The 123,752-nt window shown below is 39.2% G+C and overlaps 8 protein-coding genes across 16 annotated transcripts; 3 read left to right on the forward strand and 5 right to left on the reverse strand.

Annotated features, from left to right (window-relative positions):
* Positions 1–19,726: 19,726 nt before the first annotated feature.
* LOC137610843 (peptidase M20 domain-containing protein 2-like) lies at positions 19,727–23,438 on the forward strand. The gene is made up of 7 exons (XM_068338705.1): positions 19,727–20,652; positions 21,095–21,243; positions 21,334–21,476; positions 22,022–22,176; positions 22,478–22,604; positions 22,729–22,836; positions 23,009–23,438. Exons 1-7 carry the CDS (start codon positions 20,254–20,256, stop codon positions 23,146–23,148), a joined length of 1,221 nt encoding a protein of 406 aa, XP_068194806.1. The 5' UTR covers positions 19,727–20,253; the 3' UTR covers positions 23,149–23,438.
* A 2,046-nt stretch (positions 23,439–25,484) lies between these two features.
* On the reverse strand, positions 25,485–44,228 carry LOC137610842 (gamma-aminobutyric acid receptor subunit rho-1). Of its 2 annotated transcripts, XM_068338703.1 has the most exons (11): positions 44,092–44,228; positions 40,224–40,409; positions 34,814–34,864; positions 34,617–34,723; positions 33,804–33,871; positions 33,194–33,417; positions 32,882–32,964; positions 32,105–32,245; positions 31,607–31,759; positions 28,687–28,883; positions 25,485–27,374 (listed from the first exon to the last, which is right to left on the reverse strand). In XM_068338703.1, the coding sequence occupies exons 2-11, from the start codon at positions 40,328–40,330 to the stop codon at positions 27,072–27,074; spliced, it is 1,434 nt and encodes a 477-aa protein (XP_068194804.1). In that variant the 5' UTR covers positions 40,331–40,409; positions 44,092–44,228; the 3' UTR covers positions 25,485–27,071. The 2 variants fall into 2 exon arrangements, with proteins under 2 accessions (XP_068194804.1, XP_068194805.1); XM_068338704.1 differs by lacking the exon at positions 44,092–44,228 and having other exon boundaries at positions 28,786–28,883; positions 40,224–40,614.
* Positions 44,203–54,220, forward strand: tonsl (tonsoku-like, DNA repair protein). Its single transcript, XM_068338702.1, has 28 exons — positions 44,203–44,341; positions 44,444–44,539; positions 45,048–45,190; positions 45,385–45,568; positions 45,664–45,793; positions 45,930–46,101; positions 46,208–46,322; positions 46,425–46,576; positions 46,666–46,818; positions 46,976–47,101; positions 47,209–47,407; positions 47,482–47,537; positions 47,641–47,730; positions 47,931–48,003; positions 48,098–48,261; positions 48,437–48,560; positions 48,656–48,897; positions 49,064–49,538; positions 49,636–49,835; positions 50,224–50,312; positions 51,069–51,225; positions 51,311–51,389; positions 51,508–51,815; positions 52,415–52,586; positions 52,790–52,965; positions 53,089–53,162; positions 53,299–53,432; positions 53,685–54,220. Exons 1-28 carry the CDS (start codon positions 44,317–44,319, stop codon positions 53,882–53,884), a joined length of 4,308 nt encoding a protein of 1,435 aa, XP_068194803.1. The 5' UTR covers positions 44,203–44,316; the 3' UTR covers positions 53,885–54,220.
* A 15-nt stretch (positions 54,221–54,235) lies between these two features.
* Positions 54,236–56,132, reverse strand: LOC137610844 (antimicrobial peptide NK-lysin-like). The gene is made up of 5 exons (XM_068338706.1): positions 56,067–56,132; positions 55,905–55,984; positions 55,472–55,549; positions 55,244–55,398; positions 54,236–54,889 (listed from the first exon to the last, which is right to left on the reverse strand). Exons 1-5 carry the CDS (start codon positions 56,116–56,118, stop codon positions 54,838–54,840), a joined length of 417 nt encoding a protein of 138 aa, XP_068194807.1. The 5' UTR covers positions 56,119–56,132; the 3' UTR covers positions 54,236–54,837.
* A 2,287-nt stretch (positions 56,133–58,419) lies between these two features.
* On the reverse strand, positions 58,420–85,401 carry stac (SH3 and cysteine rich domain). Of its 3 annotated transcripts, XM_068338774.1 has the most exons (12): positions 84,911–85,401; positions 83,657–83,689; positions 81,888–82,221; positions 74,342–74,475; positions 70,583–70,664; positions 70,329–70,435; positions 69,513–69,594; positions 68,886–68,953; positions 65,721–65,818; positions 62,260–62,311; positions 61,584–61,721; positions 58,420–59,776 (listed from the first exon to the last, which is right to left on the reverse strand). In XM_068338774.1, the coding sequence occupies exons 1-12, from the start codon at positions 85,022–85,024 to the stop codon at positions 59,678–59,680; spliced, it is 1,341 nt and encodes a 446-aa protein (XP_068194875.1). In that variant the 5' UTR covers positions 85,025–85,401; the 3' UTR covers positions 58,420–59,677. The 3 variants fall into 3 exon arrangements, with proteins under 3 accessions (XP_068194875.1, XP_068194876.1, XP_068194877.1); XM_068338775.1 differs by lacking the exon at positions 83,657–83,689; XM_068338776.1 differs by lacking the exon at positions 61,584–61,721.
* Positions 85,402–97,554: 12,153 nt separating this feature from the next.
* Positions 97,555–102,985, reverse strand: mtfr1l (mitochondrial fission regulator 1-like). Of its 2 annotated transcripts, none has more exons than XM_068338745.1 (8): positions 102,880–102,985; positions 102,009–102,173; positions 101,774–101,881; positions 101,521–101,630; positions 100,961–101,172; positions 99,183–99,564; positions 98,845–99,003; positions 97,555–98,702 (listed from the first exon to the last, which is right to left on the reverse strand). In XM_068338745.1, exons 2-7 carry the CDS (start codon positions 102,021–102,023, stop codon positions 98,886–98,888), a joined length of 945 nt encoding a protein of 314 aa, XP_068194846.1. In that variant the 5' UTR covers positions 102,024–102,173; positions 102,880–102,985; the 3' UTR covers positions 97,555–98,702; positions 98,845–98,885. The 2 variants fall into 2 exon arrangements, with proteins under 2 accessions (XP_068194846.1, XP_068194847.1); XM_068338746.1 differs by having other exon boundaries at positions 102,009–102,140; positions 102,880–102,970.
* Positions 102,986–105,475: 2,490 nt separating this feature from the next.
* si:ch211-15d5.11 (nuclear receptor coactivator 7) lies at positions 105,476–115,685 on the forward strand. 5 transcript variants are annotated; one of them, XM_068339168.1, is made up of 16 exons: positions 105,476–105,596; positions 106,338–106,568; positions 107,566–107,762; positions 108,017–108,096; positions 108,975–109,121; positions 109,565–109,741; positions 110,486–110,617; positions 110,702–110,886; positions 110,973–111,331; positions 111,429–111,573; positions 113,879–114,059; positions 114,205–114,321; positions 114,894–115,046; positions 115,145–115,240; positions 115,350–115,423; positions 115,543–115,685. In XM_068339168.1, exons 2-16 carry the CDS (start codon positions 106,468–106,470, stop codon positions 115,676–115,678), a joined length of 2,280 nt encoding a protein of 759 aa, XP_068195269.1. In that variant the 5' UTR covers positions 105,476–105,596; positions 106,338–106,467; the 3' UTR covers positions 115,679–115,685. The 5 variants fall into 5 exon arrangements, with proteins under 5 accessions (XP_068195269.1, XP_068195271.1, XP_068195272.1 ...); XM_068339170.1 differs by having other exon boundaries at positions 109,568–109,741; XM_068339169.1 differs by having other exon boundaries at positions 105,492–105,596; positions 106,348–106,568.
* Positions 115,686–116,666: 981 nt separating this feature from the next.
* selenon (selenoprotein N) lies at positions 116,667–122,704 on the reverse strand. Its single transcript, XM_068339173.1, has 12 exons — positions 122,290–122,704; positions 120,931–121,048; positions 120,672–120,802; positions 120,267–120,479; positions 120,048–120,172; positions 119,629–119,766; positions 119,462–119,543; positions 118,562–118,750; positions 118,377–118,482; positions 118,073–118,185; positions 117,843–117,944; positions 116,667–117,637 (listed from the first exon to the last, which is right to left on the reverse strand). Exons 1-12 carry the CDS (start codon positions 122,476–122,478, stop codon positions 117,470–117,472), a joined length of 1,674 nt encoding a protein of 557 aa, XP_068195274.1. The 5' UTR covers positions 122,479–122,704; the 3' UTR covers positions 116,667–117,469.
* Positions 122,705–123,752: the final 1,048 nt, after the last annotated feature.

Raw genomic sequence — 123,752 nt, forward strand, 5'->3', positions numbered from 1 at the left:
TCCGCATCCATCATGATAATTATCATCAATATCTCAGTGTAATTCCCTCTCAAGCATTGTCAAGAGCAACAAAGCTGCCTGCGATGACAAAAGATATGACTGAAACAGCGACATGTCAGTTTTTCCACCAGGGGGGTTGTGCAGTGATGGGAGGCATGTGTTTTGTTTCACGTCAGTGTGTCTTTGGCAGTGAAAATTGCACTGATTGATTTATAGCAGGATTCTGAATGAAAAAGCACAAAAATGCATCTCATCTAATATTGATCCTGCTCTGTTTACAGTCAGTTGCTATTTGAGTCGTAGCTTTCATTACAAAATCATCACATTCAGTCCGGACAAGCTTGAGATGTTCTCAAATACACACAATCCTTTCAATGTATTAAAATCATGTGATGCATACCACTTTTAGATTAGATAATTTTCAAGTCCTTACACAAATACAAGCTCATATCAAATGATAAGTCAATTACTATGTGAATCAGAGAGCAAGGAGCATTTTGAGGATTGAAATTAGTAATTACACACACAGCATGTAGCACAAGGAAGCCGAGTCGGATGTGTTTGTGTCAAGAGGTTGCAAAACGGCAGATATTGGGGAGGATGGGAGGGGGGCTGTGTGAGGAAGAAAAGATGCATAAATAGCAAAGGGGAGGATATGTGTGGCTGAACACTGGCAGCTCTTAAGTGTTTCCTAATTTGCCACTTTACTCTGTTATTCATCTGCTGGAGACACCTCATGTTTTAACCAATGTCGCACAGAAGAGTTCAAATCAGTTTCACTTCGAGTAAAATCCCACTAACAATATTTATCAAATTTATTTAAAAAAATTCTATATGCAGTATCTCTGTCATGTCATCCACACAAGAGTCAGCACCCCCCACTATCAGTTGCCTGCATTATTCACCTCATTAATTAGATGTATGAACCTGGCTTCATTAAGAAAATGGAAAGTGTTCTAAGGATGCATTTTCTAAGGATGCCACAAACCACCATGAGAGAACTTAATAAGAGGATGTAAATTAACAAAAATTCATCATTACAATATATAGAAAAATGTTTTATTATTTCTGCAGGTAAAATCAATGAAATGATAAATAAAATTCAACACACTTAATTTATTTCAGAGAATTAGTTCAAGCATGACCAACTAGTGCATGCAGAGATATTGGCTTCTTCATACTGGACAAAAGAATGGCGCAATGGTCAGTGGGTGGAGTTGCTTTCATGCACCATTTAGTCATTTAAAGACCTTTCTTATCTCAACAGAACACGGTGGTAATCACAAGGACTTAGTGGGTGGTTCAGTGGATGCTCACTTGTGCAGACTCCATTAAAATGTGCACTGCTGGCTCAGATGATTTGCTCCGGCATTATTGTGGAACTTCACAGCTCAAATGAACTTGTTGGAGTATCTACAGCAGCATCAGAGTACACTGCAACCCAGAATAAGTGCCGATCTGGAAATGTCGTGTTATACACTGACTCAGAGCCAGATAATAATTCATTTGCTCAACACCCAGCTGCTTGTTCCAAGAGACTGACGAGACCTCAAATGGACCCGACTGCCATGAGACCAACTGTCACCTGCAATCAAGATTATTTTCCTACCAGAAATGACAGGAGCTGTGAAATTTGATGTACCGTAGTTTTAGCTGTTCACCTATTTTCATGTGTTGAACTTTGTACGTTAGACTTGTCAGTATTTCTACGAAGATAGCATATTATTGATCTTCTATTTACTTGACACTTAAGAAACAAGCCTTGAACACAGCACTGACATACTGTATTATAACACCAGTCATGAAACGTACATGTTGAAGCTCAAGAGTGTGTGCCAGCTAGACGACGTCAACATGATGAGATGAGATCTGCTCACACAAAGTCCCTTAGAAAACAATGAGAATGTGAGTTTAGATCTGACAGAAGCACTTGTTGCTACAACTTCAAGTCCTCGCTGGTGTGTGCAATGCTATTTCTGGTTAGCAAATAAACACTTAAGTATGAAGAGATTCTGAGGATGTCTGCCGATGCATGTTCACAAATTCAATCTTGTGCACCAGCATAAGATTGGGCTTTTAGTCTAGATGATACTGTAAATATATCAGCTAATCTGCTTTCAACGGAGCTTCCTGTCATCCTTCAGATGAGCCTTGTCTGTCGTCTGTTCACAGATGGGATTTCAACATAATATAAAATTAAGCACATATACTGATCAAAAATCATATCTCTTTGTATAAAATACATGGAAAATAAGAATTATAAACTTATAGATCACTTGAAATCAGCAGGATAACTCAGATGGAAGGAATATGTCTATAAAATTCTAGTATGTAGCATCTAGTGCTTCAGTGTGGTTGCTTGTTACACCACCCATTAGCTCACCCTCTTCTGCTAAAAACACTAAAAAATGTCAAAAGTCTTCTGATTTCCTCTGTGGACTACTTGGAAAATGTTGTGGTACAACATGACAGATTTCATGGAAATGTACCCAAAGGCATCATTTGAAGGTAATGAAGGTAATAAATATGAGTTATGAGTGATTTTAGACAAGTTAAAGCACATTTAGGAATATTGTATTTTTTGCCCCTTAATGCTTCATGTTTAAACTTTACTTTTATTACTCTGTTAATAAGAATTAAAATAAATCAAAATATAGCACTTACATAAAAATAAGTTGCAGCTTTAAGATTTAGACAATTTTGTTTATTTCACAAAAGGCTATTCATTTACCGCTTATCCCATCAACAATCACACAAAATAACATCCATTATGTTGTATGTAAAGAACACAAATCAACAACCAAACAGAGGTTGCAAGATATGTCAAATCAGGTTGAATAAATAGTAATAAATAGACAAAGTTTCATATGTTATCATAACAAAATAAAAGGCAGCACAATGAAAATGTTGTTTGAATTGTTTAGTAACCTTACAGCAGATGAAATAAAGAATTTGGTTAGCTGTCCTCAGAGGTACAGGGTAACAGTGGCCTGAAAGCATCACTAACAAGACAAAACATCATGAAGATGTCTGAAGACATTTTTGCCTTCTTTTTCCCTTTCCTACAGGGAACAACATTCTTTGCTGGACACCAATCATGTTGGAGCAGGCCTTAACAATGCTACTCAGCCTGTCCTTAGTGGACAACCCCTTAAACCAACAAATACAGGGGGGAAAAAAGAGATAAGCGACTACTCTTAACACTACCTCATATTCTTGTAAAATAGCTTTTTCATACCCAACAGAGTACTCACCCATTCTCATTCTCCTCCCTGCATTATATTTATTCACCCATTTCACCACAAATGCATCCAGTAAACAATTTCAGAGTGCTCTCACAACCCCACCACAGTCTCAGCTTTTAGCTTTATCACAGGATTAAGAGGCATTAAGGAAGAAACAGCTTAAAAGTGTCTTGAGATTTGCTTTCTTGTATTTCTTGATCAATGCAGAGTGTTATAAGACCAGTATCAAGTCCCATTATTGCATTAACCAAATGTAGGCTGTTGCCTTTAGTACAGTGTCAAGAACTAAGATGTGAGGTAAAGGGTTTTTTTTTAAAAATAAAAGGGTATGAAATGTACTCAGTGGTACAAGCATATATTTCTTTTTGCATATTGCAGAAAAAACAAGCTAATTAGAGGCTTGAAGTGTCCATCAGTCAAAAGCATTTGTGGTAAGCAGTAAAGAGCATTTTGATGGAGCTGGGCCTATTCTTTATTCTTGATGGAAATTGCATGTGATGCATTAGTTATGACTGCTGTAATGTGTGTAAACCGTGAAGGGTTAAGAGAAGAAAATCTGTTTTGCATGTCAATGTTTGCCATTTTTCCTTACGTCCTCCCCACTTTCATACATAAACCCACATCTGGAGAATGACTACTTCTATTGTGAGATTTTAGGAAAATGAAATACTCCATAAATATTTAATTCAGCACTGAGTCCTCTTGGCAATACAGGCCATTACAGCAAATGAGTTAAATTCTGAGGGTCATGATTATGCATACATGCGTATACAGTATATATGTGTACAGGCCCCTGAAACAAACACACACACAAGGGGCCTGTAGGCATACAATGTATAAACAGTAGAAAGCAGAGCCCCTTGCTCAAGGGCACCTCAGCAGTGATCAGGAGGTGAACTGACACCCCCCACTGCCAGCTCACACTGTTTCTAGAATGCATTTGTATTAAACCAGCATTAGGTAAGTCTAAATAAAAAATAGTAACATTGTCTTCTCATGTCTGTTTTGCATAATATCTTTAGTCATCATCAGTCATCTTCAGATTACCACCGCTATACCCGCTGCAGCGGGTCACGGGGAGCCGGAGCCTATCTCGGCGGCATAGGGCGTGAGGCGGGGGACACTCCGGGCATGACGTCAGTGCACCGCTGAGCCACACACAAAGACATACAACCATGCACACACACACCCATTCCTACGGGCAATTTGGAACGGCCAATCAACCTGAAGTGCATGCTTTTGGGGCTGGGAGGAAGCTGGAGAACCCGGAGAGAACCCACGCAGACACAGGGAGAGCATGCAAACTCCACACAAAGCGGGACTCGAACCCGGGTCCGCCGTGTGTGAAGCGGCAGCGCTAACCACTGCGCCACCATGCCGCCCTAATGATAAGCAAATCTCCCGCCCACCCCTGTTAATAATTTATTTCTCCATTTTAACAGCTAGTGTAGGATGGTGTAGCCTTGGCAGTTACTGGGTCCATGGATGTCTAGTTCATCACTAAAAATGTCTTCAAGTCATGTTTATGCCCTGTTTAATATAAGGAGTCCTTTTTGAAGAATTGCCACACAAAATAATAATTAAAAAACCCAAAAAATAAATGAGTGTACTCCATAATAAACTACAAACACTTTTTTTTTGCACAAGAACACCTCAATTGTCGTGTATTGGTTTACTGTAGTATCAACTGACACATGTAGTTCTGCAAGCATCAGGACATTATTCATGTTCACACGGCAGAGTCAACACTTGAGATAATGATCATCAAGTGACAATATCGTGTACATCAGCAAAGTGATGAAGAGTATTAGCACACAAAGACCGATTTGATTATAACCCATGTCAGGTACAGCTCATGTTCTTCAGCAATCAGAACCATCTGGGCTAGAAAATAGATTGATAGCGATAGAGCAAAGGCTGCTCCTGCTGGCAGTCTTGACTAACAGAGACGATTCCTTCACTCTAAACCTATAAATCCTTTGCCTCTTACAATTTCACAGCTTGTGGCTTAATTTAATTTCCTTTTAATCATCTGTGGGTATGAGATGTCACAGAATTATAGAAAAATATTACAGAACTGGTGTCATTCATTGATATAAGGCAGATAAACTTATTCCATCTCCTTTTCACTATCCTTATTTAAGACAATTATCCTATCATAGTTTTTGCCTGAGTAGCTCAGAAGACCATAAAAGCTTTATAGCGTCTTTTGTAGCCTTCCAGGTATATCACCATGGAGACTCTTCTGCATTTAAACAGCACAAGGTCACCTGTGTGCTTCTGTGTATTCAGCTGCAGAGATTGTGAGATGAGTGAAAAGTACTCTACAGTTGGTTTGATGATTTAGTTTCCCTTTCTGCTTATTATTCAGGACTGCTGTCACGTCTCTGTGCCAATTTGTCTTCCCTCCCTCGCTTTCCCTCGGCATCGTGTAGAGTCAGACGCACGACACCACTGATAAAATCCCTCTACCATCAGTGTGACTGATTACTACAAGATTGTTGGGTATTTCAACTAACATTGTTCATTTTGACCAATTTGCTTGCAACACCTTTTTGTATTTCTGCCTGTGGATCCTTTGTGTCTTATTCTCCAGATTATGATTTCTCTCAAGAGGGCAATGAATTAAATCATTAGCTGCTCAAGGTCATGTCGATTCACTGCTTTAGAGACTTGCTAGCAAAGAAAAGTGTCCAAACAAGTCCTTGTTAGCATCCTTGAAAGACTGGTTGGAAATGTTGCATATGGAAAGTTTCACATTCTATGGGATTGAAAAGGTTTCATTGAATGTTTTTATACATTCTGCTAAATATCTGGGTACATTTTCACTTTGGTCCAAGGTTCGTCTTTGTCCATCTCATCCTTAAGTTTTGCTTTCCTCCTGCTGAAGATGTAAAAACATAAAAGTGAGACTCAAACATATATTTTCATTTTAAATGTCACTGGAATTTATATTCTTAGATGAACAATTAATCCAATGATGCTGCTTAGTTTGAACAAGGTTGCTCATAGTTTCGTTCATCAACATCAAATTAAATTCTAAATGGTAATAAATATTCATATATATTTTCATTTTTATCCCATCATTACAGAAGATATAAAACAAATATGTCTTACAAAGAAGAAACTTTATTTGACACTGTAATGTTCAGAGTCTTGTCTGAAAACTTCAGTTTTAGCCTGGATGGACTCCACCCTAAGCTGTCTGTCTAAAACCTGTTGGACATGAAGTTCAATCTAAAGTTGATTCATTTTTTTAAATTTACAAAATTGAACTTTTCGTTGATACCTTTTATTTACTAATTGAATCTGGCTTCAAGTTATCTGGATCTTAATTTTCACAAAAACAACAAAACAACAAAACATGCCCACATTGTGTATGTGGTGTTTGGTTTTCATCAAAAACTTAAGGATCTCAACATATAAACAACTGTTGGTGCTCTAGACTAGTTATTAAAAAATACAACCTGATGATAGATATTTCTTTCTCATCCAATTGTTTTATTTACAATCTATTTTAGCAGTTTTGATTCACTTCATTGTTGGTTTAGCTGGTCTTAACATCACCTATCCTATAACTGCATGTCGGTCACAGCACAAATCCTGTTTCTCAAATATTAATAGGGTTAAGCTTCAGTCGCTTGGTGTCAGCTGGTTCTCAAGCTTGCTTCAGTCTTTTTTCAGAATATGAGAAATTGAGAAATGCTTCGAGTAACATCAGTATCAGCTCACAAGCTTAATCCACTTTTGAGTTCACACGGGTTCAACCTCCATTAGTCTCTCAGAGACATGATTATGGATGAGGTCAAAGGCTATGACCACTAGAATCAGGAGACCATTGCTGCGTTTCAGTTGATTAATGATGTGTCACGCAATAACACCTGTTCCTATGAGGAAACTTGAATATTATCTGATTTATTCTCTAATCAGCCGTCTCAGATTTGCTGAATGTGAGGCTTCTTTGCATTTCTCAGTTGGCTTTGCCACTTGTGCTCATCTGTGTAAGTGTGTGAATGTGTGAGAGTTAGTACAAAGAGATCTGTGGCATCAGAGAAGGTGTCTGAATGATTTTTTGATGCATGAGGTCTGAGAGCTTGGGGACAACAGTCCTATTATACATGAATAGAGAAGACAGGTTTTTGGTATACAGTAACTGGGATAATAAAAAATCATGTGATGTCCTAATTGGTGCTCTAAACCTGTTAGAAATTATTTGTTCTTCACCTCATCTTTTTATTTCATGGCCATACAAACAACTAGTGGTTCTATTTTACAATCCTTATAGCTTAACAGCTTTCACAAACAAAGGATGAATCATACCTTTCAATTTCAAAACATAGGCGAATAATAAAAAAGACCTTCAAATATTTTAATCAGTTCGTCTTTTCTTGTGAGTCTTTGAGACCTTGCATGTCTCTATTGATAACATCAATAGTGACAGCATTTGTTGTAGAATTCAATTGTATTAATTTGTGTAGAGGTTTCGTACTTGCAAAATACCAATCTGCAGGTTTGCCAATAGGGTGACCTCCAAAAGGAGTCATCCTAGAAACGTCCAAATTGTGATGTCGAAAAGGCCAATATAGGAGCATTAAAACACAGTTTAGAGTTTGTCTGTGTCCCTGTTTCATAATATGTTTTACCCTCAATCTTAATGCAAAACTGACGTAAAAGAATCTCCTGAAAATGACACCAAACAAGACTGCTCATAATGCTACTCAAATGATTTTGCTAATCTACTGATTGTGTCTCAAAATGACACATTTATCCTGAGTGTGGTGCTAGACTCTGGGATCATTAAAATCAGGAAGGTTTATCTCCTCAGGAGTATGGATTTAATCTGTTACCATCAATGGAAACTAGATGTTTCTATTTTATTGCAGGATTAGAAATAATATAATCCGTTGTGACCAGAGTGAAAGTAAAGAGTTCATCATCTGGGGTCTCTGATGGTGCTTGACATGTTTATGGAATTTACTCCTCATAGGATGCTACAGTATTTCTTGCATACTAAACAAATCTAATTTTGGTGGTAAGCAGGAAGTTAAAGTTGAAAAAATAATCACAAATAATAGTTAAATTATCAGTATGTTACTGATTTCCACAGTAAAATACTGACTCACTGACCCATTTTGTGTAATCCCACCTCTTTGCTAATCTAGGTACACACCACCAAACACCTTCGATCAATTTTATTAATTGGTTGAATTTATAAGATCACTCAAGAACCATCTGGCACATGGTATTATTTATGTGTGTGTTAATAAAGCAGAGCAGACACAGTATATCATTGGTCCAATGGATAAAATTGCTACAAGACAAGAAACCTAGGATGCAAATTAAGCAAGAGAGCCTTACAGAATGCCGCTGCTGATATTACTGTACCACCAGTGGTGAGCCACAGTCCAGTAGCAAATTACTAGGCTGGTTGTGACACTTTTTGGAACATTATCAAAATGCACCAGGCTGCTGGAAGAACTAAGTTGGCTAGTTCTGCAAGACAAGCTTGTTGTGATAGATAAAGAGAATGGATGCCGGGATTGCAGAGAAATTCAATCTTTGGGTGTACAATGCAGACAAGGACTGCAAACATTGACGGAATGGGGTGATGCACTATGGCCACAAACAAATACTAAGCCTGACGAAAAAGATTGAAAAAACAAAACAAAGCAAAAAAATCTCATAAAAGGCTGCTGACAAGCTGAAATGTTGTTATGCAAGGTGTGAGTGTGAGGAAGTATGTACAGGCTGTGAAAACATTATGTTATGGGAGCAATGAGTACTTACTAATTTATTTGTGCGTACCAACTATGGTTATTGATACTGTACCATATGTAAATATAGATACTGTAAAGATACACACTTGATCATGTCAAGCTGACTAAGTGTACAAAACAACAGCAGATTTGGATTAGTTCGGTCCAACCCTGTGTATAGTTACACAAATGAATGTAAGCAGTAGTTCTTGACTTATTTTCTGTGCAACAGAGTGTTGGACAGATGGGCATATGGTCCATTAGATGCTACAATATGACATGCTAGCCTCATGAACACAGTGTAGCATAAAGATAATGGGCAATGAGTTATAACAGCAGTCCGATTATTTCCCGAGTTTGCACATTGGTATGTTTGAAAAGGGGAAATATAGTAAAGAGACACAACATTATGACCACACATATGCTGTTCAGCAAAAAATGCAGAGCTGAAGGTCTTTCCTGGACACATTCGATGTCATTTTTTAATCGAGGGTTAATTGTAGTATTTTTCTGTAATAAGCAGAAAGCCTTTTTAATAGACTCCACATGTGAAACTGCTTGTTCCATTTTAATCAGACTGGGAACGGCGTCCTCTGGTGAGTAACCCTGTCTTCACATCCTGTATGATAATACTCTAGTCCATTTCAGTTTTTGATGATGGTGCTAATCAATTCAATTCAGTTCAATTCAAGAAACCTTTATTTGTCCCTAAGTGGCAATGGAAGGCAAATTGAAAACACATCAGTAAATTGCTATTACATATACATTCATATATATTTTGTATATCTCATAACTCTCATAAATAGGTATCTGGCTGTAAATGAAGTAGCATTATTTATTTGCATTATACTTCTTGCTAAATGTTTGTGAGTCATGGTTTCAATACATTACGTTGCATATTAATTTACAAAATGAAACACCACATCAGTCACATCGGAGTGTGCTCCATCAAATACCATTCACACAAATGGAAATGTAATGGGATCTTTTCATAAGAATGATAAATGTCTAATGACATCTTTCACCAAATTTAATTAAGCAAAAGCAATTTCAGGAGTACACATTATCTCACGTAGCTGTTTCATGCATGCGAAGATTTCACCTCTCATCTTGGGAAAATGACCTGTGGCCTGTAGGCAGAATGGCAGAAGTAGATTTTATGGGTAGAGCTTGATCAAATCTTACATGATGAAATTAATTATAGTTTTCATTGATGAACATGCTCAAATAGAAATCACATCAATGAAACAAGAAGAGAAGCGTGATGGTGAATGAAGGGCAGCTGTAAAGAAAAGATGGATGCCCTAATGTTTTAATGGGTTTCTTATCAAAAAATAACCAATTGTATGTCCTAGTAAGATATTGCAATCATGATCAGGTAACACAGATTGGGCTGGTTCAGCTTTATTTTCTATCTTTGAGTTCAATGACAATTTTGATACCATTTTCCTAGAGGGACTCATCTAACAAACTTATGTCAAACTGTGGTAAAGTCTTCCTTCCACGAATTTCAATTAAAATATCCCTTTCAACTGTCTTAAAATATCTGTTTATATTGAGTATTAGACACTCCTGGAAATATAGGACCTTCTAATCAAAGCAATCGACAGATGGCTATAACGTAGTGTACCAGTGTCTCCATCAGAAAAAGTGTCCCAAACTTTAAAATGTTTGAAATCAGAGATCTAAGTCACAGGATCAGTACCACATGTTTGTCGTTTAAATTGTAAGCCATTACCGGGTGACATTTTTGCCCCATTTCCACTGCAAAGTATTGATCTGTCCCAATTGTCCTTTTTTTTTTGACAAAAAAGTACCAATGCTACTCTTTTAAAACGCGTTCTGTTGCAGTTCAAGAGACCTGAGTGCTGAACAAAGGGTCATGTGATCAGTCAATACCTGACATGCATGAAGTATCCAGCACAGTCCAAATCAAGGGCTGACATATTCAAAAACAGCAAAGTTACTTTAGTGACTTTGAGGAGTTGCAGATGTTTCTGTCTTAAGCAGCAGATGAGAGGCTCACAAGACACTTTAAAGAGATGTCCATCGCCTTGAAGAGTGATCCACTGATGTTTAGTGGCATTCCGTTTACAAGGAGTCATTATGCTCTAATGGAAAACAACCAGCAAAAAACCTATAGAGCAGACCTAGTAACACATAGTGGAAATGTGACACTGCACGTGTCAGAAAAAAAACCTGCGTCAGAATTGGTTTAATTAAATCTCCTAATTTGACTTCTGAATTTGACTTTCTGCTTTCTACTTTCTGCGCGGATGAGAGAGGATAGGAGAGGACGAGACAAGAATGCCACCTGATGATAAACAAACTGCTTGAGCAATGCATGAAGATGCACAGAATTTGCACTATCTACAAATGAGAAAGAACATCTTTATTTTAATGGAGACTTGGACAGAATTCTGGGCAATCAGTCATCAAAGTTAGGGAGCTATAGGTAGATGATGACAACAGGATGAAAAGTTCCCAACTGCGCCTGCAAAAACACAAACTATGAATATGAAACCGAACTATCCAGATCAATGGACCATTCCTCTTTATCAACAGGACATGCATCACAGGCTGTTTCCATTTAGTCCAATGACAGGGCAACACGACAGACAAACAACATACTACTGTGTCTGTCGTGTCATCTGGGTTGTATTTTTTTTGTATTGCTGAAGTATTGTTTGCACAGGTCACCAGAGTCTGAAAAGAATATTGTGTTCATTATTCAGGAGAAGCTATGAATCTGAGGGAGCCGTGGCAATCACATTAGTAGACAAACACAAAGGACATGGAGGACGCCTACAAGTTCCCATGGGAGCGCTTCCAATTAACACTCAAGATTTCTCCATGACATGATGGTTGGCTTGGAAATGTGATTAGATGGAACAAGAGAGACACAATACTCAGACACATAGAGACAATTCATCATTATATTTTAAAGTTGGATTTATGAAAACTGCGTGCATTCATGACAGAATATGTATTATGGAACACTTGAAAGCAACTAGCTTTAAGCTATATAACTCACTCGTCATGATAACTGTCTGACCATCACAAATTTAACTGTTTCCCTCTAGTTTCTGTGAGACTTGATAAAACTGACATTTATCCACAGTTGTCTCTGGAATTTTCATTAGAAGAAAGAAGCACTGATCCCTACTTGATCCCTCTGTCATCCCTGCACACATTCAGCTCCCAGTCATACACCACATTCTATGTTTTATTTAAACGTTTTCTGCTCATGGTGATTATCAGAGCTGTGAATCTTCTGAAGATTAGAAAGAGGTGTTACTTCCCTGAAGCACAGTAGAAAACTTGAATTAATCCTACCCCTCAGGAACTCATTGAGTAAATTTTGAAGAAATCATATGAAGTTTGAGATACAGTGTTGGAGCAAATGAAATGACATGTGGACTGAATCAAGACTGGTCCATTTGGGCATTTAATTTTTAATCTGGCGTCTTTGAATAGGCCACAGCCACAGCTACATTTAAGTCTCTGATGTGTAAACAAAAAGAATTAAATGCAGCTGCCCCAGCTTAATTATCATTTGTAGACAGTTGGAGCAATATATGTTAGGAATTTATCATTTCATATTTTCCACAGTTACCTTTTTTTAACAACTCAAACATAACATGAGCTCTGCTTTGCACACATCCGGCTGATTGTGACTCTGATTGTGGTTCGAGGGACTGCTTCTACTCCCACATTCTGTCCACAAAGGTTGATGTTATTGAGGTAGACAGCAGCCTTTTCATCGCTGTCAAAGAAAGGGCACTGCTACAGCAGCACTGGCTCCAAAGCAAAGAGGTTAAGCATGTGGACAGACATTAAATATGACTCCTGGAAATGTCTTCTATTCAACAAGGAATCTAGGTTTTCCATTTTTCTGTTTTCTGCCTGTGCATCCACTGCTGTTAATGTTTTTGGACAGGCTGCATAGATGGTATTATGTTGTCTCACCTCACATAACTTTCATTCTGATGCATGCTAATTATTTTTCCTTACAGCAATATTGACTTTTCCGTCCACCCATCCATTCCAAAGAAATCACTTAACTTCTGTTGCAACTCAAGATGAGAAAATGTAAGACTGTCCGCCGGAGGATATTTTCTTGCAAAGGTTTTAATTAACTAGAAGCTAATTGAGTTTGTAATAAAATGCACGGTATCAATATAAACCCAGACAAAATGTTTAGATGTTGTGGATGATGTTTCATCATTAAACAACAAACAACAAATGCAGAGTGTAATCCCACCCCAGGAAGATGCAGGAACGCTCAATAAACCAAGGTGTTAATGTATTCCAGCTTGGAGAACTCGGTGTGTGTACTGATGTGAAATTAATGACAGAAATGGGTTTGTCAAATTACACATTTACCCACACAAGGACTCTCACATTTCTGAGGCCCATGGGGTTGAGGCTTTCTCCACTACCAAACGGTTTGCCCAGTGATATTAAAATGTTGTTGCTGGATTTCCAGGGGTCTATTTTAAGGGTGAATTTTTATCAATAGTGATGCTGACAGGACACGCTCAACTGACACATTGTCAGTTTCCTTTAGTAAGCCAGAACCTCATGTTTAAAAATTAAGCTTGTCAGGGCCAAATTTGTCTTATGGAGGAAAATGAACTCTTAGAATTAATGTCAATGAGGGTAAATGTAATTAAAAAAACAAATTGAAAAAATTAAATGCAAATGAAGTATCAAGATTGACATTTGAGAAGTTGAGAGGAAACATTTTTACAGCATGATTCAGTTTCCGTTTTCTGTCTATCAAATACAGGTATAATTACAAACAACAGAAAAATGTTTCTTTAACAACACTAGAACACATTAAATTAAATGTCTTTTGTCTTCCCATATTTCATATTTTAAAATTACCTGCATTCAGAAATTTAATGCACCACTTTGCTGCTCTCCCATGTCAAATCTGGGTGTAACTGTCAAGTCAAAATTCAGGCTTCAGGTAACAATTCAATAGACTGTACAAACATCATAAAGTTTGTCATCTAATCATTATATTTACACTAGCAAAAGTTTGGACTAATTAGGCTTCAGGCACATGGATAAGGGACGATCACGCAAATATTAACACCCATTGCATGAAGGTTTCATGCGTCATGTCAAAATAACTCAGCAAATATAAGGCTCAACATTTCAGTGTACCATAGTCTCTGTAGTCATCTTATTCAATATTTGTTTGTTTGTTTGTTTGTTTGTTTGTTTGTTTGATTGACAATAAGTAAGGAAACATTAGGTTTCATATCAACTTCAGTATTACACAGGTGTCCTCCATAAAATGCAGTTGTAAACCTCATCCAAACCAGGATTAGAATAAAACATTGAAATAGACAAGAAAATAACAATTAAAGTAGCACAAATGGAAGCAATAAAATCAAAGTAAAAATTATATTCTTTCCAGCCAGGCCCAGAGGAGGACCCACATGGGGTTGAGACATTTTACTAAAAAGTCTTAATCAGTAAAGGCATTCTGACGGCACCCTTAGCTCCATGTTGCTTTGCCATGGGTAAATATGTTAGCTTCAAAGACTAACTAATTTATATATATGTTGTTTTATTTTCTGTATTTGTTTTCTCTCTCTCTCTGTCTTGCTCTTTCTCGATGATGAGCTGAATTTCACGCTCATGTTTAAAATTGATCACTATGACTACATGCCCTCACTGGTTTATGTCACTAGTGAGGGCATGAAATGTTTCAAGTGCAGTTTCCAACTCCTTTACCCGCTGGGTCGGTTAACAACCGGGGGCCCGCAATCCCTAGAGTAGAGTCTCTCCTGGAGAAGGACAAGAAGGAGGATGATATTGTGATAGACAAGGAATTATTAAAGATAGCTCTTAAAAGGAAAAACACTAACACAAGAATGAATAAAGCAAAGAAAATTGCTAAAGAAACACCTGAGACACCTCCTGATACAAGTAGCTCTGAGAACAAAAAATGACAACAGTTTGAAAGACGCTGTAACAGAAAAATATTATTCGCAAAAGATAAAAAAAATTCCTGCAAAACACAAAAGGTTCAAGGGCAAAAGTAGAAAAAATTTTTCCTGACCTCAACATGTTTCTGGATAGCTTCAGCTTTTATATGAAAAGTAAAACAAGAAGTGGCGAACCAGTTCTTAAAGACAAAGAGTTTTATGGATTGAAAAAACTAAGAAAAAAGGAAAAGACATGATTGTAGAAGACATGATTGTGGAGAATAGATAATTGTTTCTCTTCTTAATTATGTCTGTTTTTTTAGTTTGATAAATGTTAAAAGGTTAGACATGTTTCTTTGTTCAGAAAACGTACAGTACTATTGAAAATCCTCTTTATGTGAATCTCTTGGATTTTGAATCACATGAATATTTTGTAATTTGACTTTTATGAATAAACTGTTATGAATAAATGTGATGTTAAAAATCTCTTTCTCTCTATCTCTCTTTCTCTGTCTCTCATCCATCATCCATCCAACCAACCCTCTATCTGTCTGTCTGTCTGTCTGTCTGTCTGTCTGTCTGTCTGTCTGTCTGTCTGTCTGTCTGTCTGTCTGTCTGTCTGTCTGTCTGTCTGTCTGTCTGTCTGTCTGTCTGTCTGTCTGTCTCTCTCTCTCTCTATCTATCTATCTATCTATCTATCTATCTATCTATCTATCTATCTATCTAGATTATCTGTCATATTTACAAAAATTAAATTTTAAAATTTAAATAAAGATTTAATATGTCAGTCATACAGGATCTAATTAAGTTATTTATTTTGTTATTCCTGTCACCAAGAGTGAAAGATTTTTTTTAGATTAAAGTTCATCCTTTTGTTAGTAGATTGGCCAATATTTTACAAGCTTCAAAATCACTTGGATATTTAGTTGTTGTTTTTTTTTTCTTCTTTTTTTGGGGGGGTGGGTCACACAGCAAAATGGGGCAGTTAACGTATTTATTCCAGGCAGATGGAACTCCTGTCCCACAGTAACAACTGTTCTGTTTCTTCTTCCAACAAGGACAATGTCCACTTGTTGCCTCATATATCTACTAGCTGTCATTGTAACAAGGAAATCTTCTCAAATGCCAGTGGTCGTAATGTTATCAGTGTTGTCGGTGATATTACCCTTTAAATAATACTTTGGAGGTCACAGTCCCAAATACTCCTTTTACCATTAGCAGCACTTTGGTTTCCATGTTCTTATCTTCTTGTGCTCCTTTTTCTCAATGTTACAGTAAACTGGTCATGGTGTATTACCATTTTTAAGAGCTAGAATATACATAAAACAGCAAATCGAGTCAAAATGTTTAAGAAAATTCACCACAAAACAAACATTAATTATTATGAAGGACAAAAAAAACAGGTATTTGCTCAGTCTCCCGCTGGTGAGTCCTGTGAAGCGCACTGTCATGTGAGTTTTGACTATTGCAATAGCTAGAAGTATTTATTAAAGCAGGTAATTTTGCCTGTTTACATACCATTAATTCAATATGTGTGTTCTGAACTGGTGAAGTTGGTTGGTGCTGGAGAACAGATGAACATTTTAGCAAACTAAACAAGGCATCTAATTTGAAAGTGTTATCGGATAAATATTGAAGAATTAAGGCAATTGCAGTTGTATAACATTTACAAAATCACTCAGTATTTCACTTTTTCGAGGCTTGTGTAGGATCCTTGAAAACAATAGCTCTATGCCTGCAAGTACTCATTTTACTGTGCAAATACAACAAGTGTGAATTAACAAGGTCATTTTTATTTCCTTCAAGAATTTTGTTAACTGGTGAATAGGCGCTGACATAGCCCACATTAATACGTGAACACACAAGCAGTTTGTTGTTTCGTTTCTCATTTCAAAGACATGCTGTCATTGGGAGCACATCAATTCACCGCAGTCATCAAACCATCCTCCCTTTGGGGCATCCTGCTGTTGTGGTGCCTGCTTCCATACATCATAAGTCATGCATGATTTCAGCAGGGTGTGATGACTAGTGGCTCAACCTTAACTATTCATGCTGCCAAAATGTGGAGTGCTTGATAATGCATGCGTGTTCTCATGTGTCACAGCGGCAGACAGGCTTTATTTGTTAGATCACTCAGAGGATGCAATCGCTTCAGCTTTTGTTTCCTGTGCAGTATGTTGTCTCGTTCGTAGGGTTTCATCAAGAGGACCTGTATTTCATCATTAAACTTTCAGTATATAAAACTTACTAAAAAACACAATCAGACAAAAAAAAACCCAACAACCCTGAAGGTATTTGTTTGAAAACATGAACTCGTGAGAGATTAAACACATGCTCCCATGGACAATCCGTGACAAAACAATGCAGTGACACATGGCTGACGCTCTTCCATGTCATTTAATTGATACACAATAGTGAGTGTCAGCATCACTACCGGGGCGTAAAGTAAGCCGACAGACAGGCCATGTCAAGAGGCAGTCTTGTCAACTTGTTCGACACATCTCCTCCAGCGACTGACAACTGCCCCCAATTAACCTACTACTCAAAAACAGAAAGAAAACACATATGTGGACACCTGCTCACTCACACACACACACTCACACATTGGGGGTGTGGCAGCTGTGGAACATAATATTTATTCATTCAGCATTAATTGACCTTGTTTTTTCGGGGCCAGATCCCAGTTCGAGGGAGATAACTCTTTGTTTCCAGCATATGTACAGTCGTCAGAGTAGCTTCAGGTAATTAACAGAAAGTGAACAAATATATTATCTTCTGTATAATTATAAAGGTCTATTAATGCAATTTCCTCCGGGATTAATAAAGTATCTATCTATCTATCTATCTATCTATCTATCTATCTATCTATCTATCTATCTATCTATCTATCTATCTATCTATCTATCTATCTATCTATCTATCTATCTATCTATCTATCTATCTACCCAAAGTCTTTTCATTCTAGGTATACTAAATTATGATTACATTCAATGAAAGCAGTGCTTTGCGCACAAGGAGCGTTTCATCAATGTCACTCTGGGTCCCTCTAGTGTAATGACAGACAGATGAATTGGAACAGGATTTTAAAACCGGTTTCTTTGTCCTGTGATTCGGTATCAAAAGACACAGAGGATAAGGTAAAAAAAAAAAAAAATCTGTGGAGAAGCATCATTTTATCAAACATGCAGCAATGACCGTTGGTTAATCTCTGATTATTTTTTGAAGCTTTGTAACGCTATGACAAGGTGATTTCTGATCAAGGTTACAGATCAATAATTTTATGCTTAAATAGAGTTTGAGGGACACAGTTACAGGTCATTATTTTAAACATTTTCATTAATAGTGATTCATAGAGTGACTACAGCCAGCAGATGGCAATCAAGCTTCAAAGAGACTCCTTTGCAGTTTGAGCTACATAAGACCACAAAGGTTCTAGCTGGCCTTATTTCCACAAAATTCAGTAGAGACAGGGGAAATGAAGAGTTAAGATTCTCTGTAAATGTCACAAAATGTGAAGAAGGCAATTCAAGCCAGTAGGTTGCATGTATACATGCCTGTCAATCCATTCAGTTTCATGAAATCAGAACCTGAGGATGGGAAGCAATAACTGTTATCAGTCACTAAAAGGTTAGCATAGCCATTAGCGTGGTCTTTCTCTCTGGAAATAAGGTCTGATTTTGTCAAATGGTTTATAGTCTACAGAGGACAAAAAAAATAATTCTGCAATATGTATTCTATTCATTGTAAACAAGAAAAACAACCACAAAACACAACAAACAATAAAACAAGTGGACTGAGATAATAATGTTGTTTATTCTCATAAAATTTGTATAAGCAAGTAATATTTGCATAAGTGCAAGCCAAATAATCATCTTTCAAAACTGAACCATACATGGGGGTGGGTATAAAAGCTTTTTAGGCATCAGAAACCATTATCAATGCTTTACCATATCCCAACAAAATGGGAAAAAAGGAAAGAAATAATAAATGTGTGTGTTTTTGCATTTTCAAAATATTTTACATCAACTTTTGACAAGAGTGAAAGGAGTTGTTACCAAACAGAACCAGCTAACAATGAGGCAAATCAACCAACATACATCAAGCCCATCTGACAAAATATATTCGTTCATTTTAATCCACAAACAGTAGTCTATAACTTTGTGGATCAGGGGTGACTTACATGATACCGGTGGTAAGCTGTGGGTTTCTGCCGGTAAAGAGGAAGGGGATGTCCTTGAGTAGAAACACTAAACCCCAGTTTCCCCAGTGGTGCTGACTGGTTAGCAGATCACGCTGTGTTTGTACTGGAAAGCTTCCAGACGAGAGCGTGAGTGTGACCTAGGCCTCGAATGAACAAATATTTCCAATAATGTACCACAGATAGCAGGTCAATTCTTTATTAATTTTACAAAAGAGCCTGTAATGAATGGGACTGAATGAAATAACATATTTTCTAAACTAAAAAGCTCAGATTTTGTTGTACTTTATCATACAATATTTATTTATGTGACAGGAAAGAAACTAAAATGTGTGCCGAGTCATCAGTTAAGCACTTAAAATTTAATGCAAGGATTTTTTTTTTATCGAGATGACCTGGATCTGCAGAGGTTGAGATGAAACAATTGAACAAATGTTCAAAGCAAGGTCAGGAGGACTTTATTTTGGACAATCAATTGTAGATCTGTAGATCCAATTGTTAATGTTGTAAAGTATATTGTAGTGAAGTCACAGTTAAATAAAGACGTATACTGTACCTGTGATCTAGTTAAACTCGTTATGTGGGCCTTGAGAATTCCAACAATTTTTAAAGTAAAAATAAACCTTACATCCAATAATCGAATCGACTTTATTTATATAGTATCTGTAGCACAAAAAATATTAAATGGAAATGAAAACAGTCAAATTTGAAATAGTCAACCTGAATAAATAAAACAGCACAGTCATTTTTGCAATCAAAAGACCAGAGCTGATAACTATACTTGATGACTAAATTATATAACTATTTAGCTGAACTATTTATGTATCAGATAAGTGTTCTATGGAACTCCTGCCAGTCTGCCAGACCAACTGTTAATGCTCTGAAGTGGAGTGAAGTCACAAAAACTTCTAGACAGGTGTTTCTCAAGAACTCAGGCCACAAAATCAAATAGTTAATGAGTTTTTTTCGAATCACCTCTCGAGCGCCCCCACGCAATCCGGAATTCGTGGGGGCTGTTCCGCCAACTCATCCATTACATGTTTACAGCGTGTTGAACTTCACTGGAGAACCTCACTCTACGTTTCCTGTCCGTGCGCCTTCAAAGTGACATGGAGAGGTCAGAGCGCATGAGAGACGCGATCCAGTCGTGTATCGACGCGCGTAAAGATGATCTGAACGCGTTGAGTCAGGATATATGGAACCGACCCGAACTGTCCGGGGAGGAGGTGCAGGCGCACGACAGGCTGGTCCGCTTCTTCTCCCAGGAAAAGACGTGGGCGGTAGAAAGACACTACAAACTCCCGACCGCCTTCCGAGCCACCTGGGAAGCGGTGGGTGACGTGGAGGGAGAGTCGGTGCTGAACGTGGCGTTCCTGTGCGAGTACGACGCGCTTCCCGGGATCGGGCATGCGTGCGGACACAACCTGATCGCTGAGGTGGGGGCTGCGGCCGCCCTGGGGATGAAGGCTGCTCTGGAAGGCCAGACTGAACTCCCCGTGCCAGTGAAGGTATCAGCAGGTTTTATTCCTGTCAACCATTCACAGCCTCAAATCAGTCTTGTGGAATATAAAACAATCAAGGTTACTAGGTGTTGTGGTTATGACATATAGAAAACAATGTCTTTATTGTCATCACACGCAAGTTTACAACTGAATTTTAACTATAGGTCAGTTAAACTCATTTTATGAACCTGGAATTTCACCCTCTCTGTGTAGAGTTTGTATGTTCACCTTGTGTCTGTGTGGGTTCCACCCTTCAATAAACTGGCATCTCATGCAGGGTGTACCCTGTCTCTCGCCCCTAGCAGACCTGTGACCCACAATGCGGATAAGCATTGTGGGTCATTTATTGAATGAATGAATGAATGAACAGTAGAGTCGTTTCAGTGATCATAAAAATGGTGTGCATGATCTGATAACTAATAACTTAAATTATTTATACATATATCAGATTACTGTTCTGGGAACTCCTGCAGAAGAAAGTAGAGGAGGAAAAGTTGACCTGATCAACGTGGGAGCCTTTGATGATATCGACCTAGTCTTCATGGCTCACCCCACCCAGGAGGATGTTCCATTCCTGCCTTTCCTTGCAATCCAAGCGTAAGTGTCTGGCGACATGACATCTGCTGTCTTCTTCATTAATACAACTAATGCAAATAATATTTAACCCACTTTGTCTCTGTGACACAGAGTGACTGTCAAGTACCATGGGAAGGCTTGTCATGCTTCTGCATATCCTTGGAAGGGAGTGAATGCCCTGGATGCTGCGGTGCTGGCCTATAACAACCTGTCTGTACTCAGACAGCAGCTCAGTCCAGATTGGAGGCTTCACGGTGAGAAAAGACAAAAAAACCAAGATTAGCAGAGCTCTAAAATTAATTCCAAAGAAATTACCTTCAAAGTCTATTTACATTCAAGACAAATTGAAAGTAAACACATTTAAATAGGGCGGCACGGTGGCGCAGTGGTTAGCGCTGCCGCCTCACAACACAGCAGACCCACACACTAATTTAATCATGACATACAGTATTTTGATAATTTGTAAGAAAGTGCATTAATATTTCAAGCAAAATCATCAACTTTTATGATTCTGTGTCATAACAGTATATTTTTTTTGCCATGTATGACATGAAATTGAATATATTATGGTTTTACAGACAAGTAGACAAAATGAATGCATCACAATGGGCTATGAAGGATTGATAAAGTAAACACAGAATAATTAAAATAATTGATAGTTATTACCGGTCCCAGAGGTCAGCCAGACTAATGACATGTTACACAGCTGAATATGACTATTTCAGAATGTGAACCTGCTTTTATTAACAGTTCATTTATATTGTTATTTATGGATATTTCATCTTTTTTCTCGTTACAGGTATCATCAAACATGGAGGGGAGATGCCCAACATCATCCCAGCCTACACTGAGCTCGAGTTTTATTTGCGTACACCACAGGCAGAGGAACTTTGTGACCTGAAAGCAAAAGCTGAGGCTTGTTTCAGGGCTGCTGCTGTTGCCACCGGATGTGAAGTAAGCTTCCTATTTGCTCCCCCCCAAAGCTGGGCACACATTATTCCCCTGATATTAAAGTTGACTTAATGTTATACAACATTTCCCCATTGAATATATTCCCTTAATTATCCTTTGAGTGCTCTACAACTGTTGTGTAATTCCCTGTTCTTCAGGTAACCATTGTCCTATGTTTGCACTTGCTTCTGGCAGGTTTTGCTGACATTACAAACCATGCATGGATTTCTATAAATGTTAATATACGATATTAATCTGTGTATGCTGTGGTCTTAGATGATTATACGCTTGTGTTTGTCTGTAGGTGGAGATAATCTTCACAGAAAATGCCTACTATGACATTTTGCCTAATGACACACTAGCGAGCCTCTATGAAAAGAATGCAAAAGCTTTGGGAATTCAGTTTTCAGAGATGCCTGTCAAACTCTTAGGTATGTAAAAATGAAAATTTCATAGAATTAGACATTGCAGATAAACAAACTTTTTCCAATACGTTTTTTGTTGTTCAAGAGATCAATTAAAAGGGATCACAGAGAATTTATCATTACCTGGCAGGCTCCACAGACTTTGGCAACGTATCATACGTCGTCCCTGGTATCCATCCTCTCTTCTTCATCGGCACAGACGCTCTAAACCACACTGAGGAATACACCAAAGCAGCAGGTACAGCAGAACGTCTGTGCTGGCAACAGATGTGGTCTTCTTTGGAAACTGAGCTGCCTGAGACAATCAGATGATTTCAGACGCGGTATCTTTGCGGGTCACTTGGTTTGTCTGTTTCATCTTAATTTACTCAATGCTTTATTTTCCTCCCTCACTCTTTTTCATTTGCCAGGAGCTGAAAAGGCCCAGTTGTTCACCCTGAGGGTAGCCAAAGCGCTGGCGATGACAGCTGTGGATGTATTTTGCAGTCCTACTCTATTGAAACAAGTGAGAGAAGACTTCAAGCTGGCCAAACTGAAACAGAAAAAATGACCAGAAAACTGTGATAAAATTTTTTGCTGATATTTAATTAATAGTTAATAGCTAATTTTCACAGATCATTTAACATCCAGATGGTAATGGTTGGAAATGTAAGCTGTCATTTACACATTAAGTTACAGTTGATCAATTTGTATTGACCTTGAGAGCAAATAAATAAAGTCATGCAAAAAAATTACTATTATTACTGAAAAGATATTTAGGTTTATGCTGGGCTTCAGTTCAAGAGCATTTTTGCATAACATTTCACATGGTTACCTTATGAAGGCCCGACCGACCGGTTCACAATAAACCGACCAAGAAAAGGAAAAGAACTGTTGATGGGCTGATGACTTGCAACTTCACAATAAAAAGTTTAACAATATCTTAAGTTTTATATGTAAACATATGATAAACTTGACAAATCCTCAAGTATGAAAGTGTTTTTGACTCAGTGTCCATGGTTGGCATTAAGTCACCCAAGCAGCTCGAGGTTACATTCAAATGAGACAGCAATGTTTGACATGCAAAATACACAATCAAAATGCATGTGGTTAGTGAAGGAAGAGCCGGAAAACCTGGTCCGGGAGGACGGCTGACCTCGAGGCCCTTCAGCGTGTTTGTTGATCTTGAACTAGGACAATTTCTTTTCGAAGTTGAATAAACAGGACAAAACCAAGTAAAATTGCAAAAACAGAAAGTACTTTATTAGCAGGAATTCCTGGGCACAGAGACTAACAGGAAAAAGATTCCAAGCTGTGTGCAAAGAATCATAATACACATACAATATTTATATCCATTCTAGTAGGTGTCAACTAAACATGGGGTGTCCTAACTTTCATCCTATCAGAAGGTGCCAACGCAAGGTGTTTTCCATGTTCTCACTTTGTTGCGATTGTTTCATGTTCTGGGGAGGCTCACTCTACTATCTAGCAGCTGCAAGATTATCTCAAGGGCATGCTGGCTGCACCACATAATTCTTCAGTCAGAGGTCACATTTAGGGAGGTTGTAAGTTACCGTGTTATCTGCAAGGTAAAGATGGTTTAGCAGGCACACTAATTAAAAAGTGGTGATTTAAAGTGATGAGTTATCATATACAGTATATACATCATTAGCTACTCACAAGTGTATTTTATTCCCCAAAAACTTGAATTTACTCTTATATTATTACATTAAATAGAAATTCCTATTTACCGAAGCACATAGCTTAGGTCTTTGTAAAATGTACATAGCCCTAAGCTACGTGCTACTAAATTGCACTGTGTGATGACAGTACTACTTAGTAGCATGTTTAAAAAGTCCATCACTTTTCTCAAGATTGAAACGAAAAGTCGTCCTGTATGTTCAAAAGGCACACCTATGATTACAGTACTTAAGGCACACCCTGTGGTGTACCTACTGTGGGTAGAATCCCTATTCTATTTCTGAGGGTAAATGTATTTATGTATGTCATATTTGATGAAGGCTTTTTTACAACATCCATGCGTTGCTGAGTCTCATTGTGGCTACATACTTGAAAGTTTCACTTGAAACTTTTTGACTGATAATTATATTGTACCATTGGATTGTTGGCATTTTGATGTTCCATGGTTCCGTGATGTGCTGGCAATGTGTCCAGAGATTCTCCTCGCCTCATGCCCATGAGTTCGCTGGGATAGGCTCCACCAATCCCCAAGATCCCCCGAAAGCAGAGGAAGCGGAATATAGAATGAATGGATGAATTCCAGAACTTCCTTTGAAATTTACCCCTATTGATTCTAATATACAACCAATCTCTGTTTTCTGTCTATGCAATTTTGAACTTATGAATAAATTCCACTTTTGATTCTATTTCCAGCATGACCTGCATCCCTTGAGAGGGCACAGATGGAGAAGAAAGTCATGTTACGTTTTTCTGATGCTTTATCTTTTTCATGGGTTTCTGCTGCAGTGAAGCCTTTGTTCTAGTTGTTTGAAGTGTGATGATGCATAATGTAACCACAGATTCTGATTTGGATAAAAAATAAAATATAGAACCATATTATAATTCACACACGCAAACACACAGACACAAGCTCGCATATGCGCGCGTGCACACACACACACACACACACACACACACACACACACACACACACACACACACACACACAGATAATTATTATAGAATATGCATTTTATATGATTTGGATGATTTCCTATGAACGCTTATTAGCAATCACACATGTGCCAGAGAGTGAAATGAGACCCTGCGGCTGATAGTGATCCAGTATCTAAATGAAAGCTTATCCTCCCGCATGTTTACACTCTCTATGATAGTGCAGGAAAACAGGATTGAAAAAGACAGATTATAGCGGTAATACCAGAAAAATGTCAAATGACTTTAATATATAAGCAATATTCAGCCATGCTTCTCAATCCATTGCCATTTATACAAAATTAAACGCATTACATGGTGGATATTTAAAACTGTACAGTGTTGTGATTGTGTTATTTTCAGAAATTCAAATATTTATTAAACATTTCCCATACACATTTGTAGAGTTTCATTTAATCTGTATTTTTGGTCTTTCAGTTGCCATAAACCACTAATTGTGTTTTTAAATATATAATTCACTGAAAAAGACAGAAGTAGCAACGAAAAGATCTTAAAGCCTCACAACAACAAACAGACAAAATGAGCTTCAGTTGTACTGAAAAAGATTTTTTTTTAAAAAGTTTAAAAATGTAATATAATTATTTTGGGGATATATAGGAAACATGCTTTTAAATTTGAATTTAAAAGTGTGTTTTACTTTGCTTTTTTAATTATCTTTGTGAAATCACACAAACACAATGCATCAAGTAGTTTGACAGCAAAGTAATAGCCTTGATACAAAGAGCACAAATGAAGTAAGACAGTGAATTATATTTTTATGCTATAAATCAAAAGAAAACCACAATAATAATGATATTAATTGCATTCCAAAAGTTTTGAATGGAGTAGGTCCGTACTTTGGGAGATGTTGCCGTCTTGAATGAGATGCGTTAAAATCCCATTCATATTTTTATATAGGAAGTAAGTATCATCTGTCAAGAAATAGTTAGCTATGCATAGCAAAGTGACTAGAATCAAGGGGGAAAAGTTAGCCTGGTGTGACACAAAGTTAATATCTATCTACCAAAGGTTCACTAAGTAAAACAAAAAGTTGCAGATTTACCTAGATTAGAGTTCATGCTTTTGAACAGTTTCCAATCAACTAATAGAGAATCAAGCAAGATTTCCTGGGTCTTAACTGTAATCAAACAAAATTTTAATTGTATTATTACTTTTCAATGTATATTGAAGATGTGATTCAAGTGTGTAAGTTATTACGTTTCTTATAGGCTAGGCTAACTGTTCCCCCCTGTTTACAGTGATTGTGCAATGCTAAAGGAACTGACTGTATAGAGTGGATCTTCTAATCTGACTTTCTACCAGAAATCAAATAATTAAAAAAGAAAAAAATCATTAAAGTTTTTGCCACTTGTCATTGATTGTCTTGATAAAAGCTTCTTCTTTTTTTAGCAAAGGAGAATAATTCTGTCCATACAGAATCAGTTGTCGATGCATGTTTTCAGTTCACATATTTAATGTTCAAAATTTAAGAGTTAACTGCATCCAGAACTGAAATGTAACTGCAGGTCTGTGTCCGTGCATCTCTCTCAGTGCACTGAGTCCTCATTCTGAAACACAGCACTATAGTTGCAACATAAAATCACTTAAATCTCATAGAATGACTAAACCAGTGATGGCGAATGTCTTTTTTGTTGTTATTAAACTCTTCAGTTTTAAAAGTCCGTGTCAAAAAGGCAATGGTCATCACAACTTATCTGCAGTTTCTGTGTTTCAGATGCATCAAATTCCATGTCTCTTTTCTGCATTTTCACAAACAAATCATGGATGACTCTCAGTGATGATCTACTTCCATGTCCTGCGTTATGAGTAGATGGACCAGTAGATGATGTTAAAGAGGATGTACGCTCCAGGAAACACAACCCTCGAGTACTTGTCTATGGCATGGGTGTCTATCCAAATGTTCACATAACCTCTGGATGGCTTCACTTGGCTTGCAATCTGCGGGTCACTCAGTGCTACCTGGGCCAGCATTCGCTCCTGGCGGCCCCCGTTCTCTGGCATCCCATAATTCCCTGTGGTGTTCATATCCATCGACCCGTAGCCAGTAATCTGGGGGTCGATCATCATGTCATCAGGGTTACCAATGCCACATGTACATGGCAGCTGCAGAGGGAACAAAAAGTCTTTCTGAAAAATTTATGAAATCTCTTTACTCTAAACATTACTTTCTGCAAACTCATAAAACAAACACTCACTCGCACTCAAGGCATTTAAATAACTTTGCAATGAAACATTTATAGAAGGATGTTTGTGCTAGAAATGTACCTCAGGGTACGTGGGCAATTTGGCTCCATATGCTGCAGCATTTGGCAGATGAAAAATAGTAATACAGCATACACGCTGTACTCCAGAAATAATTTGCCATAGCCTCAGAGCATCAAGTGAGCCAAATTTAAAAATGTTATCTGTTTATTGGAAATGCACATAACTTATCAAATCATATTTCTTTCATTTTAGGCATAATTTAAGCTATAAAATATTTTAATGTAGAATCAGGCCAGCGTTACATGCGTCTGCCACCTTTTCTTGCTTTTAATTAGAAGCAGCTATTATGCAATGCAAGAGCTACAATTTTACTCACTATTTAGGCAGACCGTTTAACATTAATAAACCCACAGAGCTTCAGAATTTTGCAAGCTTCATAACAGCTTATTTGACTATTTTATTTTACTAATTAATATTTGAGATAACTAGTAGATGATGTCCTCTGCACCCCTTATGTGATATAAATTGCATATAACAAAAAACAAGAAGAAATCAGACTGTTTACACAAATGCATGAGAACATCAAAGCCAGGTTTTCTTCTTTTGCAAAACACAAAAGTCACACATTTGTTAAATATGCAGGTTCTCATTTATCCAGGTCATTGTTATTCTAATGACAATGGTTGTTGGAATAACGATCTGCTATTTATATAATTGCTATTCATATTCCAACAACCATGGAATATGAACTGATCACACCTCAGAGTTAAGAAGCTGAGACTAGACCAACCATCACCAGAACTGAGGAAGCCTCTTGGATGAGAGGTGAAACATCTTCAGGGAAAAGTAGATTGATTTATACAACTTTGGGTACACATTTGTTAAATTAAAACCAAGAATATTATTTGATCATTACAAATTATGGTTATTTACAGTTAAAATGTCAAGAATCAATCTAGTGTAGCTGCAGGGTAGCAGTACAACTTTATTTTGTAATGTTGTCAAAGCCCCATCTTTATTGGAAGGCTGTGGTCAAAAATGAACTAAAAACGTGATGCAACATCACAGTCACTTTTTTCATCTGGTTCTGGTTGTGGAGTTAAAGAAGACAAATGATTGCACTGGTTAGGAAATGATTAACTGTCCGTGTGAAGCATTATAATCAAGAGAAACAGAACTACAGCGAACAATCTCATGAAAGAACACTTACTCTCTCCCTCAGTTTCCTCTCTTTCCTCTCCTGTACAGTGGAGAGATAGTTGACCGCTGCGTACTCTATCACCGACAGGAAGACAAAGACAAAACTGACCCAGAGGTAAATGTCCACTGCTTTGATGTAGGAGACCCGCGGCATGGAGGCGTTGACCCCGGTGATGATAGTGGACATGGTCAACACTGTGGTGATGCCTGGAGTCAAACACACCAACAGTTTAGTCACGTCCTTTTCTGTTTGGGTTTGAATGTTAAACCCAGTCACTAAATATTAAATACAGGATGCAATATTTTTTTGGGCGGGTGTTATGCAGCAGTTCTCACTAAAAAAGGCAAAGTAAATGTAACTATGTAGCAAATCTTCTTTTTCTTTTCCTTTTGGCTTTTCCCTTCAGGGATTGCTGCAGCAGATCAGTTGTCTCCATCCATCTGTCTCCTGTCTTTTCCATCCTCTTCCCTCACACCAACTACCTTCATGTCCTCTTTCACTACATCCATAAATCTTGTCTTTGGTCTTCCTCTAGGCCTCCTGCCTGACAGTTCAAAATTCAGCATCCTTCTACCAATATATTCACTATCAGCTTTATTCCTCTGTAGTTGCCACAACTCTGCACATCTCCCTTGCTCTTAAAAATGGGCACCAGCACACTTCTCCATTCCTCAGACATCTTCTCACTATCTAAGATCCTGTTGAACAACGTAGTCAGAAACTCTACTGCCACCTCTCCAAGACACTTCCAAACCTCTACAGGTATATCATCAGGACTGAGTGTCTTTCCACTCTTCATCCTCTTCAATGCCCTCCTCACTTCATCCTGACTAATCTTTGCTACATCCTGGTCCACAACAGTCACCTCTTCTAGTCTTTGTTCTCTCTCATTTTCCTCATTCATCAACTCTTCAAAGTACTCAGTCCATCTTCCCATCACACTACTGGCACCTGTCAATAGACTTCCGTCCCTATCCTTAATCACCCTAACCTGCTGCACGTCCTTCCCATCTCTATCTCTCTGTCTTGCCAACCGGTATAGATCAGTCTCTCCCTCCTTACTGTCCAACCTAGCATACAAGTCATCATAAGCTTCTTGTTTGGCCTTTGCTACCTCTACCTTCACCTTACGCTGCATCTCCCTGTACTCCTGTCTACTCCCCTCAGTACTCTCAGTGTCCCACTTCGTCTTAGCTAACCTCTTTCTCTGTATACAGTCCTGTACCTCCTCATTCCACCACCAAGTCTCCTTATCTACCTTCCTTCCAGATGACACACCAAGTACTCTCCAACCTGTCTCCCTGATCACATTAGCTGTAGTTGTCCAGTCATCTGGAAGCACCTCCTTGCCACCCAGAGCCTGTCTTAACTCCTTCCTAAAAGTCATGCAACGCTCTTCCTTTTTTAGCTTCCACCATTTCGTCTTCTGCTCTGCCTTTGCCCTCTTCATCTTCCTCACCACCAGTCATCCTACACACCACCATCCTATGCTGTTTGGCTACACTCTCAACTACCACTACTTTGCAGTCACTGATCTCCTTCAGGTTACACCGTATACACAAAATGTAGTCTACCTGTGTGCTCCTACCACCACTCTTATAGGTCACTCTATGTTCCTGCCTCTTCTGGAAGAAAGTATTCACTATAGCCATTTCCATCCTTTTTGCAAAGTCAACCACCATCTGTCCTTCTGCATTCCTCTCCTGGATACCAAACCTGCCCATCACCTCCTCATCTCCTTTGTTTCCTGCACCAACATGTCCATTGAGTCTGCACCAAAGACAGCTCTCTCACTTCTAGGTATGCTCTGCGTCACTTCATCAAAGTCCAACCAGAATTTCTCCTTCTTCTCCAGCTCACATCCTACCTGTGGAGCATACCCACTAACAACATTGAACATCACACCTTCAATTTCTAGCTTCAATCTCAACACTCTATCTGACACTCTTTCTTTCCTAACAAACTCCTCCTTCAAGATAACTCCTACTCCATTTCTCTTCCTATATACACCACGATAGAACAACTTGAACCCTGCTCCTAAACTTCTAGCCTTGCTACCTTTCCACCTGGTCTCCTGGACACACAGTATGTCTAGCAAAGAGGCTTAAAATAAATCAACAGAATATTTCTTCTGTGGATTTATTAAACTGGGTTTCTGTAGTATTATTTCTATTCTTGTGAAATTACTGTTAATTGTTTTTTAAAATTTCTTTTTTGTCAAAAGCTGTGACAATTGATTAATATCAATACAGTAAATATGACCTGTAAATAAATAACCTATAATCTATTATCTATTAGCTTAGTTCAGGAACAACATCTGGGTATTCGTGCCACTAAGGCACAATAATTACTTTGTCATCCCTTTAATCTTTGAAAAAATCAAAAAGATAATCTTCTAACCAGGTCAGTCATCTTCAGATTACCACCGCTGTATCCGCCGTAGCGGGTCACGGGGAGCCGGAGCCTATCTCGGTGGCATAGGGCGTGAGGCGGGGGACACTCCGGGCACGATGCCAGTGCACCGCAGAGCCACACACAAAGACATACAACCATGTACACACACACTCATTCCTACCGGCAATTTGGAACGGCCAATCAACCTGCTTTTGGAGGTGGGAGGAAGCCGGAGAACCCAGAGAGAACCCACGCAGACACGTGGAGAGCATGCGAACTCCGCACAGAGCAGGACTCGAATCCGGGTCCACCATGTTGTGAGGCGGCAGCGCTATCCATTGCGCCACCGTGCTGCACTTCTAACCAAGTACTGTACATATTTATGGATTGATGAAATCCATCTCCCAAACTGACACTTACACACACAAACACTCACTGAGCTACCCTGCTTTCGCATCTCTATTTAAATGATCTTGATGGAGCAATTCTTATCTTTGATGAGATCGTGCCCTGACAAGGAGACTACCACTCTTACCCAGTGGCACCCTGGCAGGGACGGCCCTTCGATCAATCCAGAAGGACACCCAGGAGAGCATGACCATGAGAGTGGCAGGGAAGTAGGTCTGCAGCAGGAAGAAGAAAATGTGGCGCCTCAGGGTGAAGTGGATGTACAGGCGATTGTACCAGCCTGGAAGGATGAAATATCAACATAACACATGCTGTTATACATTTGCTGCTGATCTACCAAAAAGCACTTGAAGCACAGATCCAAGCTATTGCAGCCAGAAATGATAAGAAACAAAATCTCTTTTATACTGTTTGAGGAAGGCACGGTTATGGAAAGCTGCACAGATTGTAAGCCCTGCAGCAGATAAAGGATTTCAATGGTTGGAAAAGATAGTCTTGCAGTAAAGTACAGATTTAGATACACAGAAGTTGTAATTCAATTATGATCTAGTTACTTCATGCGGATCCGAATTTGCATAATCACTTCTGTTACCTGTGCATATTAAAAGTGTTTTTGCTGCAGTACCTGTGCTGCTATAAAAAGCCAGCTTAGTGGTGGTGTGAAATTTCTGAATGAGGAACTGTGACAGGGATATTCTGTCATCTGTGTTCAAGGATTCGTTGCCTTTCTTCCAGTACAACATCAGGTCATCATCTGTGTATGCATCTGTTAGGAACAGAAATAGAAATTCATGCATATGTATCCAGTTCAGAAGAACAAACTGAAAAAGAAGTGTTCATTTTATAAAAGTTTTACACTAAACTTCAATTTTGTGAATTTAATTAATAAAGATGCTGAGAAGCTGATACTGAAGGAAATTTATTAATATATATTTATTTAATATTAGGGCAATATATTTTATTTGAAGCTTCAAAAGGGCTAATTTTGTGAGCAAGAGAAAAGGTGCTTTAGAAAATTCTGATCTGATGGTGGTGTCAAACAGGTGTGTGTGTGTGTGTGTGTGTGTGTGTGTGTGTGTGTGTGTGTGTGTGTGTGTGTGTGTGTGTGTGTGTGTGTGTGTATGTGTGTGTGTGTGTATGTGTGTGTGTGTGTGTGTGTGTGTGTGTGTGTGTGTGTGTGTGTGTGTTTGTGAAAATAGGCTGTGGAAAAATGATTTCCCCAAAGGGATGAATAAAGTATGTTTCTTCTTCTTCTTCTTCTTCTCTTCTCTTCTGAAACTGGCTGAATGACATTGAAATTTGACATCAAAGTATTTATGGATAGAATAATAAACTAATCAACATTCCAGCAGTGCATTGTCTCAATCAGGTATTTGTCCTTGTCCTTAACGTCTCCACTCACAGCTCTCGATCTCCAGAGAGCAGGTTTGGGTGTCTAGAGGAAAGCGGCTGAGATCCATGTTGCACATGGCGGTGACAGTGACTCTGCAGAGGGAAACAATGACATAAAGAGGAATTTATACACTTCATGTGCTCTAATCAACTGACCCTTGTCTTACCCTCCCCTGCTAATACCCTATTTATTTCTACATCAAAATCAAATGAAATCGTACACACTGGACTTTCTTCATAAGCAATTTCCTAACATTTTAGACTTGGTCTTCAGCAGTATTTTGAATTGGTTCTTGATTAACTTTTTGAAACGGAGACAGACCTGAGACTGTAGAGGACGTTGCCATCAGGGTAAACTCGCAGCATGACGTTATCAGTCGTGGTGTCATGAATAAAAGACCGCTTGGAGTGGACGAAGAACATATCAGGAACCCAGATCTTCTTCACCAGACGGCTGTCAAAGGTCATGCTCTGGTTGTTGGTGCTTGGGAATGAAAGTCTCTCGTCCTTCCAGTAGTGGCGCAGGTACAGGGTCATGGTGAAGTCCTACAGGTGGAAAAGTGAAAGATGTAAAGGGGTGAAGGAAATAGTACGGTGGTTTAATTTTATGATATTTTAGATGTTTTAAAGTTACTTAAAACTGTTGGTTTGCAGTAAAACTAGTAAGGCTATTTTCATTTTCATTCATTTCATCATTCTAACAATTATTGTGTAAAGGTTTAAAATGTTTTTTTTATATCTTGCCTTATTAATTTTAGTTCCTTTATATTTGGTGAAAGAAGCCAAGTAAAAAGCACAATATCTCTTCTGACAGACAGATAACAAAAGGTACGTATGGAAGGCACAAATAACTATAATACTTGCTTTTCGCATCTGGTTTTATATTGTGTATCAAGTGATACATATTTTGAAAAAAGCTATTCCAGACTTACCATATCTACTTCAGAGATTGTGTCCAGGCTTTCAACCTGAACATCCACTCCAACAGGAATTGGCGGGCCTGAAGATAGATAGTATAGCTAATGGATAAGTGTCATTTTCAGGGACCGGATGATTTTTTTTCCCTTTTGGAAATCAGATATACAATGAATCACACAATATAGAGCAACTGCTTGCGTCACGGCTTTGCTGATCTGCCTGGGATTCTGCTTATGACCCTTTTTGGCCTTTTTCTCTGCATCATCATCCTCCAATAGTACACAAGTAGGTCACAGTAAGGTGATGCAGCCATGGAGGCAATCCTGCGCAGCTTTCCACTTCACATAAAGCACACGCCCGTGGAAATCAGACACAGGAAGAATGTTGTGATTAAAAAAAAATCTGCACTTTTGTGTGGTTGAAGTAAAAGATACATTTTTATAAGACATTTGTGTGTGAATATTTCTTTTGAAAGACAAATAGAACGCCTACTTTTCTTCATCTCAGAATAACAACCAACAGTCCAAAAAGCTTTACTGAAATCTCTCTAGAGAGTGAAGGGAAAGACATTATGAAGTGAATAACTCAGCTTTAATGAGTAACAGCAGAACAGCTTTCATGGATGGTGTCATTAAGATCTGCAAGAGCTTAATACCAGCAGTTTGTCTCAAACCAATGACAACTGCACACGGATCTTATCTAGCTGAGTTTGCGTCCCCCCCAGTGTCCTGACTAGGATAAAAGCAGACACCCAGCATCTAGGAGCTGCACATTAAAACACCTTCATTTTAAACTCTTAAAATATGAAGTAACATGAATTATCAGACCTCCGAATGCTGGCCTCATGGTGAAGTCATGGTCATCTATTCTCAGGAGTTGTTCAGATTTTGTCATTGGAGCTTTTGTCATATCAGGACTGCGTTTGTAAATTGGGCTGAGATACAAAAAAGAAAGAGATGTGAGTCATAGTGGATATGCTGTTTCTAATTCTCTGACAAAGTTTCAGCGACTTTGTGAGACTCACCCTCCGGTTTTGTGGCCTCCGCCCCCATCCATTCTGGTCTCTCTTCGCAACCTGGTGGTCAACAATTGATTAAAATAAACATTTAGAATTAACAGATGGATATGTTGCCTCTTGAATTTAGTATTTTAACTGAGAAAATAGTTGTTGCTATAGTATTATTAGCTGCATTGTCTTTTTCCAAAATCTAAATCCAGATGGATTGAGGGTATGAAGAATAATTTAGCAGTTTTGTTTGTTTTGATGCCTCTCACTTTTTGTTAAGATATAGTACATCCTGTTACATCACACACTTTATCCACAAATCGCGCTAAGGGCAAAAGAGCACTTCCTCATCACATCCACACTCTCCCCTGCTGCATTCCTCTAAATACTTGTTTTTAAGCAGCCTTTTTTGTACCATGAGGCAGAGGGAGTGAAAAAAAGAGTTCCAAAAACCCCAAAAGGGATTATTAGAGTAGAGCATGCTGTGACAGACAGCACCAAATCCCCGTGACAACCAAAGACATAGAGACACCCCAGAGGAAGAGAGATATGGCAGAGAGATGAAACCACTGCAATAAATAAATAAATAAATAAACAACATAGCAAAACATAACAAGACCAATATGAAAGAGTAAAAGGGTTTCTGTGGATGCAGCTGCAGTGCTCTGGTGAGCTGTGGATGCTGCATGTCTGCATTCATCCAGCAGCTGGTTCTTAATCCTCTTGGCAGAAACGCTTCTCCAATCCCTCTCTCTGCCTGCCTATACCACGCAGCACACTGCTGCCTGTCTGCACTGCTGTGGTCCGGCATTGTTCTACAGACCTACATGCATGAATCGAAGTAGACACAAAAATAACTGCAGAACTCCTTCTGGACATATTAATCATTATGAAGGAAGTGATAAGTCAAATTTTACTGACGGACTCTGTACTGTAATAAATGGACAGGGCGATGTACCCTCATTTTATGTGTTTTTAGACTTATTACCAGGGTATAGCACGTTTCATTTTACTGGGGCACGAGCCCAATTATTGAGCTACTATGCTGTGAAAAACTCTTGACATTTCATTTTTAACAAGCTCCTATATTTGGCAGCAGATTAATTAAAATGCTTAAGAACTGGAAATTAATTTTATTAACCATAATGCCAGAGCAACTCATTATTAATCAAAAATTAAAGCCTTGAGGTTCAGGTCCAAAAGCAACCTATATGTACTGCAATGTGTCAGAGGTGGTGCTCTACTGCGCCATCCATACATCATGGGGAGTCAGGAACATTTTGAAAGTATCCCAGTTATGTATTATAACTTATAAAACTTATAACTTATTTAACACTGCATCATAGATATTAATATTATATGTTGTAGAGCCCTACCACAGCAGAAGTATTGCAAAAGTCAGCGTTAAAAGACAAGAGAGAGGCTCACCGGAGCTGGATCAGACCATTGCCTTTAAAGCAAAGTGTTTTTGGACAGTAATATCTACATATTTATTTATAGATTTGTCTACAGCTTTAAAGCTCTATGCACACATTGTGGTGGCTGGGGTGTGGTTCATTGTTTGCTGTATTAGTTGGTTTTCCGATTTGTACTGTATTTAATTCATTCTTTGTTTTATGTTTTCCCCTGTTTGTCACTGTCTCATCTTCACTTTTCATCCTGTGATTTACTTTCACCTGTGTCTCACTACCTTTTTATATATTTTTTCTGTGTTTTTTTGCTTTTCTATGTGTAAGGGCATTCAGCAAGAAAGGACTGTGGTATTTTGGTATGGATGCGCATAACTAGAGGGGTCAGGAATTTTCTCCCTATTTAACACTGAAAAACTGGGTTTGGATAGGTTTTTTTTGTCAATTACACCAAATCTTCTCGGTTGATTACATTAAACAAGTGCGTATGACTTCACAGTCAGTGAATCATAAATGAGCTTTAGGCTGTCGTGGGGGTATGAGATCCAGTGAGTTGCTCTGGTTTGCCCTCTCTGATTGTTGCCTAGAGAATTTTTTTATGTGAATAAATCAAATTAATTTGAAATTCACAGTTAAATTAAATTACTTAAGGTGTGTTTGGTTGATCTTTTGATTTGATTTTTAGCAATATTTACTGACCCTCGTGCAGTGAAGCAGTACAACCCACCACTCCAATGCATTGTCCAATGTGTAACATGATTTTACAAATTACATATATCTATTGTATTACAAAATACAGTCAGCATTAACATAGCTGTATTTATCTAAATATCTAGCCAGCTAGTTTCTGTATTTTGACTTTGTAACACGTTGTTGCAAGCTGCTGTGGTTGAATTTAAATGATAAATACAGTTTGTGTGCCTTAGATGTTGATGTAGAAGCATTTCAAAACAAAAGAGCTGCAATAGAAAAAAAAGATGGATAATAAATGATACACATGAAAAATGAATAATTCAGTGACCAAATGAAGTTGTATGCTTCATCACTCATAAAGTTTTTTTCCTCAGATGCTTTACATTAGAGGAACTCTGCTGTCCTACACAAATCCCCCTACTATTCCTCCTCCTCCTCAAGGCAGTAACCAAAAATAAAAAATAAAAAAATTCAACATCTAAGTGATATAATGAGAACTCCCACACCCCTCTCCAGCAGCATCCAGATGCTTTAATGATTTTACACTCAGGAGAGGAGGAATGGAGTGATAGAAAACAAGCAGGAGAAGATCTTGACTTGAAAGATTTTTTCTTTTACCGAAAGAGGAAGGAGAGATTTACATTTGATTTATATTCTCAGACTGTATGTCAGCAGAGAGGAGACAGATGTGAGAGGACTTCTAACTAGCTAAAAAAATTGGGTGAAGCCCAGATTTGATAGCAAGCCGACATTGGTGTTAGGAGATTGCAGTACAGCTTCGAGCTACTTGTGCTTTCTGTCTTCTGAAGATTTTCCACAGATGATTAAAACTGCGCTCCTCTTACTTACACACGTAATGATCATAATAATCCCTTTAGGACTGAGATGATCACTGAATGTAATTTCATAGAGGATTGTTTGGATTTAAAGAGCAGCTCCAACCTTACATTGTTTAACGTAACTCCCCGTCAGTAGGCTCATTCTTGGCTTGTCATGCACTTACTGAAGGCAGTAAAGTTGAAAGAGAAAGAGACTTAATGAGAGTAGATTGCTGTTTGACATCCTCTCTGACCTATAAATATTACTTATAGCGTGAACAGTGATACTGTATCTAAAAGCAGAGGGATTATAATTTTTGAATATATTATGTGAATTCAAATCATTCAATGCCGATAGCATTAGTCAGTGTACAGCACTATACTTCAGCTACCCGGCAAAACCTTATCATCTTTTTTCAGAGATTAATGCAGGGACAGTTTGTGACCGAGGGCTTTGAGCTAATACTTCAAGTCTGTGCTGAGATTTCTGCAAAAAAATATTTTGTGTTTGTAAATGTAAATGACAATAATTTTGATATACAGTATATGTCAAAATCAAACCTGTTATCTCTAAATCTATCTATCTATCTATCTATCTATCTATCTATCTATCTATCTATCTATCTATCTATCTATCTATCTATCTATCTATCTATCTATCTATCTATCTATCTATCTATCTATCTATCTATCTATCTATCTATCTATCTATCTATCTGCTGTTTTTTTAATATATAAAACAACAATATATATAATATATATTTATATAATATATTTATTTTATTTATATATAAATTTCTTCAAGCAATATAAGTGTTTGTGTGTGTGTGTGTGTGTGTGTGTGTGTGTGTGTGTGTGTGTGTGTGTGTGTGTCTGTGTGTGTGTGTGTGTGTGTGTGTCTGTGTGTGTGTGTGTGTGTGTCTGTGTGCGTGTGTGTGTGTATAGCTCAACATTAGCTTTGAGGAATATGTGACAAAGAAGTGAACGAATGTAGATAAATATTCATTGCAGCGATGGTTTCTTATTCTTTGATCACTGAGCTAAAATGGCTCGACAGCTGTCCAAAGCCATCTTAAGTGAATTTTATACAATTTAAAAGGAACAGTAAACAATGACATTCAGCAACACAACCATGTATTTTTTCTGAAAGGTCAGAAATTCAGGACTTGTTTTGCAGTACTTTTGCAGTATTTTCTTTCGTAAAGAAGCCTGTTGGAGCTGCAACTTATCACGGATACTTGCAATTAACAGCAGTGACACGGCATTGTCTATTCTTATTAAAAGTATAATGCAAATACATTTCCGTTTTTTAAAGCATTGTTAAATAAATCTGTCTGTCTGTCTGTCTGTCTGTCTATCCCCATCCATCCATCCATCCATCCATCCATCCATCCATCCATCTATCTATCTATCTATCTATCTATCTATCTATCTATCTATCTATCTATCTATCTATCTATCTATCTATCTATCTATCTATACTGTATATATATACATACATACATACATACACACATACACACATATATATACATACATACTGTATATATTGTATATATATGTATATAGTTTTTGTCTTATATGATGTTGCAGTGATGATCTTTGAACTTTTATTCAGACCACACACAAAGCAACCATCACCACACTTGCAATTTTAGATATGCTGCAGTTGTCACACATTTTATAAATGAATGGATAAGTTATGAGACAATAATCAACAGATTAATTTATTTTCACTTCAGGTATCTTACTCTCAAAATTGCATTTCCACTCAAATAACTGCATGAAAAAACAAACAAATGTTATTATACTGCTTTGTGTTTATGCCTCATGTGTGCCACTTAAACTGTGTTATCAGCAGTAGTCAAGACACAAATATGTTCTCCGTTATTCAAACTGAGCTGAAAGGCTTTGCTGCATGAACGCCATGTATTTTTCACAATTAAACAACTATATTAAATCTTCTGTCAGTCTTTTTCTATGTAAATTAATTTTGATTTCACAGTTAAGTCAATCAATAACATGCAGGATAGAGGAAGCTTTAACGATTCTGTGATCTAGTTCAGTCCTGACTAAAACATTTAATCCGATGGATGCATTAACAAGGCAGCAATTAGCCTAAATAATCACCTGAAATGACACTGACTTCTCCTGCTGTGAGGGAAACAGTTGTTAACTAGCCTGCTGCAGTTGAGGGGCAAGAGAACACAAAATTTACCAGTAGTACAAAAATAGATGTAGGGATTTAGGTCTCCCTCTCTAGCCACTCACCAACCTGCTGTCTCAATGAGTCTTTTTTCAGAGGGATGGGGGTGTTGGGGGCATCACAGGTGACATAGAAACAACATTGTCCTCAAAAAAATAAAATAAAATAAATTTGATAAAATATTGGGACTTGCAGATTTTGCATTAAAATCTATTACAATCCTCTTATATATCCTGTTGAGACAATGAACACATGCATTGCAGTACTTTACTCTGATGAATTTAGGATTCTTTTGACATTACCTGCTCTGCTTATAAGTCTCCAGCTTGTGACCCCTCAACTGGGGCATCCTCCCAGATGCACTTGCGAGCCAAACACAAACGAGCACAAGAACAGCATCCACCTGCATGGTTCACATTCCCCAGAGGACGGACCTCTCCTTTCAGTCAGAATATATTCCTCTCCAGGATTTGGAGCTCTCTGCCTTCCTGAGACATTTTATTGTCCATTGCCAGAACGAAAAGGAGAGAAAAAAAATCAGCAACAGTTGCAGCAGCAGCTACACATGAGCTATTCTACAGCCTGAGACGACATCCTACGGTGCTTAATCTCCACAGTGGGAAAAGCAATTTTGACTAAACCCATAAATCCTTGAGCGTCAGATGGTACAGATTTGATCCCTCCAGTGGCGGATGTGCCTGCCTCTCTGTGGTCTGCTGTGCTCAGATACCCTGCACTCTGATGTGCTCTACTCTACTTTGCACCGCCCAGAAACACCAATTCTCACAATGATGCATTTGTAAGGTCAACGGTTTACAGACGGACTCACTGAGTCTGAGTGGAGGCTGTGTGTGTCTGATGTGAAAGGCTTCCCAGCTTCCTCTGATGCTGCAGTCTCCTGTCTGGCATATTTGTGCAGCAATCTACATTTCTGTTTGCTGATCATTGAAGAATTTCAATCCCTTTAAATGCAGGTTTCATAATTCATAATTGAGATATTTTCTGAAAGCCAGCAATGCAAATTTTCTTCATTTTAATCTTAGGGACTCAGATGGGGGAATATTTTCAGAGAAATAAAAAAACTACAAAGGTTGGTGTGACTGCAGATCCCTCAAAAATGAGAAAAGCAGAGGTTTTAACAACCTATCCACCTACAGTATTTGGAAGATATACAATATGCAACATAAAGCAAACACAATATCGTATGTGAATGTCTTATGATCATATATGTAGAAATTTGCATAACAATAATGATAGACTGAATAATTTGTGCATTATTTAGCAAGACTGGAGGGGCTGCACCACCATTTGTCTGTTAAGATGTGTCATCCATGTGAATAAGCCAATGAGAGAGAGCCACAGCAGTGATGTCACCCTAGTACAGACCATGTGTTACACCTCCTCCCTCTCCCCCTTCTTTTTAGCAGACTGAACAGTTGGATTATAAGATCATGAATTTGGGTTAGCTCCATGGACGTCACTCCAAAATGGTGTAAGTAATATTAAGCATCAGTTGCTTTTCAGATTTGTTGGACCTTCTTTATGTCAATCCTGCTGACTGGCCTACAAACATAACCACTACATCAAATCAGGCAAATGTCCTTTTTCTTCCCATAAAACATATATTCAGGATTTATACACCCATCTAGTAGTCGTTGCACTGAATTGCAAGATTGTTCTAATATAACTAGAGATTCACTTTAGAGCCATGTTAGAGAATCTAACATTTACTCCAACCAATATGAAAATTTTGTTAAAATTTACATAAAAACCCGATCAGTTAATTTAATCTCAGTTCCAGGGGTTTTCAGGCTATAAAATCACAAAATCGTAAAAGTACTTTCTTCTGTACTACATTCACACACACCAGTTATACCTGAAAAGAAATTATATTGAGAAATAAAAATGTCACTTTTCCAATGAATCTCAACAGCATATGAAACACTACAGAATTTCCTGTTGAAGACTCAAAATGTACTTAATATGATTATTAGAGTCATTAGATCTATATATACGGCGTGCCCCGTGATGGGCTGGCAACGTGTCCAGGACATACCCTGCCTCTTGCCCGTAGCCAGCTGGGATAGGCTCCAGCAACACCCATGACCCACAAGGCAGAAAGTGGCTGAAGACGAGACAATTTCAATTGTCTCGTCATCAAGAAAATGGATGAATGGATAGATGGATGTTCATAGTGTGGGAATCATGTCACACCATACTTGCTAAAGGCAACTAGACTATAGGATTATCTAGTTATTCTTTGGCCAGTATGAATAATTGAGAATAGAAATATCCTACCACATATTACAACATATTTTCTCATGCACACCATCATCTCTGTACGAGAATATTAATTTTGTAACATTTACTGTTGACATTTTGCTGATCATCATCATACTTATAGGAATCTCTTTCATTTACCTTTTAACTGAACAACTCCACTGATGGTCCAGTCAGTTCAGGGTAGTCGATACAAGCAACCAAATCAAACTCCAATATTCAAAATTGCACACTAAGATATGTCCTATTGTATTTTAATAAAACGTGTTCTGCATACTGGGCAGCACGGTGGCACCGTGGGTAGAGCTGTCGCCGCACAGAAAAGCGGTTCCGGATTTGTGTCCCGCTTTGTTCAGAGTTTGCAAGTTCTCCCCATGTCTGCGTGGGTTCTCCTCGGGTTCTCCGGCTTCCTCCCACCTCCAAAAACATGTGCTTCAGGTGAATTGGCCGGTCCCAAATTCACCATAGTGTGTGAGTGTGTGCGTGCGTGTTTGTCTGTGTGGCTCCGCGGTGCACTAGCATCTCGAGTTTCCCCTGCCTCATGCCCCTAGTCAGCTGGGATAGGGTCCAGCTCCCCTCAACCTGCCACAGCGGATCAAGCGATATAAAATGAACGAATTAATGAATTAATGTTCTGCATGGTATTTGTTACTATTGTGCTGAATCCCACATCATATTTAGTTTATATAGAACAAGGAGCTTTTATTTGTCATTATACAATTGCACAGCAAAATTGCAAGGTTGGTGTGGAGAGTTGGTCCTGAGTGTGCTGCCACTGTCGGCCAACATTTGGTGTACTTTAGTATACTTTAGTAATTCCCAAAGGGAAAATAAAAACATATGCATGTTTTTCTGGATGGTAGGGGTAAACTGGAGTACCCAGAGAAAACCCATTCAACAGAACATGCAAACTGCACTGAAAGTCCGTGTTGGGAATGCTGAAGATTGAATCCATGACCTTGCTGTGAGGTGACAGCACCATTATGTCACTATGCTGTAACATATATTGTGTTAACATTAAATTTCAAACACATTCGCGGTGAATTAATCTATTAGTTTTAATCACAGTTGTTCTGGCCAATCGGTTAACATTCTTGTCACGTCTGGCGACTGGTGGTTGAGTTGAACTACAAAAACATCAGATTCTCTTATTTTTGTAGTTTAACTCGACGCGCGTCACGCTTTTTCGTGAGCCAATGAATAGTCAGCGTTGTACTACTGTGAAATATTTACCCTGAGTTCAGTCTCTCAGACGAACGGACGCATTCCGTTTTTGCGCGATATGTGGTAAACGTCAGAATTTGGGAGTTAACATCGATTAGCTAACTTTACAATTAATTCACATACAAGCATAGTTTCGTTTATAAAGTGAGGAGGTGGTTGAAATAACGAGTACCTGGAGTGTAACTCAAATCATATTCTGTATTTGAAGGTATGTTTTTGACAAATACAGCATAATGAAGGGGTGTCTTTTACTATGTATTAATATAGAATATTGTCCCCAAACCAAATCATAACTGTCTGTCTGTCTGTCCGTCCGTCCGTCCGAAGTAACTTTTCTACAATCAGTAAATTGTGAGGATATGAGCATTTCATGCTTGCAATACATACTGGATAACTATGATTTTAGCTTCTGTTTTGTTTTTTCGTGAGAATATTAAATTCAGTATAGAACTGTTTGATACTAAATACAAATTCATCCTCATACGGTAATATGTACCGGAATAAAGTTGGTTAACGAGTTGTTGCCTGACAGGCTGTACGCAGGACATAGGATCCTCATAAAGTCGCGTCAGCTCATTGGTTCACGCAGTAATGGCGGGGCATTGTGAAGTGAAGTCCGGAGGACTGATCGCTAAAACAAAGTACTGACTGTGTAGCTTTACTTACCGAGACATCGCACCCAATCGGAAACATAAATGACAGCAAGAACATCGGACAAGCAAATACGTGTATCACTAAACACAAAGTAAAAGCAATTGTTTGCTTTGTTCACTTATGATTTAGCTTCGTTCCGTTCCCGCTAAGCTAATGTGAAGCGCGCTGCGTTGTCATTAACTACCAGCTGTTAGCTGCAGCTAGCTGTTAGCTACCACTTGCCAGCGCTTGGTCAAAATGAGTTCTTCTCGTGAGATTAAACGTAAGTATCGGTTTCTTCTCCGAAATGTGGAAGCAGAGAAGAAGCTCATTTGTTACACTTGTCCATGCGGTTTTCAAACGTTGACGTGTGATCACCCTGCAGAGCTCCAGAAAGCAAAGGGAAAAGCGCAGAACAGCAGCAACTTAAGAGAGGAAGCCAGCATCTGCAATCAGCTCGGAGAGCTGCTGTCCAGGAATGGTGAGAGGGTCACGAATCACAAGATCACCGCATTTAGTTTCCTGTTGAACCACAAAACAGGAGATATTTATCATGAACAAATAAGGACTGGATCTAGACATTCAGTTGATAGCATCATCAGTAGACCTGCTGATCACTATTCATGACCCAGAAGAAGGATCAATATATCTGCCTTCTGCATCTCGGCTCTGCTTCTGACTGTCTACAGGCAGCTATAATAGATCCGTACATGCAGAACAATAACATATCAATGATGTCATGATGGACTTTATGCCAGGCTTTTTTAGACCACATATTGTCACTGAAGAAAAATAATTCTGATTATGTCACAAGTCTGAAAGCCCTGTTCTTAAACCCAGTGACAGGTAGGAACAAGGGGAACTAAAAGTAATATCCATGTGTTAAAAACAACTCAAGTAGGATTTCAAATAAACAGATAAATTGGTCCATCTTTGAATCTGTTGCTTTTTTTTTTCTTCCTGAGACAGACTGTTCTTTGTGTTCCTAGGTGATTATGAGGCTGCCATCAGGGAGCATCAGCAGGAATTGTCTCTCTCTGAGGTGCTTAACGATGTGATCGGACGAGCTGTAGCTCATCGTAAGATTGGAGAGTGCTATGCAGAAATGGGCAACACAAACGCTGCATTGAAAGTGAGTAGATTCTAACTACTGGTAGTTCTTAAATTTGATCACACCAGTGATCTTTAGTGACATAAATGCAAAGGATAATATTGAGTGAAGAGGTTAAATATGTTCACTCATTAATTGGCTAACTCCTTTTTCGTGCTGTGACCTGTGCTATTTCTTAAGTATTCAAGTAAAGTATGTGTATTCTTCGTCTTCAGCACCAGCGGTGTCACCTGGATTTGGCTCGCTCTGTCGGAGATCACGCTGAGGAGCAAAGGGCACTGGCCACAATTGGTCGCACCTACCTCTTCCGCTATGAATCTGACCAATCAAGGAAGAGTTTAGAGCAAGCAGAGGATGCCTTCAGGAAGAGCTTGGCCATTGTGGATGACTGTCTAGGAGGTCTTGTTTTTGGCATCCTCAGGCGTTTTATTGAGCAGAATAAAAAACATTTAGTTCTTGAACTGCTTGTTTATTTCCATTTCCTTCACCTCCAGGGACCGTGTCAGGTCGAGAAATTAGCGAGATGAAGGCTCGTCTCTTCCTTAATCTTGGTCTGGTCTGCGATCATCTTGGGGAGCCCAAACGTTGCAGTGAATTCATCCGACGAAGTGTTTTCATTGCAGAGTCAGTACATTCTGCTCTAAAATTAATTTTAAAGTAAAATTCAGTCAGTGTCAGTTCACCTGACACTGACTTTTATGACAGTTTGATTTATCTGTAATATCGCTGACTGCTTTTTCTTTGTTTCTGTCCTGTAAAGAAAGAGCCAGCTGTTGGAGGATCTCTACCGTGCAAACTTTAACCTGGGCAACATCTACTTCCGTAACGGTCAAAAATCGAACGCTGTGCGCTGCCTTGAGCAGGCCAAAGAGTGTGCGAGGAAGATCAAGGATAAGTTCAGCGAGAGCGAGTGCTTTCACTGCATTGGAAAGGTATAAAAACTGATTCTACAGAAAGCTATAGCAAAGATTCTAATTACATTTAACATAACTGACACATTTGTTTTCATCATTTTTTGTCCTCATTTTTTTTCCACAGGTGCAGTTGTCTCTGGGGGATTTTGTAGCAGCTAGACGATCTCTAAAGAAAGCTCTCTTGCTGGGTTCCCAGCAGCCGTTGGACAGGCAGGCAGTGAAGAAGGCGTTCAAATATGGTGAGGGAGCTATTTTTATTTGGTTACTTTTGGTTTATTTGTTGTTGTTTTTCTCCACTACAAAAGCAAAGTTGAAGGGAACTCTTTGTTGTAATTCCATAGCGGATCAGGGGTGTAAGTTAGAGGAAGAGCTGGGGGAGGATCAGGCCAAACAGCTAAACTCCCATCAGGCTGTGGGGCTGGCAGAGCAGCTGGGGGACCTTTACTGTAAGGTTAGCTGCTACAGCAAAGCTCTAGATGCATATCACGCACAGGTAAGGAGCATTTAATGCTTGCTTTATCACCTACCATTCCCAACATTTCATCCTCAATGACATGAGGCCTCATTGTCTTTGTGGTGTAGCTAAAGGGGGCTGAGGTGCTGGGAAAACCTGCGAGGGAGCTGGCCGTCATCCACGTGTCCCTGGCTGCAACCTATGCAGACCTGATGCAGCACAGTAAGGCTGTGGAGCACTACAAACAGGAACTGGCTTTACGACAAGGCAGCTGTACTGAGGTACTCGTGCACCAGCTGTACACGCCTTACAGGTTAATCTGCAATCGCAGAGGTGTTACCTGCTGACTCTGTACATATACAGGATCATAATATTACTGTTAATTTGCAAAAGGCTGACCTTACATACAAGTTCATCATCTGGATGTGTGTCAATCAGGAGTGTAGCACATGGTTGAACATTGCGTCAGCTCAGGAGGAGAGCGGCTGTTGCTTTGAGGATACAGATGGCAGCTACAGAAAAGCATCAAACTGTGCTCTGAAGTCTGGGAAGGCCAGATTACAGGTAAAATGGATTAGCAGCTGTTAAAAAATAATACTTTGATCACCATGCAAAGAATTAAAACATTTTGAAATCAGCTGCTTTGTGAAAGCTCACTTTCTGTCCTGCAGAAACGTGTTTTGAAGCTCTGGCTGGCGTCCCAGAAACGGCTCGGTTCATTGAACGCTGACGATACAGAAGCCAAACTACAGGAGCTGTGTGCTGCTGAAGGCTGGAGCCCGGATGGGAGCGACGGTGAGGAGGATGAAGAGGAGGAGATGGACAACAGTGAACCTCTAGATGATAGTGATGTTGTTCTCTCAGACTCAGGTACCCTGTTGCTTTCATTCATCCGTACATTACAAGACCACTAGAGTCTGTTTCAATCAGATTTTTGTTTCTAGATGACGATTTGGATGGTTATGACAAGATGGTGTCAGGAAGAAGGAAGACAGGAAGGGTGAGTTGTCAGTTGTCGCTTCGCACAAGCGATCGTCTCGTCTTTGCATTCTCAAATTTGTGCAATCCTCTTGCCTTTTCGCATCCAAATTTTCCTTCTTTAGTGGAACAAAAGGAATGAGAAGGGTGAGACGTCTCTGCACAGAGCCTGTATTGATGGAAACCTGAAGCAGGTCCAGTATCTGGTGGAACAGGTGAGACAAGAAAAACTAAAAATTAAACTCTGCGTGTGTTTTAATTGTAAATTTTCTACAGAGAAAAATGAATGAGAAATGAATCCTCAGTAAACTGTGGGGGAAAAAAGTGTATTCTATACAGAAGGAGGACAGTAAGAAAACCCTGGAAAAATGTTTTAAATAAACATTTTAATGACTAATGACTTTTTGTCTGACAGGGCCACCCGGTGAACCCAAGAGACTATTGTGGCTGGACTCCCCTTCATGAAGCCAGCAACCATGGTCACTATGGTAACTGATTTTTGAGGTTCATTACATTTAACTGGAGTTTTCATTGAAAATGACCAACACACAAATGCTCCTATTTTTATCTCCATCTGTCCAGACATTGTAGCGGTGCTGCTAGAGCGAGGCGCTAACGTCAATGATCCTGGCGGTCCTTTATGCGAGGGGGTGACACCTCTCCACGATGCTCTTGCTTGTGGCAATTTTAAAGTTGCAAGACTGTTAGTGGAGCGAGGAGCATCTGTTACTCTGCGCAACTCCAAGGTGTGTGTGTGCGTGCGTGTGTGTGCGCATCACAGGTGCTGTAATAAAAAATGAATTGCTGCAGGAAATTTTTCACAAATTTCAAGAATGGATGGAGTTCGAGACATTTTAAGACAAAATGCTTTTGTGGGGCGACTATGCTCATCCATCTCATGCTGTCACCATCGTCGTTCAGGGTGACACAGCTTTAGACACCCTGCGGCAGTGGCAGAGGACGTACAGCAGAGAGTTGGACCAGGAAACCAAGCAGGAGAGCCTCACGACAGAGAGGCTACTGAAGAAGGCCCTCGCAGGAGGAGGTGAGGCCCTTTTCTCTCATTGTACTGATTAGTTTCTCTTTGTTTTTTAAACATTTCCAACACTGGTTTTACCCACTCATCTCTTTCTGACTCAGTGCCCATCCCTCCGGCCCCGGCCAGGCCGTTTGAGGCTCTGCAGGACAGCCAGCTGTTTGATGCAGAGAACTCTGAGCCGCTGTCGTATTCCGATGGGGACCATTTCTCCAGCCAAGACTGGTCTCCAACCAACAGGAAGTCTGAGGTGAAAGCGGCGTCTGGTTACCTCAAACGGTGCCAGAGTAACAGTTCAACACAGCGCAGCCGATCCAGAGGAACAGAGGCTGCTGTCCTGTATGGGGTAAACAACGAGTAGTCATACATATGTGGATAAAACTATCTCATTCTTTATTCTTTCCTCATTTTGCTTTATTTCTTTCAAAAAAATACCTTGAGTTCTTTGATTTTCTACTAATTTTATATGTAGGAGTCTAAGTTTGCAATTGGTTCGTCTCTGTATCCTGTAGGATGACAGTAGCTCTGACTCTGACTGCCCAATCAGTCCTCTCCGCCCCGTCCGCCCCAGACCCATTTTCCCTGCAGCCCAGAATAAAAAGGAGGCTCCCCCAGACAAAGGTGCCAACCCGCTCCCCAACTTGAATCGAGAGCATATCAGAGAGGCTCCTGCGCCCTCTGTCTTCGCACGTGAGGAGTACCACAGTGTTATCAGAGGCTTAGGAAGTGCCAAATCTCGACTCCAGGGTCTATCACAGCCTCAGTTTTTGAGCACGCCGGCTGTTTCATCGAGCAGCAAATCAGCGCTGGTTCCAGAAGAGGAGTACTTTGCTGATGACTGGCTGGAGGACGATTTGGGGGAAATCCAGCCAAAGAAAAAGAGGAGGATTCGAATGGAACAGAATGGGATTAGAGAGGATGATGCCGCTTTGCCTTCAGCAGCAGGAGGTCAAAGAAAGCACTTAAACTCTGATACTGCCTGTAGAGGTAATGATTTCACGTTTTGTTTTTTGTTATTTTTGAAGTTCTTTGTAACTCCACATTTATTCATTCATCTTACTTTCATTTTTCGCTTCTCTCTTAGATTCTCAGGCTCATTCTTCTAGCAGGAGCTTGTCTCTGAAGAAGAACGGCTCCCTGAAGCCTCACCAGGTCAAAATGACTCAGATGCCGGGGATGGTCAGGTTGGGCCGACGAGAGGTCAGCAGGTCACAGAGTCCCACGGTAACCGATGATGACGATGTGAGACCGGAGACGCCGCCCCTGCCACGAATACACACACAGGTCAGGATTAATCTACACTCCAAAATTGTATACAATACACACAGAATGATTAAACCTGTAGACGGACTGACTCCAAGTTCAGAAGAGTAGTTACTTATGTGACAGAAAGTGACCTCAGCTCAAACATTGTGGTAGTAAAGGAAAAAGGCCATGAAGATATTGACACTGCTGCAGTTTGATTATCAATAAACTCCCAATTTTACGTAATTTGACACAATGCAGCTCGACCACCAGGAGACCTGTTTCGTTATTAGAGGCTAAAGCAGTTTGGACAAGATACCCTCAAGCGGGAATGACAACTGGCTAACAGAGATTTGCTGCACCTCTCCAGAGTTCTTGAAGTTTTCCTATCACAATGTTTTTGTTTAATGTGTTAATGTGTTTTCAGTCTTCATCCTTACCCGCGTCTCTGCCTCCACCAATCAGAATGAGGGTCCGGGTTCAGGAAGACATCTTCCTTATCCCAGTTCCACAAAGGTTTGTACTCAATGTTGTTTAAGTTGTATGAATGAAGGGTCTTTCTTCTTATTTTTGTTTGAAAGCTATTCTGCTTTTAAGACACCAAAAAAACAATTTCAAATTTAAGACAAACACTGGATCAACAAGCATTATGAAAATGTTTTGAGCCCAGGTTATAGTATGCTTTTATAGCCTATTCATCTACCGAACCGCTCTACCCGCCGTAGCGGGTCACGGGGAGCTGGAGCCTATCTCAGCTGTCTTAGGGCATGAGGCGGGAGAAACGCCAGGCGCAACGCCAGGCAACACGGAGCCACACAAAGGCAGACAACCATGCATGCACACACTCACTCCTATGAGGAATTTGGAACGGCCAAATAGACTGAAGCGCATGTTTTTGGAGGTGGGAGGAACCGGAGAACCCAGAGAGAACCCACGCAGACACGGGGAGAGCATGCAAACTCCGCACAGAGTGGGATGAGAATCCGGAACCGCCTTGCTGTGAGGCGACAAAGCTACCCAATGCGCCACCGTACCGCCCTGTTATTTCTGTTAAAAAAAACATTTATGCTAACGAAGTGTAGCATAAAATATATTGAATGTCAAAAAGGATTAGCACCAACTCTCACATCCCACTTTCGTTTGGATGTGAGAGTTCCCGTAGCGCCAGTGATTTTACGTTTGTAAAATTCAATAGTATTTTAATGTTTTTTGAATATGTATTGTAAAGCATAATGTTTTTGGGGGTTTTTTTGTCTTTACACTTCACTCCAGTGAGGCGGACTCCTGCACCGTGTTGTGGCTGTGTGAGCAGGCCGCTCAGCGTTACTACCAGAAATGTGGCCTCTTGCCTCGTCTCTCGCTGCAGAAGGAAGGAGCTCTGCTTTCCCCTCAAGACCTGTTGCTGGCTGTCTTACACACCAATGAGGAGGTGAGGACTGACAGCACACAAAGACCATTTTAAGATCATTTATTTTTATCAGGGTAGGATTATAATCCCTTGTTTTGAGTTGTAGGTTCTGGCTGAAGTTTGCTCCTGGGATCTTCCTCCTCTTCCTGAGCGCTACAAGAAGGCCTGTGACAGCTTGGCAGTGGGTGAGCAACACACATTATATATACATATATGCATATATATGTATATACATATACAGCACACACACACACACAATTTAACAACCATCCTGAAGTACGGTATCTCTTTGCCTTCCTGCAGATGAGAACAAGCGTGTCACCCGGCTGTGTGAGGCGCAGGATGGAAGCTCGTCTTTGTCGGTGTGTGGCCTCAGTCTGGCCCCCTCGTCGCTCAGCCCGCTCCTCCGCGCTCTGAAGCTTCAGGCCAGCCTTACCGAGCTGCACATTACCGGCAACCGCCTCCACGATGACCTCCTCCCTGAGCTGGTTGCCACAACAATCACCATGCCTCGGCTTCGACTGCTGGATCTTTCCGCCTGTCACATTACAGGGGAAGGTTTAGAGAAAGCTGTAAATGCTTTAAAGGCACAGAACCATCCGGCTTTTCCGGTAAACATCCCAGCTGGACAATTTTATATGTATTTTTCTCCCTGTCACAAGTGTTTCATCAGATTTCATGCAGTTCAACAGCTCTTGAAAAGAATATGAATTTGGTAGCTTGAAAATCCACCCTGCAGTTTATTCTATACACGAAGGGTAAATTCAGAGATAAGAATATTTCATGTTTGTATTGCATGATACCTGATTTCTTGCTGCGGAGGCACATTGAATTAAAAAATGCTGCCCTTCTAGTAAATGTTTTATTTTGAGATGAAAGCCACAGATGATTCAGTGTTAGGTTTGACAGTTGCTCCTCACAGGTTCACACTGCTGAGGGGTTTGGTGATGATTACCGGTTACTATTGTCATATTTGCCTTTCGCTCAAAACGCAGCTTGTACTTTTTTGGGCCTGTTGGAGGTGAGGTGTAAACACAGCCCCTGCAGAAGGTGACAAACTGCAGTGTTAAACCCACCTTAAAACAAACAACAAAACCATTTTTTTCCATCAGAAGTGAGAGTGACAGGTCCACAGCTAACTGGGATGTAACACTTTCAGAATACAAAATACGTTCTTACACACATTGTTGCCCATGGTTTTATCTTGCAGTGCCTGGAGGAGCTCAACCTCAGCATGAACCCACTGGGTGACGGTGTGTCCGAGTCCCTGTCCTGTCTGCTGTCCTGCTGTCCCCTGTTGGCCAGGCTGTCCCTGCAGGCCTGTGGACTCACAGCTCGATTCCTGCAGCAGCACCGACTGCTGCTGGCCGGCGCTCTGACAGGTGACTCCAACCAAACGCCGCAGGATATTTCGATAGATAATGGATAGTGTGAAGATAGTGTTGCTTTGGATTTAAATTGCAGCTAAAGATAAACAGTATCAATAAAGCTGTCAATGCCAGTGGCATCTATAGAATCTGTTACCACTTAAGAAAAGATGTTTTAAGGGGTAAAGTGATTAAATCTATGTGTGTTGATCTTCCAGGTACAGGCCACCTTAAATCAGTTTGTCTGTCCCATAATGCACTGGGCTCCACTGGCTTTGAGCTGGTGTTGAAGACTCTGCCTCTGAACTGTCTTACACAACTGGACTTATCGGCAGTACGTGGGGGAGCCGCTGAACACTTCCCAATGCAGCACCTCACCAACAACCTGTCACAGGTGGATACATCTAAATTGTGAAATTCACTCTCATAAATCTGTTTCTCTAACACACACGTACCCACACACACACTCACATGAACTGATCTTGCAGGACAAATGAATTAAATATCTTCTTTGTAGGACGGGTGTTCGCTGACACACCTGAGTCTGGCAGCCAATGGATTGACAGACAGCAGCGTAGCCACCTTGTCCCGGTGTGTTCACATTTCTGAGCGATTGGATTAATGTTATGATCTCTAAATAACACAGAAAACAGCTCATTTTAAAGGTTTTTATTCTAAAATTTCAGTTCCTTACTTCATCATCTTTTTTTATTGTTCTGTAATTCAGGTGCCTGCCGTTTTGTCCGACTCTGGTGAGCCTGAACCTTTCTGGGAACCCGTCTGTCTCGTCAGCGGGACTCCACAGCCTCCTTGTCTCCCTCAGAGAGACGTGTCGCTCTTTGACCCTTCTGAACCTTCAAGGTATGTTTGTGTATACAATTGTACCAAAGTACTTGTATGCGTGTGTTCACTATTTTTCACTGAAATATATCTGACTACGTTCTTTGCAAGCAATCCTATTCTAAATCACTCTTTAATATTAGGAATATGAAAATGTATTCAGTATTATTTGGAACTAAATAATTAGGACATGCTTCATTGCATGGAAAACGTGATGCATATCCTATACTGTCCTATAACCTATACAGGTTAATGTCCACTTCTGGCCTACAGGTTGTCAGTTGTCTGGACCCTGGGACAGTGCAGATCTGCACGACTTGTCAGCGCTGGTCCAGGATCTCCGCCTTTGCTCTCAAGGCCTCAACAAACTGGACCGCCAGGCCTTGAAGCAGAGCTGGCTCAGCAGTCATTCACATGGACACTTCATTGACCGTAGCAGCAAATGTCTGCTTTCTGCTGCAGCCTCTTCATGAAGAGAGCATAATGAAATTATCAGGTCTAAATCACTGATCATGACTATGGGATTAGTTTAAAGCTCCTTACGATAAAGACATCATTATTTAAAGGATTTGTTTAGTTGAGTGTTAGAGAATCTCTTTAAAGGGAGAGATTTCAGAAAAGAAAGCGATGCATCATCCTTGACATTCTGTGTTAATAGCTTATGTTTGTCTTTGTGCGTCTGTGAAAGTGGACATATATGTGTTAGCAGTATATTTCTGTCACCATGAGCCTTTTTTCCTTCACCCTTGTGAATTATTAAAAGGAACGCAATTAAAGTAACTCAGTATATGTTTTGCTGCCAATTTTACATCCACAAGAAATGTTTTTTTTATTAATTTATTTTTTTACATCTTGTACCAGTTTGTGGTTTCAGGGTAGAGTGAGGTGTGATGGCTGTGGTCTTGTCATGTGATTAGGAGGATGCTCTCTCGTGTCTTCAAAAAAACTTCGTCTGTTTCTGTTTTATAGACATAACAATATGACAATATTAATCTTTCACCCTGCGTGTATAGGTCCAGGACCACTAACATTAAACTTGAATATTTTAAAGTGAAATTTCATGAGAAATGGAACACTCATTTTCCTGTTCTATAAAGCATAAATACCGCTGAAGATAAATGGAGTGATATTTGGTGCACCGTTAAAAATAATAGAAAAACAAACATGAAAGAAAATGTTCATTTTAATAGAAGCAGACCTTAACATTACTATGAAACTTCAATTACAGGCTTTAAGTTTCACAATTCTGTAAGAAATGCGTCTTTGATTATTTTTTTTAGAAGGCATGATGTTTCTATATTTGACATGGATCAAAATGAAAGAAGTTACAAGACAAAGTAAAATGCAGTTATGAACAGACAACAGATTCTTTATTGTATGCTTTTAATGTATGGTCTGTGCACAACTTCAGTGATATGCACTCCTTTCAATGTGACTCATTGCTGTCATAGAAACGCAGGTTCAAGTACTCCTTTTCCCTAAAGAGAGCACAAAAGGAAAGATTGGAATCATTCAGATCTATGGGGGTAGACATTATTCAAATATATTAATCATGCAAAATATTCTCTGCTAATTCTTCTACTGATAAGATACTAGATTTGCATTATTGGGTATTGTTTAATGTTGGTTGAAATGGATCTTATTTTAACCTTGATTATGAAAATCTTATACTTTGATATGCACACATTTGCAATGAAAAAACATACAGTATGTGTGAACAAAAAGCTCTTCTCTTTGAACAGATGGATTTGGAATTAATTCCTAACCACAGTTTAATATTTGACGGGACTTAATGAACATTTAAAGTCATTATTCGTTGAGTGGCGACTCACTTGCAGGCTCTGATGTTGACACAGATCGTCCTCACATCATCAGTAGTAGAGAGCTCCTCGATTAATTCTGAAAGGTGTCCTGATACAAATTTACGACACAGGGATTTCAAGAAGCCAATCTTGTCACAGACTGACTTCAGTTTTGATGATATGATCTGTGAGAGGAAAAAAAAAGGTTTTCGTTCCATCCATGACACAAAATAATTTTTTCACCTATTTTTCTTTTACCTGTGCAGTGGCGTTAGGGCCAATGGACTTCTTCACATTGTTTAAGGCCCACTTGCATGTCCAGCACACACCTGGAAGCTGTAGGGGAAAGTGATTTTTATTAGAGCAAACTAAACTAAAAAATAGTATAATGGCAAATAAATGGTTTATTACACATTTCTGCTGCTTCATACTTGATTTCCCCCCAATGTGCTTCAGGGGAACTTTTACAATTTTGATTAAATATATGTATCTGACACATTAGGTTAAGTAGCGCTTCACATTTTACACAAGCTTATAAAGTAAGAGATTACAACAGATGCAACTATTTTTGCCTCATAGCAATGTTACAGAAAAAAATATCTTCCTGTCAAAGAACTTTTTTGATTTGAACCTAAAATAAGGTTCTGGTGTTGAATCACCAGAGCTGGGGTGTTCAAAGCAATGATATTACCCCGCCAGCCACCACAGAGGTCTCCACATGGTCCTGGTCACCAGTGTCCACCATAAAGATTCTCCCCTGGACTGTCCAAACTGTGAAGGCACAAAACAATGAACATTCAACAAACTTCAAAGAAGACATTGTAATAAATAGATTCCACATTCAGCAGCTCACATGAACAGGTCACCAGTATGCACACGAGGAGGACCGAGGAGGTTTCCATCATTGATAGTGAGTACTAATCTGTGACACCTTTTATATGCAGCAAACATGAGGGGGGCTACATGCAACATTCGTGTCAGGCAGAAATTCAGACCACAAGTGCAAAACCTCAGTGGATAAATTCACACCTTGTACCACCCTCGCATTCATCACACAACCAAATCATACCTTCTTTTTTTTTCAATCATTCAATGGAAAATGTTGTGTTGGAGCCAAGTTAACCCTTTAAAGCCAAGAGTATTATATTAGATACATTTGACCTTTAAGGATTTTTAGACTTCTACATCATGATTGACATTTTTTCCTGAAAAAAATCAATGTATACTAGTATACAAGACACATGCTCCTGCATTTTCCATCCAAAAAGAATCTGGATTTTGCAAAAATTATAAAAATTAAAGTTCATATATACAAATTTATGTCCATTTTTAAATTCTTCTTTAATTTTTTTCCCAAAATTTATCAGAAGGATCCATTAAGACCTAATTTCTAAAGATTCTGTGGAAACAATACGTAAATATGTCATCAATGTGTAGGATTCTTTTGTAATTGAGTGCAACTTCACAATTTAGAAAAACAGAAATAAACATGTTTTGACTGGAACGGCAAAGTGTAGTAGGAAAATGTGCACAAGCAACAGGGATGACCTCAGCCTTGAGAAGATTATTGAACAAAGATGATTCAAGAAGTTGGAGGAGTGGACTGAGGCTGTTAAAGCATCAAGAGCCATCACAGAACCAAAACCACTCAGAACTGGTTACTTGGCCGAGGTGTTACTGTGTTTGACTGGCCATCCAACCCACCTGACCTCAACCCTATGAGGAATCTGTGGGCTATTGTCAAGCGGAAGATGAAATACGTCAGATATCACAAAATAGATATTCCATTGAAGCACTAATTCATGCAAATGAGGTTAACAAAACACGGAGTGCATAAATCCCTGAATGCTGCTCGGTTTAAAAGTGGGGTTAGTGATTCTGGACGCTGATAATGAAATAATTTAAGGTTTATCTCCCAAGATTTCAGCTAGAATAACACTAGTAAGAAAACCCATATTGGTGTTCTATTAGAGACTGAATCAAGCTCCTTTCCTGCTTCACACCTTCTGAAACCACTAACACTCACACTCTGTCACAAAGACCTGTGTGTGTGTCTTTAGAAACTAGACAAGCATTGCCAGTTGCTCTTGTAGTTTGTAAAAATGTGTCTGGTGTGTCATATTGGTAATGTGAAGTAACAGAAAGCAAAACTTGCCTTCAGGCAGTGTTCTAATTGTTCTAAACAGTTTTAATAAATTAATATGTGACATTGCTGCTGCGTTTCTTGAAGGAAATACCTGCTGGAGCGTGTTATATATTCATTTTATGTGCCAGAATTAAACCTCTTTGCTGCGACACATGGTCATTTGATCCATTTAAACACATTGACTAGTGCCAATTCAAAGCCTCACTGCTGATGATGAAGATGAGACTCATGCTCATCATTTTTGTAACTTCATAGACACATTGTTGCTAATTATCATTTATTCTATCAAGAAACAAATAAAAAATGTGATAAAGTACACTAACATTTACATTATATTAACCTTTTCCCTGAAGCTCTGAATTCAATGAAATTCTGGACTGTTAGTTAGTGTTATTCCTACACCGACAGGTGGCGCCAGAGTTAAATATCTGGGTTTGAAGTGTGTTATTTGTTCAAACAACAAATCAGCATGTGATTATCTCAGCATAAAAAGATAGCCTTAACCCCCTGCAACAGTTTTAGCATTGAGCATGCGAGACAGAAGATGCTTGATCTCAGTTTGCTTCAGGTTTTCTGCATTTTTGTGTGTCCTTGTTTCCACAATGCCTTGTAGAAAAGTACAGGGTGGACTACAAACTAAAATTAAACTAATTGTTGTGTTGAGTGTGAGGCAGTAAAAGACATAAAGGCATCAATCTTTTTTTAAAACATCACAATAATTTCTGCTCATTTTCCTTCTCATCATTTTCAGTCTTTACAATGTGGCAGTGGATGAGGTTTTTTACATGATCTGAATATCTGAGCCACAAAATCCAATTCTTTTCACTGACAGCTAAATTACATTATAATATGTATAATTGCACAATGCATAATGTTTTGACACACTTGTGTGATTGCTGAGCTCATGAATGATGGTTAATTTATGAACACGAGAGGGAGAAGAAACAGAACTTCAGAAAATGGGTGGAGGAATCAGCTGCATCTTGGATCCAACAGATGATCTATTTTACATAAAATCTACATCTTTAAATACGAGAAAAGCCAGACAACAGTCGGAACATGCTTGTGACAAAAGAGGAATTTAATCTGGCATGTAAAGTTTGTACAATATAGACTTCCTTCTTGGACATTCAATAAAGCCAAGTTTCAGTGCAGAACAGCCTTTAAGAGATATACTATATCTAATATGATGTAATACCTTTCCATAAATGCACTTCACTAGATTCTGAACAAAGTGTTGTTCAGGACCGGGACAAGCCAAACATTCATAGTTGATGCCCTAACCACAAATGCAGCACTCTGTGACACGCTTCATCACATGCTGCACCGCGTGCTCACAATCCCAGCAGATCACATGAGCTCTGAATGAATTATTAATGTCCCGATCAGATCAGAGCCGCACCTTCTGTTTCACGGTTTTATAGCAACAAAGCTGCAAAATCTTTGATGACAAAGAGAAGAAATAAAATCAAACAGTAAACCAGTAAAGGCCTTATAAAATAGATCTAACAATTGCAAAATGGAAACAAAACAAACTGTCATGAATGGTGAATAACAGATTTTAGAGGATTTTTAATTATACCATCATTAGCATTGAATTAAATTTTTAATATGAATTAATGAGACACTTTGAAACTGGGGAGTTAGGGCGACAACAGAGAATATCTAAAGTCTTTGATTGTGTCTAACTCCTCTGAAAATACTCGCCCACATCTATTTGTTGTGTTTGATGTTCTCTGCTGTTCCTCACCTGTTTTTAGTTTAGTCATGGTTGACTAGAGATTACACAGGAAATTATTTTAAAGTAGATGTGAAGCTTCAAAGAAGATAGACACCATTATCATTTACATTGTTTTTCCTTTCTATTCTTAATCAGAAATTTCATTAAATAAAATAATCTGACACATCAAAGCCTAGTACAGACTAGTTTGTATGAAAAAGTCTGAAGCATTGAACCATAATAGATGTAGTGCATTTTTCTTTGGCATAAACGGACAGTCGGCCATTCCACATTGAGCTCATAGCAAAATAAAAGTATAGAAAAAACACAAACATTAGCTCTATATATTAGATAAAATCCAGTGAAACACAGAACTCCTCTCTGTCATGTCAGCGTATCTCTCTAAGTAGACGGGGAGTGAGGAAAGACTGCAAGAAAGCGGCGTCTTCATCGACAAAACCAAATTCCAAGCTCCAGTTTTCTTCCTAACTAGTTCCCTGCAGCCGTTTGGAGTTTCAGCATCGTCCTCCTCGGACCTCCAGGTGACTGACCCTCCTCGTCTCTTCCTCTCTCTCTTCATTTCCCCTTTGTGTTGGTCTCAGATGATTTCCAGAACATCACAGGGAACATATCCTCCCTTCTTTCCACTCGCCACTCTGATGAAGCCACCACGTTCACACTCATTACTCACACAGATCTGAGGGAGAGGAGAAAGGTTGCTTTAATTTGGAATTAAATTGGGTTTTAAAATTTAAAAAAGGCGAATCCATCACAGTAGAACAAAACTTTTACCAAATATTTCAGAATATATAATTATGATTTAATAATGAGTCAGGATATGCGATTAATCAGCTACAGGCATTCAGAGCTTAACGTGAAAAACTATAGTTGTCCTGAATAACATATGGCTCAAGGTTAAATTACACAGAAATCAATTATCATTTTTTCATTCATTCATTCATCTTTCGAACCCAGTATCCGCTGTAGTGGGTCACGGGGAGCTGAAGCATATCCCAGCTGTCTTAGGGTGTGAGGCGGGGGAAACTCCGGGCACGACACTAGTGCACCGCGGAGCCACACAAAGACAGACGACCATGCACGCTCACACTCACACACTACAGGCAATTAACCTGAAACGCATGTGTTTGGAGGAGGGAGGAAGCCGGAGAACCCGGAGAGAACCCACGCAGACATGGGGAGAACATGCAAACTCTGCACAGAGCGGAACTCGAACCCGGAACCGCCTTGCTGTGCGACGACAGCGCTACCCACCGTGCCGCCATGAATTAACATTTGGCCCTTTATTAAATATACATTGGATTTACGTTGGGCCACAGTGGACTTTGTGGCCACATTAGTGAGTATTTTTCTGTTTGAAGGACGCATGAAGGACCTTGCTGTCACCCTGTCCTGATCTCAGACCCAACCAGCACCTTTAAGATAAACGGTAACAATGTCAACATTAGTGCTGACATACACAATCAGAGGGTCATTGGATCAAAAAGGATTTTGAATGTTAATATTCTAAAACGGTGGAATAAATACATCAATTTACAAATAAACCTTTTATTTCTTTTCATTCCCTTTGTCGTCATTCAGAAAATATGTGTTTGCGTGTTTATTCTCCGCAGCATCTTTCCCCTCTGTGTGACTGGAAAAGAAAAGCTTCGAGTCACAGTGTCATCATGTTTGTGGGGCTTTCATCTCCACTGGGGTTGTTTACTTTCAGCCTCCTCTGAGTCCCCACATGCCCTTGAAAACTTTGTAGGAAAAAGGGGTTCTGATCCAAGTGCACACATTATGCCAAGACGCTAATTTCATGGTAACTCTGGAGAGAGGTCTCCTCTCCAGTCAAGTGCTGCAGTGAATAAATGCATGCAAAGGAAGAGTCATGAGTAGTAAGAGGCAGCGTGGGAGTCATGCGAGGTTATAGGACGTCTGTTGGACTGTGAAGTGCTTGAGCGTTTCTACTTTTCTATTTAAAATATATGTTAAGTAGAAATATTAACATTAACATTAATTCTGGGCTATTTAGGTTGGCACGACGGCGCCTCACAGCAAGAAAGTTCGAGGTCTGAGTCCTTTCTGTGTGAAGTTTGTATATTCTCTCTATGTCTCCATGGGTTCTCTCTGGGTTCCCTGGCTACCTCCCACCACCAAAAACTTACAGCGTAGGTGAATTGGTCACAACAAATTGTCTGTGAGAATAACTGGTTATTTAACTTTTATGTGGCCCCACGATGAACTGGTGTCTCATCTGGGGTGTACCATGTCACCTGCTCATAGCCCATATCCTCTCTTGTGCTCTTTTAGACTGGGAATAACTTGTTTTTTTAGGTTTTGACAAATATGTAGCAAGAATCCTGAATCCTCGCCAATCTCTGCTCGTAAAGGTGGTTATTTTCAAAACTTAAGATGATGGGATCGTCCCTCTTAATGAAACTTTAGCTTTGAGGCTCCAAGGGCTCCAATTACATCAGATCAATTGCAAATAGTCTAAACACCTGTCCCTCCTTCAGGGTGATCTGGCCTTGTTCCTTGCAGCCAATGAAGGTCCTGTTACACCTGAAGACTCGGTCACCAGCCCGCAGCAGATGAGCAAAGGCTGCTGGGAAGAAACCAATCCTGTCCTCAATTACCCCCTGAAAAAAAATCAAACATAAAAATAGCTGATGCTAGAGGATTAGAAGAGACACAAATCCACAAAAAAAAAAGCCCCAGCAAAATCTCTGTTATGACCTTTATAATGTGATTTTTAGAATTACTGCCTATGTGGTCATGCGCAGTTGCTATGCATCTAGGTAGCAGTCGCTCAAAGACCAAATAGGCCAGATGTCTCTATTTATGTTCAGCCTATTGAGAAAATTGGTGGCATTAAAACACATAACGGGTTTCTCCAGGGATTGGTGGCAGCTGACTGCCTTTGATTAGTCCCATTTTGTCCCCTTAAATTATGTTATACATTTTTGTCCTGAGGTGGCTCGCCGCCGTGCTCCTATAATTTACTCCTTAGCTTCCTCCTATTTATGAGTCCATTTTTAATGTGGATATTTTATGGGCATTGTGTTAAAAAACACACAACAAATCAACAACATTGTCTTTGAGTGCAGAGCCTTGGAAGGTAGATCATACTTATGTAAGACATCCCACTACTTTAGTGCACTATTGTAGTTTCCATACCTTCCACCAGTCATCATTAGAGTCATCAGCCAGTAAGATTCTATCTCCAGCTCTGAAACAAAGAGAAAAATAAAGAAACAACATCATCTGTAACTTATTTTTGTTATCTCTACTAGGGGCAATGTGAAAAAAAGTATAAAAGTGTTAAAAAAACAACTATAATCTCCATGCATCTTGAACCTGGTAGTGGCCAAGCTCAGCTTGTGGCTAGCCTGAGCCTACCACTAAGCAACAAGCCTCTCTTGACAGTGATCGGGTTAAATAATTATTGATTATATAAACCGCGTGTGTTTTGAGAAGATGGTTAACAAATCAATCCTAAAAACCTTTAGTGCTTTTGCGTTAATGATATACAAAAGCATTTTAAAATAACTTGTATCCCATTGAAGCATGACGTCTGTTTTACAGATCAAGTGTGGCTACGGATCAAGTTTTGACAATTAAATATAGGTTTAAGTTATAATAATAATTTTTAGTATGAATAAACAACTTATTAATTGCAGCTGATTCCTGTCTATCCTGAACAAAAACTTTGGGAAAAGGTATATAAGGCTCCTAAAGAAACCTGTGTCACCGTGAGACAGGAGACTTAAATTCCAAAGGATCATGAGTTCAGAGTTTGAGTCAAGCATAAAGGCTAAATGTAGCTAGGAAAAAACAATTAGCAATGGGGGGGGGGGGGTTATCGGAACAGAAGTGAGACACAAACCAGCTAGCAAACAGTCTACGTCTGCAGTAAATTTGAAGGTCTTTGGTAATTTTAGTTTATTAGGATGACAGCAACTAAAAGAACGTAGTGGAAGCACAGCAGTCAGGCCTTTAGTCACACTGGAGCAGGTGTGGTTTCATTCAATGTTAGCTGCAGACACAAAACACACAGACTGTCAAGATTGGGATTTTACTCTGTGTTCAGACTGAGAGAAGGAGGCTTTGATAAAACATCAAAAATCTTCCTATTCCATGAGGATGCGGATGCACCCTAATCCTGTTTGCTGTAAGTGATTCTTTTTCATCCAGGAAATGCATGAATCATTTTGCCCCATTGTGCCGACATGTGCCTTAATGGCTAACATGTGTTCTCAAGCATTGGCTAAACCTGACCAATAAAAGTCGACGGGACCAGTGCAGTTGAGGCAAATGTTACGTGATTTCCCTCATTCTTTTTCTTGTGATTTGGTCGCAACTCTGTTTGTGATTTGGTTAGGACTTGCCACCATGACTCATGAAACACAGGTGTAAAACTACAAAGCGCCCAAAACAGGTGATGAAAACCAAGTCGATACAACTTGGATCTGTACTTTAAAGTGTAGAAAAGTGCAGAGCTCATTAGTAACACAATCACCACGTAGAACGTGATAATGTAATCAGAACATGTATTGGCAGTGGAAACTAATCACAAACTTGATTTTCTCGCTTGAAAATGGAAATTGAACCTTTTGATTAAAAATTCCATTCCCCCTCTTCATTTCTTGAATGTTTGATGTATTGATTACTTAATCCTGAGGACGCATACGTCTGAAATCTAAAGCAAAGCCTGGTGAGCTGTGTGTGTGTGTGTGTGCGCGTGCGTGCATGTGTGTGTGTGTGTGTAAAAAAATGCATTCTTGAGGGCCTGTTTCAAGGCATGTTGCAGACTATTAACTATCAATTGTGGTTAAAGGACAGGATGAGTCCTGAGTCCAGTATTTTCTCTAATTCTCTCCATTTTTGGTCTCCACCAATCCAGAGGGACATGTATGTCATCTAAACTCTCCACTATGTTCAACAGATAGCCCAGCCTTTTTCTTTTCTCATACATGACATGTGGAATCCAATTTTTTATTCTAATTTGGGACATTTTCACATTTACTTAAGTCAGACATATTTGATTGTTGCCACTGTAATAATGGCTGCATAAAAAAGGTCAAGACAGAACCCTTTAGTGCTTCCTTGGCCTCAGTCAACAATCTGACACCACACCCAATGGAAACATGAGAAATTAATTACTGTCCTCATGATGAATTTCATATGTTCTGCATTAAAACAAATAAAAAAAAACAAACAAAAAAAACAGATTCAGGACACTTGAAACTGCAGCTACTCTCATCAGTTTAGACAATCAGATTAACTGGGTCACAGCAAAGTGATTTCACTTCATTGCCAGATTAACACCTGCTGTGACATAGCATGTGTTAAGAACCACGACATGTACAGAATTCATGCCAAAGACTGTATGAAATACGGATGTAACTTCTGTAAGTGCTGCAAAGTGACTTTCCATAGAATGAAAGAACTCAAGGCAAGAATGAGATTGATTGATATTAATAGACCTTTAATACACACAGGTACCACTAATGAGGCCACATAGAACTAATTCTTAGAGGACCATTATCTAAAAGAAGGAAACTAATTAGTTCCTTCACTAGTCTGTCATTTTGGACTTTGACGCTGAGTGTTGTGAATACAGTAATAATACAAGATTAAAGAAAGTAATCATCAGACTGACACATGATCATTAACCATATGTTAACATCAAATACATTTCTTTTTATCTCCACCACGTAGGTTGATTTTTGAAAAATACTTTTTATTGATGTATATTTCACATGCTTAGCAAAAGCAAAATTGTTTTCAAACTACAACATTTTTTCATTCATAATTTGTTTTTTTAGGTTGCCTGTGTGATATTTTGGTTGCAAATGTTTTGTATGACTCATATAGCTTTTTGTTGATGACTTTTGATGAATATTAATTGATATTTTCATAGTTTTGTAAATGTAAATCATTGCAAAATGGTCCCTGTATATCTCTCTACTGAGTGTTATTACCCTACTGACTTGTGATGTTTCCTGGTAAAGCTGTAAATCTGACCAACATCTTTCCTGGTTAAAATGATTAAACATTTGTTAAACAGGCCTAGAACACGACTGATTGCCTTAGACGATGTTTGGGCTCTATTGAGTGCCCTTCTCATTTGTGTGTGTTTTTGACATGCAGTGTGTTCGCAGCAGCTGTAATGAGCAGAATATGTTTATCACTACTGGCACTAACAAACCGTGGCAGAGGTCGATAAATTAATCTCCAATAGAGGTCACTTCAGGATTCAGTTTCTGTCACTGACCCTGCAGGTATCTGCAGCCAATCAGCCTGTTTGGACTTTGGAGTAAATTAAAAACAAGAGAACAAACCACATGTATTAAAAATGCAAAAACTTCTCATTTTTTTGAAGTTGAAATAAAGGGCACAACCTTTTTTCTGTTTTATATCTTTCTTGACAAGTAAACTTTAGGGAAATATGAGCACTGATGAATTAATCACACCAGGATTGATTTGGTTCTGGAGGCACACGAGTCATACTTCCAATCAAATCCTAATTGCAATGTCTTTTTTCAAGCACTTCTTGGACAGAGCAGTTTCAGTGAGTACTGCAGTGGGACTTCTTGTTAAGAGTGACAAGTGTGAGTGAGTTCATGTAAAGTCACCTCATCTCCAGGTCGTGGCTCTCCTGAGGAGAGAAGCTGTGCAAGGCCACATAGGTGTTGAGCTTGAGGACGTCTTTGTGCAGCTTGTTCTGCTCCAGCTAGACACAAGAAGATACACATGGAAATACATTCACATTTACATTTCAGTTTTAAGAAGAAAACGTGATTAACAACTTAAACAAGCTTAAAAACACACAAATGCAACACAACACCATATTCTCCATTCTCAATTTTCTCACGGTTGTATTTGAAAACAGTCTGCTGGCTTTAACGTAGGTGAGAGAAGCCCCTGTTTACGGTATGCTGATACTCCAGGGATGCTTAAATTGTGCAATCTGTTCTTTCTAATCAAAAGGAGTGGGAGAAACGGGATCCGGCTTTCATGAATACTGAGGAAGTTAAAACAGGACAAGGGCGTGGGTGGAGAGGAAGTAGTAGAGGAAGTGTTGACACATTCGGCATGGAGACTCGCTGGTCTTTTTCGCACCTGCTCAGACAACTGTCATTTGATTCCTCGCAGCATCACCTATTCATTGAGTCTGAATCTTGATAACACGTCTCGGAAATTCCTCCAAATTATAACTCGTCCTATTCCTGCACAATGCCTGCATTCAAGTTTTGCTAAATGCAAGGGATCGACTTCTTAGATGTCACATTCACGGCCATTTCTACAAGACAGCTGGGGGATTTTTCTTTGGCCAAGTGGACTGTCTACGTAGCTGACAGATGACTCCATTTAACTGCAGCCACCAAGAAAACGGCCTCTGTGGCCACAGGATGAAAACAATCCATTAGAGCTCTGCCTTGAGAGGTTCTTGATGTTGTGGAAGTGTGAGACACCAAATGAGAGACCGGGGACCATCAAGATAACAGCCTCCTTTGTGACCGAGCTCGTAGAGATGAGCTGATGATTTGAGTAACAAGTTTCTGAAGGGAAAAAAAAGGAAGAAAAATGGAGGAGCAGGGACCATTTCTGTATGTCTGCTCTAACATGTTTTCTGTCACTTGAGGGTATAAAAACAGCCTGTAAACCTAAATATGACATAATCTTACTTACATAAACTTATAGTGAAGGTCTAAGGCAGTGGCTGTCATCCTCTTTCTGTGGTTGATGTTGATCATATAATGTTTTGTCAGAGATATCTCTCAGCTGCCTGCTGTGGATGAAAACCAGCCCTGCAACAAAGGAATTATCTAAAAAATGCTCCACAGAGCAGAGAGGAGCTGCAGTCGACTTGTGATTCGCAAATTTGCCACTATGTTGACGTTACAAATCCACTGTTGATGTGTAACAATGATTATTTACTTGAGCTTTAAACTTAAATTAGAAAATGGTTTTATTCTGATAACTTCTTTGCGACATATTTTGTTCTTTTGGCGCCAAAAAAACCACCAAAAGATTGAAAAGCTTTTCAAATTGAACAGAACAACAAATGCCCTCAAGATCAGTACTCTGAGACAGAAAATTCAACCAGAAATAAATTGCAGCATGAGACCAACGAACCAACAATAGGGTGCTGATAAGTGGGAAGGCGTGAACAGGTGTGGGTACTGTGTACATCTTTGACTATGAACCTCTCATCTCAAACAAGAGGCTCTGTCTCAGGGGAAGTTTCAAGCATTTTTTTTCCTCTCATTATCCCACAGAGCTTCCATCTGTCTGTCCACCAGCCTGTGCCTGGTCTAGTCTGACAACAGTGCAAAATGCATTTTAACTATCTTGCCTGAAATGAAAGTAAAAAATGCAGCATTATTCAAAGTGTCATATTAAGATAATAGTTATGTGTGTTTATATATCTGTGTTTTTTCCTTGTATGGTAGCTTGTTTATTCTGACATTTATTCTTGTATCACTGTTATTTTTTCACTCCTCACAATGGAGATAAACATTAAAAAATTAAACAGGATCGTTGGCTGAACACATGAAAACACAAGTTAAAAAATGCTGATACTGAACTGTATCTCCCACAATTCCCACCATGGCAGTTGAGAAGAAATTTTGGAATCTATCCATGAATTATTCATCATTACTCAGCAGGGGATGGGCAGGGATTCAAAGAGGTTAATCTTTTTTCTTCCATGGTGAATTCTGCCCCATCAGCACTGAATCCAAACTGCAGAGAATTAAAAACAACAGCTCAGACCCCAGAGCTGCATATCCAGATAACACCGGACGGTTGGGCCTACTCTTAAGTTTTTTCTCGCCAGCGGTCATGTCAGCTCGGGTTTGATTTGTTACAGCAGGAAGAGAAGTTTTCCATCAAGTCCTGGGAATTTCAGCAGTTACGATGCAGGCAGGGGGCCAAAGTCCAGCATGCTAAATAGATGAGGAACGGACTGGCTGGTTCTTAGTTCTCAGAGTAACTACTGTATGCAGATTTCAGGCATTGATCAGTGAACAAACTTCTCATTTCATGCTGCACCGATCACTAACGTAAGTGTCAAAACCGAGGAGAAAGAGAAACTAAAATGTTACTGGGGGGGATGTCTTCCTAGAAGGATATTTTTGAATTTCATTTCAATTAGAGTGATGTTTCCTTTTTGGTTAGACCATTTAAAGTAATAACAAAAATGTTAATTTGTTGATAATTCTCATAAATGGAAAAAGGAAAGAGTCTGGTGCTGACTTCCTGCCGCCCACATTATTGTTCTCTGTCTGAAACACTCCCACACTTTAAATGATGGCAGGCTGGCTCTCCCGGGTAATCCATGCTTTAACTGGGTACAACCACACTTCATTGTCATGCACTGATGCATGTTATGCAAATAGATGGATTTACTTCATTGATTTCATTGCTGAATCACACCAGTGCTAAATTAAATTGTTTACTACAACCGGAAAAAATTCAAAAAAATATAAAGGTAAAGTCAATACTACTGGTTTTCTTTCTTCGTCGTATAAACAGTCGATGTGTATTCAATGTGTTAAAGCTGGATAAGGCCCTCACTAGAATCATTATTTTTAAAGGCCTGTTCAGTACCTGCTAGCTCACAAAAAAGAACTTTGAATTATTCCTATTCTATCTCATTTCAATCTGCTATGAGTTGGTGGCATCACCCAACATAGCTGTGCTTACAATAAAGTACTGCTTCAGCATTTGTAATGTTATGAATAGAAACCTGTGGCATTACATATATAAAACAATGAGATGGATCAGTGTCTCACCGAGAACTCATCAGGGTGTCTCTCTGGTTGGTAGTAATCTTCCATCCCGTTCTCAATAACTGTGAAGACTGCAAAAATAAATAAAATACTATCAGCATTTCAGTTTGGAAGAATGGCGACTACATCAATGCTGGAAGGACAATAAATATAGCGCAATTGTGAGAATGAATGGCCCCTGAGTCAGATGTCACCAACACATCTCTGGCTCAAATTATGCCAAACGTGTTCAAAGTATACCATTCAGATTTTGTTTCAGTTGATTGAAGAGCTGATGGAAGTATGTTCAAGATCCAAGGACTTGCAGTGTCTCTGCATCCTTGTATTTCTTCTTTCAGTGCGTGTGGGTAAAATGTCAGTGCCTTTGCTCAGACTACAGAGAGTGTTGTATAGCTGAAAGAACCCCAACCCACCTCTAGATCAACAATTTTCTATTTAATTATTCTACAACTGGGCCAAGGTGATGACAGCAATACAGATCAAGATCCTTGATGGATGGTTTATAGGAGTAGAATCTGGGGTTGTAAACACGTCTGACTCTTGTGGGACAAACAATAGGACTGTTTTCTTCCTTTTGTCACCACATGGTTTTGATCGAGAAACACAATTCGCACTACAACACATACTCACCATCATCACTGTGTTTTCTTGTTAACTCCTGCCTGCTGCTGTGAGCCACCAGCTCCTCTGGAACTTTGTCCAAGTCATTGGTCTGCAGCGATTAGACAGAACAGATCAGATTAGACACACAGAGACATAATTAAAAGGATAAAGGCAAAGAGAAATGCATCATGGAGATTTCTGTGCAAAGCACTGGCTCATGCTCAGCTGTAGCTGTAGCGTCACAAACATGCTGTTTTTCACTCTGCATTTGGAAACAATTATCATAACCCCCGTTGAGATCACATTGTCTCTGTGAGCCACAAAAACAGACACGCCCATTCACTAACAGCTGCACAGGACATAACAGGATGACCCAGCAGCGTTCGGATGTCATTATAAAGAGGCACGTTTTCAGACTGCACATAGATCCTTGCTTACGTTACATGTGATAAGAAGTGAAAGACATATTTCCTTGTGTATTCTGTATAGAGATGGAAAGGAGGACAGGGAGTACAGTGCCAAAATCAGCCCAGTCCATCTCCTGTTGCTGAGTTGTAACATGAGTGTTAGCACCAATATTTCCTTCATCACTGCCTGGATCAGACTGCCTTTATTGGTAGTGTTTACTGCAAGGCTGTGACAGTATCTATTTGGACCATCAGCTACCCTAGGTCTCTTCAGTGGGACAAAATACAACAGAAATAAGACAAATCTGGAACAATCTGCAAGTGTTTCTATATATGCAGTTTACTGTATATGTATTCGGCTTTAAGTGCAGACAGCAGCAGTATGTAGTGTCTAAGGGTCAAAAGAAAACAACCTGACAACATGAATTCTTCTTACCGAGTTTCTGTGTGGAGACTCAGAACCGCTGGCCCTCTTGGCCTTTTGCGCCAGAGACGTCCCAAACCGTAAGGCCTCATAGACCGGGTCCACCTTATTACCACAGGCTTGAAGACATGATAGAAGATGATTGTTACCAATGTGAAGGAAACAGGGCAGTTCAACTAAAATACTCTAAACTAAGGTAGGTGGGTCTGATAAAAAAGCTGAAGTTTTTTTGGCTGAACAGCATTATGGAAATTAAAGCTGCTCACCGATTGGCATGACCTCCTTAATGCAGCCGTACTGTTCCTGGATCAGTAACGGAGAGCTGTAGTACCGCCGGAAGCCTTTTGGCTAAAAAGAGATGAGTAAAAAAAGAGAGGTGACACATATTAAAGACAAATGGCCACTGATGCTGAATTACTGCACACAAACCCGTTTAGTTGGACATTTCTGAGGCCAAGTGACTACAAACAAGAGGTTTAGCTATTGGATTAATCAAAATAGCTAAATTTCACATTGTAATCTCAGTAGCCTGAACAGAACTGAATCAAAAGCTAAGATATAAAAATGAAAGGCGTAAAACAACAGACTAACAAATAATAATGTGCTGCACGTGCATTTCAACTTGATGTCCCTCAAAACAAAATAATTTGTTGTGAGGGATATAAATATAACATTGAATGATAAAAGGTAAAAATATCACATAAAAAAGACTGAAAAAGACACACTGAAAAGATCTACAAACTAATCTTTCTCAACTGCTAATTGATAGTGCTAAAAATTACTACAAAAATATGATATTAAAAAGGAAAACCTGTAACAGTTATACATTTATAATTAATAATGTACGAATCAGTGAAAACTCATCTCAAAATGCGAATCAGCAATAAGGAAGAGACAACTGAAATAAATTACAGTTGTATTCAATTTGTTGTCTGTCTATATTAATGATTTCAAAAAATAAACAGCTTTCAAAACTAAATTTATAGATATCAATTATTGAGCAAATTATACATATTAAAAATTCAAAACATTTTTACTTAATATGGAACATATTATAAGTGTGGTTTTGAGAATATGTAAAAACAGTTAAATGTTTCATTTTTGAACCCTTTTGAACCAACACTGCAAGACAAAATGCTAAATGCTAATTCATGTTGTGCCACTTTGTCACATTATGCTAGATTGTGGCCCACAGGCTGTGATAATAACTAGTAAAGTGCTTCCATCAGTCTAAATTCAACACGATGTGAAGTGTGCTTCCAGACTTACAAGAAGGCAGGAGCTAAACACATTAATGGTACCTCCAGAGTCTGTTCGTGGAGAGTGGTAGGACCTGTGTTTATAGCAACACTCGCATTGTTTCATGCTTGCGTACATCTGAGCAATTGAAGCTAAATATTATTGAAAGGCTGAAACGTGTCCACATGTGCTGCGGTGTGCTCTTCAAGCTGTTGCAGTAAGTGACAAGAAAACAGACTGAGATCACAATGTGATCTAATCGATGATCCACTGGTGGGTTTTTTGACTGTGAACAGAATGCTGTCAACATGCGTTATGAGCATAATGAAAGAGATGCTAAGTAATAGTTCCAAGATGTAAAACAACAGCAGGAGCAGCAGATGAGAGGCTGTTTACAAAATGTTGTCAGACCCAGATACAAAGCACTGCACTGGCCAGTGGCTGAGGTGCACCATTAGTTCCACACAGTTTAAATGGGCTTCAGAAAAGAATTGTTGTTAGAACTGTATTTATAAATGATTTATTACATAAAATCCCATCATGCAGCTGTGGTTGAGCTGACTCACTGCCGTGCACCTGGTCTTTAAGTGTTGTAATGTGCCAGTCATATCCACCTCCCAGCTCTCAAAGATGTCATTTATAGATCCATTACATTCCATATTCAATCAATACTTGTAATTAAAATAGTTCACAGTAGAAAAGAAAGACTTTCACTGTGAACATTATGTCCTCTGCAGAACACTGTGTAATTATTCATCTACATTTTTTCAGTTTTTATTTTATTTCAAAGCCATTGCCTGACCAATAGTTTTCTCATTTTTGACACTTTCCACCAACATTCAGGTGGTTGAAAATTAGAAAAGAGTTTGCATGTTAAATTGTTTAATTTCACATGAATGGGCATTTTTATTTTGAGGAGTCATTCATTTTTATAATCTTTGATGATACTGGACAACGTGTTTAAAAATAATAATAAATGTTTCCACTACTCAAAATCCATCCTCACACACATTGTTATCAAAATGCAACATTTGACAACATTTCAAGATGTTTGAATTTGAAAGAACTGCACGTTAAATTCCACTTGTATCTATTTTTTAATCTTGTCATATTTCTTCATGCATTTGCTCTGAATACATTATTATTGTTCCAGTAGGAATGCTGATACACTGGAGTCAACATTCACCAACATTCAGAGCATCAGGCCACTTAATTTCTTGGCTCCAAGGTCCTCGTCCCATGAAAAGCAAGCATGGGTGTAGTAGTGTCCAAGTTTGGTGTACTTTGAGTTTAAAGCTGCAGCACACTGGGGAAACTTCCCTTTTTATGCTTGACCTCTTGATCTCATTTTCCACTCCAGAGAACTGATCATATCTCCCAGCCTCATCTCTCAGGCCTCTGGTTGAAGGATATCTCCAGAGTAAAAGGCTGTGTGTGAGGTTTACTTCTGCATCAAATCCAAATGAGGACTCATTCTTCATTCACTCTTGATTAATAAGTAATTCAAATTTTCATCAGCTAATTCCTGCCAAACTTACTCAAGGGAAGTGAAGCCAAATACTGTGGAGCAACAAGGTGGGAAAGATAGGAAATCAAAAGTAATAAGACTTGGCAGTGCTCCAGTGTATCTCTGCTCGGTGTGAGGTGTGTAGAAATGACTCGGGAGTCTCATTTCAGTCTTGAGTGCCAGTTTCTAGGCTGCTAGGGGAGATATGGCTTTCACTTATGTAACTGAACTTACTCCAAAATACATGTACCGTATATAAATAAACTACTTTTTAAAAAATTTTTTACAAAGTATCTAAATCTATCTATCTAAATAAAAGATTTAAATAAAAGCACTTATAGCTTTTTCAAAGAATAGAAACCAAAGTGAAATGGTGGCATTTTGAGTCTAGAGTTTTATTTATGGGGCTTTAAATCTATTATTGATTAATACTTCACACGCTTTTCCCTCATTGCCTTTGTGTGGAAGGAAAACATTTTAAACCTAAACAATAGAAAAATTAATGACGTGATGATTATTAAACATGTTATTTTACATTTTTAATAAAATAACTTCTTCAGCAGTGGATGTGTACCTTCAAAGTTATTGATCCTATATTATTAGTTCATGCTGATGGCAGGCAGAGGAGGGAGTTAGTATTCTCTACAGACACAGAGAGGGATGATGTACAGTAATAATGATGAAGATGATGAAGAGGATAGATGCTGTTAGCAGATGCACTAACACACTCACACTTGGACTGTGATTTCTCAGTAAGCAATTGCTGGTGTGAAACAGTCAAGACAGCAAATTCTACTGAGCAAATGACTAATGATTTAGTTGTTAGTGACATCAGTAATTATACACATAAAGATCAGACAGCTCAAACTATTGAAATATTAATGATTTCAGTGGTAGTAGTAGCAGTACATTTTGGAATAGTTAGCATTATTATTAGTCCTATATCTGTTACAGGAGCTGATTTGTTCCATGTGATCAGAGGAGGCAAGAAACAGACATGAGGAAAGAAAAGTCAAAGCAGCCAGCCAGCATTTAACATCCATGCATCCAGAGTCACCACTTTAAAATGAAATTAAAATGTCAGTCAAGCATAGCAAAGCAGCATCCTCTGTCCATCATTATATCCTGAGACTGTATTTTATCACCTCTGTCAGATGAGCATAAGGAGTCAAAATATAGAGACTCAACTTGCTCTGGGGTTTCTGCTCTTTAAATGAAAAAACTTGAATTGAACATCTGTCCCATGTTTAGCTTTAGAATTCAGTGCTGTGCATCGTACCAGTTTCCCCATGCAGCGCTGCTGTCCCACTCCATTCTCACATTTGTGGTGGAGGCTCATCTTGCAGGCTTTGCAGCGGAGGCCATGCTTTGCTGTATTTCCCGCTAGGAACACCACATGCTTGGCTGTTGTACCTGATACAAACACAAAAGGGAAGAATGGTTCAGATTTGTCATATAAGGATATAAACACAAGTTGTGTTGCTAAGCAAAATGTAAATCACACACAAAGAGGCAGACGAAATGAAAAATATTGTTCAGAGCCATAGCTCAGTTTCTGGAGGTTTTCCCAGCATGCAAAGGGGAAACACAGAATATGTTGTTCTACAACACCTTCTTAAAGAAACTCATTGCAATGAAGCCATAAATCCACCATAAGAATCCATTCAAACTGCTGCCTGTGCACACTTCATCCTCACTTATTAATATGTGACTCACAGCTGCTGGAATATATTCATATTCATCTGATTTATGTGTGAACCAAAGTTACGCAACATTGCAACTGCAAACATGCAGCATGAATGTGAGCAGAGATGTGTGAAAAAGCAATAAACAAATACAAGCACAGAGATAAAGAAGAAAACAAAAAAGAAAAACACTCTTTTCAGGGTGGAGACATGAAACTGAAGAAAATGATGTTGGCAGAGAGTAAATTCCACATGGCAACAACAATAGCTCAGCCTTCAATGAAAATCACTGAACTGAGGCAGTCACTGTGTGTGTATGTAAGACGGACAGGAAGACACAGGGTGAGAGAAGTATTAGGCATGCATGAATGTGCAGGAAGTTGGTGATACTGGCACGTTTGGATAGTAAAAGCGTAACGATGCACTAAGAAATGTGACCGTCACAAACATCCTGCTCTGCATATGGAAATTGAAAGTGAAACTAAAATGTTTTGAGAGTGTTCTTGTTCAACTGTCACACTTTCCCAAGCTTTTATTATGTTTTTGATGTTCACATTTGTTGAAAGAAAACACTCAAAAAACTGTTAGTTTTTTTTTTGTTTGTAACTAAGGGGCACGGTGGCGCAGTGGGTAGCGCTGTTGCCACACAGCAAGGCGGTTTTAGATTTGAGTCCCGCTCTGTTCGGAGTTTGCATGCTCTCCCCCTGTCTGCGTGGGTTCTCTCTGGGTTCTCTGGCTTCCTTCCACCTCCAAAAACATGTGCTTCAGGTAAATCGGCCGTTCCAAATTGACCGTAGGTATGAGTGTGTGCGTGCGTGTTTGTCTATGTCTCTGTGTGGCTCCGCCTTGCACTGGCGCCGGAATTCAGCCCAGAGTTTCCCCCACCTCACGCCCTAAGCCAGCTGTGATTGGCTCCAGCTCCCCGCGACCCACGACAGCAGATAAAAGCGGTAACGAAAATGGATGGATCGATTAATTTGTACATATTTCACTTCGACTTTGTGCGGTAGCATAATTGCTCCTTTATCGCCATTCTGCTGCTAATAAGAGGGAGTGATGTGGGTAGTGCTGAAGTATCACCTATTAATGTTGATGCTGCAGGAACCAAACTCTAAGAAACTTTGGATTTTGATTTTTATATTCTAAAAATATTATTTAAAAATATGAAGATAAGAGGAGATAAAGCAGAAGAGTGTTTTCCATATTGTGACCACATCCACTCCAGTGCTGTTATGACCAGCTGTCTGGTAGCTGTGCACTTTTAACTCTTCATTGATTAATCAAAAAGCACATGCCCTAATCTGGCCAACACTGTAGGAGTGAAAATATGGACATGCACGTGTGTGTTGCTCTACTTCCATTGGTGTGGAGAGTACAAAGAGAATTTAACATCCAAGTTTCACAGCTGTCAAGTTGTGTGTTGTCTGTCTGAACAGCAAAGCAGCAACACATGTGTCAGTATTTCAGTCCAGATTATCCTGGAGAATGTGAGATGTTCAATTTGCTGAAAGGGGTAAAAAAAAAGGTTCGGTCAGCAGCTATAACAAAAAACCGTAAGTGTGAAACTGAGAAGAACACTTGATCCCTGAACAGCACAAAAAACACAGTATGTTGTGTACTTTTGAATCATTTAGACATAGGGGAGAAAATCTCTGTTTGCGCTTCATGTGCTGTAATGCGAGCCAGTCTCACAGCTACCTGGAAGCATTTCAGGCTATTGAAACTCAGTAACACACTTCCTTAATGCATTGTTTGGCTGAGCCTTACTGACACCGAGATGGAACACCGTTAGCTAACACAACATGGAAACTGACAGAAATGTGATCTTGAGCCATCATCATTCGGCCTCAGGACACGCCAACAATGAGCACAACCTGCATCAAATTTTAGCTCTGCTTCCCTGAATGTACGGTGACAAAAGTAATATTCATCTCTGTTGACTTATAATAGCTTCAAAGAGAACAAATGACTGTGTTACAGCCAGCCGATACAAGAATTGTCATTTTCCCTCTGTCATGGTGTGGCAATGACGTTAGTGTGTGGTTTGGAGATGAGCCCAGGGCCTGAAGGCATCATCAAACTGTAAGAAACTTTGGATTTTGATTTTTATATTCTTGTAGAAAAAGTGAGTGGCAGCACTGCTCTCTCTGGTATTTTGTCTTTCTTGGCTACTCTGCCTTTAAAGCTCATTATTCATTTACACCAGACTCCTGCCAGATTTCCAATACCATCTTCTCCTTGCTCATTTTTTCCCACACAATTTCTCCCTTGATTTCCAATTTCTCCTTCCCACAGGGTCTCTCTCTCTCTCTCCCTCCCTCCCTCCCTCTCCCTCTCTCTCTCTCTCTCTCTCTCTCTCTCTCTCTCTCTCTCTCTCATGCTGCTAACCCTCCTTATAATATCCACAAATTGATCCATTAAGCTGCTCTTCCTTGTGGCAGTAACCCCTCAAGCTTTTCTTCTATCAAAGATCCTCTAAAACACTGACCTGTGCATTATTCCATATTTCTACACTTAACTTTCTTCCAAAGTAACCCGACATTATTTTAGAACTGAAGAATTACTTTCCCCATTTGAACAACAGAAAACAGCTTAACGTTTTATACATTGTGATCGTTGGAGTAATTCTCTTATCTATATAGTAATATCCGGTCGTGATCAACATTAATCGCAACTTGGGCTATCATACAACCCAAAGAAAAATCAGTTTTTGTCCAAAATGTGTTTGTTTAGTGTTTCAGCGTTATATGTCTAGTTGTACAATATGTGTGTGTTTTTCTTTTCAAAAATTAGATGTTAAGTGAATGATAGCAACTCAAAACAAATTAATAATTATTTATCTCTTCCATTACAGAAGAAGAAACAAATAATTATTCCAGAAATTTGTATGACTAACTCATTAAAATAGTATATATATATATGTGTGTGTGTGTGTGTGTGTGTGTGTGTGTGTGTGTGTGTGTGTGTGTGTGTGTGTATATATATATATATATATATATATATATATATACACATGTGTGTGTGTGTGTGTGTGTGTGTGTGTGTGTGTGTGTGTGTGTGTGTGTGTGTGTGTGTGTGTGTGTGTGTGTGTGTGTGTACATGGCAAGCATTTGATGGTAAATCTGCTAGTAAATAAAATCAGAATTTGTGTTAATTGAACAAATGTTTGGGGTTAAAGAGGATCTTATTGACAATTGGAAACTAATCTACTTCACTCTGTTTTAAGCTAAATGTAACATTAGCTACCTAAAATTCCTGTGATTGGGAAAAAAGCCCTGGCATTTCACCGGGATAATATGCAAAAATCTAATTTGAATGTCATTATGCTATCAAACAAATGATTAAAAAAGATTCTGGGATCATAAAACATAAAAGCATGTAATAATTGTTGACATATGTTAGTCCAAATGTAAATGTTACTAGCACTGCTATTCATTGCTTCCTACATATATAAGCAGCTCCAGAAACATAGCTTTCCTTACAGTCCTCATGAACCTTTACAGCTGACATTTATTTGATGAAGCCAACCATGGGTTGTAATGAGACTGTCATGCTAACATGAATGAATGCAGCATCAATGGAAGTTCAAGGCTGTAAAAACTGGCAGCTGTTGTATCAAGGTTCTGCAGAACAGCCTGTTCTCACTCGCAACACATCACCTCAGCGTGGCCAGCGAGTTAAAAAAAAAGGGTTAAGTAGAAGATGAGCTTTGCCTGATGTGACCAAATGTCAAAGTGCACTTCATTCATTCAGTCATTCGTTCATTCATTCATTCATTTGTTCGTTCGGTCATCCGTTCGTTCATATGTTTGTTCGTTCTTCATTCATTCATTCACTCACTCACGCATTCATTCATCCATCCTCTTAAATTATTGACTTAGTTAAGTGACACTGCTGAATTTGCAACACTAATACAGTTTCCAAAGCAAAGATATTTCAATTTTCAGTTCAGTTATTAACAATCCTGAAGACACAATTCCGTGTATTTTATGTACAGAATGTTGCGAACATTTAAATGTAAGTAGAACGATTCACTACATATTTATTAGGTCTGTCAAGGAGGTAATGGTCTTGCTGATGTTAGTTTGTTTGCTGCCATGGAGCACTGAACAATCCACACAATTTGATAGTGATACAAATGATTGCCTGGTTACAAAATATTTTAAAAGATTCTTAAGGAGTGTGTGTGTGTTTTTTTGTTTTGTTTTTTGTTTGATAATGTATGGACAAAAAATTAAGCACACATCAAAGCCGCCATCCAGATTTGCTGAACCATCCATCCATCTTGTTGTAGATGAGATGATCACAATCATCTCGTCTCCAACAATTTAACTGCCTTGCGGGTCACAGATCTTCCGGAGCCAATCCCTCTTATGGGTAAGATGAATGGTACCCCCGGGATGAGATGCCAGCTCATTGCGGGGCCATATGAAAGACAAACAACAACTAACTCTCACTGACAATTTTTGTGTGCCCAATTCACCTGCTGCATGTTTTTTTTAGAAACAAGGAAGCTGGAGAACATGGAGAGCACCCACACAGGCACAAGGAGAACATACAAACTCTTCACTGAACCAAAATATTTTTAAATTAAGTTGTTGGCTGGTTAATATTTGAATTTTAATTCATTGGACTCATAGAAAATACACCACAGTGAGATAACAAATAATAATAGTACAGACAGTTTGACATGTCTTCAGATGTTACTGAGCTCAATCCTGAAGAACACCACCATCAGCAAAATATTGTTTGTCTTGACTAATTGTCTAAATAATAATGAAACCAATATGATTCAAAAGTCTACGGTAGGTTCATGGTCCACAAGTCATATTACGTGGGCCAAATGACCATGGGTCCATTGCCTTATGGGTAATGACATCATGGAGAAAGTGACTTGCGTTGGTGTTATTGCTAGCTGCACCACTGAGCCTCAAATGTTTACAACTTGTGCTACAAGTAATAGAGTGTCATAGCTTGAAGCTTTTAGGACCAATAACTGGCTACTGTATTTGAAGAGGGGGGGCATGAAAAACACCACGATTGACACCTGCGAGTTCACACCCCTTAAACTGCATGATAGTGAGAAGATGTCTGAGGAATGGAGAAGAAGTGTGCTGGCGCCCATTTTTAAGAAAAAGGGAGATGTGTGGAGTTGTGGCAACTACAGAGGAATAAAGCTGATGAGCCATACAATGAAGTTATGGGAATATACTGGTAGAAGGCTGCTGAGCTTTGAACTGCCAGGCAGGAGGCCTAGTGGAAGACCAAAGAGGAGGTTTATGGATGTAATGAAAGAGGGCATGAAGGTAGTTGGTGTGAGAGAAGAGGATGCAGAAGACAGGGTTAAATGGATGAAGGTGGAAGGAGAAGAAGTCAAGAAAAGCTGTCATTTATGTCTCAGTAATTTTACAGCACAGATCAGAGTACGATAACCTGGTGAGGTTACAGCCTATAAAATAATCCAGGAATTTTGCAAGAGATGTTGAACAGAAATTGAAAGTAAAGGTTGGAAGTGAATTCAAGGCTGACAGGAGTTGAAATACTATTTTTTAAATTATATTTACCATTCAAACAGTAATTTATAATTATTTTTACGCGATCTTTAAACTATGTTTTAAAATATACTGCGTTGCACATTGTATTGGATATAGTTTAATCGTCATCCAGATTCTTTATGTGAAATTTGTTGCACAAAGCCTAAAACCTGAAAGCTATAAATATTTTACTCTTTCGGGCCTCCACAAATCATTTTTCACCCTCTGCCAAACACGAACAACTTTCTTTTCACTCATGTTGACATTTTCCTAATAAGCCATTTGCAGCATGGCTCTGCAATCAATATTTTACTGTAAGCAATCGAAGCATATTTACGTATCAGTGAAACCAATTCACTGTGAATTTCATAAAAATGCCATGAAGGCTGCACACAGTAAGTCCATCCCCCATTTGTTTCTTGTTTTGTTTTGTTTTCTTATTTTTGTGAAAAACTCTGAAGTCATGAAATTGATGCCGTGGTTGGTCAACATTAATATTTAACACATGCTGAAAAGGAAGAGAAATATGAGTTGAGTTACTGAGCTAAGACAAAAAAAAAGAATGTTTCTGAAGATGTTAAAATTTGCAATGAGCACAGTATTTGATTCTTGTTGATTTTCAATTGGTCAACTTAAGATTGGATAAACTATGCTCTTTTAAAGGTGTCTTAAATCATTAATACACACATATAGAAATATGTTTATTCCTCTTTTAAATATATACCAATCTCCTCAGGAAAATGTCAGAATCTTTTGCAGCTGAATGTCATAGTTTATCACTTCTATGCTTACAGTTGGTTGATTTATTTGGTTACGAAAACTAAAATGGTCAATTAAATGATTCAAACCACTATATGTATTTAGTGACCGATAGAAAGCCATGATCATTTTATCTCAATTGGGAAACTAGCTTGACTTCTTACCTCAAGCACTGCTAGCAAATTGATTCAGTATTGGTGCTCCTCAGTATATTCTATGTACATAGACACATGCAGTTATTTTAATCCATGAGTCTGATGCCTTTCATCTGTTACAAAATGAGATTTCAGGTGCTTGTGGAGCAGATGGCAAGGGCAGCCTTTGTCATTATCAAGCTGTAGAGGCACAGAGACTGGTCCCTCAGTAGTGATAGTGAATAAGCAGAACATCTGGTGGTGGTGGTGGGGGACAGGTAGATGGAAGGTAACACAGATGTTGCTGGGATTCTAACACCAGGCACACAGATGGAGGGACCTGGCTAAGTGTGCTAAATAGAAGGATGAATATACTGTGGTCATGTCAGTGGCTGACGATAGAGGCTCAGTGTCAGGTGCACAACTGTTTAAGTGTGTTTCACTATTTAAATTTAGAAAAAACAGGCAATTTCTTTTTACCTGTTGTATGTGAGTGCATGTAACTACATACTTATTACTGTCTCATTTATTATTGAAAGACGATTTACTTGCAGCTTCACTGGGTTATCTTGAAACATAAGCTGATTAGGTAAATCTCATTATGGAAAGGCAGGTTTAACTTCTGTGATTGCAAAGCTGCTATTGTCTTGCTGTTGTGCTTTGCTTGACATTCTAATCACACTAATGAAGGGGGATGCAAACTGCTACCATACCTACGATCATGTGGTTGCAGACGTCACAAAATGTGGGCTTCTTAAAGATATGCTCCATGAAGCAGTGTCCCGCTGAGTCCACCAGCAGAGGGTTACGTGACTGGGCGCGTGATGTGGGTGGAGGTGCGCAGGGGATTGCTGGGGGGACCGGAGGGATGGGGAGGTTGGTGGTGTGTGGCGGAGCCATGCCGATGCTGCAGAGGTGGCCAGTGCTGCTGCTCACATCAGACAGCAGCTCTGTCTTGTTGTCGCTGTTGGTTCTGAAGAAGTTGTCAGCGCTCTTGCTGCGGATGCTCTTGGTCTTGAAGGACAAAGAACGCTTGAGTCTCTGCAGCTATGAAGACAGGAAAAAAGTTGTAGAAAATGGAGGGTGAGAAGGAAAGAGATGAGGAAACACAACAGAAATAGTTGTGAAGTAAATCAACTGTAATGACCTAAGTAAATGTATCTCTAAAACATTCAGGCAAACCTTCGGTAGCCTATAAATAAAACACTGCTAGGGCATCACTGCACAGTGGAAAGCCTTCAAGGTCCCCTACCTGGAAAGTGAAGTGATTATCAGTTACGGCAAAGCAACACTGTCTTCCACATGCTGTGCTGCCATTTCTGGCCACAGCTTCTATCAACCTCATTAGTCTCCTCTGTTACAGTAACACTCTCCATAACACTCTACATTGACAATTCCTCATTTAACCTCCCAGTCCAATCTCCCTCCTCCCTAGATCCCGCTTAATTCTGAGCTCACACGTGCTACAAAGCATGTTTGAAATACTGTGATGGGATATTATATTTTGGTTGGTCCCTGATTGAAGAAACAAGATATCATTTAATCATAGATAAGTACAGAAGGACTCCTATTGATCTCTTACATCCTTTCACAAAGTACTTGTAAATGAATAAAACAGGAAAACACCTGTGGAGAGATGCAACTTTTCACACTTCAGATGAAATCGCACTAAAATACACAATACCAGCTGCAAACTGTTCAGACAGCTGATCACTGTAGTTCTGTGGTGAAGATCGATCACTTCTCCAGGTCACTCTGGGAACAATCAATGTTGGATCCTCTCTTTTAATCACACCAACTGACAAACATTATAGTGAATGTTATGTACCCCACAAGTGAAACAGATGTAACTTTAATTAAGTTTTTTATGCATTTGTACTTAGAGGAATTAGTATTTAGTATGAGGCAATGAATATTCATCATGAATTTCATTCATGATGACAATACTGATGGTCAAATGGGTGTGTGCACTGCAATGCTGAGTAATGTAGCATTACTTGTGTGTGTTTGTGTGTGTGTGTAAATATATATACAGTATATACAGTATATATAGTGTATATATATATGTATTGTATATATAAATATATATATTACATATACATACATACGCACACACACACACACACACACACACACACACATACACACACACACTAAATTCATATGATCATGTGTTTTTCTATAAGGAGGGAGGATTAGTGGGAGCTGGATGAGGTAATCCAAAATAAACTGAAGAGCCAGTTAACACAATCAATTATTTTAAAAAAAAACCCCATAATGCAGACATAACACAAAGTGTCTATAGAAATATAGGCCATGATGGATTAAAACCTGTGAGCGAGTATATTCGCTATTTGATCGTAAAAAGATGCAGTAGTTGTGCTTTGACACAACTGTGATCTGCATGTACAGAACATGCTGATACGCTGTATGCTATGATGGACTCAAACAAATAGTGGTTTTCACTAAAGTGGAGGCTCACCTTGCGCTTGTGATGATCAGGCCTCACAGTATTCTTAAAGGAAGAATAAAGACACAAACACAGCTTAACTTAATAATAGTAAATTGATTTTACCTCTCTTCACTCTATGAATGATTTAACACTTTCTTAAAGCATTTGTCTTTATGAGGTGTTCAACAACTTAATGGTCTTGGATATTTAAAGTGAGTGAAGTTCTTTGACATAGGTTTTGAAGTTATGTGAGAAGTCAGCCAGGAGTCTCTTGAAATTCCCAGTGAAGTTGTTCTCATGTCTTAAAAACCACAATGCAACTGAGAAAACTAATAAAGGACAGATTACACAAAATCTTTTTTCAAGAAAAAAAAAATCAGATAAAATAAGAGACAGCATGAATCTCCTCTGTCCCGCACAGGACAGCAGAGCTGATAAAGCCATCCAACGTTTTACTGCTAATGGTAGTAGTCTGGGAAGCGTGTCCCACATAGATGACACAACGCCTGAGGCAGATGTGGATCTCTACCACACAGCCTACTTTACTACATCAGCAACAAGCAGAAAGTCTAGAGCCATATGGCATTTCTTCTCAGTGACCACACACACCACTCCACATTCTTCTTTTACCACCAAAGCACACCATGAGGCTGTTTTACACGCCAATCAAGAGCCTTAAATAGCCTTGCAATCATGATTGACGAATATCAGCACCAACAGTCTTTTGGTTAAATTGAAGTCAGGTTAGGGGCCATGAAGTGTGTGTGTGTGTGTGTGTGTGTGTGTGTGTGTGTGTGTGTGTGTGTGTGTGTGTGTGTGTGTGTGTGTGTGTGTGTGTGTGTGTGTGTGTGTGTGTGTGTGTGTGTGTGCGTGCATTTACACTTATTAGTGACTTTCATCTAAATATATATTTTATCCAGAAATTGTCTCACTCTATGCTTCTGTGTCCCACTGTGTGATGATGCCATTCTGACGGATTCACGCCGCTTTAATGGTTTGCTGTGCAAAAAAAAGGTTTGTGCTGACTCTTTAATTTAAATTTAATTTAAACATGTTTTTACCCGGTCATATTTGTGAATCTACTATTTCTAAGTGGGTATAATTCCTTAAACTTAATAAGCCTATTTTGAAAAATCAGTCAGTTCTTCAAAAAAAAAAGTGAATGTTTTGAGAGCTGACGAGTTCTTGCTTTCTGAATGAAAGTTGGAGAGGAGCACTGAACGATTTCACCTAACTTTTCAACCCTGTTCGGGTAATTGCTGAATAAAAACAGGACAGTCCTACCTTAGTTTCCTGCTGGCTGGCGTTGGTCTTTGGGGATTTGGGTGTCTCATTGTGGTCCCGTTCGTCCTCTTTGCCCCCGTTTTCGTCCTGAATCATGTTGGCCGGTGGGATCATCCTCTTTTTTTTAGGGGGGGGGGGGACTCTAAGAAAACAGCTGCTTTGTACAGTTTCTTTTTTCTTCACAATGTTTAAATGGTTCCCATTTCTCTTGTGTCACCGTGACCCGAGGACAGGAGGAGGAAGTCATTCAGATCCACTGTTGCCGCTTCGAAGGCGAAGTCTGCGTCTGAAACTCGGAATTAGAAGAAAGCGAGTTGGAGAGGATGCAAAATATTATTATTTTTTTCTGACATCTAAAGTGGAAAAAGTCAGCCTCAATCGCAAAGTGCCCTGTCTTTTTCACAAAAGCTTTCGCGTCTATCGTGTCGTCGCGCGTAATGCTTCCAAGACACCCCGAAGTCCACGCTGCGCGCTGCGCGCCACACAGTACTGCCAATACTGTGATGGGTGGATAGCTGTATATGCAGAGAGGTTGGGGAAGGAGGAGAAATATGACACAACCACTCTGTCCAGCCAGAGTCCCTCAGAAAAATCCATGTGGTTAAAGTGAATCACTGCCAACGGAGTTTAACTTGTATTATTTAAGTGATTTTTATTTTGAGAATAATTCCTGTACTTCTAATCCTTTTTTCCCATGGCAAGAGATCTTTTAGGCTTCTAAATACCCATTTTATAAGTTTGTATTCATCGACAGGGACCATGAATCTTCTTCAAACAGGAGCTGTGGTCAGCAACAGTAACTTCAAGTGTTAATACTACCAGTTATAGAAATAAACTTAATGTGGTCCAAGTGGTGCTGTTGTCACTGTTATTCTCCTGAATTCTATGATAGACTTTGTTGCTGAAATGAAGAACAACAGATCGTGTTTAGCCTATTTTAGCTTTATAGAGAAACAGTTATTTCATGGTTATTTCACATTTTAATCCATTCAACACGTGTAAATATATTTTTAGAAAAGTAATGTCACAACATATGCAGGAGAGAGTAGGTTTTCATTGTTTATACAAATTAAACATCTTAGTTTTCTTAGTGTGTCAGTCAGGCTTCACACAGATATAACTTTGAACAAGGTAATGAGTTATTTCTCACTTTTCTTTACCTTTAAAGCCTTTACATTTATCATGTTTCTTTTTCTTTCTCATTCATAAAATAGACTATTCTAAGCTGACAGTCTAACTGGCTGCTGGGTGGTGGCTGTTTCATGAAAATGAGAGTAATATTAATGTTTTCATAAAAATCATAATCAATATGCATGAAAACATTGTGTTGGCCTTAGGAAAAATGTGACGTAGTGTCTTCTGTGATAAAGTAGATAAAATGTGCCATCTCACACAGGTTTTCATTTTGAGGAGAAATCATATTGACTTCTAGGTTTTTGTTTCAGTGAAGAAAACATGCTGCTGGGGGTTGGAGAAAATGTGTTGTCCTTTCCAGTGGAGAAACCTTGTTGTACATTCTGAGTTTCCATATCAGTGAAGAAAATTTGTTGCAGGACCCACAAATTTGTCCTTACAATTAAAGATAACATGCAGTGGTTGAATAATTTTTTGCCCTTTCAGTGGGGAAAATGTTTTTAAATGCTCTAGAGGATTCCTGTTCCATGGAGAAAAGGGTCTGAAGTGGTCTCTTACAATTGGGAAAAGGCAATGCAGTGCCATTAATCATTACCGATGTGGAACTGCTTTGTAATAAATCAATTATGGCTTTCCTTTTCGCCTCCAGACAGCCTGAATCTATTTATTATTTTAATAAACTAGATGGTACATCGGTTGAAATTAATCTCTGTGAGAGTCAGACAAATGAGACAGATAGAGAGACCGTGTCTGTAGAGACATAGCGCTGACTGGCATTTGAAAGAAAATATATGGCATCCCGCCCACCTGAGATGGGATAGACGTGATTCCTGCTCTAGTAATATCTCACACTTCCTGTGTAGAAACCTGGTGATGCAATGTCCTTGAAGTTATAAGATGAAGAAGGCAGGTGCCAGACCGCAGCCTCCTCACTCTGACAGGAATGCAAACACCAGTCCCAAGGAGGAATCTTCATCCAGCACAGGTTCCGCTAGATATCAGAAGGGATTCATACACCAAGAAAAGCATTAATATCTCTTGATATGAGATAAAAATCAAAGAAACGTTCAGAAAAAGATTTTAAATTGTTTAAAAAAACATTTAGTTTTCCACTTTATGTGGTCGCTATTATTTTGTCTGTTGCCCGTTATTTGTGAAGGTACATTGGTTCTCTGTAAAATAAAGAATATAGTCCAGACCAGCTTTAAAAAGGATCATGGCATAACTTTTGTATGGCTTGAGGGACTTCAGTTAAATTGCTACTGACTGTACAGCTTCACCTTCATAGTAAATTCATGAGTGGTAGAAAATATTCTCCTTTAATACATTTGTAATAAGGAGGGACATAAATATGTCCTAAAATATCCAACTCAGTTTAAGACAATATGGGTGAGAATAAACTGAATATGAATGGCATAATACAGGCTATTGATGTGGCATGCCAACACTTCATTCTCCATGATAACTCCATTCACTATAAAAGACTGTATGTGGTTGCAGTTGCAGGAAATAAAATGTGGCTATTTAATTAGGGATTTTTTTTTCAAACCACTAGTTTCAGGTTGACGAATAATCTGTCATGCTTACTTGTTGAAATCCTGATAAATTACTCCACCAGTTTCTAGGGTTTGCCTGAAAAATGGCTCATTGTGAGGCCATAAATGAGCTAAAGTTGTGCGCTTTCACACGACAGCACACCACCTGCAGAGAGCACAAGACAATCCCTAGAGTTAGTCAGAGAGCCGGACAACCAGAGCATGACTCAGTGTAGAATTTGTGCATGTATGTCCATGTGGTGTGTGTGCTTGTGTATGTGAGAGTGGTTACTATGAATCATGCCAACAGGAAAAGACAAATGACCAGAAGAAGAGAGATCTAAGTGTGGAAAAAAAGGGAATGAGGGACACAGAACGAACATTATAATTTCCTGCTGGACCACTTGAAGGAGGGAGAGAAAAGATGAAAGAGAAAAACTGATTGAGGAGGACGAGGAGGATGGGACTGATGATTGGAGTGATGGGGATTAATTATTCCAAATGAAAGGGTTCAGGGAATAATATGAGGAGCACCATCACAAGTTCTCTCTTTCTGCGTTTCTATTTCCTGTTTGCAAGTGATGCCAAAGGTGTCCTGTTACTTCAGTACAAAAGCAGCAGTGTGATCTCTATTTGTTATAACCTTTAACTATTCCCTCAACATGACATCATGAAGAATGCAGTATATTTGAATTGTTTATCAGATAATATCAGAGAGTGCATTCCATCCAAGCAGCATTCCCATTTTGAACTTTGTGTCCAAACTTCCCCAAAACATTTTCCAGCTTTGTTTTCATAACCCACTCTGGTTATTTTCACTCATTCCTGTAAAATCTTTTTCCTTTCACATGGAATATGATTCCACAGTTGATCTCTTTTTTTTCCCTCTTTCATTTGGATGTGTTTATTTAGTAGAAAAACAACTGTAAAAACAAAACATGGTACAAATACAAAAGGTAGATTGGTTCTCACATTATGTGGTTGCAAGAGTTCCAACCCTCCTAACCATGAAAACATTCCCCTGAATTTGATATCATTATTAATTTGATAGTCAAGAAAAAATATATTTTACTAATGACTCTCTAGTGCTTCTGATCATCACCAGAATAAAGAGAACTATTACTTAAACCATCTTCTACCTTTCCAAAAAATGTTTTTGTACACATGCACAATAAATTGTTAATGTGTGTATTTTAGTATGTGCTCAAATAAGTTATTGTGTGTGACTAATGGTTTGGACGTATCATACTTCAGAGTTGTTAACTTGTTCTTTAGCATGCATATTATATGTTATATCACAAGATTAGTCTGTTTTAGCAATACATTGTTAGATAACTGAGTACCAAAAGGGTTGTTGGTATTTTGCTTTGAAAGAAGGAGTATTGGTTCTAATCTGAACAATTTATGAACTAATTAATATTTTTCCATTGAATGACACTAGAGAAGACTGCAATGACCCAATTTATGATACGTGTCTGCGAGGAGTGTAAAGGTGACCAACAGACCAGAAATAGACTAGGGTCCTTAAAATTGGGGTTAAGGTAAAGCAATTATTTTTGTTCAGTGCATTTGTAATTACTTTTTAAATAATTACAAATAGTTTTCTTCCTACCTTCCTCACTAAATATTTCATAGAAACTACACACGAATGTGACGTGAATGTTCTCTGTAGCGACAATGACTGTTAGCAATGAAGTGTGACTGACGACAGTGGGATTACCTGAAGGTGATTTATCATAGATCACATCTGCTCTCTTTCTTTGAATGTGATTGGTTGAACTCATATTGGTGGTTCATTATCAAAATCATAAAATGCGGGTTAGAAAAGATTACTGGTTTGTGTTAACATTATAAATCCATCAACGCCTTTCCCCCTAATTTTATCTTGATTACTACAAAGTGAAATTCCGTCTTGAGCTTTGTCACACTTGCGTGTGCCTCTTCCTGGTGGGTTCTTGGCTTCTCCAGTAGACTCAACATGTCACCCTGCTATTCTTGGAGTGTAATTTCCTGCTTGAACACATAGTGTTCGCATCATTTTCTGGTGCCAAGAAGTCCTGATGAGTTGAATCCTGTCGTCAGCATCATCGTACTCAGGGTGAAGAAATGAATGGGCTGATGTGCTGAAGAAATGGTTGAAGATATACTACTAGAACAACTATAATTAAGGGGAAGGTGGGGTGTTTTTGTTTGAGAAGGAAATGTAATTCAAGGCTGGAGCTTTATGTCACAAATGCTTTCCAACACTGCAGCACTGTACTACTACTACTACTACTACCTACTTCTGCTATTACTACAGCCACTACTACTTCCACTTTATGTTACTATTATTAAATTATTCTTGTAATAATAATAATAATAATAATAATAATAATAATAATAATAATAATAATAATAATAATAATAAAAACGTTTATAATCAATGAGCCGCTCTTTCTCTTTTGGTCTCTCGCACACACACACACGCACGCACGCACGCACGCACGCACACACACACACACACACAGAAATGTCACAGTATGTGTTACAGTAATGGAAAATGGATTCCCTTAGAACCAAGGCTAATTAGCTCATCTTATCTCATCTGTGGTATAGTCTCTGCAGGGTACGTGGCAATATACAGTATCTAATAAGAATATATCTAGTAATGTATATATAGTATACAGTATAATGCATAAGTAAACTATATAGTATATTAACATATCTACATATATAAATAACAATATATATAAATAAACATATACTGTATACTATATATCAATTTATACAATTAAATACTATCTATAACTATATTACTGTAATGTATTACTAAGTATATAGTAAAACACACACACATACAGTACATATTAGTCATATCAATATAATAGAGATAGAATAGAAGAGGGAAGATAGACAGATGATGCTCAACCAATTGCAGTATGTCTGAATGATAAACTGAAGAGTTGGACATGCTGTTCGTTCTCACTGTGCTGCCATTTAGATTGAAGCATCATTATTTCATCACTCGATTCGACCTAGTGACGTACCGCTGACCCCCTCTGACCACGCAGCTGGTCTCCAGCTGGTCATTTTGATGTCTCGGTGTGCCACTTAGAGCAAATGAGACAGCAGAGGCTAAAAACAGAAAGGAACAGCAGCTGATCCTCTGCCATGCTGAGATTCTGCCAGAGGTTCCGCTTATAATTACATTTTTGAAAATACTTTTTTGTTGTTGTTGCTGTTGTTTGGCAATAAATATATAAGAGACCTGTATGAAATATGAAAATATATGTTTCTGTTCCAAGACACAGAATGATGGAATTATAACAATATCTTTTCTGATTAAAAGCAGTTATATAATTGTATCAAGCAGGATTTATCAATAATTTGGTAAATCAAACAGAATTAAAACACCAAATGAATGAATTTGTTTGTGTTTCAAATAAAATTAGACAATGTAGCCAAAGTGATTCAATATCATTTGTGGCAGTTATATAGAAACAGGATGTAAAAACCCCTCCACTGGTTTTTACATTTCCACCTCTGCTGAATGAATTTTATCTTCGGGTGTGTGGAAGCTAACCAAGCTTTCAGCCACAGGAATTCCACCACAATTGCGACTTCATACTTGATTACTCTGTTTTATTTCCTTTAAAGGTCTCGTACAATACTCTTTTTAATTACTTTCACACAGTTGTCAGACATCCAACTACCCCAAACTGATCCGTGGTCTTGAATTTCCACTGTCTGAAAGTTGCTGAAATGAGCTCACCTGAGAACAGGCTGTTTGTCTAGGCAGACCCTTAAATGTTAACTCTTTCACTGACAACGACCTGCCGCAATTGATCTCCTGCGGTGAACTTTCTCCGACGCTCTGGACATTTATCAGGGCTCTCTTTCTGTTCCTGACAGATCGCATGATGCCTTGCTCAGAGTGACATGTGCAGGTGTGCACAAACCTGCGTAAACTTTGTGGCATTGTAAACTACTGGAACTTTTCCATCTTCCTCTGATTTTCCAGCCTTTTTCCATCCAACAGGATCAGTCATCATTATGCAAAATTCCATGATTAGAAGACTGATTTTCACTAACAAGTTCCGCCAGACTGTCCCACAGCCCTCCCCATTGAAAAACATAACTGAAGTCTATGAGATTACAGGCTAAGAGATTACAGGCTAGAACAAGGCTGTGATAATGAGTTGCTCCATTAAACCATGTGAAATGACTGATAGGAACACAAATATCTAGGTTCTATCCTAATGCAGATCCATCACCATCCCACCATTTGCACAGCAGTTATGAGGGGCATTTTCACATTTTTGTGAATTGCTTTCCTAATAAATTGAATGAGAGAATTAATCACATGCTAATGTGTCTTCATAGAATTCTGCAGATAAAAGTGTATGGTGTTACACTTCTGTTTCTAAATCTCTTAATGCCTAGTAATGAATTTTAAGCTTTTTAATGCTGGGAGGCAGAAGGTGGTTTTTTTTTAGAAGGACAAAGTCCAACTATTTCTGAGCAGAATTAATGCCAAGCTACCTGCCAACTGTAGTTCTATTGACCATAAATGAACAATGTGACAGTGGTATTAACCTTCTCCTGTAAATGCTGATTTATTGCATTTTTATAAAGCAAGTGCTGTTCAAGTGGTATTAGCGGACAGGACAGGATGAGATGAGATATGATAAACATGATAAGATATGAGCTGATAAGGTTAAATAAGACATTCAGATATAAGAAAGCTTAAAATAAATGACAAAACAACATGATACCACATGATACAATATATTTTAAGTAAAATAAAGAAACTAGTAATGACATGCACAATTTTAGGGCCTATAAAACGTATGTGCTAAATTTCACTGAATTGTGTTGATCTGTTTTAGAGGACTTAATAGCTAGATCATTGTTCCTACCCAACCTGTTACTCACAGACATTTGGACTATAGTAAGTTGCATGCCCTCTATGGCGGTGGCACAAAAAGCAGCAAGAGCTGCACAGCAGTGATACTGTGAGAAGCACGAGTGTGATTAACACATCCTCTTACGGATCCAATTTATTTTGCATCACAAAACAATCACGCTTAAAGGGCAAAGCCAATAATAAGATAGAAACAATACAAAGGCCTAAAAATAGAATAGAATGGATTCGGTAGCGCTGGAAACCACACTAGAATAGCTGTTCCTGTTATGACTCATACGTGTTAGTTTTGGTAGTTTAGTGTAATAATGACGTAGGCAGGTGCGTGGGTGACTCGTGGGTGGGTGGGAGGGAGGGTGGTCAGGGTGGGAGCAGCAGATGCATCGCTCGTGTTCCCCCACACCCTTGTCATCCACTCAGTCTGGGCTCCATTCAGCTTTTCGTTGCTATGATACAACATGGCAGATGACTCTCAAACCAAACACGCAAACAAAAGCTGCAATGTTCGTACGCCTTCTAGGAAGGCTTTTCCATTCCTGTAACAATTAAAATATTAGTTACATCACGTTAGTGTGTAGGATCATTACGCTGTTTACAATTTTAGCTTACAATTAAAATACAGCACTGTAAATTAATATAACTGAGTTTGTCAGATAAGGACTTCACTTTCCTGATTGGAGAGCTTTAAGGTTTACCTAATATGAGGATAATGAGGAGCACAGATTTTAAGGAGCTGTTTTTATCATCCTGAAGCGTAGTGGCTTTTGGTATTTCCTCTGTAAATTACAGTTGGGGACCTCGTTTGACTCTGGAAATGGATTTTTTTTTTCTTTTTTTAGTTTATTTTTTTGGACATGTTAATGTAACAGACTTCACACCTTCATCACATTTACAACATCAACAACAAAATCCGAACAAAAAAGGGCTGATGGGTGGAAGCCAATAGGCTTGTGAAATTCCGTCCCCCAGAATCAACAAACATCTCTCTCATTAGAACATGTAATCAACAAACTCAGACATTAAAAGTTTTCAACCAGCTCATACATTGATTTTTGACAGACGTTCATACCCTTATCCACTTCCAGATATTAGCCTTTTACCCTAGAGTAGAACCATGTTTACATTCTTCCTAGGAACACAAGGTTTGTTAACATCATAGTCAAAACAAGAAGTTGTCCTTGCCAGTGTTCTCCACAAGAATATAATGATCACCTTCACCTCTTTCAGCCGACAGTGTTTATACAAGAATTAACCAGTTTGTTGCAGACACTTTAACATTTTACATAGTATTATATTGTCAAAAGATATCAATATGCTCTTTAAGGTCTCAAAGTTAATGCTATCCCATGTTATCACAAATACATGGTTTTTGTTTTTTTGTTTTTTTTGTTCATTAGTCCATGTTTCTGACATCAATGTTGATTTTTTCAACTGTTCCATGAAAAACTTGACGTGTCCAAAATTGTAGAGCTCCCAATATTGAAGCAATTCTGTTGTACAGATCTTTGGTGTAGTAACAATACTTGTCCGTCTTCATTGCTCGTATTTCGCCAACTCCTCTGCACTCCTGATCACCATTGTTTTCATCTGGTCCAGAGAAAGCCCCTTTGTTTTGATGAATAGATTATATCTGCTCACACAGGAAAATACGAACATTCTTCCTAAATTAAACAAATTAATAATTCACCGTAGTGTTGGTCAGACGGGCTAAAATGGAGTTGAGAAAGCTAAATCTAGTGATCCAAGGTCAGGAAGGAATGGATGAATTTTGTATTTATTACAGATGGATGCATCAGGTGTCAAACCCAAGTCTGAACTGCCTTCCTGAACAGGGTGTATTGATGAGCGCTGTGTTCTCCAACGTGGGTTGTCTACAAATACGGCTTTCATACTAAATGTGCTTATTCTACAAGGTGCTCAAATTATGTTGAACACTTTAAATGTAATAAGGAAAACAATTTAATTTGCATCCATGTGCACTGACAGCCTGACGACGTTTCAAGTGTTATTTTCAGGAGGCATACTTGGATCTCCACGACAGATTTCCGGCATGTTATCACAACATTGTGAGACATTTTCTGTCACTCCAAATAGGATGAGAATATGCCAATAAAGATTGACTACTGTGACCTTCATCCAATTTCGGTGACACAAGACTATTCCCCATTCATCAAGGGGAACCAAAAGCAATTCCAAAGTAACAAATGGTTTAGAAACCTGACAGCCTTTTGGGTATATTAACACACCGAAGAGAAGTTTTCAGTGACGAGCCTCTCGGTGAAGGTCTTCAAGCCGTTGATGAAAAGCTCTGTTTCTCAGGAAGATGGAGCCACTTTGATCAGTCAGCATGAGATATACTCTACCTGTACATGAAGCTTCTGCTGGGTTGCTGTGTATTACAGTGGCCTCTTAGGTTTGTGTAGTGTTATTGCAGTTGGCAAACCTGCAGGGCGCAACTGAAGAGAAATTAAGAAGAGCATTTTTCCTCTCATCAAAAAGGCTTACTCAGTTGTGACTGACTGGTAGAGTCCAGATACTTATATTCAAACAACAAACTGCCAAAACCACCATCAATATAAGTCATGTTGAGTATATTTGAGACTCTCAGAAGTTCTGTTGATTCTTTTTTTTTTTTTTAACTTTTCCTGATTTATCTCAAGCTGAATAACTGGGAACCTACACAGACATACTGAGGAGATATCTCCAGATGAGACAAACTCATTCAAGGCTCAAGAAAGACTCAAACACAGGCGAGGTCTGCACCAACACGTTCCAAATCAAGGTCAAGTTTTGGATTTTTAAACAGAGAAATAGTTCAAATAGCTGACTGTACCAAACAAACTAAGATCATCTGAACATGAATAGAGAGGTAGTCTTGTATAACATCATTCTTAATCTTGTGCTTATGTTAGCATTGTTGTTTTACCATTGCTGCAGACAGTTAAACAAAGCAGACAGAAGAAGTCTTATCACTCAGGGGGATTTTGGAAGACACCGCTCTTTTTTTGACTGATCTGAAACAACTTTTTCTGTTTTAATTTCTGGTTATACGTTTCTCTATAGGACAGGCTTGGGGATCATGAATTGAATTTGGAATTTGAATTAAAACAGTACATTGGGATGTAATCAGAGAGAGTCTGTTTGGTTGGTAACTGTATGCATTAATTTACACAAAACAGAGCTAACGGTAGCAGAGACGAAGATGCTGAGGTTCTCTCTGGGAGTGACCAGTAAGGATAGGATCAGGATTGAGTACATCAGAGGGACAGCACATGTTAGAGGTTTTGGAGATAAAGCCAGAGAGGCCAGACTGAGATTGTTTGGACATGTCCAGAGGAGAGATAGTGAATATATTGGTAGAAGGATGCTGATTTTTGAACTGCCAGGCAGGAGGCCTAGAGGAAGACCAAAGAGGTGGTTTATGGATGTAGGTAGTTGGTGTGAGAGGTGATGCAGAAGACAGGGTTAGATGGAGGCAACCGATTCGCTGTGGCGACCCCTGAAGGGAAAAGCCGAAAGGAGGAGGCTATTTCTTAAGAAACAGTCACAATGCCTTAACATGGCAGCTTTTCTAAAAAAGAAAAAAGAAAAAAGAAGATTGGTGAGAAATTACATCCGCAGCAAAACCACAGTTTAGGTAACACAATAAAATTGTGTTTTTCGTATGTCGGAAGAGAGGCAGTCTACAAGGAAGTCATGAAGGAAGTCAATTTTTCCATGCTAGCGGGCGTAAGTCTAAGTGAGAGCTCATTATGAACCTTCAAATGCTCATTGAAAGCCTGTTATTACCCAGAGATTCTTCCCACATCTTACTTGAAATATGTCAATATCACTTTGAACTGAAGGCCTGTATATTTAAGAGCCTAAATGTGACACTGAGACCCATTAATTGAACTCTCCACAGACATTTCCTTGTAGCTAAAATTGGTATGAAGTCCATCGTGGAGGTGGAGAGAGACAAAGTAGGCCAAGGACTCCCACAGAAAAAAGACTTTGATTCAATGAGGGGCCAGATAAACATGGGAATAAGACAAAAAATGGGAAGGGAGATGAGTTAATAGTTGTGCTGTACTCGCAATCACTGTAATACGAGTACAGACCCCGCCCAGACATGTAGTGAGGAGCTATGACAAGTTAATACTGTCTGCTTGCATCATACACCTCATAATGAGGTGATGTGATGTGCTACATTTGTATGAAAATTAAATATTTGTATCACTGACTACACATACTGTAAAAAACATGTAATTGCTTTGGTGGTGAAATGTAGATACCAATAAGTACAGGCATTACTCAAGCATTTTAATAAAGAATTTTCATTACATGTTACTTCGTAATCCCTATATTTCAGAGAATCCTATAGTAATGTTTTTGTACACTACATAAATCTATATTGTCCTCCCTCTTTGTTGACTCTGACACTAAAATTAGATATTTCAAGACAAATTGGTGAGGGTATTCTATATAGTGTTTTGGTTGAAGTTATGTCGTGTAACAAAAAGCTATCCATCAAATCCTATTTTTGCTCGACTGCACTGTCCCCATGTGGTGAACCATGGCAATAAATTGAAATGCTAAAAACTGGGTCCCACAATTAGCTTTGTTTCAAATAATGACTGTCAATCTTTATTTATAAGACTTCAGGAAGCCAAACATGATGGTGGGTAAGTGTTCTTTAAACCAGAGAGAAACAAAAGAAATTCAAAGCAAAGTCAGCAGCTGATGTTCGAATTTTCCTCTCAACTTAATATCTAGACTCAGGGAAAGCTCTAAAGTACAGACACTACTTTTAAATATGCATGTAGTGTTTATCCTCCACTAGTTGGTTTGTACTTGATCACAATTGCTAACCTTAAAATGATCTCAAAAGACAAACTGACTGCCAATTCTAGCAAGTGAAACCACCTTTAACTCTAGTGTGTACAAAGACGCAGAAGGGCGCATTCTTACTCATTCCAAACTGATCCTGGTCCTTTAGGTCAATGCTATTGAATCTTTGTGAGACAAAAACATGGCAAATTTTTAAAAGATAAGGGGCACATTTGCGAAAGAGCAGGCAGTTAGAGGTGGGGTGATTGACACAAAACCATGGCACTTCTTTTAATCTAAACAAAAAAATCAGGCATTTGAACAGGCGAAACATGTGATAAGGCGGAAAGAGGAATCTCAAACATCACAACTCACGCAAGCATTTCGACCCAGTCTGCATCCATTAAGATGTAAAACAGCTCTTACACGTTGCTCAGTTGCAGCCCAAAGGAAAGTCAATTTTTTAAAAGTTATAACTTTACATTTTACACACAAACATTGTGTCTGCTGTCTTTACTGGAAAAACAAACAGCTGCAAACAATTAATGGTGCACATTTCACTCACATACATCATTTCTTTGACAAATACACTTCAAATTTGAATCCATATCATCAGCTCCTGATGGTTCATACAGCATCATCCAATATGTTAGTGCAGCAAGTCATTTTTTTGGGAATACAGCCATCCCCCCATTTTTTGTAGCTGCATATTCTGTGAAGTCAGAGAGGACTGGAGCTTATCTCAGGTGAGACTGGGTGACAATTACGTTCTTATTTTCCCAATACATGATGTTATTATATATTTGACGGCAAAAGTCTAGCTAACCCTCACACCTTGTGATGAGCTGCAGTGCATCTCTGCATGTGCACTATGTGTGTCCCAGTTGTACATAAGATATTTTCAAGTATGAGAGAATATTTCTTTACTTAAATGAAAAACGGAAAAAAAGATTTACTTGCATCATTTTTGTAGAAAGTCAAAAAGAAAAGGTGTCCTTTGAAGAGAAGAGGGATAAAAGGGATATCATTCAGAGTCTGTCCAAAATGATTGCAGTAACTGCTTGGATGCCAGACACTCCACAATGTGCAAGCAACAAATAAAACAACAAGGACACCAAACAAGTTTCTGGACTGCAAATGAAACTGTGTGCTGAGTCCTCATTCAAGACAAATCTAAGCATAAAACAATTTGTCAGAGACAGATGAAATATGTAATGTAGTGCCGAGACTGACTACTAGTAACTAAGCCTGGTTGTTCTCCTTCCCAGCACACCGGTGCTGTGAAGTTCACATTTGGTTTTAAATGTCTGGGTCAAAGTGTATTTTTGTTCTAACTGTGGCCATCAGCTATTGCCTTAGGTCTCAGGATCAAGGTTGTGGATCCATGGGTACTTTTTCCACAGGCAAGGGCCTAAAAATAATAAAGGAGAGAAAAACAACTAAGAGAACACTGCCACTGAATACATAATGTAAGATCACATCACCACCACATGTAGTCAAAGGTTCTTTGTACAAAACTAAAAAACCATGCATTCTATCCCATCCTGACTTACATGGAACAGCAACATTGGGTATTGACGGTAATCATGCCAGGCTACTTCCGTTTAAGGGGGGAAGAATCTTCTTCCTTCAGGACAAATTTTTTCCTTAGAGCTTCTGAAATCAGAGTGGCGGAGTCCTCTTCCCTGAGAGATGTACAGCCTCTGTTGTACCTGCATCAAAAAATAAAACAAATTATGTCTCCATTGTTCAGCATTAACAAAACATTCTCGTTACAACACTGGAAAAGATGCCATGTGTTCACTAGTGAGCTGCAGAGTTGCTGCTAATCAGAACATCCCACCAAGACTAACATAAATGAATAATCTCATACTGAGCTCTGTTCCCTCACCTGTCTTTGCTCATCTTCATGCGGTTCATGTCCTTCAGGATGTCCATAACATCAGCAAAACTAGTGGACTTAGATAGCGACACTGTATCCTCCTCTGCCTCCCGGAAGTCCATACTCGGTCTGTCCAGGTCAAAGGTTGCCGATGCAGTCATAGAAACAGGAGGCAAGGGGTCGGGAACAAGCTCTGACACCACTGAGACCACATCTTTCTCATCCTCCTCCTCTTCTTCTTCCTCCTCTTCCTCCTCTGTGACATCGCTGATGACAAAGGAAGCCGCAGCTGTGGCAGCTGGCTGGTAAGATGCCGTTTCAAACGGGGCCATGGAGAAGCTCATGCTTGTGTCATCAGGGGACAGGAGGTCAGGGGTCAGGGGGTTGGAGCCTGACAGAAATAAAGGAATCAGGGTGGAGTATCATTTTCTTATGCCTATTTATGCCTTAAATAGAAAGCATTAAACTGGGATAATAAATACAATTTTCAGCAGAATTTTTTTATGATGGGGTGAGGCCAGCATCCATTACAGTGATCCCTTGCTATAACGCGGTTTATTTTTCAAGGTTTCGCTACTTCACGGATTTGCATCGTGCATCGTGTTCTGATTGGCTAAAAAGTCACTCCGCTTCTTCTCTACCTGTGCGTCAATAACGTTGCAGTTTAATATGTACACGTACGTAAAACAGCTTGCCAAATTTACATTACGTACGTGCAAATTGTTTGAGTTTCTCTAAAACCCATAATGTCAACAAAACGCTATGGACCGGCAAAAGCACCTGCGGCAGGACCCAAAAGGCAGCGGAAGATGCTATCTATCGCAGATAAAGTTAAACTTCTGGACATGCTAAGGGAAGGTAAAAGCTATGCAGCTGTAGGTCGGCATTAAGGAATTAATGAATCTTCCATTCGTTCCATAAAAAAGGAAGAAAAAATCATAAGGATGACAGCAGCAATAAGTTTTAATAAGGATGCAAAAAGGGTTGCAACTGTCCGCAACAAGACCATGGTAAGGATGGAGTCTGCATTAGCTCTGTGGATTAATGACTGCAGGAAAAAAAACAATACAGGTGTACGTTACAGTTCTCCAACATAATCGATGGTGGCATGTCGGTGTATAAAGATCTTTTTGCAAAGAAGAAAAAAGAGCAACAACAACTGCCTATCACTATGTTCTTCTCCCGAACAAACACACCTGCAAAAGAAGAAAACACTGCAGAGCGGAGTCAGCATGCAGCGACTCAGTGTGAAGAGCAATGGAATACACCTGAGTCACTATTTGTCCGACTATACTTTGTATTTTTTTCATAATCATTTAAATTTTCTCCCGTTTAATCCAATTACTCGGGTCGCGGTGGGCGGTGCTAATCTCCGCAATTTGAAGCCTTCTGTTCACATTGATGATTAAAATTATTATTTGACAGTACAGTAAAGAAGTTATTTGTTGAAAAACTGTTTCTAAAGTACTTTTATTTGTGAAACAAATGTTTGAGCCTTTAAAATGGTTTGTTCTTTCTTTTCAATGTACATAGAGTATTTAATTGTATAATAATTGTTAAAAAAAAAATCAAGGTTTCTACTTCACGGATTTTGCCTATCACGGGTTGTTTTTGGAACATAACCCCCGCGAAAAACAAGGGATTACTGTACTATGAAATACAAACACATCAATGCCAAATACTCAAAATGAGGATCACATTACTAGCCTTACTTCTTAAATGCATTTCTGTCTAAAGAAAACACAATCGTCCTATGAACACCTGGTCCATATAAGGTACTCTCATACCAGAATCACTCGCCACAATCTTGGCAATCTGTGCACGGAGTCTGCTGAGTTCGTCCTGCAAGGCTGTAGTGCGGTTCAGCGCAGTCACCCCAGGCTTCTTTAGCCCCTCCATTCTTTTGCCCTCGCGGCGGAAGTTAGGCACAGAGGAGTTCCGGTGGAGCACCAGGAGAGGCGTGGGCCGCCATTCATGCTTCAGAGGACGAGTGTCGCTCCTGAAGACAGAGGAAACATTGTCATGTATGGTTTATGTCATTTGATGCCTCTCTCTTTTCATTCTATTCCTCAGAAAAAGGCTACCTAATTGCGGCTTTTGCCTATACATCCAAATTTAATTGTTAGATTAGAATGTTCAGTTATCAAACCTCTTTATGAAATGCAAAACCAAACAAAGGGCTGAATTCCCTGACAGAATATAGTTAAAAAATAGGACTGCCTTTAGGCTGTACATGGTCACTGCATGATTTGGTAGCCAGCATGGTCTGAGTAATGGAGTTGTGAGTATTGACCACATTTGTCCATAACCTTAGCGGTTGTCTCTTAGGGCTTGACTGGATATTTACCGCACTCTGGCATAGGTCTCTTCCTCATCTGCAACAATCCACGCTATGTCTGCCAAGGTAGGAACTGATGGGCCATCAATGGGCCGAAGAGGGGCCAGACCAGGTAGTTCCTAATGCACAAGCATATAAAATAATGTATCATAGACATCTAATCCATATTATTATTATTATTATAGGCATGTCATAGTGCCAGGGAAAGATATCCCAAAATAAAATGTACTGTGCTGAAATTGGGGATGTGTGGAATATATACCTGAAAACATGCTCTTTGTGGAGGTCTGATGGGAAGTGTGGAACCTATTCTTCTTACAACGCTGCGGGTGGATCCATGAGGTTTATTTTGCCAGATAGGAATAACTCCCTGCAAAACGCAAATTAAAAATACTTCAATTCCAGTGTAAATCTTATATCTTACATTTCAACAAACTCATGACAAAGAAATGCAGTGTTAAAATAAAAATTGTTAAACAGTGGGGAAGGAAACGTACTGTCTCTGTTTCCATGGTGATGGTAGGCCAGTCTCATTCACTACCAAGTCGCACACCAATGCTTGGTGCTCGCAGGGGTTTTGGACAAAGTAGTTCAATAAACGAATGCCATGTCAGTGTGACTGCCAACTCCTGGAATATAATTCAGTGACAGGATGATTGCATCTGTTCAGATAAAAACATGGAGAACATGAGAGACAATTTATGTCCAACACAAACAACAATTCATTAACAAGTTTCTGTTTCAGTAACATCTTGGAGTGAACAGCATCTGGTGAATAAATAAATAATTTTGGATGTTTAGGAAGCCCATAGTTTTAGGTATCATGTGTTTTCCCCCCCATGTTGTAGTATCATACGAACATTAGGCTATTTGGTAGATCTTACAAAATGCAATCTAATTTATTTAGATAATGTCACTGTCCTGCTTTTTGGAAAATAAGACCTGAGCACAGAGCAAAACAGATACGCTTGCGTCGCACAACAGAACAATTCATGAAACCGTATGTGCAGATGTCAAGAATCAGATGTCACTATATTTTTCCAAACTTGAAATGCCGTAATTTATAAGAACTCATCGTTTTTACCTAGATTAGCCGTAGAATTCAAAAATTTACTGATGACACAAGCAGGTACATGATGAACCAATATGGTCGACAAAGTAAAGAACGTGGATTGTGAATAAGTTAGCTAATTACTAACTAGGTGACATAGGTATTCAAAAATACAACAGAGGGACCGTCAGCTAGCTTTAGCAACACAATTATCGACCCCCAAGATTGACCCTCAACTGTGTACAATGCGCAATTCTTTTGAATAACTTTCGCTAATCTTCACGAAATACATTCAACGCTGCAAGATCAAAACTTACCGAAACATATAGCTGTATGCGGGTAAAACAAGTCTTTCAATTGCTAGCGCAAGAGAGATTCTCCTCTTCGTCTTTCAGAGTAGCCCTATATTCCGGAAACCAGCGCTTCCTCTTTCTACCTTCTGATTGGCTGGAGCATCATAAGCGTCGACTTGAAAGAACACGGGAGCGCCTCTCAGTGGTCGGCGTGTAAATTTCATTCATCAAACGATGGACAGGCTGACAGACGAGGTTAGACAGGAATCTCCATGGACTAGGATGTTTGCATCATAGTCCATGGAGATGACATTGTGATCTGCAGTCAGAGCAGGGAACAGGTGGAGGAGAAGCTAGAGAGGTGGAGGTTTGTCCTGGAAAGGAGAGGAATGAAGGTTAGCCGCAGTAAGACAGTACATGTGTGTGAATGAAAGGGACCCAAGTGGAAGAGTGAGGTTACAGGGAGAAGAGATCAAGAAGGTGGAGGATTTTAAGTACTTAGGGTCAACAGTCCAGAGCAATGGAGAGTCTGGAAAAGGGGTGAAGAAGCGTGTACAGGCAGGATAGAACGGGTGGAGAAAAGTGTCAGGTGTGATGTGTGATAGAAGAGTTTTAGCTAAAATGAAAGGAAAGGTGTACAAAACTGTGTTGTTTGGTCTAGAGACAGTGTCACTGAGGAAAAGACAGGAGACAGAGCTGGAGGTAGCAGAGATGAAGATGCTGAGGTTCTCTTTGGGAGTGACCAGGATGGATAGGATCAGGAATGAGTACGTCAGAGGAACAGCACATGTTAGAGGTTTTGGAGATAAAGCCAGAGAGGCCAGACTGAGACAATTTGGACATGTCCAGAGGAGAGATAGTGAATATATTGGTAGAAGGATGCTGAGTTCTGAACTGCCAGGCAGGAGGCCTAGAGGAAGACCAAAGAGGAGGTTTATGGATGTAGTGAAAGAGGACATGAAGGTAGTTGGTATGAGTGAAGACGATGCAGAAGACGAGGTTAAATGGAGGCAACTGATTTGCTGTGGCGACCCCTGAAGGGAAAAGCCGAAAGGAATAGAAGAGAAGAAGAGGATACGATACTGCGTCATAAACAACTGTGGAACAGTGTCAACAAAGAAACAAACAAACAAACAAACAAACAAACGAAAGAATGAACAAACAAATGGACAGAAAGACAGATAGACAGACAGACAGACAGACAGACAGACAGACAGACAGACAGACAGACAGACAGACAGACAGACAGAGAGACAAAACAAATCTGTTCATTCATTTAATTTTTTGACTTATTAATCATGTAAAGCAACAGTTATTATTATTGGTTATTTTTTTTCTTAATTATTCCTCTTCTTCTTCTCCTTTCGGCTTTTCCCTTCAGGGGTCGCCACAGCAAATCAATTGCCTCTATCTAACCCTGTATTCTGCATCCTCTTCTCTCGCACCAACTAAATATACATAAAAACATGATAAAATATACAGTATTTTTGTCCTGTTAAAAGTTCATATCATTTTGCTTTCCTTGGCACTCATTCATATTTTTGTTTGCTTTCTAATTTCTATCAAACAACAAGTTTGGAAATAATTTAAAAAAAAACATTATTACAATATTGAAACTAGAACCAAGGCAGTCACAGACTGCAACATCCTGCAACACCCCTGAATTCAAAATTTTACCCTGACCTACTTGGCATAGGTCACAAAGATCAAAGCTAGAGATTTGACCTACTGTCATTGATCAAAGCGCTAGCTTTGATCTATGGTCTCACTCAACACTGGCCTTCTCCTTCGTCTTTCTATCTTATGTGGTTCATGAGTGTACAAAAGTTGAAAATGACCTTGACCTATTTTTCTCAAAATCAAGGTCATCATGTCATTTTCATCCCCTTTGCTGCCAGAATAATGTGCTTTTCGTGTCATCTTTCTATCTGCAACAGTTGCAAAGATATTTGGTGGACTAACGAATGGACGAACAAACAAACGAACAGACAAACACACGAACACTAACAATTAGAATACATCCTCGCTTTGAAGCCGGATGTAATGAGCAGCATGGGGACGCAGTGGGTAGTGCTGCCACTGCTGGTTACAGCTGGATCAGAAATATGGTATCCTTAATGCCGTAGTTTCGAGTTTCAGTATATATCCATTCAACCCATGTCCCTTTCCAAAGTGAAAATATACATTGAAAGCATGATTGTATGGAAGCAATTCAATTTTGACAAAATTCTAACTAATATCTCAACAAGACAACATAGAAAATGACAAATGAGTATAACGTTTGGCATTTTGTAGTGGCATGTTTTTAGTATAATGATGGATATTTAGGGTTGGATGGATAGTTGAATTGTGGGTATTTCTCAAAAAAAAAAAAATTTCAACTCCACACAAAAATCAGTCAAGCATGCACAAACCAGGCATTTTAACTGTTAGCACAAAACATTCCTTAAGTACAGACATTATCAGAAAGACATTTCTGAAGTGACAAGACTGTGGTTGAATGCCCCCAAGATTAAAATACATCTGGAAAGACAAGATAGATATCTTCGCCTACTTCCGTCGTAGCTACAGTCTCCAGGACGGAGAGGAACTATCTTGATTTAGGCGTGATGGAGCTTAAAAAGCTGGGTGGAGCTTGGCTATTTAACTTGTTAGTGTTGTCTGCAGTGATATCATAACACTGCAATATGAAGATCTGCTCATATGACCACCACCCATCTCTCTTCATTGGTATAACACAGGTCAGTCAGGATTTTCTTCAGTGAATGCCTGATGTTCAGAGGAGTTTCTCATCTTCCATTGCTAATCTTGTATTTTTTGCTTCCATTCTAACAGCCTCGATCGTTTTCTAATGTAGCCCAAAATCCCCACTTCCTCCACGGTTGTTATCACATCTCCAGCATTCATAGGAAGCCAGTTGTGATCATTTATGAATAATATCACTTGGCAAATTTTGAAGCTCGTCGAGAATGAATGGCAAAGCTAAGCTAACCTTGTTAATGGCAGACAGATGAAAACGATATGTCATGACTAGTCGAAATGATGGCTTTGCATAATGTAGCCAGAGGCATTCCTATGTCATGATTCAAATACAGCAGATACAGCTGTGTAATGCTAAGAAACAGGCAGTGTACTACCTAGTCTATTATAAAGCGTCACATAGAATAGATGTGTAAATATATATTACTTAACATTATTATATGAGACATAAAGGCGTAAAGGTGTTCATACCATTCATTTGTCTAACCTGTTCAGCAAGCTTGTGTAAAAAGATAAACTGATTAAAAGCAAATCACAGACTGCAGTCATATGTAGTGATTGACTCTTTAATGGACCTGGAACCCTGAGTCCATTTCACTTTTAAATAGCTATATAGCTAGATCACTTCCTCATGGGGTCATGTGGCTGCAGGAAGGATTTTTTTTTACTACTCCCTTCAGGTCCCTGTTGCATAAAGTCAGTCCATGTTTTGTGACTTAAAGTCTTGCGTAGGTGGTGTAATTGGGTCCAAAGGAAGACATGGGGAATAAAAGGAAGCGGAAGGATGCCCACTGAATCCCTCATCCAACTGCAAATGCCTCCACTGTCAGCATCAAACTGAAGAAACAGAAGATGGCCCAGTCTGTGAGGAGGCCAAAGACTATCGACGCCATGGAGTATAATCCTCAGAGGGAAAAAACTAGGAACAGCTACTTCGGAAATGTCAAGACCAGGTCAGGAATCTAAATACAAGGATTAGTGAAAAGAAAATGACTAAAGCTCTAAGCAAATATGTAAGAAGTTTGGCTGGCTTTAACTTTCCAGATTTAAGCATGCTACAATTACGTCTTTCATTATTTATGTAAAATTTGGCATTTTCACCCAGTTTTGATATTCAGCCCCTGAATGTTTTTATCAAAGACCCTAATGCAGTTGAGAGCTATAGCATTTTGTCAGGAACTTCCTTCCCTGGCCATCACTGATAACAGCTTTCCTGTTTGAATTACTCTGATCAGACTGTGCATGATCCACTAATGTTTGACACTTCACATTTCTAAACAATAAAGAATTGCAATTACAGATAAACTCTATCTAAGAGTAGAAATTGTGTTTGAGTCTGAATGATGAATCAAGTCTGAATGAAGGCAAATGGGATTTGTCTGTGTAGGTTCTCAGTCATCCAGGTCATGGTTATCCAAAAGCTGTTTAAGTCAATCCACTGGACGTTAAGAAAGTTCTTGAAGACGTTTCGTCTCTCATCCAGTGGATTGACTTAAACAGCTTTTGGACAAATGGGATATTCGGAAAGTTGAAATAGTGTAATAATTGTGTAATAATTACTTTGATGCCAGTGATCAGTTACAAAAAAAAATTGTAATAATAATGTCAATTATTATTTGAAGCCATTTGATGGAGAATAGTGTCTTGTTTCTTATTAAAAAGTTTAAAATGAAAAGTCACAACCAACGTTTATTTTAATGACACTTTTAGACTAATTAATAATTGATTGATAAAAACAAACAATGAACAGACTAAAAAATAAAGAAAATAACTCATATTAATGTTTGATTGAACTTGAAATACTGCTAGAAACATTTCAATTTCAATTTTGTCTGTAAAATATATCATCTGCATTTATTTGAGAACAAATCAGAAGATTTATGTGATTTAAGCATAGTTAAAGAAGTCAGTATTTTATGTGGTTTTTTTTCTTCCCGCAATTTCCCTCAGGCTGGGTTCAAAGCTTCCGCCGGGTGTTTCTCAGCCTCCACAGTTCGCTAAGCGTCCCTGGGAGACTCAGCCTCAGGGCAGAGCATTGCAGGAGCCGTCAGTCAGCACTCATCTTCAGAACCAACCCATTGTGGGCCGGCCTCTCAACCACATTCCTCACATCAGAAACCCCAAACTGCGGCAGTACTACCTACAAGGTGCGTGAGTGTTGCTCCTTTCACCTGGCATTGAACAGCCTACATGCATGAAGTTGCAGTGGGATTAGCTTTTCCAATTTTCTTTTTATTATTGTCACATAATACTAAAGCCAGTTGACAGTAACTGAAGTACAGTAATTCATATGTGGAGTGTCAGTGTGTGATTCCCATGAGGAAGTGAAGATGATGAACTACTGTACTCAGGATATTTTGTCATAAGGCGAGACAGTAATCAACATTTCTCTTGCTCACAGGGACTTCATGGGATCTTAACAATCCCATGGTGAAGCAAGAGAATATGGTTAGACCATCAGATGACAGCACAGGCAGCAGAGTGAGTCACATTTCTTTGTCAACTGACTTTTCAGATGTTCTTGTTGTGCTTGTCTGGAATGTGGAACCTGTTGTGGAAACAAGAGAAGAATGGGACACATGCCACAGAGAGCTGATATATTGATGCATCTGTCCATCATCCTGTTATTTAGTATGGAGCAGGCATTGCGATTGGTAATTACATCAGGCTTCAAAGTGGTGGTGTATTGTAATTGTCAGTGTTCGTGTTCGTGTTATTGTCCATTTGTTCGTCCGTTCGTTCGTTTGTCCACCAAATATCTTCGCAGCCTGACCTACCCTGAACGGTCAAAGCTATGCACTTGTCAGGTACTACATTAAGTCGCGGGAAGTTCCAGTCTCTGACTGCCTTGTTGGTTTATGTTTTTATAGAGCTTGTAGAGCTGTTCTTGATAGACTGTGGGACAACACAGACCAGGGAATGTAACATACAGACATTTGCTCTCAGGGCACATGGCTGGAATTTACATTGGAAAGCTGAAAAAGGTGTTTTGACTAAAGGTAAAGTGACTTATTTGTCCTTTACTTGGAAATTTACCAGATGTTTAACTTCTTGTTCATCCTCTTCTATTGTTTTCTTTTCTTCATATTTTATCTCCTCTTCCTTCAACTTACCACCTGATGCTTAGTTGGTCGAAAGTTTCCATGTTTTTGACTCTTCAACGACTGCAATATTTTTTCTTCGTTGCTCTTCTGATTTGATTTGCAAATATTTGAGCTGATTACGATTAAAGCACAACTGAAAAGTTTGATCCACAGGATCCAATGGGACATATCACTTTTGAAGATGCACACAAACCAAACTCAGTTAAGCTAAATATGAATCAGATCACATGGTTTGAGATTCTGCTTTTCTTTCAGGACCTTCCTGGGAACAAAGTGTTCAACAACTCTTCTCAGCTCAACAACATCGTTGCATCCTCAGAATATGAGACTAAAAGCCATCACCATATCTCTTACTCCTATTTGAACTTACCCTCTTTGTCCTCTACCCTCATTCCCAAAGAGGTAAGAGTCATCTGAGAGCTCATGAGGGCGCCAGACTCTTAGTGTCTGTATTTTGTTGTTAAAGCATGGAAATGGCTTGATTTTACATGCAAAGGAAGACTTTTTCTCTTCCGGTATTATAACGTCTGCTGCGAAGCTTTCAGGAGGACATGTATTTCCCATTCTTGAAACCTTTGATGCAATCAGTACATAATCTTTATTCTATGTCTGTTTGCAATTAAATAATAATATTTTTACTGCTTGGGATTTAAATGCCACATACTGTTGCTGTAAAAATATACCTCCTGCCCTTCATCCACTACTCATGTGAGCTAAGATGTGAATATAAACAAAGGCAAGGGAGGGAAATGCAGGCCTGCTGAAAGAGGAAGTAGACCTTCTTGTCACCAAGTTGTATCTATTTCAATGTCAGACCTATTCTTATCATGGCTTCTACTCTGAAGCAGCTGGCTGTCCGGGAAGGGAAAAACAATTCCAATGATCAAGGATTTCAGCCAGAACTAGATACAGGTTCTGGTCCTAAACAGAAAGAAGAGGTGGAGGCAGATCCGGACGCTTTGGAAACACTCACTGCTCAACATCAGTCGCCCTCACCAGAGGCAGAATATGACAAACTGCTGGTGAGTACAAAAAGGGCTATTAATTTAGCATTTTTTAAGCATACTGAATGTGTAGTTGAAGTTAACAGAAGCAATATATTTACTTCAAGTACTACATTGAAGTACAGTATATTGTTATGCTTCACTGTATGTTAGAAGGAAATGTCTTATACCTCCTTAAGAATCTCATTCATGCATTTAGTGTGAGCAGTTCTTTTACTGTGGTCAATAATCTCAGCAGAAAATTAACTATTTGTAAAAAGAATAAACATGCCTGTGGGTTTAGTTTTGACAAGATTTTGGATCCATTATTTTATAAAGATTTCTGGGGCATTGGCATTTATAACTTCATGGATTATACCTATGTTTGAATGAAAATCTAAACATTTACATCCCATTATAATCAACAACATATTAAAGTCTTACCTGGGTCCAAGTAACTTTCCAGAACTGTTGTTCCAGATCGTTTGCAGTTCTCATTGTGTCTCTATTGAGATGAAGAAATATACGATAATGGCTCAGATTTGCAACTACAGTTAAGTTCTAGAGTAAAGTGTGCTGATTAAGTATTGTGTATCTACAAACATTACTGTGGTAGGTCATGGAGAAAACCACCATTATGATTAGGGGTAGAAAAAAATTATCTTCACTACAATAAAAATAAAAGGGAAAACTTTTTTTGAATGACTTAAATGGTTAAAAATTAGAAAGATGGTGACTAATTATTCACTGTATTTGTTGCTAACACTGATGTGACGCTAATAGGATGTGGAGGCGGTGCCAATGCCTGATGGACAGCTCTGCTTATTGGCTCTGCCCGCAGAGTGTTGTCAGGGGGAGGGGCCAGGGGCTGTGCAGTACCTGAAACTGTTTTGCCGCTACATTACTGACTGTAAGGTATGTAGACCAAATTTATCTTTGATCAGTTTACAATACCTGTGGATATTTTGGGTTAATGCCAACCATTTCGCTTTCTGTCAGGGCGTGGTTTCAGGCATCCTGTTGGTGACCTCTAATAAGATCTTCTTTGACCCTTGTAAGACACATCCTCTGGTTAAGGAACACGGATGTGAGGAATACCTCTTGTCCTGCTCCGTTGACAGTTTAGCATCTGTCTCCTTCTTCTCTGACGTCTCACATGTTCACTTCAACACACCCCAGCAGAGGTCAGTAGAGAATCACTGTTTACCAGCACAGATTCCACGCAGATCACACGGTCAATACAAGTGTTTTCTTATTTATTTGTTATTAGAAAAAAAGGAAAGAAATTTTCCCAGAAATTGAGAAGAGCCAAAAGGGGAGCAAGCTCCTTCCCAAACCAAAAGGGGGGGTCAGTGCCTGAGCTGGAATCCGTGACTCCATCGGAGCTGTCCCGTCTGGCTCTCAGCCTGTCCAAAGAGGGTTCAGGGGAGGAAGAGGAGGCAGTGAGCAGAGACATGGCGGAGACTGAGAAAGAGCTTGATAACAGCCCGTTAGTGATGCTGTCGGAAGGGTCCGTAGGAGCTCTGGGTGAGGCCGTCATGAACAGTGCTGCCACTTTCTGCTGTGGAGGTCAAGAGGCAGCGAGTACACAACTGCAAGCTAATGAAAAAGAAATGTCCTCTATGAAGAGTAAGACTGCATGTGTGAATGTCAATTGTACCATCTGGGACTTTGTTTGTTTTTTAGTTTCTCTACCACAGTTTAACCTTCGTTTTTGTTTTTCCAGCACCTCAGAGGTCACCAGCAGGTCTGATGTTTGTTCGTCTTCGGTTTCTGCCGTCTGCAGGAAAGAAAAAGGTTGTGGGGCTTCAACTGGGCTCCACCAAGCCTTCACCCAGAAAGGATGCCTGGCTTGCCCTTTCACAAGACAGGTAACTAATAATGTGAATGGAAGAATGTGAATGGACCAGGGGTTTAAAGAGGTGCAGCGCAACAACAGAGTTCAGAAAATATTGAGAATTGAAGAAAGACCAAGAGTGGGGCAAGATTTGCTCTGTCTAGGATTAGAATTCGGGAAATCATGTGGAGTATTGACTTTTTGGAGTATCAATGGATGTAAGACACAATGATGTGAGGCTGAAATAATGAATCATTATTATAATTACACAATGTTTTCTGACTCACCGCCATTCTCAAAAAATAAAGCACTGTTACGCCTATTGCTGCATTGTTGGGAAGGCAGTGATGGAGGCAGCAATATGTATGCAGAGCAGCAGCAGCTTTGACAGCCAGAGGGAGAGGTGGGAATTTGTTGTACCTGAAATAAACCAGAGTGAGAGAGTGTGTGTGTACTGACAAAGAAGAGAATGAGGAATGCTTTGTGTGTATACAGCAGTCCAGCTGGAGTTGTCTGCCTGACCAGTTTGCAGACCTACAGCAACTCATTCCATCAAAAACACATCCAGCTCGCAGTTCAGGCTTTCTGCTCACGAGCGTCTCAAGCCCAATTCAAGAGAACCCCAGGGGCGTCACTGTTGAAATGCACTATACAATAATTTCCAGAGGTTTCATGACACTTTGCTGAACTGGTTTCTCTTTAGCTTCCAGTAATAAGAATGTCTTCTTAACTAGTTACTAGTCAAATATTTACTTTTTCTGTCAACTAATCTCTCACCACTCAGTAAACATTATTAAAGTTTTAACATTACTTTCATAAAAAGCACAAAGCTAGCACTTTAAAAGCTAAAACTGTCAGTTAGTTACATTTGCTTATTACTTATTACTGAAAAATAGCATTAGAGGTAACACAAAAAATAAGAATACATCATTGTCTTAAAAACACATGTATTGAACATGCAGCAAACAAAAGAAGCGTTCAGTCATATCTCCACAAACATCAACAAAGATGCTACACACTGCAAAGTGTTCACAATCACAATTGAAGTTTCAGTTTTCCAACCCTTCTCAGGATTTTATGTTAGGTCACAGTGGAGTGGATAGGAATTGAGTTGTCATCCAAGAAATAAAACCAAGCACTGAGAATTGTGTGAAATAAATTGACCGCTCTCATTTATTATAACGTTTCGTCCAGAATAAAAGGGGACACTTGAATATTTTTTGGGGCTTCATGTAACATATTTTATGTTTCGCCTACTTCATTCAAGAGGAACAAGTTATAATGAGCGGTTATGAATAATAATGAAAAGTAAACATACCAAAGCAACACTGCTACCACCACTAACTCAATGAGAGATGAATGCTTACAGAGAACTAATGGTTGCTTAAATTCGTAAGTCTGAATTCATTTACTTTTTAATTTTTTTCAATTGGTATAAATTATACAGCATTTAGTTCTTCTGTTCAGGAATAGGGTTTGAGTCTGAAAATGTCCTATAATGAAGGCTGGTTGGAAATTAGATTAATGCTCAATTTAAGTTAAATAAAGTGCATTGATTATGATATATAGCATACAGTCTGCATGACAGTAGTTTTCCAATTCTTCTATCAGCTGTAACACTACCTTTTCTAAAATGAACAAAATCAACCAAAACTCCAAAGCAGTCCAGCTGCTACGTCTTCCTCATTGTTTCAGTGAAGGGATGGTATGCTTGCTAGAACTTGAAATATTAATATTAGTGGAAGTAAACCAGAAAAAAAAAATTCATTAATGTGTGAATGTGCGTTATTTTTCATTTAAAAAATGTACAATGTAATGCACACGGTTCTTCCTGCTCTGCTGTAATTACACTGGCTTTACTTGGTTACATTAGGATTGTATGGTTCAGTGTATTCTATACATTCTGAACATATCCAAAGTAACACAGGCTATATGTTTGCAAGGTTTCAATCAAACAGGTATCTAATGTATTATAGTTTTTTTCTTTCAACAAGAAAAATAAATAAGGTCACTCTGGAGTGTTCAAAAAATGTCAAAAACATTAATGTAGTGATTACGACGGTGATCTCGGACAAACTATCTGGGTGTGATTTTTTTAGATTCTAGAAGTTTAGAAAGTTTTGCTACTTTTCGGATTAGGATTATGATAAAAACATTAATTTCTGATAACTAAATGCAAAGTCTCATTGTGAAAAATGTACAAGAGAAAATGTAACAAACGGAATATTAAAATGTACCACTGACATAACCTCCCAGAGGTCATGTCATATTATCGTGCTGTGTTGATGCTGATGGTAGTTTGTCATGTCAGCGTATTGAACAATGTCTTTTCTCTACAGCTCCGATGAGCTCTACACCTACCTTACTCACTGTCGACCAGACCTACGTATAGTTGAGGAAGGGGAGGAGGACGGAGAGGCGGACCATGACAAAGAGGAGTTTGTGCTCATTAAGGACAAAGAGGAAGAGGAGGATGACGAGATGTCCCATAAACATCGAGGCTCAGGGGATGACTGGGAGGTGAGCGAGTTCATTTCGGTCTGACGAGAGTGGACAATGAGAAATGGAAGATAAAGACATAAAGACAAAATTGTGTTGTTGTGCCTCTTGAGTTTCAGGTTGGTCTCATGTGTTTTGTTGTAAACGTGTCCGTGTTTTGATTCAGATGGTGTTGATGGAAGGGAGCGGGGACAAGCCGACCCTGGTCGTCGACAGGGATCCTGAAGGACTCAACAGTATTGTAGCGAGCAGCACCATTTTAGAAGCTTCACATATCAGAGAGGTGAGCGGCACACAGCAGCCACTCATCTCAGTCTACCATTAACGAAAGGAATGAGTTAACAAACACTTTTGAATTTTCTTCAAATACCCCTTTTTTACTTTTAGCAAAGAAAATAATGATAATTTGAAAAGCAATTTGAAAACTTTACAAATGAATTCTGAAGCTGAAAGGCTTTACTCAACTTTTGCTTATTTATTCTGTATGATGTTGACTGATTGAGGTAATTTTAAGTTTTGGCAAAGATTGAGAATAAGGCCTGGTAAGGATTTATTTCTCCTTATTGAAGGCTATGTGTATAAAGTTCACTTTCCTGGATTATAATACATTACACTGGTTACACATTATGGTGTTGTTTAGTCAGGTTCAGTCAGCTATTCCAGAGTTGTCCAGGTGTAAATATTTAACAACTATTTTCTTTGAGAGACTGTGCTTCTGTTGTGCCGGTTATATTCTCAATTTAATTTAATTTGACACTGCTTTATTTAATATTCCTGTGGGATTTACTATTAGAACATATCTGTGTGCCTTCTTTTATTTTGATGTTGTCTTCCTTCTTTCTCTGCTTTTTCCAGCTGTGCAAGGAACTTCCTCCCAGGACGGTCGGCCACGCCTGGCAGCTGGCTTACAGTACGTTGCGTCATGGCGCCAGCCTCAAGTCCCTCTACAGAAAACTCCGTGCTACAGACTCCCCCGTCCTTATTGCAATCAAGGATGCACTTGATGAGGTAAAACGTACCACATTTTAATTCCAGTATTCATCATAGATGCTGAAACATTATGTTTTCTAATTGTTCCTTGCTCTCTTACGTCTATCCTCCATCAGACATTCGGGGCCTTCCTATCTCACCCTCTGAGGCCCAGCGAGACATTCTATGGCACAGGAGAAACCTTCCTCTTCATGTTGCATCCTCGCTTTAAGGTTCACCATCTAACTGTTCTGTAAAATGTCTCCACAGCATCTCAAATCCTCCACAAGATTATGCTTTCTGTTTGAAAATTGTGGTTGTGCTTTTGCGTTTTCTTTGCAGTGCTTCAGGTGGACAGGAGAGAACTCCTTTTTTATTAAAGGAGACTTGGATTCCTTTGCTATTGGAGGAGGCAGGTAATGTGTTGGTTTTTGTTTTTGTCTTCAATTTAATGTGCACTGTTCTGTCTGGAATCTTTTCTGTGTGTGTAAAAAGAACAGCCAAAAAGACAATTCTGTGTGTTCCTTCCCTGCAGTGGACACTTCGGTCTGTGGGTAGATGGGAATTTGTACCTGGGTCGCAGCAGCCCCTGCTACACCTTCAACAACTGCTGCCTCTCAGAAACCGATGACTTCCGAGTCATGGAGCTGGAGGTGTGGACTTTCAGCTGAAGAGACTTGGTGATGGCAGAAATTCTCCTCAACTCACCTCGTCCCCCGCTTCACCTAGTCAGCATTTATCTCTTTAGCAAAGACTAAGCCGTTTCTTTATTTCATGGCGACATCCACGTACAGAAAGGAACCACAAACTGCTTGATATTTCAGTGAAAGGGATTTTAATGAACTGGAATGAAGCAAACAGGGCTGAACTTGAGCAGCTCGGTGCTGAAAAGTAGGGCTCTGCTTCAAGGTTGAGTCATTCCTTTGGTTTGGCAACCACACTGAGTTCCACTGAACCACGGGGAGTTGAACTGTTATGAAATTGGATTCTTTGAGTCCTCATTTCAGCAAGAGTGAGCTGCGAATCTCAGAAACTTTACTTTGCTCTTAATGTGGATCAGTAACTTGGTCATATTTCATCATTTATCCTGTGAACATGATGCATGCCCTCCTCTTATGTAATCAGTCAATTAATCCTGGACGTTTTAAATGAGCAATTTTTACGAGAGGATTTCTCTGTTGAATTCACAAGCACATCACAGGATCCCACAAATACTGGCTTCCCTTTGCTAGACAACTATTTTAGTGAGTTTCACCAATTAGAATAAAGACAGCAGAAATTTGCACTGAAGATAATTATGCAAGACTTGAAGCTCAACGAATATCTGTACCAACATAACATCTTTTTTGTGACTTTTTTGTCCTGATTAGTACTCAACTGAGGTTTCTGGTTATGACAGAAAAAGCTTGAGAAGCACTTCATAATAATGCCATTTTATCTGTGTCATTCTCTCCCGAGCCTGATCTGCTGTACTTTGCTTATGTTGTACAGTACTGTAGGTTAGATAATAAACTGTGTGTGGAACTTAAAAACCATAATTTAAAAAAAAAATTGTCCAATTGCATTCTGTGGCACAAAAGAAGTCAAAAGCTTTTATTTTTTCTTAAATTCCAACCAAATGATTTTCTCTAATCTGGTTTTAAACATGAACAAAACAAGTAGCAACACGTTGGATTTATTTATCCTGTATATATTAAAAACAATGTTCTTTGGTGTGGTCACATCGTCATCAAAACAGAAAAACTGCAAAATAATTACATTTGGTTCGAAAACTCAAAATACAAGAACTAAATCAATCCTTTTAGTGTTTCTTGCTGCTTCTGTCCCCTGAGTCGGAGGAGGGCATTGCTCCCAGCAGTCTCAGCACAACATCTGGCACTGCCCAGCCTGGAGAGAGCTTTCAGGCAACGCCTTCACAAACTGCTAAGGGACAACTGGAAGGGCAACAAATGCTCCAGCTCCACCTCTTGGAACGTTCAGCAGCATGAACGCTGACTCAGTCATTAAATATTGCATATGCATCGCCAGGATAAAAAGAAATAGCGCATATTGTGTGTATGATTTGTCTTTGGAAAAGCCTTGGTCTGCATGAGATCAATGTGTATCAGCCTCTACAAGCACAGAAAGCAGATTTAAATGTTTAAATACTTGTTACAAATGCTTTTGCAAACTAAGCAGTATCACATTATTAAAATATACTATAGTGACACGTAACTGTAGGTTTGAGAGGTGATATTTCCTGGTAGTTCATAATTCATTGGACAGTTTATTACGATACAAATACTGCATTAAAAAACTTTCTGGCCAAAAGGAGACACAGTAATGGTAACAAAGAGGGTAGGAGGCTCAATGTTTTTTCAGCTGCCTACACTGACAAGAAAAAGTCCCAACATAATTTTTTAGAGGAGTTTCCTTATCTTGGATCCCACTGAAAATGACCATCCATTTCCTGCACACTCCAATTAGTGTGTTAAGTACTCCTTGGATTTCTCTAAGCCTTCCTTCAGGAAGCCGATATACGTAGATGTGGAAGGGTCTTCAAACCCACCAGAAAAGCTGAAAGTTGCTCCATCCTCCTCTGGTTTCATGGCAGTTTGGTCCAAAAAGAAGTTGGCATTGATGTGATGGACCTAAAACCAAACACAAGGAGAAAGTAAGAGATTATCCTAAGGTAGCAAAAACCATGGATTGAAGATTACAAAAGGATAAACAGATTTCTTTTGTCTGAGTGGGTACTTGAGAATTGAGCTTCGAGATGGAAGGGAGTGCTTCTAAACAGTGGACTTCACTGTAAGGTTTTTATTAAACTGTAGGCTAAAAAAAAGTTTTAGTTACAATAGTTCCATTGGGCAGCGCCACCATCATCTCAACAGGGAAGTTGTACTTCTCCAAATGTAATCGAGCCTTTTCACTCAACACACTGTTGAGATCATCAGCCTGTGAAAGAAAAAAATCAAAGAAAATATCTATTTAAGAGCAGAAAGTTAGTTGAGCAACTAAAATATAAAACATTTGTTAAGTCATCTAATTACTGTCTGACTTGCTCCAAGTGTTGCACTGCTCACCTGCATGACCTCCAGCTCTCTGACCAGAGACCAGCTGCTTATGAAGCTCTGGTTGAGCAGAGCTAAGACGGGCGAACTTTCCAGGACTGTCTCCCGGAGAGTTCGCCCGGAACCTGCAGAAGTGTGACCGACAGGAGATGTTAAAAAATATCATCAAAACATACAATTCAGAAATAGTTTCTTTCAAGGACTGAATGTTTCTTCCTATTAAAGTAGGTTGGCAACTGACAGGAATAAAACTCAAGTCTTTTCTCAGCTCTCCATTACATGATGCTGTTCTGCTGTATCATGTTAGTGATCTCACCTCAGCAGGACTGGTCGTCCAATGCTCCCCAAAGCAGAATGGAATGCACCAGTTTATTCTCTGCTTCAGCTCGCTCAAAGGCCTCTGAAAAAGGCAGGTAGGACACCTGGAGAAGAACAGAATGAGAACAATCAGACTGTTCTTTTAAAGAATCAGTGTTGAACGACTGCTGAGTAGATGTTTACCTTCTTGAACGGGTAGAGGGTGACATCCAGGCGTCGAGCAGCTTCCTGCCGACTGATCTCTGTGGTCCAGTGGATGTCCTCAAACACAAACTGGATGGGCTCAGCGCTGCTGTCTCGACTGTCAATGATGTTGCCCTCCTCATCCATGATGATGGAAGGAGTGGAAGGGCCGGTGGACTGCAACTCCAACTACAGACACATTCATGACATTCAAGCATTTTCTCAGAAAAGAAACATTGTATATCTGCCAGGTTTTATTTTGTGATATTTAAAATTTTGAATAAGGAGTTTTATGACAAACATAACTACGTAAGAAAACAAATCATTCTAAATATACCGTTGCATATTACTTGCAAAAAAATGCCCACAAAACTTCTCCCCTGTTGAAGGCAGGGAAGTCAACCCTAACCCTAAATATAGCTCTGTAATGACACAGCCAAGAGCAAATAGAGGAAGATATGGTTCGACACATCTTGGCTGTCAGAGAGGAAATATTCCTCCTGAACTTTTACAGACAGACATAAGTAAGGTTTGAAACAAAATCAACTAAAAATAAAAAGAATTGCACCACATGTCTTGATCAAAAATTCGTCAGCGTAACGGCTACACTGTGTGGCCAGGAGGATGAAGAAAACTGATAGAACATAATAACATGTACAATAGCCCACTTTTAAAAAAAACAATATTAATGGGATCTACTTACATGCCTACAGGCCCCTTTGTGTATATATGTGTGTGCTACAGAGGCCTGTATTCACTAATATATATGTATTAGTGAATCATTAGCTAGAGTGTGCGTTCTTAATTTCCCTGCGGGGATCACGCCAGTATATAAAATAAAAATAAAAAAATACTGTACTTTAACATACTGTACAATAATAGTACAAGAAACAGTTGTACCTGGGGCAGGTATCCGATGTCCACCTCCATGTTGCTGCTCTCACTGGCTCCATACAACCACTCCATGTCCACATTCAGAGACCTGGGACACAACAGGACTTTTTAACAGAGGGACTACAGTAACTGACACCATCACAACCAACAGAGAATGTGATTTAAAGGTTTACCTGTCATTTGGGACGTAGAGGTGAAAGTGGCGTACGTGAGAAGCATCTTTAGACAGGACAATGCTGCCAGTAAACTGCCCGGGGGTAAACCAGAAGGGAAAGTCAGGAACATCATTGAGTTGGAATTCAGCATGAATCCTGCAGAACAGAGGAGTAGTTAGTTCTAAAGGATGTACGAAAATGTGTTCCATTGTCAATGTGCGGCAGGAAGAGCTTGTTGTAGCTCTTTGAAAGTGTTTTTCTAGCAAGTTTGCCTCAAACGAGGTCCACTTATCACAGCTGACCAATTTCCAGGTAAAACTATCCATTTAAGATTTACTTCAAATCAAACATAATGTTAAGTATAGATATTATATTGGGACTCGAGAAGAAAAATCACCATTAAGACTTTTCACATCTCCACCTGAACTGTTTCTCACCTGAACACAATGTCATAATAATAGTCATTGCTGGCACAAATGCAGGCGACCGCTCCTTGGGGAGCAAAACGCGACTTGATGAAGGGCCGAGGGTGGAACATGCTTAACAAGGAGTGAATGAGAACCTGCACAGGGAGAAGAACTCTTATTAATATGAAGCAGGAATATCACAGATCTCAACTCAGTCACACATTCAACAATGATGCATGTTAGGGATACCTCTTTCCCCTTTGGAGTGGGAGGGTGGTAACGATTGTTGGGCAGGTAACCAGTGAAGATGTTGAGCTCGCTAGGAATCACCCACCATGTGTCTCCCACCTCAACCTTGTTCTTTGGGGGCAAGAAGACTCTGAACTGGCTGGCAGAGAAGGATGCAGAAGGCACTGCTGGGGTCTTCCAGGAGCGTAGGCCACTCAAAGATCCGTGAGACACCTGGAAAAGTATGATGAAATTCACTTACCATCGATAAATTCTTCAAAACCACATAATGTCCTTCTTCGGAACAAAATGTTTGCTACAATTTGATCCATCTAAGATCAGTTTAAGTTTTTGTTTTTATTACATCAAAATAGTCCCACAGAGTCTTTACAATCATACAGTACAGAACCATAAGACATCTCTTACTCCAAGGAAACCATCCTTGCTTTTTGTCATGGAGTCCAACACCAGAGGCTGCATTTTGGCCTCCAAGGTTAGAGTCTCTCCATTGGGGTCATGGGCCACTTCTTCTTCAAAATCTACTGGAGGAGTAATTCCTACAACAAAGCCACAGGAATCAGTCAATGTGGGGTTATGCAACCAGCAAAACTGAAGGTTTTATTGGTGAGTGAAGAGAATATATTATTGAAATTAGATATCCTGCAAGAAATATAAAGAAATGAACCTGTGAGTTTCTCAAGAATTGGTCTGAACTCCTCAGGGCTGAGATAAAGGTCATGGTTGGTGTCTAAAGAGGAAAAGAGGAAAAGCCCCTCGGCGCCCAGGGTTTGAACACTCTCCTCCTATTGGGTACAAACATGTTAGATGTATTGTGTTACTTTTCAAACGCTTCAGTGATTTTCAATGCAGATCAGATCTAGGACAGAATCCATCTATTTGTTGAATGCATTTCTCTTAAGTAGTGTTGCAGAGAGTCTGGAACCTGAGTCAGGGTCGGGGTAAATCTGAACAAGGTGACAATTTTCACAAGCTCACATAAAGGGACATACATTCAATCACACTCACAACAAAAAATAATCTAGAATCGCCAGTTCTCCTGTTTTGCATGTTTCTGGACTTTGGGAGGAAGAAAGTCCTCGGACAGATTTGAACTAAGGACCTTTTGCTGTGAGGTAATGGTGCAGCTTGTTAAGCAATAAACTACCCCCAAACTACATTTTTAAAATTTTTATTGTCTCACAGAAGTGCCACACATGCTCACATCGACACCTTCAGGCAATTTAAAATAGTCAGTTCTCCTATAATGTAGATTTCTGGACTGTAGGAATCAACGAGTTCTGACTGGAACCTCTGGCTGTGAAATAACAGTGCTAACATCCACACCACCTTGCCAATTTAGTTTCATGTCTCTCTCTCTCTCTCTCTCTCTCTCTCTCTCTCTCTCTCTCTCTCTCACACACACACACACACACACACACACACACACACACACACACACACACACACACACACACACACACACACACACAAAGTAGCAGGCATGGAAACACTTGTAGATGTGTCGCTTGCTATCTTATTCCTATTGATAGTGTAATCCTGCCCTAAAGATGGGCCCAGGGGCCACGGATTCCTGTGGTGTCAGTCAGACCCTTTGTCATACAGATGCGTGCTGACTAGCGCCTGTACAATGGAGGAGAGGAGGGAGGTAACAGGAACAACTTGGAGACCCTTTAATTTGTGGGAAAACAATGGATTGTGTTTCAGCTGCTGACTCAGATCCAGCCACCTAATAAAACACCATGTGGTGGAAAAACCGCAGTACATGAGGTGTTTAATAGTGATGGATTCCTGACAAAAAGTTACACTGAACAATCCTTCTGAGAGCAAACATGAAAATGTCCTCACGAATCATACCAGTTGAGCCAATTTAAACTTTCTATTAAATCACACACGCATCTTGAAGTGTGTGTGTATATGATATGACAATTGTGTGTTCGTTTTCTTAAGAAAAAAGAATCTCCCTGAAGTTGAGATCAGTGTTATTTTAAAGGTCGTGTATAACGTTGTTACACAGGATACTCACTTGGCGTTTGAGTAGCTGAGCATCTTGGTAATACTTGAACCCAAAAGAGAGAAAGGGGACGACACCGACTAGAAGCGCAGTCCACAGCCCCTTGGAGACCCAGGACGTTCTGACCAGACTGTGGTGACCATTGCGCGGTGAAATGCTGCTCCCATCCTCGGTGGTCGTTTTATCCACGTCTGCGGCCATCCTCGACCTCTACGAAAGCTAACATTTACACGGTAGCATTACCATAGAAATAACGTCCATAAACGCGACTAGAAATGTACACCTTCTTATAAAACTGTTAGGAATCTTTTATAACAGTTCTGCTATCTTATAAATCCGAGGACCGTGCGTCCTTTCCGCCGTTACACTCCCTTAGAACAGCTGTGGATGTTCGCCAACCGCACGGACTCACTTCCCTCATCCAATCTAAAACCTCATCGACGTAGCCAATAGGGATCAAGTTACCCGATAACCCGATGATGTGCCCGGATATTCAGAGTGTATTTTTCGAAATAAAAGCACTCCTAAAAAGCTAGCCATGTTTCACTCAGTATATTAACACAACCACACTTCCCATACCTACAATAGATGTATGTAGCGTCACGACACCAAACATTACTGTAAGTCATATTGTTACATAAGTGACTGAGCCGGTTAAGACACTGGATTACAAAAGGTCAGAACGAAAGTTGGCGATCTATATTTTGAAAATAACCGGATGTTGGTGTTATTTATCTCGAATTGAGCGCAAATTTCGTGTGGCATGGTGCTCACTGTTAAAGGGCAGGTCTGATTTTTTTCTTCCAGGGAATGTCTCACAAAAATGTAAATTACATTGTACTGTTTATGCCAGGGGAAATAGACTTTACATTTTAATGTAATTTCGTCTCTTCCTGTAGAAATGAATGGATTGTGTTGGTTACAGTTCTTTAGAATCTTTACATGTGTGTTATAATATTGTTATCAAAATAACTTAACAGTCATTGTGAGGAGAATAATAGCTGATATGCAACAGCACAATTCAAAGCCCAGCATGGTTTGGTCTCACATGGTCAGTGTGCAAAAATGTGGTGACTGAATTCCTTGATTTTCAATAGTTTCAGTGTACAGAAGTATATAACAAATTCATGTAATGTTTGAATTTTCAAAAACGTCAGAAATTGAATTCCAAGAGCAATAATATTCATTTACATCTTTCCACACAGGGGTGGCACAGTGGTTAGCTATTGCCTCAAATGAAGGTTCTGCCTTTGAAAACCAGACCTCGGACCTCTCTGAGGTAGACTGTTTACACTGCACTCACATAAGCAGCAATTCAATATGTATCTGTTTGAGGACTGTATATGAAAGTTTTGCAAATTTTTTTTTATAAAATAAAAAATATCCTCCTGAACACACACACATGCACACACAAACATCAAACTCAGATGTGAGCAAAGACAACAACAAAAACGTATTTGAAAGAGACAGCAGCC

The sequence above is a fragment of the Antennarius striatus genome, chromosome 17 (genome assembly GCF_040054535.1).
Source record: "Antennarius striatus isolate MH-2024 chromosome 17, ASM4005453v1, whole genome shotgun sequence".
Lineage (NCBI taxonomy): Eukaryota > Metazoa > Chordata > Actinopteri > Lophiiformes > Antennariidae > Antennarius > Antennarius striatus.

Coding starts and splice junctions, on each gene's coding strand:
- LOC137610843 (XM_068338705.1), top strand. CDS start 20,254: ATGGAGAGGTCAGAGCGCATGAGAGACGCGATCCAGTCGTGTATCGAC. Junction 20,653..21,094: donor AACTCCCCGTGCCAGTGAAG/GTATCAGCAGGT, acceptor TACATATATCAG/ATTACTGTTCTGGGAACTCC. Junction 22,177..22,477: donor CTGTTGCCACCGGATGTGAA/GTAAGCTTCCTA, acceptor GTTTGTCTGTAG/GTGGAGATAATCTTCACAGA.
- LOC137610842 (XM_068338703.1), bottom strand. CDS start 40,330: ATGCAGGTGGATGCTGTTCTTGTGCTCGTTTGTGTTTGGCTCGCAAGT. Junction 31,760..32,104: donor GGCTTTTTATAGCAGCACAG/GTACTGCAGCAA, acceptor TCATCCTTCCAG/GCTGGTACAATCGCCTGTAC. Junction 27,375..28,686: donor AGAGGAAACTGAGGGAGAGA/GTAAGTGTTCTT, acceptor TTCCCTCTGCAG/CTGCCATGTACATGTGGCAT.
- tonsl (XM_068338702.1), top strand. CDS start 44,317: ATGAGTTCTTCTCGTGAGATTAAAC. Junction 46,102..46,207: donor GCTTTCACTGCATTGGAAAG/GTATAAAAACTG, acceptor TTTTTTCCACAG/GTGCAGTTGTCTCTGGGGGA. Junction 51,390..51,507: donor CTGTGACAGCTTGGCAGTGG/GTGAGCAACACA, acceptor GCCTTCCTGCAG/ATGAGAACAAGCGTGTCACC.
- LOC137610844 (XM_068338706.1), bottom strand. CDS start 56,118: ATGATGGAAACCTCCTCGGTCCTCCTCGTGTGCATACTGGTGACCTGT. Junction 55,985..56,066: donor CATACTGGTGACCTGTTCAT/GTGAGCTGCTGA, acceptor GTGCCTTCACAG/TTTGGACAGTCCAGGGGAGA. Junction 55,550..55,904: donor CCTCTGTGGTGGCTGGCGGG/GTAATATCATTG, acceptor TTTCCCCTACAG/CTTCCAGGTGTGTGCTGGAC.
- stac (XM_068338774.1), bottom strand. CDS start 85,024: ATGATCCCACCGGCCAACATGATTCAGGACGAAAACGGGGGCAAAGAG. Junction 65,819..68,885: donor GACACCCTGATGAGTTCTCG/GTGAGACACTGA, acceptor TCTTGTGTCTAG/CTGGAGCAGAACAAGCTGCA. Junction 61,722..62,259: donor CTAATGATGACTGGTGGAAG/GTATGGAAACTA, acceptor ATTTTTTTTCAG/GGGGTAATTGAGGACAGGAT.
- mtfr1l (XM_068338745.1), bottom strand. Junction 99,565..100,960: donor GATTGTGGCGAGTGATTCTG/GTATGAGAGTAC, acceptor TATTTCTGTCAG/GCTCCAACCCCCTGACCCCT. Junction 99,004..99,182: donor ATGAAGATGAGCAAAGACAG/GTGAGGGAACAG, acceptor TTTTTGATGCAG/GTACAACAGAGGCTGTACAT.
- si:ch211-15d5.11 (XM_068339168.1), top strand. CDS start 106,468: ATGGCCCAGTCTGTGAGGAGGCCAAAGACTATCGACGCCATGGAGTAT. Junction 110,887..110,972: donor TTCAACACACCCCAGCAGAG/GTCAGTAGAGAA, acceptor ATTTGTTATTAG/AAAAAAAGGAAAGAAATTTT. Junction 111,332..111,428: donor AGAAATGTCCTCTATGAAGA/GTAAGACTGCAT, acceptor TTGTTTTTCCAG/CACCTCAGAGGTCACCAGCA.